This window comes from Melanerpes formicivorus, unplaced genomic scaffold (assembly GCF_026170545.1).
Source record: "Melanerpes formicivorus ecotype bairdi unplaced genomic scaffold, bMelFor1.0.p_v2 SCAF_19, whole genome shotgun sequence".
Classification (NCBI taxonomy): domain Eukaryota; kingdom Metazoa; phylum Chordata; class Aves; order Piciformes; family Picidae; genus Melanerpes; species Melanerpes formicivorus.
This window is the reverse complement of record NW_027142371.1, coordinates 5,919,920-6,024,714: the sequence shown is the minus strand read 5'-3', so window position 1 is coordinate 6,024,714 and position 104,795 is coordinate 5,919,920. Positions and strand designations below refer to the sequence as shown.

Sequence of the window (104,795 nt, the reverse complement as noted above, 5' to 3'; positions counted from 1 at the left end):
GCAGAAGGGAGCTTGTTCTCCAGGTACAATACCTGCCTGAAGAAGCAACAAGGAGGTCAGTAGTGTCTGCAGCAGAAAGGGCCTGGGGCAGTCTTGGGTTAACATAGGATCCAAGACAGCAAATTACACCTCTTCATTAATAGAGATCCTATGGGAGGGTAGGATGGGAGGAGGCAATAAGTGAAAGAAAGATGATGATGAGGGAAAGACTGAGAATTGTAAAAGGAGGAAGGTTTAAAAGGGATGGTAGAGAGCGAGGCGTAAGGAGAGAGGAGTGGTGAGCGCTGGATGGGGAAGATGGGAAGGGAGGGAGTCGGAGCACGGAAGAAAGTGCCTGAGAAGAAGTGAAGGGTAAGAGTTAGGGGGGCCGGAAAACAGAGGAATAAACGGGGGGCAAGGGCGGGTGTCCCCGTGTGTGTAGCCGGTTTGTCACTGCCCTGCGGCGCGGTGGGGCCCGGAGTAAACCGGCTGGAGTGAGCGAGGGGGCGCTTGGGATGCTCCGTGATGAATAGCAGAGGGTCCGGGCCGTGACCGCAGGCTCGGCATGTGCTGGAGCTGCGCTGCACTTTCCCAGCCCCCCTGCCAGGATGAGGGGGGTCGGAGGGAGGGAGGGAGGCAGCGAGCGGGACCGGGCGATCGGCATCCAGCAGCAAACAAGCGCTCTGGAGCTGCGGGTTCCTGGAAGCGGAGGCCAGCTGGGTGACAGGCAGCGGCGATAAGCGGTGGCTAATCGGGGCCCTCCCGGCGGCCCCGGCCGCTCCGAGCCGCCGACAGACGCCGCGGGAGCGGTGCGGAGCCGTACTGCACCTCCCGCCGCAGAGAGGGCAGGTAGGAAGAACCTGGCCGCGGACGACCGCGAAGCCGATCCCGCCGGGGACGCCCGGGGGCAGCCGGGGTGTTGGCCCCGGCTCCGGGACGGGAGAGGCGGCACAAGAGCGGCGCCGGCGGAGCGCGAGCCACGACCCCCGCCCTGCCCGGCGGCGGGAGCTACGGGACGGGGGCGCGTCCGTAACGCCGCATCGGGCACCTGGTTGAGAGACAGTGTCCGAGACGCGCTGGGCAGCGGGGAGGCACCGGCACCTCCTGTGGAGGTGAGAGCCGCGGGGCACTGGGAAAGGGGACAAGTCACCTATAGGGAGGGCATGCCACCTATGGGGGGATTTGTCACCTGTGGAGGGGAGCATGTCAGCTATAGACAGGGCAGATCACCTATAGAGGGGGACTTGTCATCTATGGACAGGCTGTTCACCAGTAGGGGGTAGGCTCCTTAGGAGTCTGCGGGCATCTGTAAGCAACAGGCTTGGGAGGATGCTGACGCAAAGAGGTGCGGTAGCTTTTTATCCAGGGGTAAACATGTCCACACCAGGAAACACCCAGGAATCCCCTGGGAGGTGAACGCCTGGCTGGAACAGGTGGCAAAATAAAAGGAGCAGGACAGGCTTTATGCCATCCTGTAGGGTTCGAGTTTTGGAGGTGTCATGGTATGGACTGGTTGTGTTTTAGTTAACTCTTTTTGTCTGTGGAGAGATTACATTTTATTTGCTCACAAATACGAATCGAGGTTTTGGTTCACAGCCCAGTTATGTTTTGCTTCAGACAGAGTTTAATTTCCCCTTTTAAAAAGTGTTTTAAATAAGTTGGACCATATGGAAATAGATTTGTTCATCAACTAAAGAAACTTGAAGGAATTTGAAAAATAAGGTTACATAGTTCTTGAGCCATTTATTGAGTATTGAACCAGAGTCAGAGTACAGCACCAGTACTCAAAACTCCTGATTCAGTCATTTCCTTTGTTGGGATCAAGATTTAATCCGTCTCTACCTGTGTTTTCACAGCTGTAAAATGGGGGCTACACCTATTAATGAGGGGCATTACATATTCTTTACAGAAAGGCCTTAATTAAAAAACACCACCACCAAAACCCCAAAAACCCCAAAACGAAGGAAAACACAAACCAAAACAACAGAGGAAGATAATTTGTAAGGTTGGTAAACACAGCAAAATGTATCTGAGAGAGCATTTCAGGTTGAATGGGGAGATACATCAGGTGTCTGAAGGAACATGCCTACTAGAAACTTCTCTGCTATATTAATTTCTTATGCAGTCGATCACTTTCGTGCTGCTGCTCTGAATTCTGCAGAGTGGATGACATAAGCACCACATGTAGTTGTTCAGGAAAAGCTGCAGAAAACCTGCCAAAATGGGATGGAGCCATTACTGAATGGCAGGCCAAGCCTAATTTATGCCCTAGGTCTAGAGAGAAATGTGTAAGACACAACACATATGATACAGTAGTGAACAAGTAGCCAGGTACAACCTTCTTCTGGTTAGAGTCTGGATACTGTTTAGAGGAGTTAAAGGGCTTCCCTGAAACAACTGGTCCTGTGTCCCTGTCTAGAGCTCAATTCCTGAGTCAGTCAGTAACTGCTGTGAAGCAGTGATGTTTTTGTTAACAGCATGGAGCCAGGGACAGGGAAATATAGGCCAAACAGTGAGTTATGTAATGGTATTCCTTAAGGGGTAGTATAAAGATGAGATGATTTCCTTCTGTCAAGACAAAGAGCAGCCGTGCAGTTCCTCTGCAATGTTCACTGTAGCCCTGGGTTCCTTAGGAGCAATCCAGTCAGGGAGTTGAAATCCTGTAATATCAGATCCACCAATATCACTTTATTCCCTTCTACAGCTACCTCCTTTACAAATATTCCTTTGCAATATCCTCGTAAAGAACCTGAGAAGTGGAATAGAGCCACTATGGCTGGAGAGGGAAAAGAAACTCAGTCTGTAGGGAGGGGAATGTTATGATTTGAATGTGTTTCTTTCTCAGAGGTTTGGGGAGTGATAATGTGGAGTTGCAGTGCACCAGGACTAAATGGAGGTTCTGTTTACAGAAAGTTATACAAGACAAAGCAAGGGAGTGAGAACTGTCTCAGAAGGTTTGTAATTTTGCCATTTGGATGAAATAAATAGAAAGGCTAGACTGGAAGTGAAGGAGATATTTTATGTAGAATGGTAGGTTTAATATTAGTAAAATATACACAATTGTAGCCAAAAGGCTGAGAGAAAGGGAACAGACAGAGCTGAGTTATCCAGGCTGCAACCGGCCAGAACTGGATTTTGGAAGGTGATTGGCTGGTGACAATCCAAAATTATACAGGCAGCAAGTCTTGCAAAGCACATCAGCTGGCCTTTAAAGTCTACAAGTACTCAGGGTCCTGGGTTTAATTCTGATCGTAAGCTTGTGCCTGCAGAAGTACAAATGGGACATACATATTTATGAAATACCAGGTTTGATTCACTTCTTTCGACTTTTCCATTTCTGTTGCCAGTTCATTCTCCCTGAGCACAGGTTGCTTTAAACCAGTCTGTCTCCAAAGACAAAATGCCTGAAGACCATAAATTTTATTCAGTTTTTAGGGGGGAAAAAAAGCCCCAACACCTTGGTTTTCATCCAACCAATGCATTCAATCATCTTTAATTTAGAGGGTCAGAAGACCAGGACTATCTTGTTTTCTTTGTCACTAATACAGAAAATACTGTTAAGAGTAGTTAGGAAACTGATTTATATGTAGCTGAGATAGATTTGAATTTAGCTGTTTCATATTAAATAATGAAATTTGTTTCATAGGCAACCTAAAATGCAATTATGATTGGAAAAGTTATTGTGTCACTGATACTTTGTAACTCTTCAGAAGTGTTCTTTCCGTTAATTCATCCCTGCTCTCCTTGATGGAATGGCAAACATCCATTTTCATTATTGTTTAAACTTTTGCTGCTCCAGGATGAGTTTAGTGAATGTAGTAGCCCTTGCAGCTTGCTCTGGCCCTTAGCTCAAGAGCTCAGGTCCACAGTAGAGTTTGTATCTTGAGGTGTCAGTCTCAGTTGTGCAGTAAAATGCCCATAATAGCTTTCATTGGAGTATAGTCATGCAGTGTGACATTAAGATTTCAGACTGACTTGTCAGGATTATTAGTGATCAAGAGAACTATTCACTTGTTGACTTAGCAGACTGAATTGAGGCTGTAAACTTTTATTCTTGTTTTTCTTTCCTTTCTCTCCAACTAAATTGCTCAGACCACAAATTCTGAGAATGCTGGGATGCCCAAGACTTATGTTAAGCATCAATAGATTTCTACAGTTTAGGTAAGGTCAGTAAAATCTATTGGTCATCAAGAGCTCAAAGAGGCATGGGCTGCAAGTTTCAGTGTGGCTAACTGATAACAAGGGCATCTGAATTTAGCAGACACTTCAGATATTTTGGCCTTATGCTCTTGACATATCTCTGGTGATAACACAGCAATGTTTGCATAGTACTGGGGAGATGATAGAAAGCAGTATCAATCTTTCTCCATTATGTAGGAAGAGTTATATTTATGACTTGGGAATGAAATATAGCATCAGCTGAATGCTTTCCTCACTCATTTCATACATCAGAAGCAGTGGTGCCAAAGCACTTCTCACATTGTTTAAAAAAAAGCTGGTTCATAGAATGTGTACTCACCACAAGAGTTTTCTCTAACCTATGTAGAAACACCCTTCAGTTTGTGCTGTTAAGCTGTGCCTAAACATCAGTAGCTAATATTCTGTGCAGCTATGAAGGTGAGAAGGGTTTTCTGGTTACATGTATGTGCAGATGTCTCTCTGCTTCACATTCTTGCAGACCAGAATAACAACATAACCTACTTCTTTTAGGGTAGTTAATGTTCTGGCCCAGAATTACAGCACCAGATGTGTTGCCACAGAAACAATTTAAAGGGAGAAGGAATTATGAGCAAATTGCCTTTCTAGTGGAAAATGTTTTAGAGCCTCTCATTGGCTTCTTTGTGTGTTATATGTGTACACAGCAGAGAATAGGGGAGAATTTTGCTTTTCTGTTTCATACATCTGTTAGTGTTTTAAAATTCTCTATACAAGGTTGAAAATTGAGAAATATTCTATTATGAGCAAGAGTTACGTACCTCAGAGACAGCTTTTATTAAATCCTGACTCATTTTTAGAAGCTTTTTCCTTGAAGTGAGTGCAGGATGCTAGCTGATTTCCTTAGCTCCACTTGCAACATGCTTTGGAAAAAAAAAACTTCCAGTAATAGTTGTTTCTGTGAAAGTAAGGAAACATTTGACTACACAAAATTATGCCAGATTTTGATGCTGAGAATTAGTAGCACATTCTTACTGACTAAAATGGACATGCTGATGAAAAGAGGGAATGTATATAGGAACTATTTTGATTTCATCTTGCCTAGGAAGCCCTAAAGCAGCCAAAGCCCTTGATTTTAGCTAGCATTTCTTTTTCTCAGAATAGTTGCCACAGGATACTCTATTCAACATATCCTTTCCTCGACTGTTATGAAAATATTTGTCTGAACAAAATGCAACGTGAATTACCTTAATATATCCTTTTAATTATTGACCAAGAAAAGCACCTTTATCCTAGAGTTTTGCATACTGTTTGGGGCAGACCAACAAGAAAAACATCCAGGCAGGCCACAGCTACAGCAGAACAGGTTGGCACATGTGATAATTTTTTCAGGAACTGTCAAAACGGGAATACACATAGTGTTCTCCCAGGCAACCAGCACCAGAACAAGAGGACACAGTCTCAAGCTGTGCCAGGGGAGTTTTAGACTGGATGTTAGGAAGAAATTCTTCATAGAGAGAGTGATTGCCCATTGGAATGGGCTGCCCGGGGAGGTAGTGGAGTCACCATCACTGGAGGTGTTTAGGAGGAGACTGGATGGGGTGCTTGGTGCCATGGTTTAGTTGATTAGATGTTGTTGAATGATAGGTTGGACTCAATGACCTCAAAGGTCTCTTCCAACCTGGTCTGGTCTGGTCTGTTCCTATTCCTATTCCTATTCCTATTCCTATTCCTATTCCTATTCCTATTCTATTCTATTCTATTCTATTCCATTCCATTCCATTCCATTCCATTCCATATTCTTCCATTCCATTCCATATTCTATTTGCAAAAAGAGATTTCCCTTCTACCATTCATGCTGATTTTTGATCAAATTAATTAAAACTAACAAAACCCACTGATGGAATTGTGTCTGCACTAGGATTTCAGTTTTATCATAGACATAAAATGCAGCACCTGCAACTAACATTGGTAAGCCTTCCTTGTTTAAGCTTGACTGAAAAAATTTGGGAACATTAAGGCCAAAATGCACACATCCACAAGAAAGATTTCTTTTCAACAGTTCTCTGCCATTCATGCATTTGGAAGGTCTGCAGATTTTGAAATAGTACTGCCTGGGAAGCTGAAGGAAGCATAACTTCATTTTATTTTGTCAAAAGCCAAGGTGAAGTTCATGTCCCTTTGGAGTGATGGAAAAATTTGACCACATGCATCAGTATCCATTATGGAACCCTGTGATTTTGGAGGATAGTGGACATAAATTCTTATGATGAGAGACCTTCTTTTATAATTTGTTTAGTATTTTCCCTCTGTGATTTTTTTTTCCCTATGCATCCATGCTTTTAAGTGCCTTCAGTTTGGAAACAGATCATTTATTCCCTTTGTTACTCATTTTTTATACAAATCTGAGATACTCACTTTTCCATTGATGAACATTGTTTGTCACAGAAGTATTGGGAGTTACCTAGGTATGGTAGTGTTAAGAGCAGTTACTTATGCTTGTGGAAATAGTTTTACCTTGGTTTAAGTGTTCTACAGGAGCAATTTGTGGAAATCACGGTATCACAGTATCACCAAGGGTGGAAGAGACCTCAAAGATCATCGAGTCCAACCTGTCACCACAGACCTCATGACTAGACCATGGCACCAAGTGCCACATCCAATCCCCTCTTGAACACCTTCAGGGATGGTGACTCCACCACCTCCCTGGGCAGCCCATTCCAATGACAAATTACTCTCTCCGTGAAGAACTTACTCCTCACCTCGAGCCTAAGCTTCCCCTGGCACAGCTTAAGACTGTGTCCCTTTGTTCTGGTGCTCGTTGCTAGAGAGAAGAGACCAACTCCTTCCTCAGGTTTGGAACTAGCCTGCATGCCATGTCACACATCTGAGTTTTGGCAGGTTCACAGGCATGTACATCCCCAAACAAGATCTGCCACAGAGATAAGAAATTAATTTCTCTCTTGCGTTCCTTATTCAGGCAGAACTCCAGTTCTGGGTGTGGAAGGAATGCAGAGCTGGGCCTAGAGCTCTCGTCTGCACAGGTTAGAAAGGAACTTCAGTGTAAAATTTGTATCTGAATCTGCATCCATATTTCACTTGAAAACCACAGATATTTGCATCCAGATTTCTGGTTTGGGTGCTCTTTGGGGTGGAATCAGCCCTTGTGTTGGCAAGCTGATCCAAGCATCCCCTTAATTAGCTCACATCCCTTTTGTCTGACCCCACAGGAGGATAGGTTGGTCTTTCTTTAGGCAGTAGAGCTTTCCCAGACAGACATTGCAAACTGGAAATACATAGGTGCTTATAATTTCTTTAAAATGTCCTTTGGGCCTGAAATTTCATGTGCTTGGTTTCAATCCAGTATTGAATAAGACTGGAAAGTCTGAATAATGTCAGTTCAGCTACATTTGAGTTTTTCAAGTGCATTTTAAAAATGTGTGCTTTCCACTTCCATTTTTTCCATAATTCTCTGCACTTACATAACCTCTGGTTTATGATTCAAATTGGCACAGGCTTGAAGAGGGAAAACTCATTCTCCAATACTGGGATTCAATAGATAAGCAGGGAGGCTGTTTAAAGACCTCAGTGTGCTTTAAAATCTTAATGTTTACTGCTTGAGTGTTAGCATAGGTTTACATTTCTACTAGTGCAGACCAAATGTAATCTGAGTAACCTTCAGCTTACCTCTGTGCTGAATTTCTGCCACTTTTATGTTATGCAATTGAAATCTTACCAAAAGGGTTTAGAAGTTTTCTCCATATTATAAGGAAAGATTTTGTTTGGTGAGATCAGTAAAGTTTAAATAGTAGGGCAGGGTTTTCAAAAAGCTCTGACACACAGAGATGCTCCAAATGCATGTGATGAGTTATTGTGCTGGAGTGTGGGTGCTGGATAACTATGTGTGAAAAATGTAGCTAATAGTTGATCTCTACAGAAAGTTGACAACTACTTTGTAGGAAGTTAATTACCTGGTTTTTACAGTGGAAGACAAAACAAAGCAGCAGTTAAAATGGATGGGTCCTGTCTAAATATGCATCAGTTTAATTCCATCAGCAGCATCACATCTTTAGTGTTATTGTTGTACAGATCTATCTACAACTGCACATCACTGTGTGCCTTTTTTCATGCTTTTAGCATGGTAGTAGATGCCCAGACTTTATGAAAATCTGTCACTGGGCTTTTGCTGTCTGTTGTCTGAAATGGAAGCCTATGCGGTGATCTTGAAGGTAATGTCATCTTTGAAGAGTCTTGCATGTAGAAAGCTGATAGGAAATACTACTTCAGTTAACCACAACTCCCACTGAAACAATAGAGATATCCTTTGTGTATCTCTACTGAAGTCATTTGGTCTTATTTCTAATTCCACTGAGGCTGAGTTGTGCCCCTCCCTTTTTCTGAAGTGTTCACATGCCAATGTCTTGTGCAACCAACATAATTTGTTAACAAATAACCTTAGAAAATCAGTGCAGGCATCCCAGCTGTCTGCAAACAAACAGCAGAAGTGCAAAACAAATAAGCAGTGGTGCAAAGTATCTCAAAATTGCTTGAGCTTGGGTTACTCAGGAACAAAAACACAAGCTTAAAGAGTACTCTACTCAGCTCTGGTGAGACCCCACCTGGAGTACTGTGTCCAGTTCTGGAGCCTCTATTACAAGAGGGATGTGGAGGTGCTGGAACGTGTCCAGAGAAGGGCCATGAGGATGATCAGAGGGCTGAAGCACCTCTCCTGTGAGGACAGACTGAAGGAGTTGGGGATGTTCAGTCTGGAGAAGAGAAGGCTCCGAGGAGACCTAATTGTGGCCTTCCAGTATCTGAAGGGGGCCTACAAGAAGGCTGGGGAAGGACTTCTCAGGATGTCAGGTAGTGATAGGACTAGGGGGAATGGAATGAAGCTGGAGGTGGGGAGATTCAGGCTGGATTTGAGGAGGAAGTTCTTCCCCATGAGAGTGGTGAAGCCCTGGAATGGGTTGTCCAGGGAGGTGGTCGAGGCCCTGTCCCTGGAGGTGTTTAAGAGCAGGCTGGCTGAGGCTCTGGCCAGCCTGATCTAGTGTGGGGTGTCCCTGCCCATGGCAGGGGGGTTGGAACTAAATGATCCTTGTGGTCCCTTCCAACCCTGAATGATACTATGATACTATGATAGTATGTGCTCTGCAGGAGAAGGCTTGGATGAGAATACATATTGCACCTCTGGTAAGATCTCCAGACAGAATTTCTGTGTCTGCCCAGCCTAGCATCTTTCCTCCAGAGCTGCAGTTAATACCTGATGAATCTGCCTCTTGCATGTGTATGAATTTAACTGCTTTTAGTTTAATTTAAAGCAATAAGCAAGTATACTTTGACCTGTAATTGTCAGATTATCTTTACAATATGGTAAAACTGTAGTTTATTGTAAAATATCTCTCCTGAGTAAGCCAAGTCACATGGAGCAAACCACCATTTTTCTGTTAGAACACTGAATGCACTGTCTGCCATTACTGTGTCAGGATCTGGATTTAATTCTGAATCTGAATTAGTATATTGTTGGAATCACTTGTCAGCATGTATATTTTGTATTTGAATGGCCATTTCTGAATTTTGAAGATCACCCAAGAGTGATTTTCTGCCAGCAAGGTCTCCAGGCTGTACATTCTCCATGTCTTCTCTGTAGAGGATCACAAATATGAGTTCATAAGATCAATGATCCATGCACTGATGGTTGGAGGGTCATATTGCAACTGTGGGAAAACTGCCAGGGGATACAGCACATCACAGGGACATACTGTTCTATCTTCTGCCTCTTCAGCCAGGCATGGTTCCTCCTTAATGGAAGGCGTTATCACTGTTGTGCTCACAGCACCTCTCAGCATTCTGGACACTGCTGCCATCATCTCAGGCTCATCTGGCAAGATGCACGATGACTGTGTCTTTCACAAATTGTGCCTGTCTGATGCCAAAAAAGCAGATCAGTACAGATATAGTGCCTTTGAAATCACCGGACTCATCACAGCACTCTGATATTTAACTCTTTTGCCTATGTCTTGTCCTGAAATTTAAAGGTCTTTCCTGGTGATCTCATCCATTACCAGGACTATTTAAATTATCAGTGAAGCAACAGTGATTTGAGTATGGACTCTGCATCTGGCCATCCAATTTTGTGTTAGACTCTGCTGAAGCTCTAATAACTAGATCTTGATGCAAATCTGTCATTTCTTTACATACCACATTCTGAAGATGGCTGTTTGTCCACATTCTATTCTCACAGTAGAAGCTGAGGAACTAAGGATCAGCATGTACAGTGAACTGATTAATACCTTGAGTCTTTTGCTCATGGGCCTTGGGTAAGAGCTCTTCACACTCTTGAGTCAGCATGCATGTTAGTGTTACAATTTGCTCCTTACATGCTGAAAGGGAGCTAAGAGAACTTCCTTACAGGGGACCCAGTTTTGTCAAGTGGCACAATCCTCTTCTGCAGGAGTGGTCTCAATTATAACTGGCTCATAGGTAAGTAATAGAGTCTGGGTAACACAGACTAAGTCAATTTACATCACAAAAATCTTGGTTTATGAGGCTTGAAGGACTTACCCACAGATTTTTTTATCAACTAAGAACTGGAATTGGTCTGTACTTGTGTACTGAGGGTTAGCTATACTAACCTTCATTCTGCACTTAAATGTATTGCTATAATAGTCATAGTTTGAGGGTCTTTTAATGATGTAGACATATGGCATTAAATGCTTCTGCAGCTGTATTGACATGGCAGTGTTGTCTGCTAATATAATTTATTCCTTTCCCTGATGCTTTATAGTAATACAGCTACACTGGCAAAGTCTTTGTATCTAAAAAGTAACAAGCTCCTGCTGCTGCTGTCCCTGTCTGTATTACAGATTCCTACCCTCAGTTCAATTGAGTAAGGACTGAAAAAATGGTTTCCTTCACCAGCATGGCTGAATTAGCAAAAGATGCAAGTATAGAAGCAGTTATAGCACACCATAAACTTGTGCATGTGTTAGTATTGGTTGGTTTAACTCTGAGGGATATTTTTAACTATGCTGATAGAAATCACAGGTTCACCAAGTTGCTCCATTCATTCTAGGAGACCTTTTGTAGTAACCAACACCAGTAATCTGATAGCAGTGAGGTGCTGGTAGTACAGACACACAGATGCTTTTCACATTGAATGATTTGTTTACGTTATCTACAGACTACTAATACCTTTCAAAGCTATAAGAGATGAATTAAACTAACAAAGCTCTCCAGTATAACTGGACAGATCTGTGTTAAAAAGCTTCTGGCACAGCTATGAGTGCTAAGAGGAATGTTAAAAAAAATGAAATCCATGAAGATTTAGCAGTGCTGGCAAAATACTCACATAAGAATATTCATTTTGCCAGGATTGCCTGTGTCTTCTGTAGAGAGAGGTGGAAACAAACTGGCAGAAGACCTCAGTTATCTCTCCTGTCGGAGTTTTGTTGTTGTACTTACACACAGCTGCTGAGTAAAGCAGTCTGAGTTCTAAGAAAAACTTCTTGTGATGATGAAAAATATGAAACACTAACCAGATGTGACTGCTAGCTGCAGTAAAAGCTTTGAGTCCTCAGGGAACAAACAACTGGGTTCATAGTCTCTGAGGAAGTTCGAGACAGAGAGCTGGTTGATTTTTTTTGTGTGCAAAACTGAAATGTATTTTCATGAGTGACTCTGACCGTGTTTGTTGATAACATTACAAGGGACCTTAACATTAAATTCACTCTTGGCCTAAATGTTGAAGTGGTTTGATCTCAACTGGTCCTACTGTGAGCGACTACTGCTTAGCACTTCCAGTTATGTCTGCCCTTTTTGCTCCAGTGAGTAGCTCTCTTGTGCTTGAGCTGGGTGATGCAGAAGAGCCTGATGTTTCCAGGAATTTGTTATCTCTGACAGAAGTCTTGTTAATGTCAGTTATTGATAAGTGGGGAAGTAAACATGTGGCTGATCAGGCAGAGTGCTTTCAGTGGCTTTCCACTAGTCTGATTTTATGTCACAGCACATAGTGTTCCTCCAAAGAAAAGGTTTTCTGCTACTAATACATTTTTAGTAGTATTTTTAATGTATGATTTTGGTTATAACTCATCTAATTCTTACTCCTTTTTAATGCAAAGAAGTATTTTTCTTGCTTACAAATTTCAGTCACATTAGAGAGATCATTTTCTTGTCTTGTGAGAATTACTTGTGATTTAAGTGTGCCAAGTGTATTAACTTTTAATGAATATGGAAAGGGAGTTTTCACACGTCCAACTGGATTCTTTCTATTTGCTGACTGTGAAATATTTGAATTAAACAGCAGTAACACAACCAGAAGGCTGAAGAAAGAAAGGTTATAAAGGCCAAGGCAAATCTGCCATCATTTGTTCTGATGGAAGGCATCTCCACTCTCTTCAGAGATGTGTTGTCAGAGCTGTTTATGTGACCTCTCCCTGCCCAGCATCCAGGAAAATAACTGCTTTAGAAAATGCACTTGAAACAGTAAGCTATCTTTTGTAGGCTGAAATAGTTTTAAGGGGCACTCCATGGTGTAGTGATCATTGTAGATTTTGTAGTCTTCCCTGGGCAAGCCATGTCCAGAAGTCAGTACAAAAGTTTGGCTCTTCTGATTCTTTATTTTCAGAAGAATTCAGCTGTAATTCTGTTTAGGCTTGAAGTAATGCCTTTTAGGCAGAACCAGACTGACAAAACTTGAATATCTGTCTTAAAAGCAAATGGAGTCCAGCTTAGACTGCATTTTGCTTAACTGCTCAATTCACCACGTGTATCCTAATATACACTGGTCTTTCAGCTGTTTCCAAAGCCATCTCCTTTTGAATGTTTAATATTTAGGAACCAATTAGTTCCATTTTGTTTTGTTTGGATAGTTTGCAATTAAACATTCTTTCAAGTAGGCTTTATTTAGCTAATTCTGTCACAAAAATAAGCTCTAAGGGAATGAAGAGAAGTTCAAGCTAGCCAATGTTTATTTTTATTATTAATAATTTATATTATGGTAGTCCCCAGGGGAACTAGGGCCCCACTAAACCCAGTTTCCTCTGCATGTAATGACTGTGTCTCCCAAAACCTTATACAGCAGAAGATTCTTTTTTGCTCCTGTGGCAGAGGACTCTCTCTGTACTGCAAGGGTGCAGACTGATTAAGATCATATAAAAAATGATTTTTTTTAAAGAAGCTTAAGCTAGAGAGAAAACCTGCTGCATCTTTCCTACAGAAAGCCATCACTAATGCATTTTTCCAGTGTGAGTGCCAAATCATGACTACAAGGGTCTTGTTCATCCTCTCTGAAATCATGGCAAAGCTCCCAGTGACTTTGATGAGAGCAAGATTAGGCAGAGAGGTGGTGGTCTGAAAAAACCTTATCTATCTTCAAACTAGCAGCAGAAGACACTTTATATTTGAAGAACACACTGATGGGCAAAGTTGGTTAAAAAAAGAGTAATCTATGTTTAGTCAGATTTCTGTCAGAAGTTAGGGTTTTCACAGCAGCTGATCTTAAATAATTGGTGTATCTTATGTCTTGAAAAAAGGGGATTTAGGGTCTTTTAACATCCGCTAAATGCAAAGGAGATACAGGGCCAAGTCCTGAACTTCTGTAAATAGATTGATTTGAATAGAGCTAGGGCAGCTCATACAGAGGATCTGGCCTGCTCTCTGTGGGATACTTGTGTGAGTTCAGGGAGTAGGACTGACACTGGCATGAGCAGGCCTGTGAAGCAGAAGTGCTTTGAAGCTAGTACAGCAGTGGAAATTTTCATCTTCGGGGAATTGCCATCCTTCTCCCCTCCCCTCATGTGGAAGCACCAGTCCTTTCTGCACTGCTTCCATAACTCCAAATTCAAAACCTAGACAGAAGTTTTCCTGACCTGTCTGTTCCATATTCCTGTCCGTTCCATATTCCTGTCCTCATTAGTTTAAAGGGGGTTAAACATCTGTTTCCAAGTACCACTGCATGGTTATTATGTAGGCCTCGGGTTTGTGTTGTGGGGTTTTTTTATTATTGTTGTTATTATTTTCTCCCCCCCCCTACAAAAATCACTAAATCAGGTCACTTAAGACACAGATTTTCTAGGAGCTAGAGTTGGGCTGTGCAAAGTTCACCTCATTAAAAACAAACCCAAGCCAAATAAAAGCGGGGAATAACAGCATGAAAAATGTGAGCCATGAATGTCAGAGCATGTGTGTTAGGAATTGGTAAGAAATGAAGGGGAAAGTACAAATATATTCACATATATTACAAGCTTCTTGTTTGTTTGTTTGTTTGTTTCCCTACAAGTAAAGTTTACATGCTTATGGAGTGTCTATAGAAAGGGAACATTATTACAGAACCAGTGTTAGGGTTGCTATGACAGCTCATTTGTTAGAAAATATGAGTTCAAGTCTGTGTTAGAAGGTACTGAGTAAATTCAGACTAGATAAAATGTTTAGACATAACAACTAATTTGCTGATGCTTCAACTGTTAGCTGACCAGTGAGATACATTCTGAATTGTTTTGATTTTGACATCTCTGAAAATTACTTCTGTTCTCATTATCCTAGGTACTGAGATTCATTAATCAGCCACAGAAATACTGACTTTGAAATAAAATAAGTCTGTGTCTACTCAGCAGTAAAGAAAATCCCCTGCTTTAAAACACAAACCTTCTCTCTCCTATTTCCCTCTTCTGTGACATTTTCTGCGTTTCCCAGTGTTTTTTGGGACACTGATCCTAACAGCAATTGCATTATTTCTGTGGCACAAAATTGTCTTGTCAACATGGGAATTAAACATGGTTGCAGTAGGAAGTTGACTTAATGGTTTAAATGTTAATAAAGTGAAGGATTTATTGATCAGACAACTACATGAGAGATAGCTTCTCCCAGTTCAGAGGCATGCCCCAGGACACATACCAGTGTATTGGGGTTCACAGACTTCAGTTTTTGAAGGTATCAAAATCATCCCACATACATCAGTTTTCATTGTTACTGGAAGTTTGTAATCTGTTGTGGTTAATAAATTCTTCTCAGTGTAATAACTAAAACATCTATCTATTCATCACGGTGGTTTCTGCTGAAGCTTTGACTTGGGACTTTCCACAACTCTAAGGCTGAGCTAAAGGGCTAATTTCATGATTGACCTGGAAATGGGCTTTTAGGAGGCTCCTGCCTCACCCTTTCTGATGGATCACACCTGATAAGTCTAGCTGTAACATATATTCAGAGACAGATTGGGGAAAACAGGGAGAATGGGACATGTATTACAGAAGAATGTTCTTAATTAAGGAGGAAACTCTCAAGGACAGAATTGGTAGGGTTCAGTGCCTTGCTGCCAGGCAAAGTGTTCTTTGTCAGAAATGGAAGAGCCTGTTCATCACTTGTAAATTGCTCTCCCTCAGCGCCATCTGCTTCTTCTCTTGTCAGGAATTTGTTTTTAAGTATTCATTATAATGTAGCTAACTGCAGACTCAAATTCTGCCAAAGCTGAGAAAGCTGCAAGTCAGGCTAGCGTGTGGAGCCTGCCACATTCCTGAACCTCTGATTCAGGCTTGCAAGTTTGTCATCAAGTTTGAAATTGAAACCAGAGGAGCTAGCAGCAAGCCCGGTGCTCATAAATCAGCTGATAATGGGCGAATTGTTCTGTGCCTTCCCCTGAGGAGGAAAGAAAACTCAATGCAAAAGTACTTACAGCAACTAGAAGAGCTATGGTGTAGGCAAATGTGGAGGAGCTCCATGTGGCCATATGAACATGCCACATACAGGCAAAGGAAGTAAAGGAGGATTTGGGTTCTATGCAGTCCCTGACTCATTTCTTATTACAACGTTACCCCCGACCCCCTTCTCCCCACCCCCACCCCCAAAAAAAAATAGAGTGAGATTTACAGCCAACCTTGATCATGAGTAACATATTTCCATGAAAGAAAGAGGCACAATACATCAGTGTGTGATCCGTGACAAGGTCTCCTTTGTGCTTCATTTGTTTGATATCTGCTGCCACTAGAGGGAGGTACAAAATTGACCACAAAATTATGTCTTGAAAAATAGTTTCCAGGTCATTAAGTGAGTGCAGGCCAACATTTGCTGCCGGGATTCTACTGGAAAACTGGAATAAATGACTGATTAATTTCCTCTGGATGTGCACCAATGGCACTGAGAATAGAACTTGGATCTGTGTGCTTAGATGAAAACTAATTAGAAATACAGTAACATTTTGAATTGCAGGCATGAAAACCAGGTCATCTTGGATTTGAAATGTGAGTCCTGTGTTCAAAGAACTACACTAGAAATGGTTACATCAGAGACAGCACCTCCAGCACAGGAGAAGCTATCTGAGGGGATGACTTATGATATTTAAATTTATTGCTCCATAGGAGACCTGAACTCCAGAACTTCATTTCCAGAAGCTGGCATAAAGCTGTAGAAGGGCCTAATGACTAAAGCAATAACTTGGATCAAAGCCATTTATCTGATTTCCTTTTTATGACTTTGAATATGGCTAGGAGGAAAGTATGTCAGCTATGCAGTATTTAAATATATGTGTATTTGAATCTGCCTGGATAAAATTTGCAAAAGTATCAAAATGAGTTGGACACTCAGGCCCCATCTTTCTAAATACTGTAAGCTGTGGATGTGGTTGTTACTAAAAATCAACCCAACTAGCTCCTCAGAGCCTAACTTACCTTTGAGAATGGGGTTATACTCCTGATTCACTTGAGCAAATTCAAGCACCCAAAATCTTAAGTTAAATAATGTAATAATAACCTGAGTTAATCAGGTTTAGGTCAAGAAGTGCAGTGGAACACGTGTGCAGCTATGCAGAGCATAGCAAAATCTTCCACTTGCAGCAAAATTGCTATGCAATTGCCCACATTACTCAGTCTTAAACCAGAAGAAATGTCTGGTGAATGTTCTTGGAACAGGAATTGTTCATGGCTTTGTACAGCTCTATCCAGTAGACTTTACAGCACTCTAGCCAAGCATACTTCTTTGGTAGATGGTTCCTTTCATAGTATCATAGTATCATTCAGGGTTGGAAGGGACCACAAGGATCATCTAGTTCCAACCCCCCTGCCATGGGCAGGGACACCCCACACTAGATCAGGCTGGCCAGAGCCTCAGCCAGCCTGGTCTTAAACATCCCCAGGGACGGGGCCTCAACCACCTCCCTGGACAACCCATTCCAGGGTTTCACCACTCTCATGGAGAAGAACTTCCTCCTCACATCTAGCTTGAATCTCCCCACCTCCAGCTTCATTCCATTCCCCCTAGTCCTATCACTACCTGAGATCCTTGCATGGCTTGCATCTTTCTGTAAAGAAAGGTGGACAAGATCAGCTGTTGATTTATTCCCATTATATGAACCAGAGGATAGAAAGAGATGAGAAGGAATGAGATGGGAGAGCAGGAAAAGTGCAAGAGAGAAGCAATATTTACCTCTTGGTCCTTCAGAGACAAATGATAAAAGAACCAAGAGGAAAATTTTCCAAAGCTTGTCCCAGGCAGCTCTATGTCTCCAGTAGCTCATTTTTTTTTGCAAACTTGTTTTGTGATATAAACCCAAAATATCAAACATTTTTGATACCTGTCACTGCAGTGACTCTTCCCCGACTGTGTGGGGGACTAGTTACAAGTTAAATGTGTTGGTGTGAGATACCAGTTCTAGATAATAGATAAGTGAATTACATCTAACCTCAGATTCTGCTGTCAGTCCTTGTGCTGGGAGTCCTTTCCACAGAAAGGATTTGGCTGAAGAAAGGATCCCTGTTCGAGTGTCACACTGTGTTAAAATAGCCATGTTGAGAGGTGACATCAGGGGCACTTTGTATTTTCCTAATTCAAATGACTTTTCATCTCTAGACAAACAGTCAGAGCTTTTTCTTAGTTCTGCCAATAACTGTGTGCATAAATAGAATGTTTGTCTACTGAACAAAAATGCTTAAAATGTAAAGAGTTTTAGTCATAAATTTGGAATGTTTATCTAGCAAATTAGACATTGCTACCGAGGTCAATGGTTTGCTAAAGAATGCTGAAGAGCAAAGATTAAATACAGTGTGCATTTTCCCAGTGGCTTCAACACTGTGCTGCGCACAAGATTGCCACTTGATTCTTCAGTCAGCCTTCATTACATCTACCTTTAGAGTAATTAAGGCTGAGACATGATGTTATCACTTCTTGGGAACTTCATTAAATTTAATGGTCTGGATTCTTTAGATGTCCAATGCTGCAAAGTAAATGCTAAGGTCTAGAAATCTCCAGCCTGTTCCGTGGTACACCGAAATCACAAAGAGCTTCAGTGGTTCAGGCCCAGCCGAGTACTAAGACTTTGTTCTAAGTGTTTAACAGTATTATAATCACAGTAGTATCACAGTATAACTAAGGTTGGAGGAGACCTCGAGGATCATCAAGTCCAACCTGTCACCACAGACCTCATGACTAGACCATGGCACCAAGTGCCACATCCAATCTCCTCTTGAACACCTCCAGGGATGGTGACTCCACCACCTCCCTGGGCAGCACATTCCAATGACGAACGACTCACTCGGTGAAGAACTTTCTCCTGACCTCGAGTCTAAACCTCCCCTGGCGCAGCTTGAGACTGTGTCCCCTTGTTCTGGTGCTGGTTGCCTGGGAGAAGAGACCAACTCCTTCCTGGCTACAACCACCTTTCAGGTAGTTGTAGAGGGCAATGAGGTCACCCCTGAGCCTCCTCTTCTCCAGGCTAAACAATCCCAGCTCCCTCAGCCTCTCCTCATAGGGCTTGTGCTCAAGGCCTCTCACCAGCTGTGAGATTGCTGTGGCAATCTGATTTATGGTTTTTTCTTTATCAGTGTAATGAAAAACTTAAATGGCATTGTTTGCTGTTGGGTTTTGAAATGGATACCACCCACCATAAGGATTCAGCAGTGTTAGTTAATGCCATTGTTCCTCAGTTTTGAAATAAATGAGAGGAAGAAAAATAATTGTGGTTACTTCAATGTGATGGCAGACAAATGTAGCCCAGTTTGCAAAAGCAGCCTTAAATTTGACATATGTTAGAAAATGTCTGGTGTAAATATATTAGAGTTGTCTTTTCACCTATTAGGTGTTTGCAATATATATTTCTATCAGGTAAAACACTAATACAGATGCAATTGTAGCCACAAAGCAGGTTATTGTGGTGGAGCTTAAGACAAATTCAGGGAAGTGGAATGAGTAACTTAATGCCTTTGACTTAAGGGTTTGTTTGAAACAGCAGATGATCAGTTGGAATCACAGATCATTTCTGTAGTAGGTCCAGAGAACATCTCTAAATCCCTAAATGTTCATCTGCTTAAATCACTACTGACTTTGATTACCGACAGTGAAAGCTGAGTTCCAGTAGAAATGGTATAGAACCAATACCCACTAATGGCAAATTTGTTTGGCTCTCATGGAGCTGAAGTGAATTTTATACAACTGTGCTCTAAAAAGACATAGATTCTAGGTGGTAACCCTACAATAACATCTAGTTGCTATGATATGCAGAAATGTACTTACTAAGAGGATTCTTCATATAGCCACAATAATAAGCCACCTCTTTTTGGGTTAAGACTGTAGTCCCAACAATAAAATGTTGAGCACATCTGATACTGAGGCAAGGATTCTGTTATGATAATACAAAATGAAATCAACTCAGTTCCATTTTCACAACCAGAAGACAGACTGGCTTTATTGTGCTTTGCAAGTAAAGCTAATGCAATATTTACAAATAAAATTATATAGAAATATAATAGTCTAAAAATGTAAGGAAAAGGTTAGCAGCAGGTGGTGTAAGACAAATGGTGGTGCTCACAAAACATATCCACAATCACCAACGTGATCCTAAGGCACTGAAGTGATTGACATTTGACAGGTTGTGGTCAGTCATTTTGCTTATTTTCTTTAGGGCCTAATAATTTACTGGATTTCAAACTGGTTTAATTTTATTAGACAGCTGCTGCTTGCTGAAGCCAGTCAACAGTGGGTGCTGCCACACTGGTGAGATCTCTAGCCACCCATTGCCAAGGCTATCAACTCAATGTGTGCTGAAGGAAGCAGAAGTCTGGGACAGTCTTTGCAGGCACACAACTGGGAGCAAGAGTGTGTCTCTTAACCAACTAGTCATTTGCAACTAAAGCATTAACATGAATACCGTACTCTGGCCTCAGCTCACCGAGTTCAAGTGAACCTCTTGGAGATACTAAAAGAAAGACATGGCTACTAATTTAAAGCACAAAACATGAGCAGAAGTATTTTGCAAGAAGGCTGTGAGTCATATTTTCCTCATAAAATTGTTGAAACCATTGTGCCCAGAAACAATTAAATATGTGACTAGGGCTGGAAAAGTTTAGCCATAAACACAAACAGACATCAGCTTTTTGTTTGTAGAGGATGAAGGTCACTTGGCTTTGAGGAGCAGCCTAATACTGACAGGGACAAAGCAGAACGTGCTGTTTGTACTCACTCCTGCATAGAAGCTCCGATGCTTGGCGTCTCTACGTGTCCAGGTGACACTGGAGGTTGAGTGACAATAGCTTCTTAGGGCAAATCATTGAAATAGGGACAAATATACTCCTTTAATTTGAAAAAACAACAACACATCTACTCTCTTGGTTTATACCAAAAGTACATTTCTGAGACTTACAAAACTGCAGGTATTAAAATGTCTGAGTCTGTTAGTACCTGGCAGTTTGGAGATCTGTTTCAGAGCCACAAGCTTTAGCAGGCCTTTTGAAGATTCCTTGTATTTTCCAGTCGTTCAGTGTTTCTGCTGTCCCTGGCGATAGGCTCCTTCAGACTGATCTGATATTCTTGTGCCCTTAGCTAGCTACTGTATTCACATTCTGTGCTTCGAGGAAGGTTAAAGGAGAGGAAGTTCCTCTGCTCCCCAGAGTATAATCTCTGAATTTATGAGATTTAGAGACACTGGCCTCCACAGCAGAGGTTACAAGTTGGAAGACAGAGTTGAACTCAGCTTTGTCGGGGGTCCTTACCTGATTTATTTCTAGCCTAAAGGGAGAGCTGAGTTTGAGATACATCCAGATGCTTTTTCTCAGGGGCAGTTGTAACACAGCTCAGCACTTTCATACAGACACTCTGGCTAGCAAAAGGCTCTGTTTAAACAACTGCATTTATAAATCTTTCTTAGAAATATAATGTTGTCTTGACATCCTACTTATGGTCTTCTACTCAAAAGTGTGAAACGAGCTGCAAGATTTCTTCCTTGCTGCAAATATATGTATATATATATGCAGGTGTGTACCAAGTGGTGTATGACTTTGTCAACCTCATTTCAAAGTGAGAAAGATAACCCCTTTAATGGTGTTTTCCTAGCATTATTTAAATTCCTCTCGTTCTTGTAAGAGGAACTGAAAATGTGTTTGTGAGTTGCTTTTGAATGTAGCTAGGCGCTAGAGCAGAACATGACACGGTCAGTGGCCGTGAGGACTGAGCTCTCTGCAGTTAGGAAAAACAAACGACCCATGAGAGTTTTTGATGCTTATGGCTGTGTTGCAAGTGAGGTCCAATTCATCTCTCATTTCTCTTAATTTGCAGCAGTGCATCTTCTCAAGTCTAGCATTTTATTTGATTTCTAGAAGCACATGTGGCTGCAGAATCACGTCTAGGCAATCTAAGCAATTCTTTTCTTTCACCAACAAAGTTTCGGGGAGGTCTGTTAATTTCCAACTTCATTCTTCACAGTTCAGTATCACAGATCTTTACTTTGGGAGTCTTCTCATAATTTTCCAGTTTCTGTTGGCTGTCAAAGGTCTACCTGTTTTTGTTTGGTTCTTATCTACATGCTTCAGAGGCTTTCAGTCCCATTCTATGCAGGCTTTAGGAGTCCTATGAAATTCATCAAAGCTTTTTCTGCACTTCTTTTCCTCATTTTTGTTCAGGAACTAACTTTCCCAAGTTGAAGAGCTGAGGAATAGACCCTGGGAATCTGGCCTTGCCTTGATGAGGGATGTGGTCAATAACCACGAGGCTATTCCTTTAATTTCTTCCTTGAGCAGCTTGTTACGCAATTGCATTTTTCAGTAAGTTGCATGGTTTTCAGTCTAATGATCCTTTTGATGGGGTGGCTCTTCACAGACTTCTGCATCTGAAAACTAGAGGAAGGAATGGAAAATATTTTGAAAATTCAACTTGCAAGTACATTCTCTGATTAAGGGTGTAAAGGAGGCATCCTTCTAAAGCAAGAGAATGTGAGAGCTATACAGTTTGATTAGAAGGTGATTAAGATGCACCTAATTTTTTCCATGTAGTAGTTGGTTACTGAAGCTATGGAGTCATATGGGCTTCAATGCACTGAAGACAAAACACCTAGCCATGCCCAACACCTCCTTGCCAAACTAGTTAGCTTGCAAAGCAGGTAGCTGTTTGGCTCAAATGTACAGTTTTCACATCTCATCTAAAATCTTTTGCTTGTTTTTCACAATGTATTCATGAGCTTGGCACAGCACAGAGAGTAGGCAAAGAAATGGAAGTCTTAGACCTCAGCTCAGGGAACTGACTGAGTGGCTTCTAATCAAAGAAGTCTCACTGTAGTATCTCTCCTTGTGAAAATCCATGCCAACATTTGTTGCTTTTTTTGGTAGATAATGGTACCTAAAGCAAAGTTGCTTCCAGCAATTCCCTGTACTTGTAGACTAGACCAGAGGTAGCAAAATGCTCTCAAATCTCACTCCACTCAGGGAGTGTATTTAATCATTCAGTTCTTTATAAGCAGTCTGGGGGAGCATTGAGCACTGAGCATTGCTCTCCAAGTTAGTGGCAGAGCCACATTAAGAGTTTTCACATTTCTGGGCTTCGAGTCTGATTAATGGTAGCCATGCTGGGGGAATATTGTCAGGCATAAGGGTTGAGTGTGGGTGCTTCTTTCCAGTATCTACCCTGGTTAAGAGCTCACTGCTTCTCAGAGCACATTGTGTAATGTGGGACAAATTTTTGCATGGAACATGCAGGGCTTTTTATTGGAGATTGTACAGCTCTACAAATAGATACACCAGCTTTTCATTTTACTCAGTTTTACTCAGTTGTGGTGTTTACTTTACACCAGCTTGAGGGGGAAAGGAAGGGAATTTTTCTGTATATTAACTGTCTGGGTGATTTTCTACAGCTGTTTTGAAGGATATGTCTGTTACTTATACTGTAACTTGGATCCTATACACATATGGCAGAGAACACAATTCTCCAGAAAGCAAAAGGGTTTGAGTGATGGAAAACAGAAGAGAGCAATCCAAGAGAAATCCTGCCAGAGGAGGAGCATGAACCTGAAATTTACTGTTTAAACCAGACTTCTGCTGTGGGCTTAAGTACCACACTCAGCCAGTTCTACCATTGATTTCAAGTGTGGCTCTGCAGAGATGCAAGGAACTGCTTTTTGACTAAGTCTGGAGCTTAAGTATTGTTCTGGCATCCAAATTGATTTGGAAATATATTGTTTGGCCTGAACTCCTTAAGCAGTGGGACAATTACAGGGGTTTTAAAAATCAGCAATGTAGAGAGCTTGTGAATTGAGGCTCTTCTGGCTTTTACACAGTAAGTTTGTAAAACCAATCAGAAATTGAAGAGGGCATGAGAGATTTCATTTTAGACTATTCAGTCCTTTATTAATTGTGTTGTGGATGACAACAGAGGAAACAGGTATAGCAGACAAGTGGGAGGTTTTATTTAATCTACTGTCTGTCGTTCTGACTTTCCACTTCTGTGCATCTCAGCACTTGCAGCAGCACAAACCTGAATTGCCAAGGAGGTTTTGACTCATCTGTTTTATCTGTTTATTTCAGAATCCAAGAGACAGCCATGTCGGTCAAACTCACATTTGTGTCTCCTGCTGATGGGGGTGGTATCAGCAGGAGTTGTTCCTTCACTGGATTCAGCACCGTGCAAAGCAGGAAATTGGCGTAAGTAGCACAAAAAGAAAAGCATCTGATTGACTGAGCAACAGACCTTAGGTACTGTCAGTGTGGTTTTTAACCTAAGGGATCTATGTGCCCAAGTTGTTTCTTAACATTGTCTTAAAACTATTGAATGTTGTCATGTTTCACTGAGAAAGAGACGTACTTCACCCCGCACTGTGGCCCTGCTGTACAGACTGTACTCCAGGGATGGCTGGGTTTCAGAGGTTATGTATCAGGCTGTTAATAGGAACAGGAAGAGCCACAACCCTTCTTGTTAGCAGCCCAGTACTATCTAATGTTTTCTGACTGAAATCTGAATAGTTATGGTAATGAAAAGTCTCATGAACCTTTAAAAACTCAGAGCTCTTAATGGTGAATCCTGGCAACACAAGTGACTGAAGCTAACCAAAGTTCTCCTACAGTTATTTAACTAACTATAAGGCCAGAGCAGCATCATATAAGAGGAAGGGCTGCTTCCTAGCAGTGCCACAAATGAGAGGAAGAGAAGGACACAAATGAGCCAAGAAGGCCACTGCAAATCTGCTGCTATCAGAAACAGGTCTGTAGTACAGCCAAGACTGCAGTCCAGTCATCCAGTCTTCAGTCAAGCTCTGCAATTGCTAAGCCACCCTGCAATGTTTTTCCCATTTTGCTTGTCATAAACTGTTGTGTAGCATTGCTCAGTGTAGATAACTGCACATTTTCTACTACAGATGCTCTTATTATTTTTTGTGAATTCAGTGATCCCTATATAGGCTGTCAAATGCTTTTAGAAGATAGGATGTATAAGTGGAAAATGAATATAATGTCTGACTGTCCATGCACCTTGTAACAAAGTGAAGCCTTCAGCAGTATCACACAGATGTATTGGAAAGTATTGCACTCAAAACAGTTCTGTTGTGTACCAATGAAATGTCTGACTCATGTCATAAAATGTCTTCTCAAAGAACCAAATAACTGAATTAACCTCTTAGTTAAACACAGCATGGTGAAGTATGACTTTGTGGTATGATCAAGAAGTCTAAGCATCCATTTATATGAATATGTTGTGGAAGCTGAAAAGTAGTATTGCACCTAACAAAGATCAGACACCTACAATCACAACAGTCACCATGATCCCGAGAAAAATACTGCCAATAAATTATATAAGTTACATAAAGTATGTAAGTTCAAGTGCATAGTGGGAGTTTGAGCAGGGGAAGAATGGAATGGAATGGAATGGAATGGAATGGAATGGAATGGAATGGAATGGAATGGAATGGAATGGAATGGAATGGAATGGAATGGAATGGAATGGAATAGACCAGGTTGGAAGAGACCTTCAAGATCATCACGTCCAACCCATCAACCAATCCAACCCACCTAAACAACTAACCCATGGCACCAAACACCCCATCAAGTCTCCTCCTGAACACCTCCAATGATGGTGACTCCACCACCTTCCTGGGCAGCCCATTCCAATGAGCAATCACTCTCTCTGTATAGAACTTCTTCCTAACATCCAGCCTAAACCTCCCCTAGTGCAGCCCGAGACTGTGTCCTCTTGTTCTGGTACTGGCTGTCTGGTAGAAGAGACCAACATCCGCCTGTCTACAACCTCCCTTCAGGTAGTTGTAGAGAGCAATAAGATCACCCCTGAGTCTCCTCCTCTCCAGGCTAAGGATCTACCAAGGAAAGCATTGGCAGCTAGTTTTCCAACAAAGGCATAGTTCAGCAGCATAAAAATGCTCTAAACAGAAGAGTTCATGTATCCCTTAAGATTATTCTGTTACTTCTAGCTGTAAAAATGTCTAACCAAATGCCTCTCTTTATGCATCTTTTCATGACGTTGCTTTTCATTATTTAAGTGTTTAGACAGACAATGGTGTTCAGGAATCACTGCACTAAGGGAAATCTGTGTACTAGATACTCAGTCACAGCCCAGTGAGCACCCAAGAGCCTTCCCCAGCATAATGAAGAAATTGTTTAATCACCCTTTCCTGACTTATCTCTCCCTCAGGCACTGTTGCAAAGCACAGCAGGAGATTGCAGGGGCCCTATGCAAGGTTTGTCCAAAGGATGACACACAAATCAGGTCCACATGGAGATCCTTAAGCAGATGCTAAATATACTTCTGCATTTCTTTAGCAACTTCCTTTTGAGGCTCTCTATCAGACACACTATTTCATTGTGCCTCACACTGGTCTCTACAGGAAGTAAATATTATTACTGTTACCTATAAAGTGGGAAATCTGATACTTAAATTATTAAGTTCACAAGGGAAAGCAGCACCACAGCATCTAGCTTTGAGCTACTAAAGGCCTAAAGGCCAATGTCAGCCACTTAATTCCTCTATGAAATGTATGAAAAGGGGATTCTTAACATCAGTGCTCAGAGTCTGTATGGGCTGCATCAGTCAGTAGGAGACACTGAGGAAAACAGTGAGTTTTAAATCCCAGTCCTGTCTGTATGCAGTGCTTAGATGCTACACTATAAGAAAAGGGAAATGATTTCCTGAATTTAGGATTTGAAGTCCAGAACTCTGAAGGTAAATATGAAAGTCCTCTCCTTTCCAAAAAGAAATAAAATCCAGGAGTAATTTGAGCTTTCTAATTTCAGAAGATAGAATTATATTATGCCTTCCATGTGGAATCTTGCTAACCAGAATGCTCATCTAAAGCATGGAACTGGATGTCATTTCCTTCTCTGCATGAAGGAATTTTAGGTGATGATCCCTCTAGGAGGACTGTTATTATTAGCTAGACTGTCCCTTCCAGTGGTTTTCCTACTGCAACCCTTTCACTTTGCATGGAATGCTTAGAATCATTATCTTAAGAAAGAAAACAGTTTCTAATTTAACAGTTAGATTCCTCATTATAGGTAACCTGAGCTCCAAATGGTTTGGTTAATTAATACTTTACATTAAGTCATCATAAAAAAAACCCTAAGATAATCATTAAAGTGATGAAATTAAACATGCAAAAATGTTTGGCAATGCCCAATTTGATCAGATTTTTTTGCAGATTAGATGTTAAAACATGGAGTTAAGTGGGAATTTAGCACCAGAATAATTAATTACTCAAAAAGGTTTCTATAATAGGACTGGGGACATCTCTCAGGTGTGCTGAGCCTGGGATTTAATGACCAAGCTCCATAAGCTCCTTAGGCCCTCAGTCACATGTGCAGAACTTAAACCAGCCAGTGGCTAAGTGCTAAGCCTGTTGACATTAATCATTGCTCCAGGTGAGCTGAATTTAGGATAGAGCTTGTAAAGAAGGTGGAAAGCTTCTCTGAGACTGACTAGTTGGGTTGTCTTGGCTCAGTGTGGCAGAATGGGGAGCTTCTTTGGATAATGTTCTTTTAAGTGGCTTGATTTAGGGGGATTATTGACAAAACTTCATAAAAATAGTTACACCTTAGAAGAGCACACAGATAGAGGTAAGCCAGGCAGGAAGCTGAATGGGAAAGGTTTAGTTGCAGAGAGTTAATTTTCTAGTTTATATATGTTTTAGATATATGTACTCAACTAATGGCTTGGGATGTCCTAACTCTTTAGGCTAGCACCAAAATCCTGTTGGGGGGGGTGTGTGTGTGTGTTTATTAGAAATACTCTTTAATTTTGTTTCTGCAGTTGGTTTTAAGAGTAAGTGAGGTATGAGACATCATTAAAAACACCTTGATGATTGTATCTTGTATGCAATCTGGGCTTGGTACCTTGCTTTTCTAAAAGGTGGTGGGGCTCTAAGCCATCATTTAAATAGATGGTGACTGCAGGCAAGGAAATAGCTATTTCTAAAGGCTTTTTATGCTAGCTTTATCAGTTAGACCTTGAGCAGATCAAAAGTTTGTTGCCTTGTTTTCCTGAATGGCAAGTGAGTCAGAATGGGAATGTCCTTGTCCTATGGTGTGGCTTACTTGAGTAGTTCTGTAGTTGACCCAAGAGCTAGTGTGAATGTGCACACAGATATAGGGCCTTGGCCAGCTGCCATGCATGTCTGTTAAGAGCAGTATGAGCACTAACTTGTTATTAACCTGTTATACAAATGAGCTTTGCTTTTTCTTGCTCGCTGTTCCCACACACTTTCCCAAAGAAATGGGGACCTGCAGTTAGTCTTTGGAAAGGACAGAGAAGAACCACCGGGCTGCTCAAATCTGTGTCAAGCTTGGAGAAGGACGTGTTTCTTACTGAAATTACTAGCCTTGAAGCTGCAAAAAACCTTGCAGGGTTACTGCTGTAGGTGTTCAGGGCCCTTCCTGAACTTTCTAGTTTTAGCTGTGAAAGTGTTCTCAGTGAGTACAAGAGCTTTGGGGTTTTAAGTAAAGGCATATGTGATTGGACTCAAGACTTGTAGCGTGGAAGTTTTGTAAGTAAGGCAGCTCCTTCCAGGTAATGTTTTTTTTTTCTCATATTTATTTCCTTTTTCTACAGGAAATCTCTCAGCAGAAGTTCAGTGAGATCAAGAATGTCACTGAAATCCCCCAAGGCTTACAATTCCCTGCAGAAAGGAGCAGTCATCTGGGATCCAAAGCCACTGCAGGTGAAGAAAATTTTTGAAGCTTTGAAGAAAGGACTTAAGTAAGGACTTTTAAAATACTGTAATTTGCCTTACCTAGTCATGCTGCTTGAGTCTGTATTGCTGTTCTCTGTCTCTATCTGGCATCTCTAAACATGCATAGTGACTTTCCCAGACACTGGCTTGGGACCTAGTAAAACAAGTTTCTTTCCCTCCCAGACAGTCTGCTCTCAAAGAAAGTGCTCTGATGTTTTTGTTTGTTACACTTCTCTAAATAGTCAGTGACAGGTAGAACTGTGGGGAAATTCTCTATCTCTTGGGAAGCAGCTGAGCTTTGTTGAGGAGGGGATGTTTTCAGTGTGGGGGGTGGCAGGCAGGAAGCCTGCAGATGAGGGAGAAACTTGGGTAAGGATGGGACAGCCAGTCCTGGGGATGACTGTTAGAAAGTTTCTGGGGAGGGAGTTTGCTTTGACTCAGCAAGCTGACTTAAAACCAAGGCTGAAAGCAAGGGTGTGCCCTGCAAGCACACAGTGGGGAGGCTGGTTCATAAACCATGCTGACTGGAGAACACTAAGAATTAGATATTCCAGTGTTTGGGGTGGGTTTCAGGATTTCTTTTTTTCTCACTCTAATGGAATTAAACTCTGGAGTTCAAAAGTAGTTGATCATCACTAGATGGCTTGTTGTGAGGGAAAGGTCTAAACACATCCACCTGAAACTTCAGCTAACTTGAGGGGATGAAACAGCTGTAGTATAACTCCATCTTCTTACAGCAATGAAGGCAACATTATCTTGCTCTAAATGTAGTGCTACTCCAGAGCCTTTATTATGATTGACTGCGCAGTCAGTGTTGTGTCAGTACAGACTTGAGTTAAAGAATTTGTTCATTGTCTTCACCTGGGAGGTGTGGGGTGCAAACAGCAGACATGAAAGACACCAAGGTATTGGCTGGCAATCTGCATTTGGGGTACTCTGGCTTTGAGGAAGCTGTCAAGTTACCTCAGAGAAATGCTGGTGGTATTCAGTTCTGAAATGGCAAATGAAACATGGGTGAACATGCTCTCTTGGTATTGCAGACCAGAAAGGAAGTTGTGGGAAGTGCTGTTTGCCTCCATTGTGACTGAAACTGGCCAACCTTTAACTGAGTCCTCAGATCTGATATAAAAATACACATCTTAAATTGTTGAGGTTACTGGGTCTAGTCTAATACTATGGGAATGTCATTTATGCCCTGAGGCTACTACTGGAAGATAAAATACTTTGGATCTGTAAACCCTATACTTCTTTTTGCTGGCATTCTGCCCACAGCAGAACTGTTGTTCCTTTTGCTGCTGTCCTCAGAATTTTGCTACTGTATTAATTCTGAACATAGTTTGTTTTCTTAAGCAGAGAACATAAAATGCACTGTAACACTGTTGTAAACTCAGATGTGTCACATTTGTATCCCAATAAAGACTATGAAGTCTTAGCCCTAAATATATCAGTCAGTGTCTTGTTACTGGATTTAGACTTAAAGCAAATAATGAAACCAAATGTTTTTTGCAGAGTTTAGAATTTATCAGAGCTTGGGGAGGAGGAACCATACAGTGTATCAGAATTTGTTCCCAGTTCTGCAGGGAATGCAGTATGAGCAGACTCCTGCCAAAACTGAGTAGCTAACTAATTGACTGAAGTAACCTACAGAAAACAACTGTATCAAATAGCAATGTGAAGTCCAACTTTTAAATAGATGCAGACTAAGTCCTCTTGGTGCTAGAGTGACTTGAATTTTTAGTACAGAGCATGTTTTACGTGCCTGTTTCTTGATAGCTGTAGCAAGCAAGTCTTTATCTGTTAACCATCTGGGTATCATTCCAATAACTCTTTATTCTGTTAACCATCTGGGTACCATTTCATCAAGCTGGCAATTCTAACACATATCTAAAAGTGATGAAGCTCTTCTGAAAAGAAAGTGAACTCTTTCTCCCACCAGTTTTGGCTGCTTCTGCAGCAAGCTGTTAATACGCAGTGTAAAGAGCAGGGAGCTGAATGCTGGAGCCGCTGGGGTGTCTTGGGGGAACTGGCTTTGTAAAAGCAAGAAAGTGAAATGTGTCAAAGCAAATGTGAAGAAGTGTAGCTGTCTAAAATGAGGCTGACTGCTCAGACTGCCTTGTGTAGTATTTATCCTTTTAAGCATAAGAGGAAAAAGTTACCTAAGTCTGCTTTGTGTTGGAAGAAGATCATCTCAGCAGACATAGCTGGGAACTCTTAAGGGACAACACTTGCATGCAAGCAAGTCTGTAGCAGCCAACTGGCACCAAGTGCTTCACACCTTGCAAAAGAGTTCCCATTCTGGAAAAAGTAATGGCTACATTAAGACATTGTCTAGCATGCTAGAAGGTGGTTTTCAGCTCTGCTCACTAAAATGCTGACATGTGCCCTACCTTACAGGCAGGGTACCACTGTGAACTTCAGTTTGTAGTGCTAGTGTTTCATGTTGGGATCTTTTGACTTTGTAAGATGGAATTGGTTGATGAATTCTTACTCCTCAGGAAGAAAAGACTTGTTCAACAAATGAACTGGTCTTCTACCTTACAGAAAATGTTCCACATGTCTGGACAGGAGCAGTTAGAGAAACCTGAAAAGGAGCTCTTTAAATGTTAGGTAACAGTAAAAAGCATCTGCTGGCACTTGTGTACAGACACTTCTCTAAGAGTTTCTGTAGAAGTATCTGTCTACAGAAACTACCCTGTCTCATCTCTTGACCCATGTCTATACAGCCATTCACATCTCTGGAGAGTAAAACAAGAGAAGCCTTCTGGAGAAGGAAGTTGCTTTGTAACATTCTGCCAAAACAGTGTTTGGGGAGGTGTTATAATGGATGTACCAGAAGAATGTAACTCTAGGTTCTCTTCCTCTCCAGTGAGTACTTGGAAGCACATCAGGCAGAACTGGATTATCTCTCTGGGCGACACAAAGATACGAAAAGGAACTCCAGATTGGTAAGATGCTTTTAATGTTAAGTACTTTAATGACTTTAAAGTCACAAAAATAGATGCCTTCTCATACCTGGGACTCCCAGGGGTTTTCCAGGCACCAGGGTGAGATCCAGCAACACATCACCGTCAGAAATGTACCAAGAAAGTTAACTCTAGCTCATGAGACTTAAACTTGAGATTTCTCATTTTCAGTATCCAACAGTGTTCTTCAGATAGCTTTCCTTTACTGGGATTCTATCTCCTTTTGTCTGTTTAGTAATTGGTGTTCATACTGAGCTTTGTGTGAACAGAAATGGAGAGGAAGATCAGACTGTTTTCCATATTGAATGTGTACTTGTAACCCAGATTCTATCTTGTTCTCTCCTAGAAATAACTTCAGCCACAGTGCTAGTGAAAAGGCAACTCACAAATGCAGCTTTGTTTTTCATTTGGGAAAGAATAGCTAGATTAAAAAACAGACAAACTCCTTCCCCCATAAACTCTCATGGTCTATGACCAGTGTCCAAGTCCTTGTTACAGCTGATGGTGAGACTCTTGCTGTCTCTTTTTAAGCATCTGCCAAAACAAACCCAGCAATCGTGCACAGAAAGTGAAGCTGCCTATAGAAATGTTGGATTGTCTCACAATAAGCAATGCATCTTGGTTTAGTGTAGCTTAACATGCATGGCAAGTTTTGCAGTAAATATGAAAGTATCACAGTATCACCAAGGTTGGAAGAGACCTCAAAAATCATCAAGTCCAACCTGTCACCACAGACCTCATGACTAGACCATGGCACCAAGTGCCACATCCAATCCCCTCTTGAACACCTTCAGGGATGGTGACTCCACCACCTCCCTGGGCAGCCCATAAGTGTTGTTAATAGGTACAAATGTACATGCTCTCCTGTTCAGTTTGTGCTATTTCTCTTTCAGGCTTTCTACTATGACCTGGATAAGGTAAGGCTATTGAGGATGAGATGAAGTGTTGTAAACAGAGCAAAATGGATGATGTCTCTACTGTGTTACTTAAAACCACGTTTAGCAAATAATTTCTCAAGTCCCTCTCTTTCCCCTCTTCTGAAGCAAATCCGCTCTGTGGAGAGATACATCAGAAAGCTGGAGTTCCACATAAGCAAGGTAAGGGGTTTTATATCTTGTACCTGTAAGGCTTGCACTGCTAGGTAAGCAAACTGTCCAAACAGAAAATACCTGCCTCATAATTTGTCTGAGCAGGAATAATGCTGGGGACTTTCTGAAAGCTGTAACAACTGTTTTTATCCAAGGAGAGGGGCTTTATTTATTTCTTTTCTTGAATGGGTCTATTCAGACTGGAAGTTGGGCACAGCCCAACCTGAGTTTGTCTGTGAAACTAGTTTACATACCCTGCCAGTTTGTTCACAAAACATAGCTGTGGGAAGACTTAGATGTTCAGCCTCCTTCCCACAAGAGGCCAAATGAGCATCTCTGTGGAGTGCATGTCTGCTCTTTGCCCTCTGCTTCCAAAGGAATCAAACCTCTCCTCTGACATAGTTAAAGGTGTAGCTGAACTGCATTTAGGGAATCAGTTTTCTGCTCCCTTAGTAATTTTTCTCTGAACTGTCACTCTCTAGTCTGAGAATAGCAAGGCAAATTGTGTCCTTGGTTTTATTTGCAGGAGTGCCTACAAACTGTTGCACTCACATCAGTCTGAAATGCAGGAGCTGCAGCATCCTGCAATACTGTGATAATGGGATTTGATTGTGGGTTTTTTGCCAGGAAAGAATATACTGATGTTCCTTCCCAAATTTTATTAAAACTATGCCAGGGTAATTCTTGTTCATTCTTTCCCCACCCCTGAATCTTAAAGGTAGAAGAACTCTATGAAGCTTACTGTATCCAGTGCAGACTACGAGATGGGGCCACTAATATGAAGCATGCCTTTTCCTTGTCTCCTTCAACCAAAGCCTCCAGAGAAAGCCTGGTGGAGCTTTACAAGAACTTCCAAGAGTGCACAGAGGTAGGAAATATGACAGACATGCAATGAAGACCTGAGTCTCCCTTGGCAAAAGTGTGCTACTGACTACACTTATTTATTTATTTGTTAATGGTGGGGGTTAAAAACTTCATGTGTGAATGAAATACAAGTATCAAGTGTGCACTGCACCCCACAAATTTTGTGCTTCTTTTTTGCTACCTTGAATTCTGTACTCCATTTTTTTGCACATATGCAGCTTGTCCTCCTGCACTCATGAGGACAAGGAAAAAAACCCTTTGAATTTCTGCTTTAGTACCGGGGTCCATTATTACTTCCAGTGGAAGTAATGGGATGAAAACTGGATAATGAGTGGGCTCTGCTGGCTTCATAAAACAAGCAGTGGAAGGCAACTGACAGCAAATGGCTCCAGCAGTTCCACTCTTCTGTGGAGTTGCAAAAGGGGAAAAAAAAAAAAGCCCAAGTCTTTTAAGGATGGGACAAGAAAATGGCATATATGGGAAGATAGCTACTTGGCACTGCTTTTCAGTCACAGTGACTGCTCAGTCTTTCTTCTAGGACATGTGCTTTATAGAAAGTGCCTTGGAGGTCCATTTGGGAGAGTTTCACTTGAAGATGAAAGGTATGTTCCTCTCTTGTTCCCCTCAAGACTTATCATTGATTTAGGGTTTCCTATGTAGCAATCTGATCCATTGAGAGTCCCATTTATTCAGTGTCAGTTGTTTTCTCTGGCTTTCTGGATCAGATCCTGAACAGAATTTTGGCAGCCTTTTTGCTACAGCACTGTAACACAGCTCTGCAGTGATATTTGAGTACAAAAGCTGACAAGCTTTCTTCACTCAGCTCAGTCAAAGTTTGTCCTTTTAAGAGTGCTTTGGGCTGGTGGCATAGCTTGTGCACAGAGCTGAACACAAGAGGGTGTTGGCCAGACAGTCTCTTTATTTATTGCAGGCTGAGGCTTTGGGGGACATTGTGAAACTCTACAAGTATTAGGACTTTTCCTTCTCTTTTCAGGGTTGGTGGGCTTTGCACGTCTCTGCCCGGGGGACCAGTACGAGGTGCAGTATACAGCAATTCATTTTGTCCTTTATTGTACTGCTGTGAGCTTGCAGGAGAGAAGCAAGAGAGCAAAAGTGCAACATATAGAAGGGGAGGGGGAGACAGACTAGGATAAAACCAACTGATGAGAACAATTCTTTGGCACATTCACTAGGTACTCTGCCCTCTGAGACCGAGGAGGGAAAGATGGGATTCAGGCATTATGGGAGGTTTAAAAGATGGCAGTGACTGTTTGGGGTTTGGTTTGGTTTTTCAAAACCAACCTGTCAAGTCTCTGTCTTCAAAGTTGCCCTGGATTCAAGTAACTGTTGCTGCCTATTTCTTGGAATATTGCCCTTGGCATGGTTTGAATGCATCTTAGTATCTCACTGGATTGCTCTCCTGCTTCTGACAGTTCCAAATGAATACCAGTGTGCCTTGTATTCCAGTACCACTACACTTGCTGTGCAATATGGTTTTGCAGTTGTTCTGGAACGGGTGGGATGTGTCATTTGGTACTGAGTTAAGGTCCAGCCTTAATCTCTTCCTCCAGTCTTCTAGCTTTATCTAAATTCCTAAATGTATTGTGATCAAAGGAATGATTTTTGTCTCTGTGGTGCTGGAACAGTGCAAGGCCTAAAGACTGAAGGGAACACGCTGAGGATATGTAGACCCAACATCCTATCTTCTTCGTGGTTTCTAGGTGTTTGTGCGACTGGGGCGCCAAAAGTGGAGGTTGAAAGGCAAGATTGAGACTGATGACAGCCAAACATGGGATGAGGAGGAGAAGATTTTTATACCCAATCTTCATGAGAAGTTTGAAATCAAGGTGTGGTGTATAATGGTTGGATTGGAATCAGTGGGTTAATGTGGTCTGCTGCCATACTCCTTACCTATTAGGCTACCAAGCATTTGTCAAATGCTTAGATAGTTTTCCTCTCCTAGCCATGTAGAAATAACAGTTAATCAATGGTCTGATCATTGAGCAGACCTCTACTGCTGGTTTTGTGTTGCTCCTGGCAGTCATGACTGTGGTAGTGCATCTGCTTTCCTATGTTCTGGAGTCTGGTATCTGTCATTGTCTTCTTGGTTTGTTTGAAATAAAATTCCTAGATCAATATCTGGGATTTTCTGTGTTGAAGTCTAGATGTGCAGATAAAAAGATGTGTGTGTATGTAGGTATTATTTATAGCACCCATGTGGAATATTAAGTACCTGGAGTTCTGTTCTCTGAAAGAAATATGCATGTGGAAAACATGGATCACTGCACATGTGTGTGTTTTGAATGTATAGTTCAAATGTCCCTTTATCTGGGTGCACTGCAGATTTAGTCATGTTTTACTCCTGAAGTGCTCTATATCTATAAAGCACTAATGGCATGCACATGCTGGTGCAAACTGTCTGTGTTTTATGTCTTTATTTAGGGTTCTGACACTTCTTTTTAAAGTACCTTGGAGGAGGCCATATCTGTAACAGTGAGAGACCTGTGCTTAGTGGTCTGTGATGCTTAGATGACAGATTGGGGGTACCCCTAGGGGAAGGCTTGTATTTTTCATAGACCCTTGTGTAGCTGCCCCTGGCTTTCATTCTGGCACTTACCTAGCAGGTGGAGTTAATCCTTGAACAGCATTTCCCCTGCAGTCTGGCATCTTTTATGGGCTGGACTCTGCAGCATGAGTCTCGTCAGCCTAAAAGGAGCCGAGATCGAGGGCTGTGCTGGATCCTATTCTGCTAGGAAAGTGTGCCAGTGAAGGGTTTCAAGCCTTGGCAGCTGTGTTAAAGCAGCTATTTCAATGTTCCCCTCCTATCTGGCAGCAAGAACTGGGTTACATAGGAGAGACTCTTTGGCATCTTGCCGGCACAGCCTTTGCAAATGTGCTTGTAATGCATTTTTTCCCTGCCACTGCTCAATGAAGATCAGGTGAGAGGCTAATTCAGGTCCCTGTTTTCCCATAATAGTTTTGAAAACTTGTCTTACTTTGTGTGACCATGATAAGTTTTACTCTTTTTGTCAGCTTAGGAAAGTCTACTGACTAATGTCCTCCACACCCTCCTGCTCTTTCCACTTCATGCTTAATAATCTTTGCCCAGTACAAATACATAGCAGGTTTAAAAAAAAAATGAAAGTAGAGAAGTGCCAAAGAGTGTTCCAAGAGGAGCCTAGCAACAAAACTTTTGCTAGCTCTTGAAGGAGATGGAGGCATTTAACTCATTCCTGAAGTGGACTTTGGGCACTTCTGAAATTCTGTGCTGACTCTGATGCTTTACGTGCACCGTAACACAAGTTGTTGTATCCCTCCCAAGCCTGTAACTGCACTGATAACAAACTTAGAGCTTCTTGCAGAGCTAGAGGGAGGCTTGTCAAAGTTCTGATTATGGTCCACAGCTGAGCTCAAATGTTTAGAAAGGTCACAGTGGATGCAGACAGTTGTGCTTCCAGATCCTTTAGGCAATTGAGAGCTGAAATGATCTGCTGTAGGTAAGCTAATAGACTTCTCTGTGATAGAACACTGTCATAAAAGCATCTAATACATAGACAAGCTGGACTCAGTGCTGTAAATACCAACTGCTTGTACACATACCAGCACTTCCAAATTTCAGACTAACTTCTCTCTTAAAAACACAGTCTGTCATAGTCTGTCAGAGGTGCTGTACAGCTCTGCTTCTCTCTAACCTGTGGAGCTCCTTTCCTCTTTGTTAGCATCTATAACACACTTCTCATGGAGATATTGGCTCACAGCGCTTTAGGAGCCCAGAACTGCATCAAGGTTTTAAGTTTGTTGTGACTATTAGAGCAGATCTGAGCCTGGAGTGTTCTTTCTTTCCATGCACATGACTTGGGATGGTCTGGAAAGATGAAAATGGGTGTGTTTCTGTCCCTGCAGGTGACAGAGCTGCGAGGCCTGGCCACTATTCTAGTTGGTGTCGTGACGTGCGACAGCATAAACTTCTTTACAACCAAGCCTCAGGCAATCATTGTGGATATAACTGAACTGGGCACAATCAAGCTGCAGCTGGAGGTCCTCTGGAAGTAAGTACAAGCTTCAGATGAAAAAATCTGGAGCTAAACATTTGAAGTAAATGAAAGATTCCAGAGTGTGTCACTTAGTGACATTCAACAGCAGTCATCTTTCTATTTGCAGAGCGGGTGCAGGATAGATAGCAGCCACACGCTTCCTCAGAGCAGCCTCAGACACTGTGCCTGATCTCTGACTGTGGGATCAATCCTCAGGAAGGGAAGGGGCAAAGAGACAGAAGCAATTTCTATGACTCCTCAGAAGCAATTTCTGTGACCCTTCAGTTCTGTGATGCTGCAGAGCCATGGCCAGCCACTTGAGCTGACCAGAAGGCTTTTGCTTATCTCACTGCTCTCCAGAATGGGCATTCAAATCTTACTCCAAGCAATACATCTGTAAAACATGAACAATCTTAAAGATGATGAAATGAATCTGAAAATAGCAGCATGTAGGCACAGTGGGAGGAAAATAAGTTGTCATTTTAGGGCAATCACTATTACCTGGCCACCCTTTGTTAAAAATGAAGCTTTCTCAAAGCCTTAGCACCTTCATATTTGCACTGTGATTGCAGTTATTGCTATAAGCCCTGTTTTGTGCACTGCAGGAGAGCTTGGTTCCAGAGGCACTTTTAAAATAGCTGAATATTTTTATAGTGCTTGTGATTGGTTACATTGTTTTGTTTTATATCTGTACATGGATTTATTTTTTTTGGTAGTGGATTACTGATGTTATTAAAAGCAAATTCTCACTTTTGTGGATGCTGCACTTGAACTTTCTCCTCCCTCTAGGCACACTACCACTGATTTTGGAGTTAGTATCATTATATCTGCTTCATGGGACTGTCAGTCCATACTGAGAGACATGTCTGCAACAAATCAAAGTTTTTCTTTTAGCCTGTTTTCATTCCCCACCATTGTCCAGAGGTTAAACCTGGCCATCTTAGTGAAGTGGCCAATTACACAGCAGGCGCTCTTTGCTTGTAGTTTTGGATCCATATACTTACTGCAGTCCTCAGTTCTTCACAACCCAACATGGCAAAGAGGTGTTTGAACACACCTCTGTGATAAGAACCTTCTTGAAAGCTCACTTTGTGATAACTTGTGGATCTAGGCTGACTCCAGGAAAAGCAGAAATAGAAGAGTGTTTAGGTTCGGAAGAGCAGGGAGCTATGCTTTGCAAGGCAGGCTCAGCTGTGACTCAGCCTTATGCACCTCTTTTCCAGCCATGCTGGTTGCTTGGCCTCTTAAAAATTACCCTAAACTAAGAAAGCTTGTATGTATTGAATGTCTGCTAAATGTGCCCCAAAACCAAACAGATCTTTCAGTAAGAGAAACATTTCCCTGCCCTCAAGCTAAAGCAGCAAATATATTCTACAGTCAGACTTTATTTTAGGTCCTAATAACCTGTCTTCATTGTTGGACTCAAATCACCTCACTGTCCTGGTACCCACTAACAGCACAGATGCCACAAGATTTTTCTGTTGCAATTCCTGCTGAAGTGTTGATAAACAGATTTCAGGTTGCATTGCTGGGCTTGGGGAAAGAAAAGCTTTATTTATGAGCATGCTATTTTCTGCCTGTCTTGTGTGTATGCTGTGCTTCTTGACTGTACTGTTGACTTGTACATGCAGTTGGGCTGGAACATAAGTCTTGGTGACTGCATCTGAAAGGTGTTTCCAAATGTACATATTGCTCTAAGTCAATGAGAAATAAACTCACACAGCAGAGTTTTGCCCACACCTTTTGTTTCTGCCACTTTATCCTCCTGAGATCTAACAATAGGCATCAGTATATGCTTTGTTTTGGTGAGGTGCTCCAGCTGCTCTGAGACTTTAAAGGCCTCTGTTTCCTATTTGAGAGGCTGAGCTGCTAATTAGTTGGGTAACAGAGTCTCATTCCAGAAGCTTGCTGTGATCTTGCATTATAGGCATTGTGAAACTTCCCCTTAGTCATGCCAGTGTGTTTGCATTCTCATTTGAGTTTGAAAAATGTCAAGTGGGGATGGTGCAAACAGCATCATATAAATATACTCTCCTTTTCATTGAAGTAGTTCTTTAAAAGACAGTCCTTTTAAAGGAAGGCTGATTTAAAATAGTCTGTTTTGAAATGTGCATATCTTGGTATTGGGGAAGGAAGGAGAGAAGAGGGGCAGAGGAGGATAGATAGGCTCCTGTCCATTCCTGATAAAGTCTGGTGCCTTTATTTGCCATCTCTCATCCATGCCAACCAAACTTGCTTTGGGTTTAACCTGGATGTAAAATGATCAAAGGTTCTACAGTTTTCAGAGCAAGAAAGTACTGCAGACAGAACCCTTTGTTGCAGAGATGCTGTGCCAGGGAGGTTTAGGTTGGATGTTAGGAAGAAGTCCTATACAGAGAGAGTGATTGCCCATTGGAATGAGCTGCCTGGGGAGGTGGTGGAGTCACCATCATTGGAGGTGTTCAGGAGGAGACTTGACAGGGTGCTTGGTGCCATGGGTTAGCTGTTTGGGTGGGTTGGATTGGTTGATGGGTTGGACACGATGATCTTGAAGGTCTCTTCCAACCTGGTTTATTATTATTGTATAGGAAATCTCCCTGAATTCAAGCCAAACATCTTAAGTTTCACTTGTGCGGTGAAGGAGACTCCTTTATTGACCTGGATACCTTCTTTATTGACCTGGATCTAAAATCTGGTTTTGCCCTAACATGGGAAGTGCTGCACTGAGAGATGGCACATCCATAGTGGAGTTTGGAAGAAATCACTTCTAATCTCTTCTTGTTAACCCACATAAACAGCACCTACCAGATAGGTTCTGTTTGCTGGATCTAGTTGCTTGCCTTTTCTTGCTGTCAGTAACTTGCATAAATAATTATGCCCATAATTTGCTCTTCCAAAAAGACTGTGAGGGAAACACCTTCCTCTTCTGGGGCACTACATTTTCTCAGGTGATAGTCTAAATCTCCAAGGCAAATGATACTTGTGACTGATTCTTGTTTGTTTGTTTTTAAATACAATTCAAATTCTGTTGACACTTGATTGTTGCAGTAACTTGCAGCTTTGAATGCAGCTGCTGACTGGTAAGATGAGCACTCCTGTGGCATTTGAGAGAACCATCACCCAGCTTTTAGAGCTGGAAACAGTTGAGCTGGGAGCAGGATTAGTGGGGATGCACTTTTGCTTGCAAGTTAATGCCCATTTGGAATTTTTCAGTGGATGAGAAAACTCTGGCCTGGTCTCTGCTGTGTTTAAGCTTTGTGCAATTATTGGTGTCTCACCAAGTGGATTCTCCAGGGTGCTTCTGCACAGACCTGGCAGGCCCCTCCTCTTTGACAGCCTATTTGCTCAAGCTGTTTACAGAAATGAGAAGCTGTGTGGTGATAACTCCTGGTGTTTCTATTTTCAAAGACAGAACATTCAAAATAACAGCTGCTTTGCCTTTGATTTAAGAATAACTAAACAGATGCAGCTGATTTGCCCAAACTTTACTGAGAGGCAAGCTTTCAGTCTAGACCTGCTTTGTGAGAAATCCAACTGTAGATCACTCTTCCCTTCCAAATGTATGTTTTCTTTAAATAGGCCTCTAGTCTTTTGGACTCTAACAAAAGTTCCTTCAGTTCCTTTATAAAATATGCCATGAAGGGTGAGAATGAGCTTGGGCCCATTGCAGGACAGCTTTGTTGGCCAGTTTGGCAGAAGACTTTGGGGTTTTTTTTGCCAACCTAAACAGCAGTCTGAATTCTCTCTCTCACATGAAGGACAAAGAGAAAACTGAAGTTCTGAAAAGAAAATACAGGCTAGCTCCCTGTACTGGGATCTAAGGGTGCCAGCCAGAGCCACTCTTGTGATTTCTGTCTGCTTTGACTGTGTGCTGGCCTGGCTCACAAGGGATTGTGGAGTAGGAGGGAAGAAAAAACTTAAAGGAGAATAAAAAAGGAAAGTCTAGGTGTTTGTGGGGTTTTTGTTTGGTTGGTTTGGGGGTTTTTTTGTGTTTTTTTTTTTTTGATGCATACCTACTGGTGATCTTTCTCTTAGGAAAAAAAGCTTATATGGATAGGTGGTAACTCATGCAGGTATCATTAGGCACTCATCCATCAATGCACCTCTCTGCTTTGGATGGAATTGATGTTTCAGAGCTTAGCCTTTTGTGATGAGCTGTACTCACCTGGAAAGGGATGTTTATTTTGATGGGTAGGAGAAAGGTCACAACAAGCACACTTAATTACTTGAGCATTTTCACTTGTGTTCAACAGGGGGAAAAGAAATTTGAAGAGCAACAGAGTCCAATCCAGCCGACCAGAATTATTTCCTCTGTATTAATGCAAATCAGGGTTCACAGGCTTAGCAGGGGGATTTGGTCCTATCCACCAAGACCCCTTCTGGCCTTGGTATTTAATACATGGAGCTACTGGACAGCAGGAGTGTGATTAGAGCACTGTCTTGGCAGTGGGAGAAAGGAATGCTCTGGGGCTGAAGAGTGAAACAAGTTCAGTTTCTCTCTGCTCCTTCCTGGTTTATGCTCTCAGAGGAACATAAGTAATGTTAAGTGTCCTCCTTACACACCCAACAGGAAAATGTAGCAGGGTGAGGGAACTGGTAGAAATCTCAAGTATCTCATTCCTCCATGGGTTTGGTGGTTGTGACCTCACTAGGAATCCACGTGCAGTGCTGACAAGGTTGAGGTACCACTCAGGGTGTGTGGATGCAAAGCTTCTGATGTCATGGGAGGTTCAATCTAGGAAACGTGAACTCTCACGTGTTGTAAGCCTCTGCTGGGGCAAGCTGGGCCTGTGTGTTTTGAACCTGAAGTCCTACAACAATGCCAAGGCAAGTTAAGGAGAGCTCTGTGCTACATTTACATTGGCCTTAACAGTGACAGCATTGTAGTGTCGTGCACTCGGTGCCAATGTTGTAATTCGCCATAACCAAAGGCCAGTGGGTTTGGCAATATAGAAGGGAGACAACAAAGATGATCAGGCACAGGGGGACCCCTCTCACATTTAATAGAATTTTTTGTGCTTGAAAAGGTGCTGATGGCTAATACTGTGCAGACACACAGATGTTCACTGGGGGAAATGTGGAAAGGAAATTATTAGCCACGGTTCCTCTCCGTGCAGCCAGGGAGAACCCCCCCATGTCAAAGTACTTGTTCCACAATTTGAAGTTAAGTGATGACTTTTCCACATGGTTTTGACCTATGCAGAGATTTTGTCAGTAATTTCAGGAAGCAGCCTGACAAGCTAAGGAAAAGTGTGTGACAATGGAAGGCAATAGTCTGCTTGTAAAGTCTGGTGTGTGACAGATCTTAGCTGTGGATTGCCTCCTGTTTGTGTGTCTGGGGAAAGCCTTCTATATTGGACTTCTTCCCTATGTTTGTCCCCTGAGTATCCTCCACTGGTTTCTCTCAGTGTCAAGATACTGGGAGAGAGTGAGTCATAGATCTATCCCACTATGATCTTTTGTTTACTGTAAAAGTGTGGACAAAGGAGATGGATCATGCCTAAAGAGCTCACAACCAACCAATAACAAATGCTTTGGAGCAGACCTGATTCTTTCATTCATGCTGGGCTTCTCTCAACTTGTTACCTTGCAGTAACAGGCAGGGTGTGCTGGCTTGGAGGGCAGCTGAATTGCTGTGTTTTCCTAGAATGTTTTAATAACTGTTAAAGGGGCAAAAGAGATTTAGCTTGTTGTCCCTTTCCCCCAGAGTGTTGGTTTGCATTAAGGCATTGCTATATTAAAAGCTAAAAAAGAGGGATGGATCCCTGTGACTCTTCTTAAGCAATGTCATGGATGGGGGTGATTGGCTTCCATCAGTAAACACAGCAGGCTTTGGCTTAAAGGCTCTCTCTGTCAAACCCCCCAATTTATTCTCTGCACAGTGAGACAATACAGATGGTGCTTAATGTGACTCCCTGGGGCTGACCTGTTTGTTGAACCCCAGCTGGGTGACACTGGTTAATTTAGCCAATTAACCTGTATTAGGTGAGCTCAGAGAGTATTACCTCCATGCTGAGCAAGACAGTGGTGTGTTGCACCACAGGATGCTGCTGGGAATTGTCCTTGTGCAACAGGAGAAGCTAGAGAGCATTGGAGCTCTGCTCTTCGGCTTTTGCTAGAGGGCAGAAGCTCCTTGCCCTATAATTGATTAGTCCTCGTTATTGTTTGGCTCTTTTCAGACTTTTAGTGGTTCTGTATTGAACAGCTAAATGCAGCTGGCTTTATCCTACTGTTTGGTCATTCTATTTACATCAGTGAGAGTACAGATTTCTTCTAAGCAATTTCCCCCTCCTGTCCTCCCCACCCTCCAAAGGCCAGGACTGAACTGCAAAAGCAAACTTTCTCTTGGTGCCCCAAGAAATATCAGTAGGGAACAAAAGTAACATGTAGTAAAAACAAACTTGCTTTACTTAACCAGGAGAGGGAAAACATGTTTAAAGTTAGCTGAGTTGCATTTTGGGACTTCATCCAAGTTTCTTTATACTGCTTTGCAAAGGAGTTGGGAAATTCATGGCTGTGTTGAGAAGTCTTCAGAGCAGGACTGGTCAAACTCCTGTAGCCCATAGCCAGTGTCCTCTGCAGCTACAACTGGATGCATCCATGACTTGTGTGAACCACACACTTTGCCAAATACCATTGCAAGCTTCCCCTGCCAGCCTAAGGAGTTGATATTAACATTGGAGGGATAATGAAGTTTTTCTAGTGGCTTTTCCAAGTGGTGTGTGCTCTGCAGGAGGGGAATTCATGTCAGTTGTCCTTTATGATGTGTTGTGTTTCCTTCCTATCTGGTGTGGAGTATCTCTTACTAGCTGCCAGCAAACAGCCTGGTCTGTGCTTGCTGGCACTGGTGTGTGCATGGCTGCTGCAGAAGGACAGGGAGCACTTCAGACCTTTGGTCTGTTGGACTCTTCTTCTCAAGACTGTGGCCCAGGTCTCTGTTCAAAAGCTGTTGAGAATTCCATGAGAAATACAGAACCTTTTAGCTTGTGTTTCTCTGTTGGTGCAAGCAAAGACATTGGTCAGAGAGGTAGTCCCTGTTTGCTTTTATTCCCTGTATTGTTTACTAAATGTCACAGTTCAAATCCTAAGAGCAGCTGCTGCTACTGAACATCACCATGCTTTCTGGTCTTAATGACACTTAGGCTTTTATGTCTTCTGCTACAGCCCCTTTGACACAGAGAACCTGTTTTTGTCCCCTGGAAGCACTGCCAAGTTTTCTGTGGGTAGCAGGAAGAGCTTGTTGTACAACTGGACCCCACCAAATACTCCCAGCTTCAGAGAGAAATACTACCTGGTGAGTATGCAAAGGCAAGAAAAATGCACAGCCCAGCCCTAGGACTTGATTTTTGGATTAGGTTAAGCTATTAAGAACACCCTCAGAAATGTGCACACACAGCACTCCAAAGCCTTTGCAGCTTATTTTGTGACTTTGGCTTGCTTGTGGGCTTTTCAGGTTTAGCATATTCCCCATGGCAGCCAGAATGGTAGGGGTGTGGACATCTGCTCTAATGGTCTGTGCTGGAAAGCAGCCTGGGAACCAGTCACTGTCAGTAGCCCTGGAGCAGAATGGTGTCTCAGAGATGCTCTGTGATATCAGCTTTCCTCTTCCTCAGCCACTCTTTTCCTGAGTGTAGTCCAGGGGAGCAGAAAACTCCATGGTTTCCCCTTCATTCAAGAGGGGTTTAATGCTTTAGTTGTGTTAGGATCATAAAAAAAAGAACCACACAACCCAGTTAATTCTGCCCTACATCTCAAATGCCAAAACCATCACATGTATGTTCTCCTAACACCAAGCCTAAGCCAGGTTTGGCATTGCCTCCCCAAGGCAGCAGAACATGCAGGCTTTTTTGGGTAGTAGTGTGTATTATGTGCACAAGCTAAGTTGGACTCTTCAAGATGAACAGTTCCTCTAACCTCTGCAGTCCAGTCCTGTCCTGAGCTGCTGTGACACTAAAGCTGCTTCCCACAAACACTTTTCTAGCTGTCTTGGTAACTTTCAGAGGAAAGCTCAAAGCACAGTTAGTACTGCTCTGCTTAGTTTCTACAGTAGGCTCTTGGTATTTTCTTGCAGTAGTTTCTTTTGTCCAGTCTGTGCTGGCCTGGCTCTCTATGCAGAAGAGCCCTCTGGTTTTGGGCAGTCTGGGTGTGTCTGTTTCCAAGAACAGGAGGCTTTAGTGCTCCATCTCAGATGGGCTTCCATGCTTTTCTACGTGTATGTTCTCACTTACAATCTATTTGCTGCAGTCTGTTTTGCAACAAAGGCAGAGCCAAGGGGACATAAGTGATGAAGCTCAGCCTCCCAGCATATGGAGCTACCTGGCTGCCTGTGATTTTGATGCCCATGGGAGGAGCAAGCCTCACATTCCTGCAGAGACAAGCGAGGCAGACTCGTTCAGCTCTGAGGATCAGAGAGGGACAGAATCCAGAGACACAACTCCAGCTCCAGACCACAGGCCGCTGCCTTTGGTGATTATTCAAGAGAGCTGTGGGGAAGAGCGACAGCATCCTCCCCCGAATCACACAACTCTGGATATCCTGAAGAAGACTCCATGCATGGATGGATTTCCAAATAACCCATCTGGTTTTCTGCAGAGTCACAAAGATGGCAGAGATTCTTTCAACCAGACCAGAAATGGCCGTAAGACAGAGCGAGAAGATGTGAGCCAGAAAAGCTTGGGTGCTGCAAATGACCTGAAACTTGATGGACACAGTAAGGCAATTGATAAGACTCTCCAGGAAGTGTTAAACTTGCTGAAGTTACATGGTGTGGGGCAAGCCCAGCTGGAGAAATTGGAATACCAGGTCTCATCTCTGCGAGATAAACTAAAGGTATGGTGGTTTACTCTTGGTAGGTGCTGTGGCTTCCATCCTCACTGCTGAAGCTGTCGAAATTCCACGCCCTGTGGGGGATTGTACTTAATGGTTATCGAGGGCATGTTCCCAAGCAGTAAGTTTGGCCACCAGAGGTCAGGCGCTCCTCGGAAGAAGGGAGCCTGGAGAGCTGACTGCTCAGGAGCTCGGTCTGGCAGAGCGTCTCTGCGGGACAGCCTGCAAACGCTGTGCACAGGTCTATGACCTGGAAAAAGAAGTGAAGCAGCCACATGTGGTCAAAGTGGAGGCTACTCTGGGCTAAGCAGAATCTGAACTGCACAGCAGAGCCTCTGCATTTGGGGCTGCTTCTATCTTTTGCTGGTGTTTTCCAGATTTAGTACACCTTAAGATGACTGCGTCAGTTCCTCAAGCCTAATGTTCCTCCAGGATCCCTTAGCTTTGCAGGCAGCTCAGTCTGACCACTCATACGGTGCTGAAAACATTTCTCTAAAGGAAAGGTCCTGGGGAAGAGCTTTCTGCAAGCAGTGGCTTGTATTACAAACTGGGTAGCACTGTAGTACTTGAGGCCAGCGTGCAGACTTGGGAGATAAGACCTGTAAGACTTCATCTGAGGTCTGGAATAATAAATGCTGTTAACAAATCTGCACTGGCTTCCTACTCCAGTGCAACCAATTCAGAAATAGAAGTTAACAAATCCAAGTCAAGTACTCTTAAAGCAGCATTTCCAAGAGGGAGAAAATTAGTGGTCAGATGAAATCCACTGTTGAAGTTCTTTGATACTATGCTAGAATGCAACAAACCCCTAACATTCCTACTTCTGGATCTGAAACAAGGGCTAAGTGAAAAGTGCACTAATGGCAGAGGATGCAGATGAACCCAACCATCTTTCCTACCACCCTTACTGGGCATGGAAATCCAGGCTGAAATACTTCAGTGTATTTGGAACTTATTAGCAGCATCATTTTGGGATTGGAGTGCTGTGCCAACAGCTAGCTTCCCTGATGTATTGACAATAAAATCAGAGAAGCAAATTGGTTTGTTATTAAGAGTGATCTGAAAACCAGCAAAGAACTCCTGTGAAACTGCTTGCTAAGCACAAATAACAACACTTCTCCTCCCGTTCCATCAACAGCCAAAGCCACTTCTTCACAAACATTCCTCTATGGAAAGTTTAATGGTGGAGACAGTACTGGAAAGTTTTGACTTCTTAAACACTGACTGCAGTGCTGATGAGCTTTCATTGTTTGGAAGCATAAGAACAGCCAGTGTCAGGTATGTATCTGCAGCCCCTTATTACAGGAGACAAGGGAAAGGGGCCAGGAGGGCAGATCCCAGAAACATCTACTGGTGCCTTACACTTGGCTAAGGGACAATGGTGCAGAGCTGCTCTTGCTGAGAAATCAGTGCTTTGTCTGCTCTGTAACTCAGATTACCTGCCAGACTGCAATGGCAGGAAACTTCAGCTGCATTTACAGCAAACACAGCAGAGTGGTACCCACAGGATGATGCAAGCCCTAATGTGTGTGAGACTGCTAGAAACAGATCCCTGGAAAGAAGCTTATCAGGATGATGCTGAACAGTTCTGCACTAGGGAGGGGGAGAGCTCAGAGTAACTTACAGAGCCCTTCTAGCTGCTTTTCCATTTGAATTTAGTTTTGCATTTGGTAAGTTGTATGGCACTGAAAGTCACAGTCTGGAGCTACCAGCCTAATCCTGGGAGATTTACTACACTCCCAGTGTCACCGAGTTGGTAGAACACCCCAGGATTTCTGTTGTGTGCTGCTTTTGCAGTTCACCTGCTGCAAATGAGCCAGCAGCTCAATTCACATTATCTGGAAGCATCTTTTATCAGTATTGATTCTCCAAAGTGGGATTTTGTGGGATCAGCTGATCTGCTATTACTGTCCTGGAATGAGTTTTAGGAATAAAGTCCTTGTGTTTTAGAGCAGTGTTATAAGTGCAATTAAAAAGGGTGTTACCTGTTAAGTGCCACCTTACTTGAAGGCTACTCTTGAGACTGCACATCTTGATATTTATTTATTGATGAGAGTTTTAACTCTTCTTTTTTAACCTCTCATCTCAACAGCACATACAATGACAACACACTTCAGTCCCTGAGCTGTGACATAAAAACAGAGACAAGAGATGTAACCACTGGTGATGACAACCTGGACACGCTTCTGATAACTCATCTGAAGCTGTGCAAAGGTCTTCTGCAGGTAAGGAACAGCCTGTGGGTGTCCAGGGCACTGGTTGCAAGTGTTGATTCTGCTTAGGGCCAGAAGATAATTTGCAGCTGGTTCCCTTAGAAAAGCAGGAAGCTGTAGAACAGAAATTGAGTCTGAAACATGCAGCACACAGACATGTATGCACAGAATGTGGCATACAAATCTCTGCTGCTTTTGTCTCGGCCTCTGGGTTTGACTGAAGCCCTAAGCAATACCTCTGTGCCCAAAGCAGACTGCTAATGCAGCAGGACAGATCTGAGTTGAATTCTGTATTGATAACAGGTGATCATAGTATCATAATATCAGTCAGGGTTGGAAGGGACCACAAGGATCATCTAGTTCCAACCCCCCTGCCATGGGCAGGGACACCCCACACTACATCAGGCTGGCCAGAGCCTCATCCAGCCTGGGCTTAAACACCTCCAGGGACAGGGCCTCAACCACCTCCCTGGACAACCCATTCCAGGGTTTCACCACTCTGGTGAAGAACTTCCTCCTCACATCCAGCCTGAATCTCCCCACCTCCAGCTTCATTCCATTCCCCCTAGTCCTATCACTACCTGAGATCCTGAGAAGTCCTTCCCCAGCCTTCTGTAGGCCCCCTTCAGATACTGGAAGGCCACAATAAGATCACCTGGGAGCCTTCTCTTCTCCAGACTGAACATCCCCAACTCCTTCAGTCTGTCCTCATAGCAGAGGTGCTCCAGCCCTCTGATCATCCTTGTGGCCCTTCTCTGGACACGTTCCAGCACCTCCGTATCCCTCTTGTAACTGTTGCAGTGAATGAAAAACTGTTAAACTAGTAGCATGGAGGGCAAGAATGAACTGTTATTTCCCCTTGAGACCTCGTTCCTCAATTTCAGTTGTAGTGCTCAAGCACATTCTTGTCCTCAAAGCATTACCTCACATGAGGATGGGCAGTAGAAGACAGTGCATCTATTATTGTTGATCTGCTGCACAGTTGTGTATGGATGGGGGCAGAGAAGAATGTCAAATGCCAGAGAGCCTGTCCCAGCATAATGTGGTTGACTCATCCTGTTCTGCTGAGCAGCTCTGCACAAGTGACCTGTCCATGCTGTGATGGGAAAAGAGAGCTTTTGAGAGCAGCTGAGGTGCTTTGTCACAGATTTTTAGATGCTCCATTCTAAGAAATCTCCATTTACCTGGAGCATGATACTGCCTTTGTGTCAGTTACTGAAATAAGCATGTTGCATTGCAGAAACTGAAGTCACCCAATGTAGCCCAGGTTGTCCAGGAGAGCATTTTGGAAGAAGTATCTGAGCAGACACGGGTCCTGGGGAATGTCTTGGACATGTCTGTTGAAGAAAGTAAGTAACTGTGTTATTCCAAGGCAGACCAGGGATGGGGGAGATACAGGCACCTCTGCTTGAGCTTCCTTACCAGCATTCACAGAGCTACAGCACCTCTTACTTCTGGGTTCTTAGCAAACACAGGGCCTGTCTGTTGTTTGGTCTCTTTTTCCCTACAAGGTGGGAAAAGGTTTGAAGTCTGGCTCAAAGAAATAGTAGCTGACCTGGTATGGCTTGGAAACAGCAATGTTATTAATGATGGAGTTTGCAGTCAGAGAACAGCAGAATAGCCTTCATAGAATCCTCTTTTTCTATGTCTGCTTTTCCTTAGTAAGCAAACAGCCCAACTTCTGTACACACTTGCAGAAGCTGTGTGTGCAATTTTGCCCATTGCCCTCTTGCCCTTATTAAATGCTTCCATTGACTGTTGGATGTGACAGAATGATCAAGGCTTTTGTTCTTGTCTTGGTAAATAGAGTGGCAAGAATGCAAACTTCAGTTGGAAGCATGTGCTGACAGATTCCATCCTGAAGGATGTGAGAATAAACTGTTCCCTAGAGCACTGCTCTGAAGGGCCTTTGGCACAATGTGATGAGGGAAGCGTAGGAGTCTCAAATGCACAACTCAAGTTCAACATCTCTTATAAGCAAGACTGAGAAGTGGTAGAGTTTGAATCGTAGTGAGCAACCACAGGGTAATGCTTCAACTGCTCTTCTGAAGCATTTGATGGAAGAGAGCCTGCCTCAGCCTGTGCACTGAGGTTCAGAGTCCTCTTGTGAAGCTGCCTACGACAGGATCTCTACAATGCTCAGAAACAGCACAGCTCTTGCTGATAGAAGCGGAAACAAACTGACAAAGTTCTTCTGAAACCTGACTCAGGTGCTGAACAAAAAGAGGCAGGAGAGCTGCTAGGTGTCCCATTTGGGTCTTACAATGACAGCTTAGGAGCTCAGCCCAAGCTTGGTGACATCAGTGCTTGCAGATGTTGCAATACTGGCGGCAATTCTCCAGCATTGAACAAACCATCTTTGTAAGGCAAACACAAGTTCATGCTGACACATCTCTGGCTATGCCATCTGGTGCCTAACTTCTCCTGTGAAATCCAGAATCTGTTGGAGCTCATGGATTTTCAAATGTGATTTTTTTATTATTATTTCCCCTCCCCCAGTTATTCAGAAGACTAAAAAGAAGAAGCACTACCTGAAAATCTGGAGTGATCTTGCAGAGCCTGGCAGCATCTTGTTCACTTCAGCAGAAAGATTCCGGCATGCACTGAAATACACCCTGATGCTCAAAGTGAGGGAGAAATACCCCCACCAGCTGGAAGCAGGTACCAGCCCCTTCCCTCAGCACAAGGCCACTCTGCCTTCACCTTATTGCATGGCTAAAAGTTGTCCTGAGCAGTTTCCTTCTAACCTACCTGTTTCCTCACTTGTTCTTTTCTGCCTTACTTCCAGTGCTGCAGAAGCTGCTGGAGCAGATCACCACCTGTGAGGGGTTGCTGCCTTCCCCTCCCCTCCAAACAGAACTGGTTACTTTATTCCAGTTTTACAGCTATCTGGAGAAACACCACATCACCAGCCTGGAGAAACACCTGGGAAAACTTGCCAAAGAAGGTAAGTGCTTGGCTTCTTCACTTGAACTGACAGGTCCAGCAGCTGGCTGCTGCTCTCCAGATTTCTCTTTGAGATACACTTCCAGAGCAGAAAGCAGCCCAACCACTGCCCTGACAATCCTCTTCTGACTGTGCACTTAGAATTAGAACAGGAAATACATACTTGACTCCCATATCTAACCAGGAAGAAACAAAAGGGAGGTGTGAAGGATGAGTTTATATTAAGGGCCCTCAAGAGTGCGTTCTGTGATGTTCTGAAGTTAGAGCAGAAACGAAGCTGGCAGCAACTCTGCAGCTGGATTCAAGAGCTGAGTGAGTGGCTGTAGCTTTGTGTGACTGTTGCAGCTGTAATCAGACACAGATAATAGCAATAACATTTGAGAGGTTACTAACGTGCACTTTCTAGCAGGAGGTAGCCAGTGTCTTGCTGAAGCCTGGTCCAACATCTGAAAGTACTTTAAAACTTAGTCTGCACCAGAAAAGGATTATTTTTGAAGCACTCCTGGTCTTGGCTGCATCTCCAGTCTTATTTTGATGCAAATGATTCATGAGAACTTGTGCACTGCTAGGCAGAGCAGAAGACCTGGAGCGTTCTTCCAGTTGAGACTGTAAATCCAGTGCCTGATTTCTTTTGAACACACAGAGGGCTTGCTCTCTGAGCAGTACAGCTGGATGTGTCAGAAAGGTTTGAAACTATCTTGCTGTGCTGTGGTTTCTTTACTTTGGCAATATCCTGCTTGTCCTAGCATCCAACGCCGCAAGAGTTCTGCACTCTCTTGTACTCAGTGCACTCGAGTCCTAAAAGGGTCAGGTCGTGGCTGCAGCCTGTGAACTGACACTGAAATAATCATCTCTGCTCCATTTGTCAGACTGTCTTGGTAGGGAAGGAAGTGGAACAATGACAGGGAGAGAAGACAGGATGGTCAAAGGGGCACTTGTCCTGACTGACTTCCTGCCATGCTTGGCTTGCTTGTTGGCCGTGTCAGTAATTATTTGTGACTCAAGGGGATCGAGTTAGAGTTTGTCTTCTCTTGATAACATCTTCATTTGTCAGTGAGGCTGAGCCCTTTCACTTGCAGTAATGCTGATTGAGGAGCTACAATGCCCTGGACGGCTGAAGACGCTTAAAAAACTGAAAGGAAAGCGCCTGAACAAACTGCAGCCTCTGCCACAGACCCTGCAGCTCCTTGGGATTTTACAGCTGGATGACAACCACCGTGTCAGCAAAGCAGCCACTTCCTGCCTCTCCCGGGCAGCAGCAAACAAGAACTTCAGGGAAAAGGTAAAGCTGCAGCTCCTGCCTGCTTTTCTGAGTGGATGCTGAAACACATGGGACTTCTTTTACCCTGTAAGAGCTCTGATGTCCTCTCCACACTTGATTCATCTATTATCTAGAAGCTAAACTACATCAGTCTCCTATACTCTTGGTTCAATTTAAGCAGTTAAAATGGTGCTGTCAGTCTGGAGTGCTTGGTTATGCATAAGCTTATCAAGCCTTTATTTTTTTTTCCTCTTAGGCTCTCCTTTTTTACACTGATGTTTTAGCTGACCATGATCCAAGACTTCAACAGGCTGCATGTCTGGCTCTTAAAAACCTCAGAGTAAGTATTTACAGCTCTATTTTCCTGTGCCTGTCTGCCCAGGATTGCTAGATGCAGAAGTGTCCCTAGCTTTGGTTTGGTTTTAAGCTGGCAGTTACTTTTTTCAGCTTCCTTCTACTTGGAATTAAGGAATGGTTTGGCTGCCAAAGTTCCACACTGTCAATGTTGTTGTTCAAATGGCAGCAGGCAGAGCGAGCTGCAGGCAGTCTCGAGGTACCTCAGTTTGATCTGCCAGACATAGCACAATGGCAGAAAGGATGTTTTCTAACTTCTACAATGTTGTCAGTGGTGAAGGACAACAGACACTGTCTCAGTAGAGGGCATCTAGCATGTGGAAAAATGAGCAACAGTCAGCTAGCTGTGGAGCCTAAAGGTTTAACTGTAGGAACTGAGCAAAATCAGTATTTTTAACAAGAGCTGATTACAGTCAGCACATTAAACTAATATTTGCATTGCTATTATATGTAACTGTCAGAACAGAGGTAAAACTTCCCAACAGCCACAAGTCTGTCTGAAGTTAGTTTGCACACAGGGGATCGTTGTGAGTTGTACAAACATGTAGTCACAAGACAGGCCCAACAAATCAGAGCCTTCATCTCAAAGCCAGATTTGCAAAGCAACTGTTGCCCTTGCACCATGTGCATTAACTCTCTCAGTGCAGGAAGGCCCTGGTTGGTTTAGGCTAATGTAATGCTCCTGCAGCAGCGACCTGTAGTACCCTGGAGCTCTTTCAAGTCATCAAGTAAGACAAAGTAGCAGAGGGCAGATTGCACTCGGAAAAATGAAGTGGAGGCAGGTATGTTGGGGGAGAAAAGAAAGGTCACAGCAGAACTCAGATGCCAGAGGAGATGGAGTTAATATCTACATGCTTACCTTGCAAAAACTGCTTATCAAGATGCAAACTTTTCTGTTCTCAAACAGGGTGTTGAGAGTATTGAACAGGTTGCCCACCTGTGCCAGTCTGAAGCAGAGGAAGTCAGGAATGCAGCCAGGGAAACAACACTCTCCTTTGGTAAGTCTTTTGTACAACCCTAAAAACACAGACCTTGAAAAAAACCCTGTGAAAGAGTGCAGAACGAGAACAGGCTGGAAGCTCTGCCTGAACATATCTAAGGCAATGTAAATAGTTCATGAGCAGGTATTTCTTACTGTTAAGATAAATTTTGTCACGCACAATAACCAAAGGCTCCCAGTAAAGCTGGGAGAGCCAGACCAAGAGATGACTGTAGGATGAAGTGCTCAAAGGACCACTAAGCTTTTTTAAAGGGTGGCAGATAAGTAGTGGAAGTGCTGATGGAGTCCTCTTCATGCAGTGCTGCCATCAGTGGCTTTCTCTTCCTGGGGTTTGTAAAATAGACATTTGAAGCTGGCAGTCCACAACAGAGCCTCTTGTAGTGCTGAGATGAGCTAAGTTGTTTCAGGGAACATTTCTATCAGAACAACAAGAGACTCTTCAGGTCTGCTCATCTTTCCTAGCCACTTACAGACTGACTGGTTACTTCTAATCTTGATGTTCCTAGTCTTTCATCAAATGGTTCCACTCTGAATCCTGGTAAAGAGTACAAAATAAATGGTTTATCCTGGTTCATTACTGTTAGTTCAGCAGTAGAGCCACACTGGAGTACAGCTGCTCATGAAATGTCAGTGTTTCAAATTGGTTACTGTTCAGTATTGCTGCTTCTGTTGAGGGCACAGCAGAATGGCCCAGGCTGAACCTCTGAATACCCAGCTGCTACAGGGGGTGTCCACTTTACCCAGGGTACAGTCATTTCCCCTTTCTGCTCTTCCTAAGAGCATTGGAGTTCATGCTCTGCTGTGGGGATCTCCAGCCCTGCTTCACAGAAATTCACATCTATTACAAACAAGTTTTCCAGCTGTGGTGCTCCAAGCCCTTACTCATGTGGAAATGGTTACACAAGGCCTGATTTTTCCACGGTGGCTTCTAGCAGTTTCCCTTAGAGAGGTGTTTGTCACTGCCGAGAGCTCCTGTTAGTTCTGAACAAGGTCACAGCAGAAGTATTTCTAGAGTATCACATTTCTCAAGGTGTTTCTAACTGCTTTTTCTTCCCCACCGTGGGATGTGTCTACTTTCTCCCCAGGTGAGAAGGGCCGACAAGCCTTCGAGAGAATGGACAAGATTTGCTGTGAACTAAGAGAAACTGCACAAGAGGCTGAAATTGAAATCACAGTGTTTTAGTTGGGGAGTATGAGGAGCTGAACCGCTCCTCACAGCCACAGCTGAGGGCTTTGTTTTGTTGTTAATCAGTGTCTGGTTTACTTATGTTCTGCCCTGCTCTAGCCATGCTGCACTGACAGAGGGCAGGTCTGCTTCCAAAAGTGGGGGGAGAGTTTACAGTCTGCACCAAGGAGCCTGGAATGTGTTTTTCTACACTCAGCACATAGTCAAATACCAAGTGCTGAACACTAGGGTCTCTTGGGATATGGAAGCAGGTTCTTCCATCTTGGTGGAATTATCTGCCCCTGCTCAAACCAAATCAAAGATCTATTCCCCCCTACAATATTTTATTAATTGGGCATTTCTCAAAGAGGAGAGAAGTGATCACTCCCCAGCAGTCCCCTCTAGAAACTAGCAGACAACAGATCACTTATACCAACCACCCTGTGCATGGAGAAATCTAGCAGTGTTGCTTGGAGGTGTTTGTTTCTTTCTTGTACAGTTCACCTGCAGGAGGAAGGTTTGTTACTTCAAAAGCCAATTTCTTCACCACAAGTTAGGAGAGGTTCAAGCAAGGCCAGGTACTGAGTGTCTATCCTCAGCAGTTTCCAGCAGGAAGGTATGTATTGTATTTGCCATGTGACACATGACACCTCCAGAAGGTGCTCTGTGGTGTTCCTTATAAAACTTACTCAATTAATCCTAGATCAAAACTTCTTATAATCCACAGCCTGTGTCAGGCTCTGTACTTGGCACCTGGGTACATGAGGGGAGGGCAGCCATAACAAGAAGCCTGGCTTCAGGTCAAATACTTGAAAGGGTTAGGCTTGTGTGTATATATTATATATATATATATAAAACTTTTCTATTCTGTATTTATTTGTTGGATTTCATACTGTTTTCTAAAATGCTAATAAAACCTTTGAAATGAGTTCCTGCAAGTGCTTCACACTGCTGTGCTTGGAGCACTGTGGATAGGTAGAAGGAATAAACTCCCAAAGGGAATGAAGACATTTAACAGAGCCCTTACCTCGACAGCTCTCTGTCATGTGCCTATGTTTTGTATTCCACCTGGGAGAAGTTCAGGTTTGGCTGGCTGGAACAGGCTCAGCTATGGTTCTGCTGTTGGTGTTTAGTTGGGGAAGCTCTGGTTGGCTCATACCATTGACATCTTCATGAGTGAGCTCTGAGCAGCAGGACCATGGTGTTTAAGTTACACTGGTCTAGAGGAAAACAAACCTGCTTACCTGTGCTCTAACTCTGCTTTGACCTTAGATTTATTTTAAAGTAGGGGAAGGAAGTTCTATTTCAGTAAACTCTGTGCTCAGGTGTCTCTCCTCCCTTCGACTGAAGGAGAAAAGAAAGGGAAAGAGACAGAGCAAGGGCAGCCCAGTCACATTTTTGACTGTGCCTGAGGCCAGGCTCTGAACCCCAAGAACTAAAGGTGCTGACAGTTTCTGAGGGGCACTGTGAAAACTCATTGCAGCTGTTCTAATACCACTCCATGAAAGCACTGAAAATTCTCCTTTCAAGCACCAGCTTCCAGCTGTAGCCTTACTTGAAAATATAAACAAAGGTAAATCCTTCAGTGCAGAGATGGGAATGGAATGACTGCAGCTACTGTAACACAAACAGGTACAGTACCACAGGAAATTCAGTATTCCTAAGGTTGGAAGGGACCTCAAAGACCATCAAGTCCAACCTGTCACCACAGACCTCATGATTAGAGTATCACAGTATCACTTAGGTTGGAAAGGACCTCGAGGATCATCGAGTCCAACCTATCAACACAGACCCCATGACTAGACCATGGCACCAAGTGCCACGTCCAATCTCCCCTTGAACGCCTCCAGGGTCGATGACTCAACCACCTCCCTGGGAGGACACTACTGCCCACTGCAGCCTTATGAACTCATGACCTTCCCATTAAGGGTCTGATGTGCTACCAACTGAGCCACCTGAAGGGTCAGCTTCAGGTTAAGGCACAACTGAAACTCTTGCCAAAAAAACGTTGTCTTGAGAAGCCTAGAGGAGGGAGAGGCACAGGCTACTCATTTCACTTACTCTCTCCTTGGAGCTCAGGCCTACACCTTTGTTCTTCCAGTCAGTTTCTTTCCTCTGCAGGAACCCCCCACCAAGGATCCTGCTAGTGCTGCCTTGCAGGCGCATCCCCCCGGCAGGCGCTGGCCCCAGCCCCGTGCAGCCCGGAAGCAATCAGACTCCAGCACCACCTTTACAAAAAACCTTTTTTTTTTTCTTTTTATTGTTACAACTAAAATGAGAACTGAAAACTTGTATGGGAATTGGAAAAAAAACAAACAACTGTACAACTTTACCAGAACCTGTGAGGTCTTTGCAGCGGCTTACACAAAAGACGAGATACCTGAACCTGGATCATACCAAAACATTCAGCTGCTTTGTTTTGCATTTACTTCTTTTTATACAAAAAAAAAACAACCCCTTTTTATTCTATGGCAATCTGTAAAAAAGAAAGACCTGATGAGTAAATATTTGCTTAAGGCATATAGCAGAGCAGCTCACTAACTTTCTACCAAGTTTAACATGGATGTTTGTCCGTGGTTTTTTTTGTTTCCCCCCAAGAATAGGTTAACCGATACACCCACTTTGAAACGCTACTGTATATACACACCCGAACTACTACATACAGAGAGAGGACATCAAAACAAAAGTGGTGACAGTTCAGTATTACAAGCCTTATGCACACCTCACAGGGCTTGTGGGACGTTCCACTAAGTTCTGGAGCTGTAACAGGTGAAGGAAATGGCAAAATAACGTAGGCAGGAAGGAGATGTTCAACCTCTTAGCTGCACAAACTTTCTCTTCTTAAAAGAGTAGACAAGTGAACTGTTCTAGAGTTGAAGGAAGGACTCCCTGCTTTCCTCTCAAGCCTCAAATTTAAAGTATTCCACCTTGGGAACAGCATGGAGAGGGTTTTGTTTCTTTGTTTTCAGTGGGGTACTGCTTCAGGAGCCTGTACTTGCACAGATCGAAGCACACTGCTGAGATCCTGCAAAAGAGGCTTTCTCTCCTCTCCCTCCTCCAGTGCAGCTTTGAAGGCAGCACAGCAAGCCATACCCTGAAATCATGGAGCTATTGCTTTGCCTCGAGTGATCAGAGGTGAGGTGTGAATATGGCTTACCAAACTCTCTGGAATGTCTGTACTATACTTACTCAGCTGAAATGAACCATGCTAACAATCGGGTTACACCGAGTACGCAGCAACTCGAGAGGAAGTCATGCCAAGTGGATTAGGCGAGTACAAGTCATCTGCTAAACACCACAGCAGTCTACTGCTGAACGAAGATACTTCCAGCAACACCCTTTGAACCACAGCCACTTAATGATCAGTTCATGCAAATATAATCTGGGCACATCAGTAAGCAGAAATATTAAGTTCTTTCACCTTTCAAGCACATGGTGTTTCATCAGGACACCAGGAGACTTCACATGCATTTTAATACAAAGGGGCTACAGCTGTTGCCTTAGAACAATAGTCTACCAGCTGATGGAGAGAATAGTGGGGGGACAAAGCAATCACATACTGTATCTTAAATACACAGATGAGCCATTATATATTACCATTTTTCTATACTCATTTTTTCCCACCTTTCCAATAATATAACTAAATAGTGACTGATTACAACATTCCTCCTTTCAAGTACTGGTCTGACCAACAGTCTCACAGGTAAAGTATTGATTCCCAGTACTACCTGAGGATTTATTATTGTACTTTTGAAAAGCCCTTGATGCAAGCTTAACAAAACACAAAATAGAAATAACTCCCCTCCTGGCCCCCACCCCCCACCCCTTTCACCAAGTTGTATTCACTGAAGGAAAAGAGCTACACCTACAGACGGCTCTGCAAAAATAAATATGGAGTGGAGAGAGACTTCAGTAAGATACTCCATAGCCTTGTTTGCACTGAGAAGGGTGGTTAAGTGCTATCAATCTAGAAAGCCTTTAAATCATTATTTTCAGAGGTGCTGTTTTACATCAGCTGTCATGGTTCAGTTTCCATCACTACAGCTTCCAGGAGCGAGTTCACGCCTATCCTCCACGCCATGACAGAAGCAAAGAAGTCTTTGCTATTATTGTCTGAACTCTTTGATTTGGTACTAACAAGAGGAACAGCACTGACTAAAGATACTTATAGTGCAATGCTGACTTCCAGTCACAGTTCTACCAATGCACCCAAACCCTTATTTACAAGCACTTGACATTACTCAGGTCCCAGGCGAGGGGAGCAGAGTCGACAGCGTGGCACAGACAGAGACGCCCCTCGTGCTCAGCTGGGGGTGGGGTAGCAGCCACCCTGTCTGCAGAGGTGCAGGGCCTGCCCTCTCGCCCCGCTAGGTCCAACAGCCTTTGAAGAGCTTCAGGCCAAACTAAAGCCAAGATTGCTAAAACCTTTGCTTTAAAAAGAAAGCAGAACACACAAACGCTTGCATCGTAAAGCCAACTGCTAGGTTCCCAGAGCAATGTGTCTCCTGGGGAACGTTTTGTGTCTTAAGGAAGCTGCTGCAGCATTAATTGCTGTGGATTTATTGAAATGCTCTCCTGGAGGCGCTGCAGGCAGTCAGCACACACGGTACCTCTCGGCCCTGGCAGGAAGCACGCAGGTGGAGAGTGAAACTGCATTTTACATTCCAAATGATGAGGTTTAAGAACTGGTCCTTCTGAATGCCAACGGCACAGCTGCAAAATGCTGGTGGACAAGTTTTGGTTGAACTTCCCTTCCTGCTTCTCTCCCTTCCCGCTTCTCTCCCTTCCCCATAACCTCTCCTAACCCAGAATATGAAAGTAAAACCAGCTTTACCAAGGATGGTGCAATGTAAATAGGCATATGTGCAAGTAGAGTGCAACAAAAGTCAGTGAGGAGATACACTTGCCCAAAATAAAAATCGTTAAAACAATAAAAAAGAAGAAGAAGAAAATAAACCAAAACCCCACAGAGCTTGACATGTTGGGATACCCTGAGCAAATGCAGAAGCCTGTTTCTATACACACATGTAAAACAATAAGCTCTTTAAGAACAGCTGTGCCAAGATTAAATAGATCCATACCACAGGCACTGCCCACAACTCAGCCTTTAGTGATGAAGCAAGGTAAAAAAACAACCATAAAACGAAGCCAAACCCAACCAAAAAAAACCAAACAAAAAAGGAAAAAAAAAAGGGGGGAGAAAAAATAGCCAAAATAAAGAGAGAAAAGACCACAAAAAGAAGCCTCAACCAACCACAAACCCTTCCCTGCAACACCCTCCCCTTCCACAAAAGTCTACATTCGTCAGGTGTGTGAGTTTCTGCCTCTGTGTTTTGGGAACCCCCTCAATGTTTCAGTCGTGGTTTTGGTTCCAACACTTGGAGAGTACAAGCAAGTTTCACTTGTGCCTGGTGGTGTTCTGAAACCCCCCAAAAAAAATGAAATAGGACTGGCTGGTTTTTTGTTTTGTTAAAAAAAAGGCTAAAAACAACAATGTGTTGTAATTCTTTTAGATTTAAAAAAAAAATAATATATATATATATATATATATATTAAAAAGAAAAAAGGGGGGGAAAAAAAACCCATCAAAACCAAGAAGGAAAAGAGACTATTTGGCATTTTCTCTGCTTACTCCTGAATATTTTAAGGCCCTGAGATTAGAATATTATGTTCTTGGGACCACAGGGCTAGATAAAACCCTAGTGCATCATCAATTCTCTCTAGAAGCCCTTACCAAAGTCCTGGCCTCGCAACCTAAGATCTACTCCACTGAGCCAAGGCTCTCGTGCCTCCGTTGGCTTTCTTTCAGAGAAGCTTATTACAAACCGATCAAATCGTTGGTGTTTTCTGCAGGGTGGATCTTGCTGGCACGTCCATCAGTGAAAACACACCCTGTAACAGAGATAGGCTCCTGCTGTGAGGAAAGTGAACATGCAGATATTCACTAGAAATGGCTTCCAAGTCGTCACCACGTTCTCGTCCTCCTCTTCTGAGCTTTCTGACTTCACCGACTCCTCTTTGTGGGGCGAGAGACGTAGGCTTTCACCAACAGTTCTCCTCCGAATTTCAGTGTCCTGACTAGTGCTGAAAGAGAAAGGAAGAGATGCTCAGTACTGGGCTCTCCAGCCAGGCAAGAGGCCATGTGAATAGTATCATAGTATCAGTCAGGGTTGGAAGGGACCACAAGAATCATCTAGTTCCAACCCCCCTGCCATGGGCAGGGACACCCCACACTAGATCAGGCTGGCCAGAGCCTCATCCAGCCTGGGCTTAAACACCTCCAGGGACGGGGCCTCGACCACCTCCCTGGATAACCCATTCCAGGGCTTCGCCACTCTCATGGTGAAGAACTTCCTCCTCACATCCAGCCTGAATCTCCCCACCTCCAGCTTCATTTCATTCCCCCTAGTCCTATCATTACCTGAGATCCTGAGAAGTCCCTCCCCAGCTTTCCTGTAGGCCCCCTTCAGATACTGGAAGGCCACAATGAGGTCACCTCGGAGCCTTCTCTTCTGCAGACTGAACAGCCCCAACTCCTTCTCACAGGAGAGGTGCTCCAGCCCTCTGATCATCCTTGTGGCCCTTCTCTGGACACGTTCCAGCACCTCCACATCCCTCTTGTAATAGGGGCTCCAGAACTGGATGCAGTACTCCAGGTGGGGTCTCACCAGAGCTGAGCAGAGGGGGAGATCACCTCCCTTGATCTACTGGCTGCAAGTGCACACTGAGAGCTCCTGTTGAGCTTCTCATCCACCAGCACCCCCAAGTCTCTCTCCTCAGGGCTGCTTTCCAGCCAGTCACTGCCCAGCCTGTATTTGTGCCTGGGATTGCCTCCACCCAGATGCAGGACCCTGCACTTGGTCTTCTTGAACCTCCTGAGGTTGGCTTGTGCCCACCTCTCCAGCCTGTCAAGGTCCCTCTGGATGGCCTCCCTTCCCTCCAGCGTGTCTGCTGCACCACACAGCTTGGTGTCATCAGCAAACTTGCTGAGGGTGCACTCAATGCCACTGTTCATGTCACCCACAAAGATGTTGAACAAGCCTGGTCCCAGGACTGATCCCTGAGGGACTCCACTTGTCCCTGGCCTCCACTGGGACATGGAGCCATTGACAGCCACTCTTTGGGTGCGGCCATCAAGCCAGTTCCTTATCCATCTAGTGGTCCACCCATCAAACCCATGTGTCACCAGTTTGGAGACCAGGATGTGGTGCGGGACAGTGTCGAAGGCTTTGCTCAGCTCCAGGTAAACGACATCAGTTGCTCGCCCCTCAGCTATTAATTTTGTCACCTGCTCATAGAAGGCAACCAGGTTGGTCAGGCAGGATTTGCCCTTGGACTAGGATTAGCCCTGTGGACTCTCCCAAAAGCATGGCCTCACCCACTGAACACCACAGGCAAAACTGGAGATCTCTTACTAGCAGGAGCTGCAGCAGACAACAAACTACTGTCTGTCACTGATTATTACAGCTGTGGCTACTGAAGTACAGGTTTAGAATCATAGATTGTTAGGGGTTAGAAATAACCTCTAGAGATCACCTAGTCCAAGCCCCCTGCCCAAGCAGGATCACCTAGGCCAGGTTTAGAACAGTGCTTGTCATCAGAGCCATGCTTACAAATCATTTGTGCCCCCTACAGAATCAGCTGCCTTCGTTTTAAGCACGGCCTGCTTCCACTGCTGCACTGAGACAGGCCCAGGCAAACCTACAACCAGGTCAGAACATTAAGGTTCTAAAAATCAAGAACCCACCCAAAATGTCAGAAAATGATGCAACTGTGGTTCCTCATGCAGCTGCAACTTAGAAAGAGTTACTGCAATTGACTTCAATGATGGAACTGAAGATCTCCTCCTCTTTAATACCCTCTGAACATGGTTTTGTTTCCAGGCTCCATCCCGGTGGCAGTATACTGACACCCAAAGGTAATTCTTAACCAAGTAGCAATTTTTGTATCTACAACTTCTCCCAGGTGAATTTAGGGAGCAGAGCATCTCCATGCTGTGAGAAGCAGAAGAATGGTAACCAGAGGGAGATGCTTTGCAGGGGGATTTCCTAGACATCTGCTGACAGCTTAAATATAGAAGAACTCAGGAATCTTCCATCCCAGACACTGGGAATATCTGGGCAGGAAAATAAATGTGCTTAAGACTTCTGCTGCTTCCCTCATCTCTGCCAGCACAGCATCCATTTCCTAGCCCTCCATTTCCTTCAGCCTGACACTTTGTCCCACAACTTTTCACATCACAATCATTCTCTGCTTTCTATTCCTTCCTGCTCCTCCCCAGCAAGTTTCACTTTCTCCCCTTCTATACTCAGTGTCACAGACCTGAGGACAAGAGTGATTGATCACAAAGGCAGTCTGATCCTGCAGCAGCAGTACTGGTATGGAATGAGGGAACTCGGGGTTCAAATCCTGGCCTCCCCTAGTCCACCTGAACCATGGCATAAGGTAGGACTTAACTTCAGCATGGTAGAAAGCTGATAGCTAGTCAGCTTCTATAATCAATGAAGACAGGCAGTTCCAGAGGATGACTCAACTCCAGCCTCAGACAAGGCACTATAATAAATAGAATTAACTGAGCCTCTGAGCTCTTTCAAGCTGGACATGTCTTATGTTCATTTAAGCCACACTGTGTAAAGTATTTCCAGGAAATCATTCATTTGCTGAGAAATTCAGATTTATGTAGCTAATGAGGAGACACAGGACACCAGTTTGAATCCATCAGGCATGGAAAGCATTAGCTGGCACCTCACATGCTGGGTAAATACTCTGGTAGCAGAACTATACTGTCATGGAAGGGAGAAAGAGGAAGGCAATACCACCCCAACATTCCCTTCTCTGGTAGCTAAGCCTCCATTTCTGTCTGTTCCTATTTCCAAGATTTCCTTTCTATTTAGTAAGGATGTTTGGAATTTGTGTATTTCATTTCCAAAAGTCTCCCTGAAAAATCCTGATCAAAGCACTGTTTCATGCTGAGCAGGGAGACACTTCTGCTTTACCTGCTTAACCTCCAGCAGAATTTGCAAGGAGTTAACAGGGTCTCAGCCTCTCTGCCTTGTAAAACTAAGAGGAGGTTTATTCTACAGAAAGATTCTTGGAAACACACCTCCCTAATCTCCATTTCCCAGATTAGGTCTATCAAGCCTGCCAGCTGCATCTGTAGGAGAGGCTCTGGAGTCCTCTGGACAATATTAACATTTGGTATTTTATTCCAGTATTCCTATGGGAAGCTGAAGATGGCTCATTAGGAGACCATCCAGAAGGGGAACTTCAAGCTTCCCCTCGTGTGTCCTGGGGCTTTTTCTGTTTTGTTCTGCGTGGCATTCCTGTGGTAGATCTCGGTAAAATCAGTTCACCCGCAGGACGCAGCAAGAGAGGGCCTGCGGGTTCCAGCCAGCCCCACGGCACAGCAGGAGTGACACCTAGTGGCCTCTGCTCCTCTGCCTCCTGCACCCAGCCTCAGCGCAGTGTTTGATGTCGTGACAGTGACAGGCAGAAAAGTTCTCTGGAATGAGCACCCTCTACTCCTTTCATCAAAAGCTGCTTTGCCTGCAATTAATTCCACATTCTAAGTGTGGCCCAGTTTTCAGCCACATGACAAAGACCAACCCCTAGTGGAAGAGCTCCTCTGTAACAGCACATTGCAGGTAAACCAAGGCTAAGCCAAATCGTTGTGCTGGCACTTCTTTTACTCTAGCAGGATCCCCTAAGAGACCCAGCTTGTGTGTGTAGGGTGACATTACATGAACATGAGACCTTTCCTGAAAAGATCTTGAGTTAGAACTGCTATTACCCTGACTCCACCAAGGTCTGTTCAAGCCCTTCTGTGTGAAATGCCATTTGTGAGCTAATGTCCTACAGTCTGTCAACACCACAAGCCAAGCGGAGAGTCAAGAATAGGAAAGTAAGTGAATTACCTGTCTGTGATCAGCGACACAGATGAACCAGCTCTGCCATCTGGAACCATCTCTTCCACAGTCCTGACGGAGCAGCTGATCTCTTCCTCTACTGCTTGATGCTTAGGGAAGAACTCTGCGTGTTCGTGCATCCTTCCGTTGTGCATCTCGGAGGTTCGCTTTGGTGGTCTGGGGGGCGGTGGGGTGTGTTCAGGTGGTGGGTCCAGGTCCTCATTGGAGAGTTCTTTCCACTGTTCCTTCAGAGAAGGAAAAGCCCCATTAAGCTTTTCTCCATTTCTTTGATGTAAGCTACTAGAACTTTTAACTTTAGTATAGCAGGGTCCTTGTACTCTACCTGCTCTTTTATTCTCAGAGTGGCTGCTCATTTGCATTGAAAAAAGGGGAAAAGAGAGACAAGAACTCCATCCAGATCTAAGCTACACAGAAGACATCTGCTATAAATGCAGGACATTTTAATCTGCTTCTGGAAAATTTCAACAGCACAAAATAGAATCTGTGTTGCTAGAATTCTGCATACCATAAACAAAGGATTCACACAATCATAGAATTGTTTTGGTTGGAGAACATCTCTAAGATCATCCAGACCTAACACCACCATGGCCATTAACCATTATACTTAAACTTCTGGCATATTAGAACATTTTGATCATCTCAAATAGAAGACAAGGCTGATGCAGCCCATTTACACTCCAGTTCCAGGGCTGAAAGGTAACCCACTCTTATACTACAGGGACTGAAGATTTTTGTATACAGTTTATGTTGTGAAGCACTGAATTTAAGAACCCCGTAACATACACATTTATTGAAGCTAAAGTTTCTTGCTATTCTCTTCATCTAAGGTTATCTGCCACAGTTAAAGCAGAGCTGCAGACATCAGGCTGTGCAGTCAGCAATACTCACTTGGACTGAAGCATCTCCCATAATGAATTTTGCCCCCTCAATAACAGCCAGGTAGGAGAAGCGGAGCTGATCTGCTGTCTGTATGAGCCCCATCCTGTACTTCCTCATCTCCAGCAGAACCTGCTTCACATCCACAGAAGAAGGATCTTTCCGTTTGTCCATCTGAAGACAAAAGAAATTGAAACATGCTTTATGCTCTGAAGAGATTCAAGAGACACTGACTGACTTTGTAGTAGAGCCTGCAGACTGCCCTCAGTGTTACAGAATTAATGAACTAGTAAGAACTGCTATCAGCAGCCATTCATCTCTGTAAAGGCAGAGCGGGGGAAACACCCTGGGCCTCCAAATGTTTCCTCTTTTCCCCTTTTTTGTTTTTCTTGTTTTGAAAATACAATCAGGATTTCAAAAGGACATTTTAACCTAGGCTTGACTCCTGTGCATGAGTTGCTCTCACACAGTCACAGAATAAAGCCAAGTGAACCCCAGTTTTGTCTTAAAGCCAGGACAATTTCCCCTACCTACAGGCAAAGCTGACTGTAAAAGGAAACGTTAGATGCGTTTTGTGTTGTTTCAGGATAGTTCACCCTATTACTTAGCAGACAGCCAGTGGTGCTTATTTTTCCCCTTTAACCATAAGAGTAAAGCTTATCTTTAAAAATCGCTGTAAAAACTACTGCTTTTCTTCCCCAGACTCAGTTAAGAGTGAGACCTACCTTGGAATACACTCCCAAACCTGACTATGGGAAATAGCATGAAACCACCCTGCCCAGAATACAGCACAGTCCTTCGTAAGCCTACAACAAACTGTTCCTCAAAACCCCTCTGCAGCAGGAGCTTGGCACTGGAGGAGGCAGCTCTTACCAGCAGCAGACACGTATCCACCAAGCAGAATGTTCCTGATCTCCCGATGCCTGCGCTGCAGTGCACCACCACAGGCCCGTGCTCAGGGTTCAGGGAGCCAGACTCCCTCACTTTGAACAGGAAATTGAGGAATGAAGCTGGTGACTCTGGGACGCCAAAGTCAGGCCACGTAGTATAATGAAAGTGCAGAATCTCTCTAGTTTCCTGTGTCTGCAAAAACAGTGTTTAGGAAGTCTTTTAGCTGGGATTCATGACTCAGAAGTATTCAAAGCACAGCTTAGCTGCCCGCGGCAATGTTCTAACCAGTGAACGATTCCATGTCCATTTTGCTAGCACCCACTTACGTATTTAGAAAGACAGCTTTAGAGATTGGACATTTGTACCTTTAAGTTCATTTCAAATTTGTCCCTTTGGAAAAACTTCAGCTACTTCCTTTGAAAATAAACCTGTCTCCCAGAGAATGGAGGTGTGTGCCTGCTCAGACTACACCGCATCTTTGCAACAGCTGACTTAAACCCAAATGACAAAGTCCTGGTCTGAGGGAGCCTTTATAAGAAACTAACAACAAATAATCCCCTCTTGTGCAGGTCTCCAAGCTGAGCAAAGAATATTTGATAAGTAAATTACTTATTATAATAAACATGGTTTAGTTTTTCCTGTACAGTTCAAATGTTTCTATCACCACAAGGCAGCAGGCACTATGGCCCCTCAGGTTTTAATGCCAGAATATCACTTGAAGAATGAAGCAGCTCAACTTATAGAAGCCCTCTGCACTTCTCTAAGCAAAACCCTTACACTATGACAGCTGCTTATCCACAGGTTTGCTCCCAACCTGAAAACCTTCTTCCAAGACTACCACACCACTGGTGCTCACATCCTCCTAGAATATTGAGCTGCAACCATCAAACAAGTCTATGGCAGACATCATAGTTCATACACACCACAAACTACATCAATTAAATTCTTAGTCAGGCATAATTCAATCAAATTCATATCTGCTGTCTCACATTTCCTGGCAGGATGAAGCATGCAAGATGCTAACACACAAACAAAGGAATAACTCTGTCTTCCAGTAGCCAGCAGAACAGAACTCAGCCAGCACATCACACACACACCTAGACCAGCACCAGCCTCAGACATTATCTTCAATGACCTGCATGCAGTGCAAGTTAATGGTGTCCTTCCTTAGCCAGGCTCCCCAAGGAGCTTTAGATTAGCTCTCACTTCTAATCTAAATACAGGGCAGTGGTGAAGAGGAGAGGGAAGTAGGAAATGACAAGTCTACTTTTATTTTGGTACTGTGTAAAAGGAAAAATAAAAAAGAGAAGAGTTATTTCCCTTAAAGCTTAAAACTAAGCCAAAGTGGCCTGCTCCTTGCACTGAGCTCCACACAGCTCACTGCAGGGCCAGGGCTAAAACAACTCCTGGACTGAACCAATGCAAAACCTGAAGACTCACACCAAAACCTAAAAGCAGACCTTAGAACAAGACATGGGCCAACAGGCAGCTTAAGTGACAGGAAGAGCAATTACTTCAGCTCTAAGACAACAGCACTGGAACACCTGGAGCACCTGCTAAGTGATTTCCTGAAGGCTTCTCGGAAAGGCAGTGACAAACGAAGCTTCTCGCTCAGTTTATGCCCAAGATATGAAAACAACTGTCACTTCCCCAGATATTTATGGGTTTCATTTCCAACAGACACAAACCAGAGGCTGAAGAACAAGCTCAGGAACAACCACCAATTCCAGAACAAAGCCTGCTGTAATTCCTGAGCATGTTTTTTGCAAGACCTCGTTGAGGAGGAGAGAGAGTGAAGAATCTGCCCAGGCCTGGTTTCCGCACTTACTGTTAGGTTTTCCAGCTCCAGCTGTCGTACTGTGTAATAGGATTTTATATCTTCAGATATCAATGTTAGCTTCAAGTTTGTGTCTTCAAAAAACATTTCCTTCTCCTCCTTCCGTGGCCAGTACTGTGCACACTTCACCTAAAAGCCAACAGGACACACATCACACGTCAATTATGTTTGTCTGCAAGGCAAAGAATAAACAACCTTCAATGCAACATTTTCTAACAGGAGTTTCTCCATCTCCTTCTACGGTGAGGACCAATTCCTGTGTAAAGAGTATCAGCCTTACTTGGTGGTGCAGAACCACATCACCATTGAACCTTCTGTATGAATCAAAATTATTTTGACCTGGACTGACCTCATGAAAATACCCAAGGCTGGAGGATAGGTTTGCTCAGGTATAGCTCTCTCTCTTTTCTCCACGCAAGCTAGAAGAGTGTGAAGCGATGAAACCTAATCTAATCTAGCCGGTACTTATTTTAGCTCCTGTCAGAACAAACCAACCAAAGAAATCCAGCAACTGTCCAAGTATAAAGCTCTCACAACACTGCCAAACCCATGGAATTCAGCCTACTCTGCATTTCATTTTTCTCTTGTAAAAATAACAAAACAGATAAATTGTACTTCAAAAGAAGAGAAGTTAACGAGAGCAGAACACGCTGCAAGCAGCATCCGGGGCTCCTTGAATAGGCTACACAGAGAATCACAACCTTGCTAACTCCCAATTGTAACACCAAAGGACATCTTGGGTCACTCCCCACAAAATTACAACTAGGAATGAGACCATTCTGATTTCATGTGGCAGAAGTGCCAAGCAAAAAGACCTGCCTTCAGCACACATTCCCATTACCTGGCTCTGCTTGAATTTCAATTTTCTCAGGAAGCTTTCCCAGAGAGCTCAGTTTTGCAAAGACTGGTGACATGCTAGGACCTCATCTGAGTCAGCCAAATGGAAAAGCAGCACATTTTCAGTGTGCAGGGAAAAACTGGAACTCAGCAGCAGCACAAATAGGAAAGTCTGCAACTCCATTTCTGGTTAGGCTGGGAGAAGGCCTGCTACTTCTACTGCAAAGCACTGCTCTGCAAAGCATTCCTCTGAAATGGGACTGTGACCCCCATTTGCCTGTGCCTGAATGTGCACTAAGAACTCATTACTGGACATGGCCAATGCCTCTTCTACTAAGCAGCAAACATGATTTCAAAGTTGAAGAGCTATGAAAAAAGAACAGCATTCTTAAGACTAAGATGATTCCTGACAGCATTCAATAAACAAGAAAACCCTTCAATATTCAATTCACAGGTAGACTAACACTAGTTTTGCCCAGACTAATCCTAGTTTTGACTCAAAGCACACCCTCTAGTTTATGAGAGTGTAGAATGCACTTAGAATCCTCTGCACTTTCCTTTTGGTATTAATTTTTAAGAGACAGGAACTGGCTTTGTGTCTAATTTCTCCACCAAATGTGTCTGCAAACAGTATTTTGTCGTGCTCTGCTGTAGGTCCCCAACTGCTGTTTGCTGAGAAGTGTGAGCAGCCTGCCCTAAGGGAGCCCACTAATTCACTTTGTTCTGAGCTATTGGCAATGCAGAGGATGAGCAGGAACAACTGGAAAGCAAGAAACTACTGAAAAATATGGTTACTGCATCTCTCTTAAAGATTAGAATTCACTTGTACTACAAAAAAAAGCACCAGGCACTCAAAAATTAACACTGAAATTTATTCAAGCACAAGAATTCTCTTGATTGTTGGGAATTGTTTCCTGATTATGCAAAACAGTTATCAACCAGTGAATATCCCACCTACTCACTACCCCTCCTTCAAAGCCTCTTTATATTCACAGCACTGTAACATTCAGTCTTAAAAATCACTTTTGCCTCAAATTTCCACAGTTGTCCAGTTTAAGACTGGTACCTGTGGAATTGGTGTACAGGCAGAATTCTGACCCATGGGTGAAAATCATGCCTGTGATGGTCCCTGTTTTCTCCATCATCAGAAAGGCTGAGACATTTCCTCAGCCTGCCCAGAGCTTAGCCCACTGTGCTTGTCCTAGCAAGTGAAGCACTGGCTTAGCAGCTGGTGCCACACCACCCAGAACATCACTGCTGAGGACACACACCAGGTGAAGCACTTCCAATTGCACCTCCATCCTCCTTGGACCTCTCATGAATTTTGTAAAACAATGACACTGGTGGAGAATCAACGTTCCTTGGTGGCAAATTTAATCATTAGAGCTCTTACTGCTTGAAGGAGACCTGGAGTCAAAGTGCCTCTGTAACTACTCCAGCACTGCTTTGTAATGCTCGTGAATGAACACTTGGTGTGAATGACCTTTGAGAGCTGCAATCTGCATACACTGAGAACTACCTCCAGACACCCAGGTTAGCAGTAGAGACCAAACCCTCATTTGTATGGAGAGTCACATTGTGTTCATGTCATCTTTCAGCCAAATTCAGAAGAAAGTAGGACCTAGCATTACAAACTGCACTAAGGCCAGTTCACTGGGGATTCAACTGTAGGCATAATTAGAGTAGAATCAATAAGGTTGGAAAAGACCTCAAAGCTCATCCAGTCCAACCTGTCACCCAAGACCTCATGACTACTAAGCCATGGCACCAAGTGGCACATCCAATCCCCTCTTGAACACCTCCAGGGATGGTAACTCCACCACCTCCCTGGGCAGCTCATTCCAATGGCCAACAACTCTCTCTGTGAAGAACTTTCTCCTCACCTCAAGCCTAAATTTCCCATGGTACAGCTTGAGACTGCGTCCTCTTGTTCCGGTGCTGGTTGCCTGGGAGAAGAGACCAACCCCCTCCTGGCTACAACCACCCTTCAGGTAGTTGTAGACAGCAATAAGGTCTCCCTTGAGCCTCCTCTTCTCCAGGCTAAACAATCCCAGCTCCCTCAGGCACTCAGGGCTTGTGCTGATGACCTCTCCCCAGCCTCGTTGCCCTTCTCTGGACACATTCGAGAGTCTCAACGTCCTTCTTGCTTAGGTAAAATTACTTGTGGTTATCTCCTTCCCATTGTTGGCTGGGTTGGTTTGTTTGGTTTTGTCTGTGTTGCTATTTGTGTGTGTGTATTTTTAAGTGCCTTTGTTTTAAAGGAAAGCCCTAAACAAGCAACAAACAGAGCTAAAACTGGCTAAGTACTTACGGATCCCTTTTCCATCACTCTGTTCAACATGACAACACCACGGCATTTCTGTTCCCAAACCATCTCCCAGAAGTGACCACAAGTATTTGGCAAAGGTCCCTGCAGAGACAGAATCACCAGCAATTAGCATTATTTTCTGTTAATGTCAGTGCAACGTTCCCCAGTAAAAGCTACTGCACTAGGCAATACGTTTAGACAAGTAACTTCTCATTTCAAACCCTAAAAAAACTGCAGTGATACAGCTGTAAGTTCCATTTCCCCACAATGAACTTACTCATGAAAGCACAGTTAATCTTCTCCCCCCATACAGAACGAGAACAGAGAAGTAGTCTCAGTTGCGAGAAGAGAACTGGGAGTGAAAACGCTGAGAGAATTTTCTTAGGAAAGTTACACAAAAGTAATGGAGAAATAAAACTTCATTGACTGACTAAAAGCAGAATTGATGACCATATCAAACCCCTCTGCAATGCATTTTTATTCATAACGCTTGAAAATTACTGGACTGAAAGGACAAATGTTCCACAGACTGAAACAATGCCTGAGCAGCACCAAATGATGTGCTTTGCCAGAATCTTCATGGCTCTGCTTTGGGACTGAACAAAAATGATGACTTCTTTTAGAGGCTATCAGTAGATTTCTGCACAATGTTCTCTCTGTGCTGTGCTCCTTTGCTTTTTTCCTGCTTTAAAACCATTGCTCTGAATTTCGGGCAACGTAAACCAGCAACGTTGTGCTTCCCGTATTCGGTGCTCCTCACTTTGCTCAAACACAAGGGCAGGACAGGGCACCCAGAAAGCATGACTGGATGTAAATAAAGCCAGCTGATTCCATGAAATTCTCTGTCAGAACCAGTAACTGGGACCAGTCAGCTGTGCATCTGCCTATTGCACATAGCAGCTGAACCCTCTGATCAGTCTCCCCTGTGACACAAGAGCTGTGTGCACAGAATCACTTTTATATTGAACACTGCACTGCACACTTCTTCCTTAGAAGATTTATCTTTATTCTCTAGAAACAGGAAGGAAGAGCTGCTGCTTCAAAATATTAATTCCACTCTACCTTTATCTGAAGTGAGGGAGGAAGAGGTCAAAAAAAAACAAGAGGTGGGGGGTGGGAGGGGAGAAAAAAAAGTGAAGATTAGAGATCAGGACAGTTTCCAAGGAATCAAACAAGGATTCTGGAACAGCTGCTACCAGAATAAAACAGATGTGATGTACAGACAGGTGTGGAATTCACAGAGTCAGTGAAAAACAGCCACTTTCCTCCTGCTCCCCAAACTCCCCATCACTAAAGTCTGCGTTCCTTTCTCACATAAAAGGTAGAGGCAACAGCATTGCCCAACTTACACCCTTTGGAAGCTGTGCTATTAGGGGGCACATTACTTGTACACACAGCAGCACCACTTTCAGAAGGACATTTAACACAAAGTACATGGTGGAACACATTGCTTATTTCTTGCACCTGAACTTCTGTTTGAAATTCCCCAAGACAGTTTAGTGACCTTCTGTCCTGCTCAACATAACACACAAATCCCCATTATGTTTAAAAGATGTTATTTCAAATAGGTTTTGAACATCTTGAAGTTCATACAAATAGTTCTGTACCTGTGAAGCCCTCCTGTTACATGAGGTTCACCTCTGTTCAGGGAGTTCATCAGGCAACTTCAGACTAGTGGTCTAAAGCCTTTATGCTGCCCTTCCATGTAAAGTGTGACTGATCTCCACCACATTTAAATGTTTCATAATATAATCTAACAAGCAAATTTCTGCAGGTACATCAGCTTCTAGCCTAGAGGGGTCTAAAGTCATATATACAAAGTGGCCAAAATATTCCACAAGAAGTCAGTCAGTGCTGACAGGAAGTTGAAAGAAATAGGTAGCATGTTTGTAAAATATTTATCTATGCACAGATGTTTCTATACACAGATGTTTACATACACTTAACTAGCTTCACATAAAGAAAACAAACAGAATAAGGCTAAAGAAAACTCAAGAAAAAGAAGTCCAACCATAAGATTTTTATTATGCACTGCCAGCAATTACCTGGGTAAGGATGTAGCTCCTTTGGGCCTCTTCCATTTTTATCAAACTAGCATTGATGTAGTCATTGTCACCTTGGTTTAGCTTAATTCGACTGTGATCAACTGCAGCATGATTAGAAAACAGTGGTTAATGACTGTGCAACACAGCAAAATGCATGAACAACCTCATCAGATGTTGGGACCAAAAAAGCTGAGCTGTCCTGAGGAACTGAAAGAGCCTAATGCCTGGTAGTGCAGAAGTGTTCACTGGGCTGGTTAGCTCTGGAAATACAGTAAGGGTACTACTAGAGCAGCACTGCATCAAGGGCAGTGAGCAGAAGCTGCACTCTTGTCTTCCAAGAATACACTGCAAGAATGGAAGTACAACAGCAATCTGCAAACTAGATCACACTGACCTATTTGGACAGCTATTGAGTTACTGGTTTTAACTAAATCTAATTACACAGCTGTTTATCTTTTGCAGCTTAAACCTTCAAACCCAGCTTGTTCAAGGTTTGCCTGAACGTACACTGGATGAACAGAACACAGACTTGCTGTTCTTCTTGAAGACATTTAGCTACTATTCCAAACCCAACCACACCTAAAGGTTCAGAAAGGAGGATCCAAATTCAGGAATGACAGCAGATGTAATTTCCTTGCTCTTTTGTTAGCCTCAGCTTGCTCCACTTGGGATTGAAAGAAACCCAAACCACTGACAGAAAAACCACACACACGAGTTCCCACAGTTTGCAAGGAAGCCAAAAAGACTGGGACTAGAATTACTTCAAGGCAAAAAGGAACCATTTGTTACTCACAACCCCAAATATTAGAACTGCTTAGGAAAGCAAACTGCCACATTACTGCTCCTAGCTGACTGCCCCAAAGACTTCAGTAACTTTTAACCATAAGTATAAAAGTTTTCTGATATACAGTAATGCTCTTCTCTTTGAACAGAAGACAAACATCTGCCCAGTGACAGAGACTGCAGAAACTCTGCATTTAAAGCAGGCAGCAGTGCTGTACCCTTCAAAGGCAAAAGAAGTCCCAGAACAGCCACTGTCATTTAGTGCACAGAAGGCAGCTTAGCCACTCAGCTGTGAGCTTTCTTCAGTGTCTGGTACATTGTTCTCTGTTGACCATTCACCTACAGTCCTCTACTTCTCTGCACTCTGCTGCTGTAGTCTCTCTTGCATCCCAAGAGCAGAGCATGCCAGGCACAGGCAAGCCTGAATGTTACTGCCTTTGTAAGTGGGATCAGGGAAGGAAAGACAGGCTGCAACACTGGACTGACCTGTGCCTTCCATCGAAATGTGTAACAATAACCATTTCAGAGCCACAGGTCTTTGCAGGTGTCCCTCTGCTTTGTTCCAGTTAGCTCAGATTTACTTCTAGTAGTTGTATGTTTTACTTTACACTCCTCCCAATCTCCGATAGGGGCACTTATGCTCTCTTGACTAGAAGGGTGCTCCAATTAGAGTACTGCAAGAGAAAGGCTACCTGCAATTTTATTAATGCCACTCTTCTGCAGTATAAGAATTCAAAGGTAAAAGCAAGTTCCTTCCTTCAGATTTCTGCTCTCAAATAGAGAACCTACTACATGCTGCTCTAGTGTAATCCTCTGGATATAAGAATGTCCTGTGACATCTGTCTTAGAAATAAATGTATTAGCAACAGGAATTGTCTTGGGTGCATATCTATCCAACAGGAATCCTATTCTTACAAAGAACATCTAGCTGTCAGAAGAAGTCACTGGAGGTCAAGAGTCTGTTACAAACAATAGAAAAGAAAGCATACTTACAGGGGCTGACATCTCTGTACCTATTCCTATTTTTGTTTCTGGGATGTTTGGCCACTTTGCATGGAAAATCACTGGCTTCATGCCTGATGTCCTGAAACAAAACAAAACATAACACAACTTTCAAGGCTCAGATATGAATCCATCCAATACCATCACACCATCAGCTATTTTAAGACAAATACCTTTCTGATTTCACATCTTCACATGTGAGAGTTCTGGACAGAAAGCACTTTGGGCTTCAAATTATGAACTGAGTTTGAACTTATTAGAATACAACACTATTATCAAGATAATCACATTTTAACAGACAAATAAAGCAGCAGAACATATCCTAGACGTTCTGCCTTAAGGGCCCCCATGGAACAGGGTCCTTGCCCCAAAGCACTTTCATGTGAACTACTTCAAGCAACGCTTTCCACTCTCAGTAAACTATCAGTTGTAATTCTGACTCAGCAGCAATTAAAAAAGTGTTTGTTGTGAGAGAAAAAGCACCTGTCCACCCTCCCTGACATCACACACATAGGGAGGGGCCACTTGTCTTAAGATTAGTTACAGCTTTATCTGGAGTTATCAGCAGTATGTTATCTGGAGTTATCAGCAGTATGTCACTATCAGGGTGTCTTTCAGATGCATAGATTAGCTCAGCTATCTGGGACAATTTCAAAACAATTCCACCAATATAAAGAATTCTGCTGTCACACAGGATTACAGAATCAATAAGGTTGGAAGAGACCTCAAAGATCATCAAGTCCAACCTGTCACCACAGACCTCATGACTAAACCACGGCACCAAGTGCCACGTCCAATCCTCTCTTGAACACCTCCAGGGATGGTGACTCCACCACCTCCCTGGGCAGCCCATTCCAATGGCTAACCTGGGACATTAGTCCAAATTTGTAGAAATAGAACTTCACACTGTAAATAAATAGTGCTAAAAATGACATACTTCAATAAAAATTAGAGCACTGGGAATTTCAGGGTGAAGCTGTTAGCTCTAACTGAAACTAATGAAAAGTGGAGGAATGGATTTACTGAGAAACTGATATTTCGACAGCAAAAGTCAGTTTAAGATAACCTAAGACAGATCACTGTGCACATATGTGCAGTGAACAAATGAACCTGGCCCAGAGGCCACTAAAATCATAAGTAAAAATAAGTTATCAAGCTAAATTAATCTCCTTTCATTGGATTAAATTAACTTTGCTAATTACAGTCAGCCAAATTAAGCAGACTGTTATTAACTATCTGTCCAGATACAGCCACATTTGAGCATTGTGCTGATCCACACCCCAGTGTGACCAGAGAACAGGTTTCTGTACACACAAAATGAGAGCCTTTGGAAGCTGCTGGTGATACACAGATTACTTTGTGCACAGACAGTCTGAGCACTCCTCTATTAACAGTTTTGAACTGAAACTCAGGCTCTGGTTTAAATTGTGCTAACTTTCCAACATCAGAACAGGAGGATTTTATACCAGCAAATCTAATCCCTAACATGCAGGCCAAACCAAGCTGGTTTTTGGTTCCTCTCAGTTTTGCCTGAGGAATCACATACAATGCTGAAGATTTTCTTTTCTTAAGGGGGTTACCTGCTGCAGCTTATTGCTTTTTTCTCTTCTCCTACCCTGTTATTCAGTTATGCATCATCTTACACCCCAGGCTCCAAGTCATGGGAAGATGTCTAGTTTACATATACCTGCTCAGAATTAGTGCAGTGCTCTGAAATGGCTCCTCACTGAAATAAGCCTTACATCAGCTGCTCTCTTTTTATAACTGAACACTTGGCCGCCAGTATTTCTGCTGACGAAGAATGCAGTCTGGAGAATATGATCTTGACCGCCACAGTCTACTATCTCCAACATGAGGTAGCTAAAATGGCTGTTTTCATGAACTTGTCACTGACATGAGGTTGGTGACTTTGCAGGGCTTTGGTTTTTTTCTTTCTCTCTGCTGTCTGCAGAGGATTAACAAGAGAGAAAACCAGGGAACCAGGAAAAACGATTTTCTAGATCTCTAACCATGCTTCCCATAAAGCTTACCTAAGTTAAGTGTTAAAATACATAATGAAAATCACCAAGACCAACCCATCACTTAGGATTCATGTCAAAAAAACCCCACCTACAACCAACCCAACAGTAAAATGCAAACCCAAACAAGGCTGTTGGCCATTTTTGCTTTAAATATTGGGTTAAGTTTGCAGCAGCACTCATCTACTTTGCACAGCATTAACAAATCTGGAAAGCACTGTCTCACCTTTTCAAACAACACATGGATTAAATAGTTCCTTACAGAAATGGAATGATGCAGAGGCCTTCTCATATACAAATATTATCCTTCGGTGCACAGGTGGATGTGCCCATACACACTACTCTCAGCTTCACGAAGTTCCACAGATTCACATACCAACATCACATATTTAAGCATCTGAACCTGGTAATTTACTGTTCAGGGAATACCAAGTTGGCTATGATTACCTTGCTACCAAATATTAGGTATTTCTAGACATGCTACAATGCCTGAAAGTACTGAGGGAATGAGTTCTAGGAGATGCCTATAGGCATAGAGGGAATGGCAAGAAAGGAGTTACCCAGGTACCTTCCAGAAACCATTTAAAAGCATAATGTATTCCTGAAGCACATTGCAACAAGCAGAAAAAAATATAATAGGGTGGGAGCAAAATGAAGAACCTAGATTTGGCAACAGGCAAGCTGCTGCCTCCTGTGAGAATCCAGCTAGCACACAGTACTTCATTCCTGAATGTAAGGAACACCAATCAAATAGACAATTGTGACCGTTTGAGGCTGTCCCTTTAAGAAAGGGGACAACAATCCTAGAGGGCATGAATGCCTGGGCCTCAGTGGTCAAATCCAGGGCCAAAAAGATGGGGCATAGTCTTCTCAGCAACTCAGGACAAAAGTAGTTTGTCGCCGTCATTGGAGGTGTTCGGGAGGAGACTTGATGGGGTGCTTGGTGCCATGGGTTAGTTGTTTAGGTGGGTTGGATTGGTTGATGGGTTGGATGTGATGATCTTGAAGGTCTCTTCCAACCTGGTTTGGTTTGGTTAGTTTGGGGGTTTTGGCTGAGGGTTTTTGGTTTGGGAGTGGGTTTTGTGTTACAGTAGTTGCTAGAACATCAGAAGTCACGAGAAATCTCGATCTCTTCTAGGATATGAAGCTAGCTTTAGCAGAAACCAGATGGCCTTCAGAGAAAATTACTGGAGAGAAACAACCTAGTGACAAGTTATGTAAAGTGGCCATGTTAGAGGCTTTCTTCTGCATTCCTCAGAAACTTCTGTTACTGGTCACTGCTGGAATCACACAACTACTGATGTGCACTGGTGTTGGGGTGCCCAACAAACAGTACTACAGGATCTCCACGTTGGAGACTGCAGATTCATTCAAAGCATGGAATTGTTTTGCTATGAGGAACTTGAAGCCGGTGATGTCACGAGAACTGACTTCAGTGGAGGAACACAGGGATTGATAAAGTTATGAAACACCTTCCTGGATCACACTCAGAGTCACACTGCAGGGATCCTGTCATTTCAAAAGGAAGCTCGACATTTCATTTAAAAGGTCGTGCAATATAAAACTTTAAAGAGGAAGGGCTAGAACTGAAGTCGGTTTTCCAAAGTCAAATGCTTCTGGTTTTGAACATGAGTCATTCCATGCCACTCATATCCTGGTTTTAAGTCCTGAACCCTGTGCAACCCCCAAAAACTCAAGAGGTGGAAAGAGGAAGTCTGCTGAAGCACTGTTCTTCAAGTGGGAAGTTCTAACTGTTAATTCACAGTAGTGACTGGAATAAGAAGTTTTTTAGTGCTTTACAGAAGGCTGCTCTCAGTTGCATGAATGGATTCCACCTGCTCTGACAGCACCACATTCCCTGCCACAAAGGACAGACACAGAATGCAAAGGCAGACAGCTGTTTGCTCAGCCCCATAAACAGTCTCTTACTTTCCAGAGTCCCACAGATGTTCATCAGGATGAGGTGCTCATGGTAGCTCCCAGGCCCTTTTCCCAAAGCCTTCTGCACCAAGATACTCAACTCATCCTCCTTTCCCTCTACTAGAAACCTAACATTAGTGAGTCACCCTGTAGACCACAGCCCTTTCTTTACATTCCTCCCAGCCTTTAAAACCTTACCCTCAAGTGGGCCTCCTAGCTGACTAACCTCTCTGAAGTCATAGGGCTATCAATTCCCTCTTGACTCAGTAAGTATTTTCTGCAATCTTTCCTACTAGTCCTGGCTACTGACATTCTGCACTATGCTACAGCTGCCACACAAACTCTTTGCACAACAGCAGGATGTTAAGGGTTGAAAGGGACCTCTGGGGATCTTCGAGTCCAACAGCACATTTGACTATACTTTTGTCATCTTGTTCAGACACTGCCAGGAGATTAAGAAGAGAAGATATACCCCAAAATCTTCAAGGAACTGAGGGATAAGATCACATAAGAGGTGTGCATGAGAGCAGCCATTCAAGCAGACACACCAAAGTTTTGTTTTTCTTCAGAAGAGAAACCTAATGTTCAACCTAAAGGCCTTCAGATTTGACAAGAGAGGCTCCTGAGGAGCTCTGCAGCAGGCCTTGATTTCCTCACACTGTTTTATTACACCATAACCTCTGGAGTAGCTCAGACTAAGAGATAATGATATACTGGCATTTTAACAGTTCTGTTCCTACAGGAAGCAGCAATTGCCAAGATCTTATCACAGGATAGATTACTGTGCACTTCTCTATCTACTGAGGCAATAATGCTACAGAAAGCAATTTGCAGTAAGCATACAAAGACTTAAATAATAAAATATAGCTTAAGAGCTTAACAAAAAATAAAACTCATATTTCCTCTTAAAGCTAGCACTGAAAAAGAAGTGGAAAATAAAAGAGAGTTACATTACTGTCCAGTGAAAGCTGCTGTTTTCTGAGCTGCCACTTCAGGCTGATTTCAGAATGGAAATACCCCTACAATTATATGAGGTGGGTAAGACCCATGCAGAAGATGACAGGAAAAATGGTGAGCACAAAGGCATCTCCAATAAATAGCTACTTTACAGAAAAGGGAAAAGATCTTCAGATTCAGTGTGTAAGGGAGCAAACCAAGCCATGGAGCAGCAGTGATTCCTTCTCAACAGAGGAATCTCTCCAAGATATAAAGCGTACATGGATCAGCTGTTCACTCAACCCACTTTGACAAGCAGGACTGGATCTCTCATCCTATGTTAAACTTTGCATCAGGGTATTTGGAGGACAAGAGATGAGGAATGTAATTTGTAGGTAACAATAAGTTAATCTAAAGATCAGGTAACAGACAGACAATTGGATCACGTAACATTAATTCTTAACAAGCTGCAGAGTTTTAGCCAGGTAAAGCAAACAAACAGACTTTAAGGCTTTTTAAAACCTTGCCTCTCAGTTTTGCTTTCAAGTAAAAACTGGTAGTGTTGACTTGCTTATTAATATCCCTCGAAAAAAAAAAGCTGGCTGGCATGCCAAGCTTCTTCCTGAGGTCAAACAGCACAGAGAGAGAAAGAACAAGATAGGCTTGTGTAAAGATCAACACCACTGTGACGTGAGTTTAAAAATAAAGAAACAAATAGGAATCACACACTTGCAACATGGTTTTCCTAGAAAGCCCCTTGCTAATTCAGCACTGCATGGGCTATCTGGAACAGGTTGCAGCAAGGCATCATAAGCAGCACTTCTGACACCAGTCAGCTGGTGGTAGGCACGGAAAGAACTCCCCAGGAGAATGTAAACCGGGCATGACAGCGTTCCTAAATCATATCAGCGCGTGGCAAAGTGAGACATTTCATCTGGGCCCTTATTTATTGCAGCTAGCAGATATTACAGACTGTTACTCACCACTGACTGGTTTCAATGTGCCTACCTGTAGAAGTTTAGGAATTATGAAAGCTAATCTGCAGTATTTTATTGCAGTATTTTATTGTACCCACTTAATCAGCTGCACTCTATAAATGCTCAATTAAACAGTTGCACCTGAATGCTTCTTACAACTTGGGTATGTACTTCCAGAAGGGAGAAAGCCACATACTTGTGTCATTTCCAAATTTTAACAGTACATTTATTTTGCATGTTGTCAAAAGGAAGACATTGCAGAGCTAAGCTGCTCAGATTCTTGTTTTGCTTCAAAGTTGTTATCTGCAATAAGTAAAAACTGGGTTTGAAGGCTGCAGGAGAGCCAGCGCAATCAGAGATCTAAACTCCAGTATTAGGTTAAAGCATTACACGAGACTTCTCAAATTTCAGTAAGTTCAAAATACAGTTTGTCCTTGAAATTTATGACCCATAACAGAAGAAGTTCAGAGTAGCTGGCAGGAACATTTTACTTCTGCTGTTTCGTAGCCATGTACTCACTGCCAAACAGGAAATAACTGAATGAAGGGTCAGTACAAGAAAACAACTGAAGTTCCCTTCTTCACATCCACTTCTATTTTTCTACCCAGCTACTCAATCTGCTCCAGAAATGCATCTCAGACATTATTGAAAGGACAGAGACTTTTGAGAAGATGAAATGGTTGCTTCTTGACAGCTGTTGTGCAGACTAAGAGCTTTGCTATCTGTATCATCAAACAAAGTCAGTGCCAGGAAACAAACCACAGTCTCATTAAACCATCAAGAGGTTCTAACTTGGTTACTTTTCTCCTCTAAGAAAAATAATCACAGAGATGAGATCCAGGTCTTGATTCACTCAAACATTAGAGGTCTCCAGATAGAGTTGTGGGTTAACCTCATCTCAAATAGACTGGTGCATCTGACAGCCCAGATGTCCACGTAACTCCTAAAGGAATTTAGTCTGCAGTCTTGTTTGCAGTATGGGTTTTGTTCAAGCTTAAAAATTAGTTAATTTCTGTCCTGCAGGGTATTCCAAGCTTCATAAGTGGACATAAACAGCCATTCTTTCCCAGTTACCTAATGTTTTCATTCTGACATCTCAAAAGCTACCTTGTAGCTTTGACAGAGCTACGACCACAGAAAGAAACCCCAACCAAACAAAAAATAAACAAACCAACCCAACAAAACCCCCAAACAAAAAACACCCAGGAGGTAAAGACCACATGGCTTTGGAGAGGGAAGGAAAAAGACACGTCATTACCAGAAGGTAAGGGATGGATGAGAGAAGCTTCCTCTCACACCTGTACACAGCAAAACCAGATCATTGTGCTGCAATAACTATAAGGTATTTTCCTAAACTTGACACAAACTGCCACTTAGAAACTAAAGGAGAAGAGATGGCCCCAGATGCACTGCAGATAATTTACAGTTTCTGAAGGGGAGCTCTGACTTCATGGAATAGGAACCATGGAGTGTATTTTTTCTTATACTCACTCAGAATCATCTACTATCTTTCAAAGCTACCACATACAGTGTTAATAACCTCAGCTCGTGTTAAGAAAGCAAGACTGCACTATTGTCCCAAATTCCCTGCATGATCCATTACCACCACTTAAAATGAAGACAAATGAGCTCATGTGATTAATAAATTAATCAAATGTAACACTCCCTTGCTTCTGAGTGCCCCCTTTTCAGTTGCATTACAAAGTCAAAATGAGTTTCAAGCCACCTGTACCAACATCACTCCTTGCTCACAGCGTCATCATTTGTTCACCTTCATGGTCATTAGTGATCACTAATATTTGCAAGTTTTACTGCTTTTTTTTGGTTCAGGTTTGCTTGTGTTTTTTTAAGCCATCAGGCAGCTATGTATTTCCCCCCTCCTCCTTAATTCCCTTGAAATTATGCAAATACTTTCAAACACATGCTAGACTTTCAAGTGTTTAAATTCGCTCACATGGGTCTCAGAAAGCAGCTCAGGTTAATATACCAATGTATTAACACCCATTAACATACAACTGACCACTGAAGTTCAGCATGAGAAGCTCAATGTATACATCCAGAAAGCCTAAATCACTTAAGAAGTTCAGTGTTCTGCATAGAAAAAACCCTACAAACCAAACCAAACCAAATCCAGCCTTTGTGAAAGGTCTGAGATAATCTTTGGTTTAAACCATTTTGAGGATTGTGCTAAAACAAGGACAGAAGGCTTCAGAGGAAAGCCAAGTAAGCCTGGTTTGCAGAATTAATACAGCTGGCATTCATGTATGAATTAAAACCCAAAATACCTGCTTAGAGAAAGAATTTATTTTGTAAAAATCCACCAAAACAATGGAGATAAAAATCTTCCTAATGGCTGTCCAACAGCAGCCAGCTGACACTGTTTCTCTCAGTAACCAGAGTCCTATTTACTAAAAGATAGTAAAAGGTAATGCCATGTTGACATAGTTTAATCTGTAACAGCTTTATCCAAAACCCCTTTGGTAGAAGTATAAACTATTTCTTACATTCCAGGCATTTGATCAAGATAGGGAAACTCACTTCACCTCTAGCTACAAGCAGCAAACTAAAACCTAGATTTTGCTCTGTCTTTACCAGGTAATTTGATGGATGAAATCCCCAAGTCTTTACAGAAAAGAATCAGACACAGAAGGATGAAACTGAAGTATTATCCTTTAAGTTTTTCACTCTGTTTCAGGACCTGTCATCACTTTACCTGTCATGAGTGACACATGGATAGCCTATTTAGAGACTGGATGGGGTGCTTGGTGCCATGGTTTAGTTCACAGTATCACAGTATAACTAAAGATTGGAAGAGACCTCAAGGATCATCGTGTCCAACCCATCAACACAGACTTCATGACTAGACCATGGCACCAAGTGCCACGTCCAATCCCCTCTTGAACACCTCCAGGGATGGTGACTCCACCACCTCCCTGGGCAGCACATTCCAATGTCGAACGACTCGCTCGGTGAAGAACTTTCTCCTCACCTCGAGTCTAAACCTCCCCTGGCGCAGCTTGAGACTGTTGATTAGATAGTGTTGGGTGACAGGTTGGACTCAATGATCTCGAAGGTCTTTACCAACCTGATTAATTCTATTCTACTCTTAGAGCCCTGAAAACAAGTTCTTTCCACCAGGCAGTGGCTAGTTTCTCTTCAGAAGATCAATACAGGTAGGAAAACAGTGAGAATTCTTGTTCTAGATAAGCACAAACCAGCTGTAAATGCCATCACCACTACAGGAATCTTATTCAGATTTAAATCTCACCTTTAAAAAAATAAACACACCTAAACCCTTCAAGAATTAAAAAAAAAATTGGAAGGAAAAAAAAAAAGGGGGGGGGGGAAGCTTAGCTGTATTATTTTCAGTAAGGGATGTTCAAAAGAAAAACAAACCAACCAACCCACCCCACTACAACCCCCCCCTCCCCTTCCCGATCACTCATGCTTTGTTAATATCACAAGTTTCACTTTGGGCAGGAATCAATAGGCAGAAAGTCAAGCCTGACTTCCTGGAAATGGATCCCAGCACACTGAAACAAGCATATTCAAAATCTTGAAGCAAAAGAACACAGGCACAGAGTTCCATTTAACAATTTATCCCCTTCTCCCTTCCCACAGAAGGCCTGTGTGGTTTGATCTGTACAGGTATAGGCCATCAGTGTTTCCTCTGGGGCAGAGATGCTAATAATTATAGTCCTAATTCCCATCAGCTGCATGACAACAGTATGTAAGCAATGCAAATCACAACCAGACTGTGACCAAAGTTGTCTTCTACCCCCTACTCCAGGTATCCCCTCTGACAAACTGTCTCCTTAATTTTGATAACCATCACCTGTGGGGTTTAAGATGTAGGTTTGTTTGCTGGGCTAAGTTGAGTGTTTTAAAGGGATCTCTTACATGCCTTCTTTTAACTGAATTATGATTTAAGAATTTAAACTTGGCCTGGTATCTGAACTGACAACAATGAGATATTTTGGATCCAAGTGGCATTTTGCAATCAGACCCACTTGCAGCACTCCCCCCCTGAGTGCCCTCATCAGGCAACAGAGTCAGGCTCGTATCCCTTTAAAGCTGAACAGATCTTTATGGCTTCTTTTCCCTTCTCTCCCATCTTTGACTCCAGTGCAAATGTCTGCTTCAAGAGTTCTGGTTCTGAACACATTCTGCTCTTCTATTTAACTTGGGCATGCTGGCATGCTGCTCAGTAAAAACAACACATATGTTCAGAATATCTGGCATTTTTATTACTCCTGGCAATAAGGAATTTGAGAGGTTGCTAGAATATATTGTACCAGTATAGAAAGACAGTATCATCTTCTGCATGAAGATAGACTCCAGATAGTTGTTTAGTACTGGATCTACTGTCGCTGTTTAAGGCCCTCCTCCAGTTGGGGAGACTACTAACACACTCATGAAGTGAACTGCAACAGAACTACTGCAGGGCCACAGGACCCAGAGCACCCAAATGCAGACCAAGTTCTCGATGAGTAACATCACACTTGCCAAGTCTGAAAGCAAGCAGCCCTGCACATTTGAAGAGCTTAACTCTGAGTCTTCCTACTGAGACCTGATTAAGTCTTTTTTTAAAGAGAGGCTTCATTTTAGATGAAAACACACGCTTCACATGCACTGAACTGCAAACGAAACTTGTCTGTGGTATTTGTGTCCTTTCACCTTTTCCTGGAAAGTATGTTGACTAAAAGCCAAACAAACAGCACAGCATTTCAGCTGCTTGACAGACAAACACGGCTGTCATTTCACTCAGGACCAATATTTTAAAGGAACAAAAGAACATTAATTTGTTTTTGCTTGTTTGTTTGTTCATTTGTGCATTTGTCTCACCAGCAGGTGAAACTTGCACAACTGCAGAATTACCATGGCATTATTTTTAATGCCTTCATGGATGACATGTGTTAAACAACTAGATTACTAGCTGGTATCTTAAAAATACTGGTCACAGTAAGAGAAGATTAGTCAGGTCCAGCATTCCCTCATCAGTAACATGCAGGAATTCTCAAAATAACAGAACTGCCAGAGAGAAAAAGACAGGTTGCAATTCCCAAGGGACCTTAACTTTGTCACAGTCACTTTTAAATTAAGATACCAAGTGCAAGGTAGAAATCTAATTGTCTAACACACAACACAACTAGAAGCTACCAGGGAGAAAACAAAGTCAGCACTAGAACACTTTAGCAAACCACTGCTCTAAGTAGAAAAGATGCATTTCCACCACAAGGTATATTTCCATAACATGGCCCAGAGAAGAAGCTTGCAGTCACCTTCCCAATGTGTTTCTGAAAGCATCCACAAAAGCGTAACACAAATCTGAGCTCCTAAACAAAGGGCAATTCCCCAGACATTCCAATTGGTGTGATACATGACCATGTTCCCTCCTCCAAGGGAAGGCCATTCTGCCATGAAGCCAGAGCACAGAAGTTGACAGCACAGAATATGAGCCTACTGTTAAAGCAGAGGCCTGTCCTGGGAAAGCATCTCACGGAAAATGACAAGGTGTTTATACAGCAGCTCCAAAACACCAACCACTAATAAGCTGTGAACACAACCGCACCAACGAGTTAAGCTTTCCCTTTCCTCCCTAATTGAAACCAATTAGGCAGCATCCATGAACCATCAGGGATTTTAGCTAGGAGTAACCATGAAGTAGCCCTAAGGGACAGGTAAAGTAACTACAAAATACACAAGACCTTAGCAACAGTTGTGATGGGGATAAAATTGTGATCTACTACAAAGCCACCATCTCTCCTAAATCCATCATTTTGCCTACCCAGCAAAGATTTAAAGAAACCTGTCAGGCTCTGGGATATTTTATAGCTCTAATCTTCAAGGCAATTCTAACAACTCAGAGAAAGAGAAGGTGTTTCCTTAAAACAGTCTCCTAATGGTAAAGTGAGGTTCTTGGTTGGCTGGTTTGTTTGTTTTTCCCCCCAGAGAGTTCGATTTTACACCCACAATTTAGCACCATCACAATTCCAGGGAAGGTATGCGATGCCCTGAGTGAGATCACAAGGGGTTTTAACCCTGGATTTGGCCAGCAGGAACATGCTCTTTACTGTTTTCAGCTTGCTCTGCAGCACTTTGTTGCAAGTAGATGATGAGGCTCAAATTAAAAAATACATCTCTCTTGGATCATGCCAGATCTACACTGAAGTGGTGGTCATTACTAGAAACTGGATGACCAAAGGCAGTTTACAAATACTGCTTGAAAACAGGAAATTAGGTGACCTTGGACGTTTTGGTGCATGCTCAAAATGAGTAGTAAAAACCAAGTAGAATGCCCATAGGAATGGGCTGCCCAGGGAGGTGGTGGGGTCACAACCACTGGAGGTGTTTAGGAAGAGACTGGATGGGGTGCTTGGTACCATAGTATAGTTGATTAGACAGTGTTGGATGATAGGTTGGACTCAATGATCTCAAAGGTCTCTTCCAACTTGGTTAATTCTATTCTATGAGAGATGGCTAAACAGAGACACTTACAGCAAATGCAAGAAACTGTGTCAGAGTGGTCTTACAGTACCAGGTGTGCCTGAAAACAAAATCCAAGCTTTTAAAGAGCTCTCCTATTAACTTATCAAGCTCTTGATAAATTCAACAACTTGACTTGGCACTTTACAATACCTTCTAAAAACCACAATCCATGCCATGAGTAACAGGGCAAACAGGTGACTTTGTACACTCAGATTTGTCATCAGTTTTGTTATGTTGTAAACACATCAGGATTCCATGCAAAGGGAAAAGGCAGGTTGTATGGAAGAATACGCTCATACATCATCCTTTGCAAGATCATTAGAGACTCAAAGCTACAAAAATATCCTTCTAGGATTTACAAAGGAAAATATCATTCATTTTTTCAGCTCTCTGCTATCGTCCTTGGGCTGCCCTAACATCAAGTTTGCTGTCGCTGGCATTACATTCCAAAATCAACACTTACGTCACACTGGTGATTTTCATCTACCTAATCTCTTCTGAATAGCCAGATGTGTCTTCCCTCAAGAGTAGTGCACATGCACCAGCCAAAGAAGACACCTCCTGAAGACAGAAGCCACCTCTCAGTTGCTATTATGGATGCTACTTGTGTTCTCCAAGCAGATTAGTTTTCATCTGCAGTGCTCCAACTCATTAGGTTTCTAACTTAGGAGCCAATGTTTCTCGCTACCATTTTAGGAATCCAACCACTTCACTGTAACACTCTTGGGTTGACAGCTGTGTTGGAACAACTATATATTCCTCCTTTCAGAAGGGAGGTTACTTCTCTGAGCAGTTTGGTTAGGCTCTTGTAGGAATGCTTTTGTCTTCCATGGTCTCTAGAGGCAAAGCAAGTAAGTTTTAGATTAGCTGCCCTACCCCATTATTAACACCATAGGAACAAAAAGAATTGTCATTGGATACAGACATCATTTGGAGCCAGGGGAGCCAGGCCTGGAAATCCTGCATTTCCTGTATGTTTCTGGTGGAAAGACTTTCTAAATGCAAAAGCACTTCTAGATTAATTGTTAATGGCCTATTTTCCATGACACCACAAAACCAGAAACAAAGAGATTATTCCTTAGGTGTCAGAACTCCTGGAATTTGCCTACTTTTTATTTTCTTGAGTTGGTTTGAAAGTCTCTTACCATCATGAAAACCAGAAGTGAAAACAGGGTTAGTCTGCAAGCATCATTTTCTCCCCCCCCCCAAGCACTAACTAGAACTAAGCTCAGCTCTTATCTGCCTTAGAGTAAGCTCGCTCATGGGGTTAACAGAAGCAAGCAGGAATTAAAATAGTTTTTCTGTTCTAGCTAATACTTAATTCTTACTCAAGTTCAACTAGCTTTATATATATGCCTTTAGAAAGTACAGTCAGTTAAAGCAGTCTTAGACACCAGCTTGCCATCTGTTATGTTAAAATTAGACTGATTTTTTTTCCCCTTTTTAAGCAACACATTTATGCATGAAGTACATCCACACAGTACATGCAGATTTTGAGGAATACTTTTGCTCACCCAAGTCATCTCTGCAGAGTGTACCAAAGAAAGCTTATTAGAAAAAGAGAAATTACTTCAAGAACATATTGCAGAAGTTAATCTTGATAGCATCTCATAGGAGCGTAAAGACTTCACACAGAATAAGCTCCACCAGCATTCTTGTCCAAATTTTTATTAGTGCAGTTACTAGGTGGTCTGCAGAAGCACAGTTAACTGCAAACATTTTTTTTTAGCTTTCAGGATGGAATTTACAGCCATTTTTACAGGACCTGTACATTTTCACATCTCAGGGATCAACGGAGAAGCATTTTGGATGCAAACAACAGCATGCGAGAAGTTTTTGTGTAATGGAGAAGGACAACTTTCTTGGGAGAGCAAAAAAGGGGGAATATGTATGTTAAGACTATATGTAAACAGCTTACAAAAAATTGCAAGTACTTCATCCCAGGACTCATGCCTCTTCCTCTGAGGAAGCTTCCAGTTTGAGTTCATACAAATCATACACCTAATTTTAGCGTAACTCAGCCCACAGGCCACCTGAAGAGCTCTGTTGTATATTCCCACTGTTTGCTCCATTAAAAGAAGTAGCAGACTGACTGCACCAAAACCATTGATCGTAACATCATTTTTAGAGGTAGTAACATGGGTACCAATGAGACCTAGAGACATTAGAAAGTGGCTAAATATAGTAATTTGAATTCCTAGCTTAGTCAGCTTGGCAGAAACAGCTGTGTTCAGTGTAACCTCTAATTAGTTTGCATATTACAAGAGTTCCAAAGGTTATTTCCCTCTCAGAAACCTACTAAATTAGCCTCCACAGCACAATACTGTTACTATATCAAATGCAACAGCAACAGATTATTCAGACTTTAGAGACTTACCACTATTTTTTCTGTAATGTTTCATTTATAAAGGCATATATTCTTATTTGATAAGGTAAAGGCAATCTCCTCTCTATCTGGAGCATTCAGAAGAGCCTGTCTTGAAAGGAAAAGAAAAGGTCTGGTTCATAGCTGCTTGCTTATGAACATGTGCTCCTTGTTTAAAGAGCTCTGAACTCTAGTTTCAGTAATCAATGCACAAAAGCATTCATGTAGCTCCTGCACCTATGTAGCAGCAAAAGCATGAAACAGAGAAACTTCTCAAACACACCACACCAGAACTGCCATGAAGGTTTTTTTGCCGAGACCTCTGTGCTTTAGAAATAGCGACCCAGAGGTTGGTATTTTGGAGCAATCTTTGTTCTGATGATGGAAGAAATGCATTAAAAATCAAAGGTGTTGGTTTCTTTTACCCAAACTGAATGTTTAATACTCTATACTGCAGAAACTTGGGCTGCATGGCCAAGATAATCTCCTGAATACACATTATGTAAGCGAGACTTTCAAAATGCAGACTGCCCCACCAACAGTCAAAATGTGATTACATTTACATGGCAGAACTAGTGGCAAGCCAATGTTAAACATGCTTGAATATGAATTAACAGTCAGACTTTAAAATTAAAGCATAAGTGGCTCTACATGTACCAGATTCTTACTCTGCAGGCACAGCTATATCAGTGATGAAGAATGAAAGCTGAGGAGCAACATGCATTAGCACACTGCATTTAAAATGGGCTTTCACAACACCAGTCATATTTAAGCCATCACTTTTTGGTTTATATGCAATATGCCAGTTATTTTATTAGTATTTTTAGAAACAGGAAAGGTAAGGTAATTTCTTGAAATGTATGTCTACTGGTAAAAGCATGGGCTTAGATTCACTTTTATCTAGAGACAACGAAGACAAAGTGCCATAACATAAAATCCCATGTTAAACCTTTAGAAGAAGCAGCAAAGCAAACACTAAATGTTTAGTAGGGTCAAGAAAAGCCTCGGTTTTAATGCAAGTAAAGATAAGAAAGGCCTCAGTTCTAACAGAAGGGAAGTGTGCATTACTTAGAAATCCTGCTGTAAACACTCACTGCACAGTGTTTCATTCTCATGGCTCAGGAGCGTCACTCTGTACACATCATTTCATTCGTGTTGGGTACCCCAACGATCCAAAAGCTAAGAGAACTTTCTAATGCATTTGCAGATGCTAAGGTAATAAAGCCACATCATGACTATGATGTGACATATCCAAACCACGTTGGTATTATTTTTGTGTTTAGAATACTGTGGGACAGGCACAGCCATCATTGCCAACTTGCTACTAATCCCATCAAAATTCTCCAAGCTATGAGCCCCTGTATAGAGGAAGTACCAAAACACACAAGAAAGGAAGTGGCAGGAATTATTAAATAGGAAGTTGTGAACTCTGCTTTACCTGTTTTAAAGATATCTACATCATATTTAGTGGTAAGCTTCATTTCCTTTAGGATGTTTTACTGGCTTCCTTGAGATGCCATTAAGTTAAATGTGTGAGGGGGATTATGAAATTTATTTAGTGTCCAGAAACCCTGTTCATTCCAAATGATGGGCATGTGTTATAACAGCTACCAGCTCCATGATGTAAGTGGGTTTCCCTCCTCCATTCTGTTTTTTCCCTGCAATTCCAGGTATAATACAAAATCCTAACAAGTTCTAATGGATGGCATAAGAAGGCTTCACTCTGTTGGCTGTTGCAAATAACAGGAGCAGTGGAACTAAAGATTCATTCTGCCAAAGCATACTCATTACACCCTTACCAAAAGCTTTTCACCATTTCTAACACAATGAGATTCAAGTTGGAAGAGAATGTACAATTAACAGGATTGCACAAACCACGTTCATGCCTCTGCATGCAGGGAAAGGCCAAACAAGAGCTCTGCTCTTACAATAGAGCCAGCAAACAGTCATGTTTTTGGTAGCTGTGTTTCCCAGCATACCGCCCAAATCTGCATTTGGGAGCTTTAAGTAGCTGCAACTGCTTAACCACCACTCCCAGAAAGAAGTTACAATATCCTTTCTTAAACTCATTTCAAGAAAGGCTTCTGGACTGAAACGTGAAGAAACACACAGGATTACAGATTTGCAGGGACAGCTTGCTTCGATTTAACAGGGCTGGTGCTTCCACAATCACAGATGCGCATTTCACTGTACTTATAATATTCAAATTTGGGAAGGAAAATCTTAGTGATGATTGAGAGCACGCTGAATTCATTGAATGGTGCAACCTACAGGTTGCCAGGCTACTGCAGTGCACACAAAAACCTGGCGAGAACAAACAGTACTGCTGAAAACAGATGTTAGATAAAGCAGAATTAGGATACTCCTGTTTTCTCACATGACTGTCTAATATGTGTTTAGGAAACCAACCTCAGCTCAGCTGGTTTAATATTAAAACTGACAGCTTTCTAAAATGGAGACAATCAGCTCACCATCTGTAGGTCACATACAGTTGTGGGGTTAAGGGAAATGGCATCAAACACAAGCCTACACATCTGTTTGCCTGCCCATAGGACTGTCAGGTCATGTAGGGGCTGATGAGGCCATGTGACAAAGGCACAAGCATGTTGGTTGATGATGGGGCAGAACAGACTGCCCAACCTTCACATGGCAGAAGACTTGGCCACCTTTGCTCTACACCAAGGTTTAAAGTAACTTAAAGGTGAATGTTTATGCAACTACTTCCAGAGTAGTAAACTGTTCTAAGAAAACAAAGAGAAAAATCAATACTTTTTTGGAAAGAGAAACTTAACCCTTCAACACTGTCACCAGAGATGTGATGTTTACTGAACTGACACAGAAGTTAAGCTGCTGAGATCTGAGGTAGGTTTCTGAACTCTGCTTTACTGGCTGCCCTTTACAGATAAATAACAATGCACATGAAGTTTTCAGGCACAGTGCATATCAATACTCCATTGCACTTATCTTCAGCCTAATTTCTAGTGTGTGTCAGCATTTAGTTCTCACAGCAAAAATAAACAAAACTATGTCTTCAGAAAAGACATCTAAGAAAATCTACCTCGGGCCAACAAGCCCAAGAACTTCCTGTGTAAAGATATAACCCCTCCCTTAACCCCAAAGCAGCCATACCTTTAATGCTATCATTAATTCTGCATTTTGTTACTTCTCTAAGCTGCAAAACAATACTTTAAGACTCTGACAAAACCCAGCCCTCTGTTACTAGAGACTATTTAACTGTCACTGCAGTGAGAGAGCTTTCACCTCCAGTTGTGCAGGTCATCTTCCCCCCATCTGATAGCAACTGGGTTTAAAAAACAAATGTCAGTGTTAAAACAGACACATCACATAACCAAGATAAGCTTTTGCAGACATCCTAATGCAGGACAGGTTAGTGCTCTGCACTCCAGTACACGGAAAAGACTGCAAAACTTGACAAGCTGGGCCTTCAAAGGACTATTTGATCTCCCCTGTGATAATGAAAGAGATTTGTAAGTGAAAGTAAGTTGCACGGATCAGATAAGATAAAACAGCTTTGCAATTGATTTAGCAAAGCCAGGTAACTATCATAACTTCTGCCTCTCCAAGGACAACAGCATCCTCTCTGGAAGTGTACAACTCCTATTACTTCCTGTGCTTCTCTTGCACAGGCCAGAGAGCGCTGCAGCCAACGCACCACACCCCATCACTCCACTAGACTCTTGCTCATCATGTTCCATTTCCTGTCAGTCAGAGCCAGTTATCAGTCTTGACTAAACATGCTTTGTAATTTGGTGGCTATCTCAAAGCCTCATTTGCAGTCTTTGAGCATATCTGGAGTGCAAAAGTAGAAAATGTAGTAAACACCTCTAAAAAACCTTCCAAACATCTCTAAAAACCCCTTCGCCCCATCATATCCCTTTCCCACTCTCTTGCCCCTCTGAAGACTGCTACACTGAGGACTTCTGAGCACTAATCCACAAATAGAGGTTATCAGCTATGAGAATCACACAAAGTGCCTCTTCTTATATAAATAGGGCTGAGGGCAAAGCACTTCTATGAGAAGATAGGATTCTTTTTCTCTAAGCATTCCAAGACAGAATTTTGTGTGCAGACAGCTTTACATGGAGAACACAACCCCCCTAAAGACTCAGACATTATTACAGGAAAACAATAAATGTTTGACTGCTTCCTCCTACCTAGGTAGCAATATCAACTTATTTATCTGCTCTTAAAAAGATAATAAGCACATATTCTCATCACCCTATGTTTAGCCTGTATCTGGGACTAAACTACAGCAGCTGCTCTATCACCCAAGAAAGGGATTTAGGAAAAGCAGAGCCCTGGGTTGAAATGAAAACAGATCTAATGAAACAGCAAAACTAACACCAATATAAAATCTACAAAATTATACTCAGCCCAGCAAATGTACAGCAGACATGATAAAAGAATGAAAGGAAAGGCATCCTTGAGAGCAGAAGGAAAAAGAGCAGGGTCAAGAGGAACCTGAGTAAGCAACCCCTCATCCTCAGCAAACTTCTCCCTTTACACTGAGTGTGATATGTCTGGTCTGGGCTACACCTGTAGCCAACTCAGGTCAGGTGCCCAGGCTGACTCCAAACTGCTAACAGCCTGCAGACCATGCCTGGCCTAGGATTCTGTCCCAGAAAAACCAGGACACACTCAAAATCCCTACTTTGTGTGGTAAAGAACTTAAGAGACACAACAGCAAACAAGGAATTTCCTGCTGTCAGTCAGTCAGTCCCAGGGAAGCAGCCTGTAGACTGGATTGTATCACGCGATCCAGTAAAGCCTGGTGTAACAGACCGGCTCCTAATGGAGCTCCTGAACACTAAGCTTTCCACCATTATAAACAAGAAATCAATGGCAAATAAGGCCTAGGTCAGTAGTTTCCATTAAGTCTCACTTCTCTGCTGCTTCTTGACAAGCTTTAAAAAGACTTGTAAGATTAGACCTCTCCGCTAATGCTCTCATGTCGGCTAATAAATCCAGTAACTTAGCAGCTGTAAAGATTTTACATATTTTCAACCTCCTGTTCCAGTCTTTCACTTCTACTGAAAACAAGACAAGTCTGATAGATTCACAGAACAAACAAGCTCCAGGACCAGAGTCCTATTCCTGAGCCTGCCTCCAGAGAGAGGAAAGCTGACCCCCTTGGAGTTTCGAACTTCAGACTGCTTTAGATTGTCCCTTTCCTCAAGCCAAAACTTCCTATGCTCACCACCCACCTCTGCCTCTTCTTGTCTCTACCAACCAGAAAGACACTGCCACACGCTCTTTCACAGTTCAGCTGACTGTTAATAGATGTCAGTTATCAGAGTAATTATTGTGGAAGAACTGAAAGCCTTTTCTATTTAAAGGGAAATTATTAACAAGCCATCTATGTAACACTGCCCACAGGGAAGTAAGAAAAAACCCAACCCCCTCAACTCAATATTGCTTTGTTCTGTGCATCACCAATTCAACCCCAGCTAATGTTGTAATATGCAAGGATAAAAAGGATGGGTTTGTTGGTTCAACACATGCTGTCCTTCCTGTATTTACTATACTGGTTTTGAAACAGTAGAAGGGCAGATCTGCTTTGGTCATGAAACCCTTCAGGACAATTCTGAGAAAATATCAATACTGGAAATGAAAACATTGTAAAAGTTGAAACAAGATTCTGGTTCATGTCATCCCACAGGCTCTGCTAGGCACTGTGCAGCTCCAGGTAGCAGTTGTGATTCAGTGTGAAAATTCTCCATTGTCAGAAGTTTAAGAAACAAGTGACAATATTGCTTTCCAACGTGAACTGCAAAAGGAATAAACAAAAAGGTTTTCTGGAGCTGGGCAGCTGTCCACTCCCTCATGCTCTGCTGGTTAAGCTCTCCCCCTTTTTCTTCCAGTTCTGGAAAAATTCAGAAAATTTCTACAATGTGTGCATATGTATTTTGCTGTTTAATGAGCTGTGCAGTGTTTTTCCACTTCTGACTCCAATAGCCTACCCTCTCCTTCTTTCCAAAAGAAGTTCCTCTTACTAAAGCCTCTTGCTCAGAGCTCCTCTTTTCCAGCAGCCTCCATCGTTAGCCATTCCAGCGCAGAACAAGAAGGTACACAGGGATGGCTCTTTTATTCCTGCTTCAAGCAACTGCAATGGCTGCTCAGAGGAGAGTGGAGAAAATAGGTCCTGCACAGTCTAATGGAATCAAGATCTTCTGAACTAGTATGGGTTATTTTTCTTGTCAGAAAGAGGAAGTATACTCTTCCTTAGTCAAAATGCATTTTTAAAATAGATTTCACATTTTACTTCCTGTGATCATATTAAAAGGTCACACTGTTTATGCTACTGTAACCTGTTGCTGTGGGATTAGAAGCGATACAAACAAGCAATCCTCTTTCTGTGTAGGCCACTTGTTCTTGTTCCAAATAAATATAAAGAATCTGAGAAACAGAGTCTCTTTTGTAGAATGGCTCACTGCATCAAGTACTCGATGAATCAAGCACTTCAGAGAACCAGCTTAAAACTCTGGGAACCTGAGATATAAGAAAAAGCACCTGAAAGCTCACAAATAGAACAGCTGCTTTAAGTTCAAAAACACTAATATTTCTTATTACTTTAGTACAAAAACCCCAGTGCATTTTATTGCCCAGAGGAGACAACTTCCACTCTGCCTGCAGCATGATCTGCACAGCTCCACTCATCACTGGTACAGCATGGAAGTTTTCCTATAACTGCACACACTAGCAGAACACAAAACTTACTTTGTTGTTGCTCTGTTTCCTATTGCTACTGATGCTGGAAAGGTTTTAACCTCCTTCTATGTGCAAGAAAAAGACTGCACCACATGACTTATATTGGACCCAACAATCTCGTAAAGGTTGGTGAGTCAAGGAAATCTTCCTCATCATTGATCTCTTCATCCTCACTGCTGAAGGTGACTTTTTGCCCCTTAAACCACGTGTTTCCAGAGCATCCACAATAACCAAGAGCTGAGACAACTATGGAACTACTTAAAGGTCTGGATCCTAACACAGCAACTAAATAAGGTACATGTTCAGTACCAGTGATTAAAAAAAACAACCACCACAAAAAAACCCTGCTTGAAAGTATAGTATAATTAGTTTATCGTGCAAACAAACATAGGTAGGAGACTGCAAGAGAGTATGTCAAAACCAAAAACCACCAGAAAAAAAACCCAGCAGACACAACATGGGAAAAATCGCATCTGACTTGGGTTTCATAAATATTGAGCTGAAAAATACAAAGGCTCTAGTTACAATGGTTAAAACCACTGATCTCTCAAGTAAGATGGCTGTTTTTGTATTCCTTCCACAAGTAGCTGCCCTTTACCAGCTGGTTACTCCAGCACTCACAAATGCAACTAACTTATGGAAATAATGCCCAGGATAAAGCATTGTGGAAGGTGAAAGCATATTTCTAATTCTGTAGGTTTTGTTTCCATATGAAAAAAGACAAATCAAAAACATTTCCAGAAGTTTCATATTCTGTTAGCTCATCTTCTCTCCCAGCAAGGATATCAGATTTTTCACTGCTCTTCTAAGAACCCATTTTCTTAGATGTAGAAAGCACAAGCCCAATTTGAAAGTAGATCAGCTATCACTATTAGCAGAATCACATGAGTTTCCAAGAATCACTTTTATCACTTCTTCAGTATAATATGACAGGCAAGCTGTTGAATCTTAGCTGTGTTTTGTGTGGGTGAGAGAAAAGGCACATCCAAATTCACAAGGTTCAGTAGAAAATGAATTGGCATTTGTACTACACGATACACAAAGTGAACACACAAAGGCATTTTGATGCTGTATCATAGTGCCTCTCCCAGCCAAACCAGCAAGGGCATGTCTACTGGCACCAGAAAGATAAACACACCAAAAAAGTGTTTCTTGTGCAAATCAACATGAAACAAGTTGACCAATGACTAAAAAAAAGTCCTGTATCTCAATGGTGAGATCAAGTTTATTGCATTAATTATGAAAATTGCAACGAATTTGTTTCTACATTTTCATAAACCTGCTTCTTTGGGGGAAAAAGAAAGCACACACTGCTTTTCATGAGGGCAGCCACCCCCTGAGTGATGCTGTACACACTTTTACAGAGTCTCTCAGCTAAACAGAACCCTTGGATAAAGTCCATTTGCAAAGCAAGTATTACTAGAAAGGATTCATTTTAATGCTTAGTTAACTATAGGGTGAACTGTTAATTCAAACCTACTCAGAACATTTGGAAAATTGAGTTGCAAAAATACTTGGTCTACTACTACTACTACCACTTACATGGGCTATTTCCATTTGAATTTAACATCATGTGGCATGTGGCCAACAATGCCTTCTCCTTAACTGTCCCTTTCCTTCTATATGTGTACCCTTATGGCAGACAAAGAAAGAAAGAGGTCTAAACAGCATGTGAAAGAGCACACTAAAGCTTCAAAACCCTTCCTAAAGTGCTCAGAAGCAGGGGTAGTAATGTCTGCACATTGTGTGATTTCTGTATGTTTAGCAAATTACATCCCCTTAACAGTAAGCCATAAGAGACTCTATTTTTCAATGTTCTATTTACAGCAGTGCCATCACAGAAGATTTAAATTCAAGTACTTAGAGTTTTCAACTCTAGAATCTGAAAAGAAGCAAAACTAAGTGGATCAGTAGCTCCATATAATGGGATCTGCACAATCTCACATTTGCCATTAGCAGACACAATTGGCCCTGGTAGGAAAAAAGCTAAGCTACTAAGTGTAGCTAACTAAAGCAGCAGAGTGTCCTGAACCATTCTCCATAGCACAAAACTTACTATCATTCGCAACTGAAAGTAAGCTCCTTTTTTCATAGAGGGCATTAATGTTGCAAGCCACGCAGACTTAGCAACTTCATCACTTTTATCAGGATTTGGTGGGAGCAGAGCATTGGTAAACATGGAGTATCTTGAGTTGTACTGAAGGAAAAAAAGAGACTCCCTGCAACTATCACTGCTAAACTAGCTTTCCATAACCAGAGCCAATTAAGCTAAGCCTCGAATGAATCAACATAGCATGAATTAAGAAGTGGCAAGGCATGCATGCAGGGACCTGCATTTTTAAGTAGCAAGAACTGGCAGAATGAAGCACAAAGATGCATTTATAATAAGTCATGCTCATGCCACAATTTACCTGCTGCAAAGAAGTTTAAAATTTCTTAGCATGAGAGCAAAAAGAGTAACTCAAATGCTTACAGACTGCAGCAGCACAAACCCTGAACTCTCACTGCATCTTATAAACTGAAAACACTGCTAGAACTTCCTGTTCATTTACTTTAAATACACAACACAACCACACTAATATAAGACTACAGGGTCAAGCATTTCACAGTTTACTTCAGCATTAAAAATCTATCTACATATTCTACAAATATTTTTCCAGAGACAGTGAATACATAAAAAACTTCCCAGGCTCTTCCCCTCTTGATAGAGAGAGAAATAACTCAAAATGTCCATGGTAACTTTCTATCTTCCTCCCACAATCTGGGTAAAGCCCATTAAGTTTCATAATTAATAGTATTTTAGTTTAGCTTAGAGGGTTGCAAGAAAAACTGAAATAATAATAATCATCCCACATAATTATTAGGTTCAAATACTCTCAAAAATGAATGAAGAAACTGAGAACCGTTGTGAGTGTCTCACAGGCCTCCAACCAAACTGTAACTAGACTTTGGCTTTCCAGAGCACACACACAGCAGCACTGTCAGTGCTGTTTTCCCTATACTCACTCCCAAACACTTTTGTACATCTCAATTACATCCAGTTCTCCTTTATTTTATATTCTACTGGCTATAAAAATCAGAAAAGTGTAAATTTGCATTTCATTTTGCTACCTTCACATGGAAAGCTCTGCACAAGCTGCACCCATAGATGTTTCTGGAAAACCAAGTATCAGCTCTGCCTCCACCTGTACTGTATGGGATCTGTAGTTAAGTGGTGGATCAGTAAGTAATTCAGAGCTATTTTTTCTGTTACTGATAAGCACATCAAAGTTCCTACTAACTTTGATTACTTGATACCATTAGCCAACATACTAAAGTCAACACGTCTAGTTTATGTAAACACAAGAAGCAACTTTACCTGTATTGGAGGGTTGTGTTTTTAAGATAGTATCTCATTCTATCACCATGTATATAAGGAGTTAAAACACCTCCTAAAATTCTGAGAGACCTCTGTATATAAAATTACTATGAAAACCTGGTATTACCTTTCCTGTGAGCAACTGAAAATGTAATGTTCCTTTGATGCTCTGAACAATTATCTGTCTTTTTCTTCCCTGCTCTAACAGCAAGCACAAAGTGTGCTTTGGGCTACTGCTTTTTTGTTATTGTTGTGACACCTCCAGAGTAAATGCTTTTCATTCCTATTGATACTTCTAATGATATTTATGCAGAGTGCATGCCATTCACTCACCTGTAAGCATTTGCTTTCTGTTGCATATCTTCACCACAGCCATCATGCTGCAAAGCTCTCAGTTAATCTGCTGTCCATTTTCCTTTCACTTCTTATTTTATGGAAGAGGAGTTTAATTTGAAGGGGCATTTTTTTATGCTTAGATCAGGTCTCATTTAATTAGTTATCTTCTAAGTATGCTTCTCTACAACACAAGCAACAGCCAGAACCAGTGATCCTTTTTATCTGTTGGGTCCCTGAACAGCCTTTACAGTGTCTCATGGCAAGTAAAATCTAGATAAAAGTAAGGGACAGTACTTGGTATTTTAAAAACTAAACAAGCTCCATGAAAAAAACAATAAAACATGGAGAACCACCAGTGCTCACCATGTTTTGACCAGCTGTAGCACAGTTCTACCACAAATGCAAGACCCAACACATGATTGTCACAGAATCACCCACACAAGGGCTTAATTTTGAAATGTTATTTTGTTTCCATCTTGTGATTATTTACATTAAAAAAAAAGACATTAAAAATCTGTATTTTCTTCTTTCACAACTGCACTATTATCACAGCTGAACATAGCTTCCCCTTGTCTGAAAAAAAAAGAAGCTTGAACAATTTCAACCCTTCAAAGTCACGTGGCACCCAGTCAACTCTCCCTGAAGCTATCATTCCAGTTGGCTGTACCTCCCCGTGGTTATTCCTCCCTAGATGCTGTCCAGTTCTATACCTCTAGGTAATAGATCTAGCCAAGAAACAAGAGAAAGTGACTACATCAATTTCATTATGCTTCACTTGGAATACTGGTGAGCAGCTGGATTTTAGCAGCTACAATTATAGGACCTAGAAAACAAAAACCTGTGATACAATTAACTTCTTTTTGCACCAGTAACATATACTATTCCATTAACTCCATTCTTCATGCAAAGACTGCATTGTTAATATCCCAGCCCAGACATCAAAAGCACAGATTACAGTGAAGTATATTGTTCTTCCAGATGTACATGATCTGCCAAGATGTTATTTTCAAAGCACAATATAGTTGAGAAACTGAGTTACAGGACATAGATGCACACAGTCACTGATCAATCTTAAGGGGATAAAAACAACACAACAAACCATCACACACACACCCCTCTTTTGTGCTTGTCAATAGTTGTATGCAAATCAACGAATCACTTCAGTCCTTCAGTCGTTTTGGTTTTATTTCACTTGAATTTTAGTCTTCAGCCAAACCTTGCACTGTGCCACACTGAGCAGGCTATTGAGTCACAATATTTCAAAGAAAGTAGGACAAGAATGTCACTGAATGCTGAACCCACTTTGAAAATATGCTACGGTCCCTCATTCTCCTTGTACATTTCACTTCTGTAATTAAACTGTACCCATAGGAATACACCACCTCCACTACAGAGCTATATTACTCAAAATAATTTCCTGAGCACTAATCCTGCAACATACCAAATCATCAAGAACAGTTTAGCAAAAACATAATGTCATGTATACACAAGATTTTCAAGTGATACTTAGCAAGCACTGAAACTCTGCAGGAAACTAAACCCTCTAACACCAACAAAAAAATGAGCCTTCTGAAAAGCATGTTCAAAATGTCATGCTTATTCTCCAAGTGGCAAACTGGAGATGCTCATCCTACAAGCTCCTGCTTTTAAAACTTGCCTGCTGTGATTCTGAAACTAGAGTTCATTTGTTTCACTTTTATAAAACTCTACTTCTTGTAAATGCCTCTTGCCAGAGAAATTCATAGTGAAAGGGATGCAAAGCCCAACTCCTATGTTGAAATACGAACTTAAAACTCATTAGTTTATGCAATACACCCGTTTAAACATTCAAATGGCTTTTACAGTTGTGTTGCCTGATCTGACTGAACACATCCGCCCAACCACCGCTGCGCTTCATCTTCCATGAAGCCCTGTTTTGGATAAATGAGCAAAGAATGTTTTAAAGAGAAAAGCCCCAATTTTCTGGTGCTTGTACGTGTGAAACTGGATCCAGGCATTCACGTTTGCCAAACATTTTTTTTGTTTTAATTGTCATACAAAAAACCCCAACCAACCAAAAAAGCCCCCAAAATAACCCACCGCAAAATAATCTAAATACCTTAAACGAAATCATCATAAATGGTACAAGTGGTACTAACAAGCTGCTCTCCGGCTCCATTCTATTGTTACAGCCACTGAAAAGCTAGGTACATGCAATGCTGCCCATCAAAGCTTTTCGCTTGAAAAAAAAAAGGCGAATAGGATACCTAGATTTATTGTATTGCCTCACGGTAGGAAAGGGAGAGTTTACAGGGTTGCTGAGAATTTACGTCCGTGCTTAGCTCCAGGGGGAACGCGGAGCGAGAACAGCGTGGCTGAGGGACCCCGCGGAGGAAGCTCCCCCAGGCTCGCTGCCCCTCCGTCGCCGGTGGCAGCCCCGGGAGCGCAGCGGGAGGCCCCAGCCCCGCAGCGGAGCGGGGTCCCCGCGGCACAGCCGTGCAGGGGTGGCGGCGGCCGGCTCTCCCCGCCCACGCGAGCCCCCGAGGAAAAGGAGACGAGAGCGGCTTCGCTCCGCGGAGGAGAGGCGCTGCCTCGGCAGAGCAGAGCGCGGCCTCCCTCTGCCCCCTCAGCACCGAGTGAAAGGGGAAGGAGGGCAGAACCGAGCGGCGGGCCACCCCGCAGCGTGCTGCGGGAGGGAAGCGGAGAAGGGGGAAGGGAAAACTCCGATCTAGGGAGAGGAGAGGCGGAGGAAAGCGCTTGCCCCGCAGGGCCCTCGCAGCTGGGGCACATACACGCAGCGGCGGGGGTGGGGGGATGCAGAACCAGGCGGCAGCAAAGAGGGTGAGGGAAGGGGAGCTCCCAGCTCAGCGCCGGGGCTGGGGACAGAGCCGGGCCGGACATCTGCCCCTCACCTGGTAGATGGCGGGCCAGCTGGCGGCCTGGTCGAGCCGGTGGAACTCCTTCTCGATCTCCATGGTGGGGGCGCCGCGCCCAGCCTGGCCCCCCAGCGCCGCTCCCGCCTGCCGCTCCGGCAGCTCCGGCTCCAGCTGCTCCCGAGGCCGCGGCTGCCTGCTCTGCATGTCACCCCTCCCTTCTCCCCGCCGGAACTACGCAGCCCGCCCCGGCGACGCGACGTCCGGGGCGGCCCTCAGCCGCGGGCCTGCGGGCGAAGGGAGCGGGCGGACAGGGTGCCAGCCGCGTGTAACGGTAGCTGTGCCGGGGTCCCTCGGGGTGCGGCATGCTGCGGACCCGCCGAGCCGGCAGCTCGGCAGAGTGCTGGCGGTGGCTGGCCGGGCGTGTTGGGGTGCCTGCGATCCTTCAGCACCGGCACCCCACCGTTTGCCCCTCGGTCCGCACGGACAGGTAGGGCGATCCCGGCAGGGCTGAGGGACCGCAGATTGGAGGTGGCAGCGGAATCCCGTCTTGTCCCCGGCAGGGGCATCTGGCTGGGAAAACAGCGGACGGAGCCACCGGTTGTAGCTCTTCGGGTCCCAGGCTGGTGTCTTCTGGTTTCTGAGCCGTAAGAAAGGGCCTAAAGCGTGTTTTCAAGCGCTCCGTCTCTGGTAATAGGGTCAGAAACTTAAAAAGTTCTCATGCTGCCATTTGATTGCAGGGGAAGGGCTCTGAGGAAAAGGGTGGGCTGGCAGGAGCTGCCTGATCCGGTAGTGCCGAGTGCCTGGATGTGCTCTCTTCAGAGATGGGGAAGACATTGTCCCTCGCTGTAATCAGTCGTCCCATACCCTTTGATTTAAAGGAATGTGCGCTGTGACAAGCTCCAAATGGAGTCTGATCATCTGTTCTCCACTCTTGGATTCCCGCTCTGAAATGGCCATTGCTATCAAGGTGCCCTTTTCCCACTTTTCCATAAAGCCATTAATTTCCAAATGAAGTCATAACCTACAATCTGTAGAGACCCACCATCTTTCTTCCTGAGTTTCAAGACT

The 104,795-nt window shown here is 42.9% G+C and overlaps 2 protein-coding genes and 1 long non-coding RNA gene across 9 annotated transcripts; 1 reads left to right on the top strand and 2 right to left on the bottom strand.

The window, feature by feature from the left end:
- Positions 1-323: 323 nt before the first annotated feature.
- Positions 324-56,111, top strand: RIPOR3 (RIPOR family member 3). 6 transcript variants are annotated; one of them, XM_068149909.1, is made up of 23 exons: positions 22,056-22,151; positions 23,904-24,020; positions 28,426-28,572; positions 31,413-31,491; positions 32,403-32,426; positions 32,553-32,606; positions 33,316-33,465; positions 34,000-34,063; positions 34,456-34,499; positions 35,183-35,308; positions 37,365-37,510; positions 44,639-44,768; positions 45,719-45,940; positions 46,067-46,303; positions 47,439-47,578; positions 48,393-48,525; positions 49,754-49,862; positions 51,013-51,174; positions 51,302-51,460; positions 52,539-52,741; positions 52,977-53,060; positions 53,982-54,072; positions 55,160-56,111. In XM_068149909.1, the coding sequence occupies exons 1-23, from the start codon at positions 22,072-22,074 to the stop codon at positions 55,255-55,257; spliced, it is 2,799 nt and encodes a 932-aa protein (XP_068006010.1). In that variant the 5' UTR covers positions 22,056-22,071; the 3' UTR covers positions 55,258-56,111. The 6 variants fall into 6 exon arrangements, with proteins under 6 accessions (XP_068006009.1, XP_068006008.1, XP_068006010.1 ...); XM_068149908.1 differs by lacking the exon at positions 22,056-22,151 and adding an exon at positions 324-351 and having other exon boundaries at positions 45,719-46,303; XM_068149907.1 differs by lacking the exon at positions 22,056-22,151 and adding an exon at positions 708-1,091 and having other exon boundaries at positions 45,719-46,303.
- LOC137446882 (uncharacterized) lies at positions 9,617-11,947 on the bottom strand. Its single transcript, XR_010988747.1, has 2 exons — positions 11,486-11,947; positions 9,617-10,060 (listed from the first exon to the last, which is right to left on the bottom strand). It is a non-coding gene; the product is annotated as an uncharacterized lncRNA (long non-coding RNA).
- A 2,904-nt stretch (positions 56,112-59,015) lies between the features above and the next one.
- PTPN1 (protein tyrosine phosphatase non-receptor type 1) lies at positions 59,016-103,947 on the bottom strand. 2 transcript variants are annotated; one of them, XM_068149912.1, is made up of 10 exons: positions 103,764-103,833; positions 90,462-90,561; positions 75,736-75,826; positions 73,960-74,060; positions 71,918-72,016; positions 68,761-68,898; positions 66,915-67,124; positions 66,054-66,215; positions 65,154-65,389; positions 59,016-61,323 (listed from the first exon to the last, which is right to left on the bottom strand). In XM_068149912.1, exons 4-10 carry the CDS (start codon positions 73,993-73,995, stop codon positions 61,116-61,118), a joined length of 1,089 nt encoding a protein of 362 aa, XP_068006013.1. In that variant the 5' UTR covers positions 73,996-74,060; positions 75,736-75,826; positions 90,462-90,561; positions 103,764-103,833; the 3' UTR covers positions 59,016-61,115. The 2 variants fall into 2 exon arrangements, with proteins under 2 accessions (XP_068006013.1, XP_068006012.1); XM_068149911.1 differs by lacking the exon at positions 90,462-90,561 and having other exon boundaries at positions 103,764-103,947.
- Positions 103,948-104,795: the final 848 nt, after the last annotated feature.

Bases quoted from the DNA above. Each gene is read 5' to 3' on its own strand.
- PTPN1 (XM_068149911.1), bottom strand. From the start codon at position 103,931: ATGCAGAGCAGGCAGCCGCGGCCTCGGGAGCAGCTGGAGCCGGAGCTG. The intron at 72,017-73,959 runs GTAATTGCTGGC...CTGTCTCTGCAG, and splicing joins GGAGCTACATCCTTACCCAG to GGACCTTTGCCAAATACTTG. The intron at 68,899-71,917 runs GTAAGTACTTAG...GTTGGCTTTTAG, and splicing joins GAGTGATGGAAAAGGGATCC to GTGAAGTGTGCACAGTACTG.
- RIPOR3 (XM_068149904.1), top strand. From the start codon at position 22,072: ATGAGGGATGTGGTCAATAACCACGAGGCTATTCCTTTAATTTCTTCC. The intron at 51,175-51,301 runs GTACCAGCCCCT...CCTTACTTCCAG, and splicing joins CCCCCACCAGCTGGAAGCAG to TGCTGCAGAAGCTGCTGGAG. The intron at 54,073-55,159 runs GTAAGTCTTTTG...CTTTCTCCCCAG, and splicing joins GGAAACAACACTCTCCTTTG to GTGAGAAGGGCCGACAAGCC.